Source organism: Aptenodytes patagonicus, chromosome 1 (assembly GCF_965638725.1).
Source record: "Aptenodytes patagonicus chromosome 1, bAptPat1.pri.cur, whole genome shotgun sequence".
In the NCBI taxonomy this organism is placed as follows: domain Eukaryota; kingdom Metazoa; phylum Chordata; class Aves; order Sphenisciformes; family Spheniscidae; genus Aptenodytes; species Aptenodytes patagonicus.
This window is the reverse complement of record NC_134949.1, coordinates 29997730-30141908: the sequence shown is the minus strand read 5'-3', so window position 1 is coordinate 30141908 and position 144179 is coordinate 29997730. Positions and strand designations below refer to the sequence as shown.

Here is a 144179-nt window from a genome sequence, read left to right as displayed (position 1 = left end):
CTCAGACTGGGACTTCGTATTGTCTTGTAAGGATTAAACTCACTTAGCGGACTTAGTAAGCTTCGGTTAAAAAGTCAGCCAGTTACAAGATATGAGTTAACTGGAGACCAGGCATGGTAGCGGGAGAACGTGGCAGGAATGGGACCTTGCTTCTTGGGGGCAGCAAGTTGTTAAGTCATTTGGAATATATTGTACAACTTCATGTTTAAGTGAGAAAATGCCACCTGAAAGGATTGTGTTAGACACTAGCTGGGAGTGTTTTAGAGGAGGTACTTGGAGTAGACAGATGCTTAAGTATAACGGCTGCACAGGAAAACAAGTAGAAGTAGTTTTCATTAGGGTAAAGCAAACAAGATTTTTAGAATCATAGAATCATAGAATAGTTTGGGTTGGAAGGGACCTCTAAAGGTCATCTAGTCCAACCCCCCTGCCATGAGCAGGGACATCTTCAACTAGATCAGGTTGCTCAGAGCCCCCTCCAACCTGACCTTGAATGTTTCCAGGGATGGGGCATCCACCACCTCTCTGGGCAACCTGTGCCAGTGTTTCACCACCCTCAGCGTAAAACATTTCTTCCTTATATCTAGTCTAAATCTACCCCCCTTTAGTTTAAAGCCATTCCCCCTTGTCCTGTCGCAACAGGCCCTACTAAAAAGTTTGCCGCCATCTTTCTTATAAGCCCCCTTTAAGTACTGATAGGCTGCAATAAGGTCTTCCTGAAGCCTTCTCTTCTCTAGGCTGAACAACCCCAACTCTCTCAGCCTTTCTTCATAGGAGAGGTGTTCCATCCCCCTGATCATCTTCGTGGCCCTCTTCTGGACCCACTCCAACAGGTCCGTGTCTTTCCTGTGCTGAGGGCTCCAGAGTTGGATGCAGTACTCCAGGTGGGGTCTCACCAGAGCAGAGTAGAGGGGCAGAATCACCTCCCTCAACCTGCTGGCCACGCTTCTTTTGATGCAGCCCAGGATACGATTGGCCTTCTGGGCTGCGAGCGCACATTGCTGGCTCATGTCCAGCTTTTCATCCACCAGTACCCCCAAGTCCTTCTCGGCAGGGCTGCTCTCAATCCCTTCATCCCCCAGCCTGTATTGATACTGGGGGTTGCCCCGACCCAGGTGCAAGACCCTGCACTTGGCCTTGTTGAACCTCATCAGGTTCACACAGGCCCACTTCTCGAGCTTGTCCAGGTCCCCCTGGATGGCATCCTGTCCCTCAGGTGTGTCAACCACACCACTCAGCTTGGTGTCATCTGCAAACTTGCTGAGGGTGCACTCGATCCCACTGTCTATGTCATTGATAAAGATATTAAACAGTACCGGTCCCAATATGGACCCCTGCGAGATGCCTCTCGTCACCAATCTCCATCTGGACATGGAGCTGTTGACCACTACCCTCTGAAGAGGACTTTCAGATACTATCAAGGAAACGTTGTTGTAAAAAATGCCAATATTGCATACTCATACTGTATGTATTAAATGCTCTGATTTCATTGTGAAAAACATCTAATCATAAGAAAAATATCCACAGTTTTATTTGTTGCTTTCGCTCACTTATTCTGCATTGGTAATAGAAAATTAGAAAGAAGCAGTAGGTGATGCTAATAAGGCTGTCCAGCTGGACCCTGCAAACCCTGTAAGTAATCATGGTATGAACTGTATGTTCTAACATGTAATTTCTATTAGCGCTTGAGTTTATTCATTTAGCTATTACTGATTTCCTAGAAATTATTAATCTAGTCTGCTGTATTTGTTACAGGAGAGCACTACTTTGACTAGCTTTTAAATAATGGCACTGTAATCAAAATAGGCCTACTTATATTCATGTAAAATATTTTATTATGTAAGATATTTTGAAGTGGGGAAAATGATATTTTGATAGAGAAATATTTGCAGATTTAAATTCTTATATCTCAAATTTTCCATGTAAATGGAAGACTTTTCCTCTTACATATATCAACATGGTTATGTAGTGTAGATCTGTCAAAGCCGCCTTCAAACTACTGAGCTTGGGTACTGGGAAAAAACATGGAAATCCAGGGTTTAACACAGGCTCAGAAGATTAGTATATTTTTGCATCACCAGCCTATACTGAGCTCTGAGTTGCAAGCTTAACTTCTTCCAGTACTGGAGGTACCTAGAGGGATATGTGTACAAAGTCATAAAAGAGTTTGTGGTGCAGATATACTTTGAGAGACACAGTCATGTAAGAAATAGGCTTACTGATGCGGATTTATAGTGGCTCAGTCACACAGCAAGCACAATAACTGCTTGAACAGTTACGGCAAGAAACACTAGGATTGCATAAAATGCAAAGCAACCAGAATTGGTCTGGGATATTACTATTTAAGTAAAAAAGGTGTAACAGATACTCCTCATGGTGTCAGAAATGTGACGCTATGCTTCTTGGTACACACTGGCCAGATGTATACTGTTTTTAACCAGAGCTGGCTCTGTTAACTCCTACTCATGCACTAAAAAGAACCTGCTAGATGGTGCTCTTTGAGGCTTCCATCTGCTTCAGAGGCATCTTTACAAGTTCAGTCTGCACACGAGAAAGGTGCTGCAAAATAATCCTTACCTTCAGGATGGAGCAAACTGAGCCTGCTGTTATGCTTTGTTTTACAGGATACATACCGTATCAGAGCTCTTGTGCGGAGTACTGTAAAGCACAAAAAGAGAGGTGTTGATTTAGGCTATAGCCTCAGGCTCAATGCTTCTCATGTCTGTGCTTTAATCATAAGGGAAGGCTATCATAAATATTCTTATGGCAAGAGGGAGCCCGCAGCCTTTAGAGAAAAATGAAGACCATGAAAAGGTATATAAATTTTAGTTTATTTTGCTTCTCATGCTGCATTTAAAAAAAGAAAACATGAGGCCAAATTAGGCTTTAGTTTAAGCACTTGCATATCTTTTCTAAGCCACTGTTTAAGCTGAAACTGAAATGGACCTCAAATGCTTTTGGTTCTTGAGTTTTGATTTGATCTAATCTTCTCAAATTGTGGAGTGTTTAAGTAAAAGCTTTGTTTCTGGATCACCTTTCAGTTACGATTCCACATCCTTCCTGCAGTAACTAGTAGTGCTTGGTTAAAAAAATCAAGCCTTACCAAAGCAGAATGCTCCTCAGGACCTAGAGTTCTCCCTAGGGAGAAGATGAGGGAACAAACAACGTGTGACAGATGCTAGTCACGTTGCTACATGTACTACTGGAAGGCATTCAGATACTACTGTGATAATAAATGTGGTATAAAAACACACATAGAACAAACCAACGATAGAAAGGCAATATATAGCAACTGATGAAAGGCTGTACTGAATTAACTGACTGTTGACCATCACTATCTGCTTTCTGAACTCCATTTTATTCACTGTAATCTGCCTGTTTAATAAATGTTTTCCAGTTACCACAGGCATTCTCTGAAAATAATTGTCCTTCAGAGAAGGGATACCAGTGGAGATTTTACATTGAATGTAGCCCTTTAGAGGGACCAAGGGAATGATTATTACAGTTTGAAATCAATGGGAAGCTTACGGTGATTTCCCAGGATGTACTGATGTGATGAGGCATTGACATTTGAGCTGATTAACCTCTGAAAAGTTGAGATAATATCAATGATGAAAGAATGCCAGCCCCAAAAGAACTGTCATTCTGATACTACCCTCCACTGTGGCACACAATATTTTCTAAAGGTGAAATTGTTTTAGAGCTGACTGAAAGAATACTTGCAAAAGTAGGATGGAAAGAAACTGAGACTGCCAAAGAATTGGGAGTGTCGTTTGTTTCTGGCAGCATGACTAAATACGGTATTTTGGTTTTAAGGAGAAAAAGGAATTATGGGTAGATGGAACATTATCATTAAGGTTAAAATTAACACTGTTAAGAAATATGAAGATTTATGGTTACTGAGCAGTGTGTGTGTGCACACAATAATACAGCATCAGTGGAACAGTTCTAGACAATGTTTCAGTTCACAGAGTAAAACGCTTGATCAGTAAAGTATCAAACCTGGGTTAGTTTCATCACCTCCTGACACATCTGAGGATCAGTAAACAAAGTACGTTTTGAAATAAATGAGGATCAATCTTTATTGCATTTTTCCCCCTTCTTTTTTGTTTTAAGAAGGACCCATAGGTCTTTTCAACTCGGTTTGTATTAGATGCAAATTACTCGGCATGGGACAATATTATAACATCATAGAGATTTTTGCAGGTGAGAAATTCAAGTTGCATCTATATGAAACACACTAAATGAAAATTTGGAAAGTCCCTCAGGAAAATGTCAAGCTAGTTTACTGAAGATTACACTTCTTTTACTGCATGAATAATTGATTTTTTGAATAGTTCTTACAAGCAGATCTTAGAAGACAGATCATGGCATTCCAAGAGCAAGATAAACCTTTTCCATCCAAATTTATTTCTATGAGATTGTTAATATCTACACTGGGCAGATAAAATGTCAGTTTCTATGTTATCAACATGGCCAATGATGACGAAGTATCTGAAATGTAATTAATCACTCTTTAAAGCTAAAGGAATGAAGTCACCTTGCTGGCTGGGAATTGAAGATATGATTTCAAAGAGTCTTGCCAAGCAAACTGGATGATTAGACTTAAAGCTGTGAAGGAGCAACACTGAAGAATATACTTAATTTTAAACAAAAAAATAATTTTATGTAATTCAGTGTGACTTAAAATTAATTATATACTCCCTGGAACCAATGCTTTAACTCTAATCTTCTGCAATTGGACTTCAACACATACATCTGGAGTGTTTCAAGTTCATTTGCTAGATAGCTTGCAATTTTCATGTGCTGGTGATTACAGCATAGGATTGTGTTGCAAGTACTCTGGTAATTAATGTGCAATTAGTAAATAGACACTTTACTTCTAATGCTCTATGAAAGCACAGAAAATTTGTAGAGAATCCTCCGTTATTTCACAGAACAGATGTAGCATAGTGAGCATGTATTCTGCCTTCCCAAAAATGCCTTTCCTATATGCTTTGTCCTTGGTCTGGAGGCAAAAGATGTGGAAATGTAAGGTCCACTTAGCACCCTTAGATAGTTATTTAGTGGGACTGCTGAGACTCAAAGTGCTGGTGCAGTAGAAGGACCCCTTGATTAAGGCTGTAAGATTCGCTCAGGCAACTAGCTAGTTTTCATAGGTTAAGTGATTCTTGATCACCACTGACATCATGTGTATTAAAATCGGCCAGGTGGACACCTATTTTTCGTTATTTAATCCCTCAAGGAATCGGGAGTGATAGTTTTCGGAATCTGGTATCTGTAGCTTCTCCAGATGCTCAAGCTTACTCAAGGAATCATCGCTATGTTATTATGCATTTAATTCCATACTGCTGATAATCTAGTTAAAATTTCAGTTCTTTTACCATTCCACAGACCTTTCAACTGTCCAAGAAAAGTCACCAGTTTTTTGATGTGGAGGATTTCTCTAGTCTTAAAATGGCATATTTCTATGATAAGTGAGAACTCATTTGATTGTATAGAGAAGTAAAGAGCTTATCTGAAATGACTGGTCAGAACAAGCTTTGATCTATTATGGTTTTGCTTTTTGGCAGTAAAAGCCCCTGGTTATTCCAGTTTTTTTCCCAGTGGCCATGGCATTGTCATAGTAGAATCACATACAGGACTTTTTGCCCCCAGGGTCTGTATGTAGAGAACTCTTTCACGTACAGAACTTGATAGCACCACTTTTCTCCAATGCAGATCCTGCAGTGGATAATCAAGGGCTAAGAGTATACCTGTGAGGAGACAGAGGTGTGACGTAGGTGCTACACACTGTTTTCAAATGTGTTTGAAGAAGATAACTCACCCTTTGCTTATACAGATCTTCCTTTATGATGGGAATTTCCCCTATAAAAAGTGCTAAGAGGCAGAATGAGGAAAAACGCTGGTGTTTTACTGGATGCAGGAGAAGGGATTGTGCTAACTGAGCAGACCTCTAACACACCCCAAAGAATATGCAGACTCATGTGCCATATTGCTTTTTTTGAGTAAACATTACCTCTCAGAAAAGAATGATCTGCATGCCAGCCCCCTTGTGATAGTGTCTTTTGAATTCGATGAGATGAATGAAATAATACAATTGCACTGATACAGCAATAATATTGGGCAAGTTGACACAGAGGAAGACTAACCTATTGAAATTTTAGCAAAACTGGTTATCTAAAATTTCTTCTGAGAGCAGGTAGATAGTAATGACGAAGCAGTGAATCCAAGGGGTAGAAACCTAGCTCTATATGACTGTCATCAACTCAAGTGGAAATGGACGTTCTATTAATTGCTGCTGAGCTGACATGTAGTAACTTCTCAAAATTTCTTCTCTCCCTGAAAAAGATTAATGTCACCTCTGAAATTAGTAGTATCCTTAACTAACTTTAGCTTTATGCCACTATATTTTTCCAAAGCTTTTTGAAAAGTACCAGTCCCAATCTGAGTTGAGTCCAAAGATGTGAAAATACATGCTATAATCAGGAACTAAATTTAAAAAAACCCTGTCTTTGATGTCATGATAAAAACTGTTGTTTTTAATTATAAAAGCTTTCATTTGAACTTACCACCTATGAGCTGATGTGATGAACTTTTCAAACATTAGTGTGGTTAGTTTGAGATGTGCATTGGCTTGATCTTTTAGTTTGCTTCTTAAGGAATTTGACCCATCACATACATGCATTGCGATTAGAAATGAACACAGAAAAGAAGGATGAGAAAAACTAAGTTGCTGGTCTGCTAATAGCCTGCTGCTTTTTCAATGTGGCTGCACTCTGCATTTCAGTAATTCCAGTTAGACCATTAGATAAACAAATGTAGTGAGTGGCGAAATAAGGCTGTGAGCATCTTCGGTTCTTGTAATAGGTCAGAACTGGTCTTTCAGTTTTTGAGATACTGAGTCCTGATGCAGAGAAGGGTTTTTGTATAGCTGGCTAAAATGCATTATTTCTTTGAGAACAGGCACACTCTTTGCCTAAAAGCTGCTTATTCGGTACCTTTAAATGAAAGTTCAGTAAGGGGATGATTGTTAATTCTCCTGTAACTTCTCTGTTGTGTTAAAAGCCCATAAACGAGGCTGCAAAATGGAACAATGAATAGTTCTGATCTCCCTTAGGAATAGTGTTATGAAAAAAAGCCAGGCCAGGCTGTTAACACTAGCAAGGGTTTAAGAATCAGTTCGTCTTTTGCTTGTGCCAGAGAGCGATAAAAAGTCAATTTATAAAGCTAGGTAAAAATACTGTCCTTTTGTGCCTTGAGAACAGTCTTGGAAGCTGTTCTGTTCAAGCTGACTGTTCTTTTCATGCTTCCCATGACTGAGGATTTCTGTTCAGAAAACTGAATATTTACAATAAAACTGCATCTACCACTATGCTGGCCTTAAATGTCATATCTCACTGAAAGTGAAATTGTAGCACTTGTTTATTAAGAACAGAATTAGGTAAACCCATTTTTGTTTTATTGTTTTTTTTAAATATATAGCCACACTGAGGTTGAATTAGTATGTCTTTATGTGTATTTGACAGTCCTTTTACATAAATAAAATTACTTTTTAGTAAAATGGTCACTTGGTGGAGACAGATGCTGTTTTGTCCTGAAGGGAAGCTCTGTACCTCAGCTGTTACCCTTTATTGTTCAGAGTTGTTCTCAGGTCTGAATTTTGATCGTCAGAGTAATATGTTGCAATAGTTCCTTATACATAAAACATAATCTGCTGAGGTAACATGTATGAATTTAGCTTCTCAATATGACAAATTTGACGCACAAATAGTGTTGTTTTCTCTTAGCTCTATCCTAAAATTTTTGTGTATGGTGGATGGATTTGATACTGATTTCTATCTGATACATGATATGTAGTTGCTATGGCTACCATTTTATCTAGAAACTATGGCAAGATTGTCAACAATTAAAATAAAGCTAAATTAGGAATGAGTATTCTGTGGTTTTAATGTTTATCTAAATAAGTACACTTGTTTCTCTCCCTATATTTGAGAAAAGGTTATAAATAAATCTCTTCTGAAAAAACAGCAACACAAGTATCACTTTTGGGGTAAATAAAACCATCATTACAATACAGTTCACACAGTATTTTGCAAAACATCTTATGGTAAATATCAAAACCTGAAATACTCCTCTTTTACAATTTAGCTATGCCAACATGTGAATCATCTCTATTACTTAGGTATTGATCTCATGGTTTACCATTGGATTCTTTCAATAGTTATGGCACAAATATGTTTTGTTCCATTAACAAAATGTATTCTGCAACTAGGAGATGAAAGGTCTAGACTACAGCTCATTATTCTTAGATGGTGTGGTCATTATGTCTTGGCATAGTGCTGTCCTCATTCTTGAATTTGAACTCGCAAGTAACACATCTTTACTTGGTGATGTCTCCAGTGAATGATGGGTGTTTTACACACTTACAGAAGAATCTCCTAATCCCTTTGAATTCAGGGCTTGGGGGCAGATTCAGATTGCCCAAATACCTTTTGTATCTTACTTGTATCTTACTGTTAGAAAGTCAAGTCTCAGACAGATTGATTGACTGTTCTCTGGCATTGCCTAGCTATGGAGGGGAATGAAATCAAGTATTTTAGTTCCTCTACCTTGGTTTACAAAGTTTCAGTGCCTTGGGATGGCTGCTAGAGTAAGCCTAGAGGCATTCTGATCTGGGAAGCAGTTACGTAGGTCCTCTGTAAGAGCTCTTGTGATTTAATAATGGGCAGCAAAGCAACTGAATTCCATCTAAGTGGCTAATTCAATATAAATCCACTAGTCAGCTCAGACCACTTCTTGCTTAGCGTGCATAGACATCAGTGCAAACCTCACCAGTCCCGATGTCTTTCAAAAGGAAACTTAATTCTGTGGCCTTGTAGTAAGGTTACTCATACTGAGAGGGAGTATCTCTAAGGTGTTTTCCCTGTGTTTTCTAAAGAGGACGCTCATGCACTTTTCCATTTAATAGCCGTGGGAATCAGGGACCCAACCCTGGGATTCTCACTTCTTTTTCAGCTATAACAAAAATTAATTTACTCATTGGCCTCAACTGCTTGATTTTTGCAAGTACTGGATTAAGATAGACGCCACAGGGGAAAATATGCAGTGCCACATTAAACAAATAGCACATCAAAGGCATTTTCATTAACATTCAACTTCAGGGCCAATGCACGTTGTCAGACAAGACGTATTCTTCATGATCTTCATGGCATCACTTTAGTGGTTATGTTGTAGCTACTTCAGATGCATTTTTAGTTGCAGCTGGAGAAATACACAGCAATAGGCCATTCAGAATTATTTAGTTATTGAATAAAGTGTGGAAACATATCTAGAGGGGCCTCGTCGTCTGTTTTCACACTTAATTTGAATCAGCTTATGATGTTCTATGTACCTTGAGGTTTTTGACAGACTGTAGGTTTTATATTGAAAATGACTAACGGTAGTAACGTCGTTATCAGCCATAGCTGAAGATTTGGCAAGTTAGCTAGGAACAGTTTTTGCCTCCTGGGTAGGTGGGAGTAAGAAACTGATTGTGCCACTAAACTTTGGCACTAATTAGATAGTTGCTAAAAGTTATCAGTAGTGAAACAGTTAAAAATATTGGTATTGAAATTATCATCTCTGGATGATAATGCTGTCATTTAAGGCATTTGAAAATTTACAGTGATACTATTGTGTGGAGCCACAGCGTGTTCATACATGGCTCATGAAAGCTAGAGGTATTCTTTTATTTCTAATGAAGGAAACATAGTCACGTGTCAACTCCATGGCAGATTGCATGCCCATGGAATAGGGCCCTCTCTGTGCAGCAAGCAGATTTCGTACAACTGAGATTATATACCTGATACTTCCAATTAGGAAGTACTCGCATGAAAGCCTAGCTTGGTGATAATTTCAGAGTTGGTATAGGAAAGACATGTTATGAAGTCAGCTACAAAAGCAGTGCTAACACATTTCTAATACCCCTCTCAGGCTGTAAAAGCATGGTGTCTTCCAATTTAGGTTTCTACAGTCATTATCTTCTTTATGAAAAAGTATTAAGCAAGATTGTGCTGTTGTAAAATTTGCTGTTCTGTTGCAGTATCTTTTCAATATAGAGCCCTTAAGGAAAGAATTCCTGATCCAAAATTTACAGTTACCGTAAAGAAACTAAAAGAAAAGGAGATAGGCAAGCAATGCCAGAAAGCAATGTAGAAATGCATGGGTTACTGCTATTTGTGCATGTCCATACTTTCAACTTGTTGGACGCCTAATTGGGACCTTAATTTTGAATTACCTGATTTTGTCTTTATTCATTTATTTAACCACCGGATTCCTATTTTGTGATCTTTATAGTACTGATTTGTCTGGTAATCTAGCTATAGGTTAATAATGTTTTAGATTTAGGAATTAGAATAATTAATGACATCTTCTGTTTACTCAGCCTTTGTATAAAAAAGCATATATAAACATTTTATTTCGGGGGATCCTGCAAGCAGAGAGATTAATTAAAGTGAATGTTCAAGACAAAGAATTATAACATTTGGCATAAAGAGATGGAATTCCTTGAAATACAGAGATGTCTATAGGTCCATGCTTTGTATCTTGATCTTGTTTTACATTGAATAAGCTAATTTATCAAGTAAGTTTTAGGCAAATACTGCTTTGTTTTAAAAGACTTGTGAACATCTGTAATGTGCAAGAACCGCTTCTAAAAAATTCACTAAAATATTGTAATGCTGACATACTTTGCAGCAGTACCTCAAAGATTGCCTACAGGAAAGTTAATCTGATATACAGTACATGCAAGTATATTTTAGAAACTTATATCATAGACCTATGGCTTATCAGGCAGAGAACACCTGAGAAAACATAAGTGTTTTATCCTAGTAACCTAATAAAGAAGGCGAGATAGGCAGAATACTGGCATCTTTTTTCAGTTGGTATGTATTAATATCTTTTTACAAGTAAGAAGGAAATGCAACGAGAACAAACTTATGCTCTCAAAGACTTATCCATGAATGAATATAAAATTAAAATATTTGTTAATACCAAATAAGATTAATTTTCATTTTCTTACAGCAACACTTTTTTGAAGAAGAAAGACTTAAATTCTTTTTAAAGAATGGATTGGGCTGTAGTAAAAAGAGTCATTCTGTTTAGGTAAACCTGTCTGAAGAATGGCAAGGAGCTGCATCCTCGTAATAACAAGAAATGTTTTCAATGGCTCTTCTTTTTCTCCGACACCTATGGTTGCTAAGTGTACCTCACACAATTACGGAAATCAGCTTCTTGGCTGGACACCCGACAGCTTGTTGGCTGGACAGTCATTTATTTCGCAGACATCATTCTTTTGTAAGAATTATAAAGTGTTTATTTTAGTGCACTATCTTCCGTATTTTACCTTTGTCTGCCTAGAATCAATGAATTGTTTAGAATACTATGAAACATTTTATATTTTTAGGCAACTCATGTCTACTAATTTCCTCACCCCAAAGTATTTTCAAAAATATTGAGTGCGGTTTCATTCCATGTTTACAGCAGTTTATAATCCTGGATTATAGGTTCCATTGACATTATAAAATGTATAGTGACAAAAAATAAAGAAAAAAAGAAGGTGGAAACATTTGTCTTGTGCCCTGCCTTCCCAAAATAAGTATCTAAGGGGTGTCCTGAAAATGGTGAAAATTTTTTGGTCCCTGAAAGTTCACCTGCATTCCAGTTCAGCCAGAATTTAGGTGATCTGAATATAGGTCTAAGTTAAAGTACCCCAAATTCATGTGTCTTAACACTGCTTAAGACAGATTATTCACTTGGTATTTAACAGATGCTTCAACCCCACAAGGAAACATTTATTTATTACTGCAAGCATTGCTTTTAGAAAATAAACCAATTTTGTTGAATTGGGTACTTGCTTGCATGATAATGTCCACTAAGAATGTGATTTTATTTTTAGCTAACGTAGTTGGTAAGTGGTACAAATTGTAGTGTGAATGTAGTTGTTACGAAGGTGTGTTACCAGTATGGTTTATTGCCATTCCTTCTGGAGGAAAAAGTCTATATCAACATTAGCATGTCATGTGAATTTTCTTTACTTATACTGTAGTGGGGATTTAGTAATTTAACAACTTAGTTATAATGATACTTTTTTGTTGTTGTTCAGATAAGACCTTCAACAGGAACTATATTTTTACCAGCAATGTTTCTTACAATATAGATCATAATTACTTATGGTCAATGGTGCCATAAAATTATTTTGTCCTACAAATACTGTGTCTTTAGGGAGAGCTGCAACTTCTTATCCCTATGAAAAACCTACCTTTCTATTGCCTTCATTGAAACTTAGGAATACTGAAGGATAGTAATTTCTAAAGCTCTACAACCTGCTCTGGGGAAACGTGATACATTTCTTGCACAGTCCTCAGCATGCTGTCTCTGCAAAACTCCTGTCCTCTGCTAGTCCAGACCACAGGGCTATGTCTGTATTACTAGATAAAATACACCTGAACTTGTTCTCTGACTCTTAAAGCAAATGTCACATTATGACTCACATTCATATGACCAACCTTTCTCTTCTTTCTGCATTAAACATTGTGGCCGTATCATACTGCCTATTGGGAGTAGGTGCCTGGCCCATGCTGTCCTAGCAATATGGCATAACTTGGGAGAGTGGTAGCTGACACAGCAAAGCCATAGTAAAGGAGCATGCTAAGAGTTAAATATGTTAAACAGTATAAAGAACTGCAAGACAGTGCTTGAGACTGTCCTGGCCTATATTCTCTAATATAGACTCAGCTTTTGAGACTTTCTGTTAGCCGGAGGATGCTGCCTGGGAATTAAGTTTATGCCCGCGCTCAGACTTCACCATAAGATACTGATTACGAATAACATAAATATGAACTTGATCAGACCCTTTTTTCCTAATTCATTCAATGTTGTTATTACTTAAAATAATGAAATGTTCCTCACTGATTAATAACTTCGACTTCAATAAGTCATTCAGTCATTTCCTTTTCTTCCATTGAGGCAGCAGAGCTAGTTCCTATGCTCCCTATCCGAGGCTTCAGGATGCATGGCTTACAAATAAAGATGCAGAAGTTGTCTAAATATTCCTTTCAGAAAACCAACCACAACTGATAGTCCTTTCCTGACCTGCCTGTTCCTTTTTGGGTCCTTTTTGTGTAGATAAACTTCAAGCCAAAGGCAAAAATTGATATGCGTGCCTTACAATTCTTAACACTGACAGTATAAAATTGAGAGGAGCAAGTTGGATTCATTTTGCAAAGCTCAGGTTTTTTGTTTGTTTGACCATGAAACAGAACCAGATATGATAAAAATATAAACTTAAGACTGGAAGGGGACGTCTTGGGTCATTGAATCAGGATCCTTGTATGTAACCTTGCATGTAATTGTCATGTAAAATTTTGGTTTGTCTTAAGATTTTTTGCAGGTCTCAAAATATAGTTTATTATTTTATTATTATTTTAAAGAAGAATAGCTTCCTTTCTTTGAAGGTAAAACTCCATTTTTTTCCCCAGAGAACGCCCCCTCACTATTTTAAATTCAGATATTTCTACTGTGTATAGCCAGACCTGTTTATTTCTATTGCAGCTAGGTTGTGCACTGTACTGGTAGACCCCTTATTGTGTAAGTTACCTTCCCTCTGTGATTGCAGAGGAGGCCATGCACAAAGAGCACTCTGCATACAGAACACATCCAAGTCAATGCAGAAATCAGTTTCTTATTGGCTAAAACACACAAAAGATCACTAGGATTAACAAGCTACCAGCTAAGCATTAGTATGCTCCCCACCCCAGTAAGACACCTGAAGAGTGTTTGCTGGCCAGACAGGTACCAGTCAAGCGGGGGAAGGTTGACTTCTGCTCCTCCTTGGAACAGATCCTTGATGGTGCTGAGTTGTCATCCTCTGATTCCCTGTTTTTTGCTGAAAGTTTTTATACCTTTATATGTTGGGGTTTTTTTTCTCTTTAAACTGCTGAGGATCTCTATCTCAGTAATTCTCTAGTTGCAATTTTACCTTTCTTATCTTGCCTGGCTTTGCTTTACAGAACCTCTCATTGCTCTTTCTCACCTTGCAATCTGCTTAGCGGTCAGAGCAGTCAGAGCTAAGGTTACACAACCTTATCAGACAAACCTGTATCAGAGCTGGGCCTTGGATCTTTGGTCACAGGCAGCTCTGGTGGTGTGGGCAGGCCTTCAGGAGTGGTTAGAGAGAGGTGGACTTACAACTATGCCTGTATAAAATACCATTGTATTTACAGTAATTAACATTTTCCATACATATCAGTGTGTTTATGTTCTCAACTCTATCGTTAAGGTTATTTACGTACAGGCTGTTGTTCTGAATGCATTAAAGATTTTATTACATACTTTTTCAAGAAACATGTTTCTGACCCATAAAACTTTCTTTACTAAAATACTGAAATTGTTTCATTTTTTGAGAAAGTCTGTTTTCTTTCAGTGCAGCATTAAGGGAAGAGCATGAAACTGAATCACTTCCACATTAAAAAGTGCAGCCTTTTAGGTGTGGTACTCCAACGGGATATCCAGACAACACTGCCTTTTTAAGGAGGATATCGGATGTGGAGACAATGAAGGAACTGGATGCAACATCAGAAGGTAATAATATATCCATTCTTATTGACTGAAAATCTATCCCAAAGGCCTATTTCTCTTCCTCTAGAATGTTCTGTTTTCTTATTTTTATTGAGAAGCATTTCTATGGAAATACAGAAGTACTTCGTGCTTTTATGGAACATGAAGCAGAGTTCCACTTAGTCCTTACCCAAAGTGTGGGCTGTTTTTTTTTTTGTTTTGTTTTAATTGACAATATGGAAAGAAAGGACAGGTAAGGAACAAAAGGCTTAGAGTGCTGCTTAAAGACAGGTAGGTAGATTACATCTGCTGATTAATCTGTAAAATATAATAAGTGCAAAACTTTGCAAATAAAATAACTGCAGAAAAATGACCAAGTTATGACTTTTTAAATCTAGGCATAGATTTTTATTTTCTTGCTAGAAACACCTAAATTAATGCTTTTCAGCTATACTTGCCAGCAATACTGGGTTGCTGATTAGAAGGGGTACAGGTTCTTCTTATTAAGCTGAACTGCTGAGAAAGATCCCCCCCCCCCCCCCAAATGTGTGAAATTTATTAAACTGAATAAAAACAGCTAAAGAATAGTAACACTTTAGCTAGAAGCACAAGGAAGAAGTATTATACCGGCAGGGAAGGTTCAAAACAAATTTTTAATTTTTTTAAATAAATACAGAGTATATTTGTATGCATGTCAAACAGTGAAACAGGACAGGGAAAAAGTTTAAAACTAATTGAAGTGCAAATGTAAACTCATTTCTGGTTGTTGTTTCTCTGTAATTTGTTTTGTTTTGTTTATCTAAGCACTAATGTGGAGGCAAGATGAGATTTTTGTTTTCATGAGGCTAAAATAGCCTCGTGAAAATTTGCTATTCCAAAGGAGCAAACAGCAGTGTTGGCATAAGCAGTTTTACATGATTCCTTTCCCAATGTTTCCTCCGTGTTTTACCATCATGAAATATGAAAGAAAGTGAAACTTTGGGCTGTTCTAATCCATGCCAATCTTTTCAGACCAAAAGACAGCTCTGTAGATATTAGGGATCATTGCTGGGAACCCAGACAAAATTCAAGATGGCCTCAACGTACCTGTGTTGGCATTGATTCTGTGCTGTCAGACCATACCTAGACTAGTGGTAAAGGCAAGTGACCTTCAGAGCTGTTGATGCAAACCTAGCATGCCCAGTCTCACTGTACTTAGAGCTCAACTAGACTAAGAGTGTAACACTAAATACAAATGAGATTTACTTCACACAAAAGTATGTTTTGGAAATCTAGAATGAGAAACATATCCCAATTTAGTGCAACACTGGAACAGATGGAATTATATGAAAAAAAGTACAACAGAAGCTCAAACCGAATTTCATTCCTAAACTGTTGTCCAGGTACAAATATGTTCAAACATAAAATTACTTGGCCATATTTTCTTCAAAAGGTGAGTTTTCGGTGAGGATTCTGTGAATCGCCAAGACTGCTTCGAAATGACCAGGAGAGAAGGAAGCCTTTAGCTCCATGAAGAAAAAAAACAAAGATGGTAATAGCAGTAGAAGTGTCATCACAGGGATAAAGTACCAGTTGTCCTGCATGGCAAACATTAGTTCCAGATCTGTGAAGTAAATGATGATTAGTTAAATTGTTGTGGTCAGTATACATACATGCACATACATACTCGTGCAGGGACAAAACTGTGTTGCTTCATCACTAGGGAAAAAGCCCCACCCCTGTAGAAGGAAGATTTTACAATTCACAAGCCAGACAAATAATGACAAAACATTGATCCTTGTGCCACAGTCAGCAGTGACAGATTTTGGTTGTCACCAACAACTGTGAGCTATGTACTTCTTAAAAATACTTTTGGCATCAGAAACCTGAAAGGGCTTCTTGGGTTTAAGCTTATTATTCGTCTTCCATGCCTCTTCCAGCCATGGTATACACTTGAAGGAAAGGAAACCAAACCAGGATGGTCCTGCAACTTTTTAACACTAGTGAAAAAGCTGGCAGGTAGAGTATCCTTTGTATGAAATACATCCTGTGAATCTTTACTATGTAGTGTATTCCAATTTATTATTTTTTGTATTTACAAAATAGCTAAAAGTAAAAACACATTCTCCCTTATGTCCTCAACCCATCTTTTTCGGCAGAGGTACTGCAGAGTTCAGAAGCTGCATTGGCAAATAGTGCCTGGTTGTTGTAGTCCCTAACTTTACCAGTTATTGTTAAGAGCACAGGTGCCTAACACGCAGCAGGGAAAACTAAACACCTTAGAAGTGACTTCAAAGAAGCTGCAAAGATGAGTCGAGAAAGGCAGAGGAGAGAAATGAGGTCTGAATTCCATTTCTCAAAGGTGCTTGCCTCTGGTTGCGATTCTTAGATCTCAGCTTTCTCCCTGCTGAAGTAGCTTCATTTTAGTGTAGCTGAAAAAACTGAAAGGTAGCTCTAAAGATGGCACTGATTTAATTACAATTTGCTGTGTAATGCAAACTGCAGTCCATTTTCTCTAGTTAAAAAAAAAAAAAAAAAAAAGACTTGTTATTTCTCCAGGGATAAGCATGTTTAAGACTACATGCTGATTTTCAGTTCTTCACATGGAATCATAGAAATATTGGTTGGAATGGATCTTTGTAAGTCATCTAGTCCAGCCTTCCACCTGTAGCAAGACTGTTGCAGAATCTAAGTCATATCAGCTGTGACTTTGTCTAGCTGAGTCTTTAAAATCTCCAGGGATGGAGTTTCCATGGCCTTTCTGGGTAACCTGTTCCAAGGTTCAGTATCTTCCTGGTGAATAAGTTTTTCCTAATGCCCAGTATGAACTTCAGCTTGAGGCCATTGTCTGAAAAGTTTGACACCATCATTTTTGTAACTCCCTTTCAGTTAGTTCTTGTAGGCTGCAGTTAGTTCCTCTCAGCCTTCATCTCCTCCTTGTCAAACTAAACATGTCTTTTTCCCTCAACCTCTCCTTGTAGGGCATGTGTCCTCTGCCTCAAGAGCCCTCTCATGTACTTTCTCCAGTTATCTTAATTTGCTGCTCAAACTAGGTGGCACAAAGCTAGATACACTTTTCCAAGTGTGCCTCGCCAATGCCAAGTAGAAAGAGATGTAGTCGCTTCCTGCAGTTTGCTGGCTGTAATCCTCCTAACACGTGTGGTGTTTGCTTTATATGAGGGCACTCTATTGGCTTACATGCAACTTGAGAGCCACCATGACGACCCCAGAAGCTTTTCAGCAGGGTTTCTCTTCAGCCAGTTGGTTCCCAGTCTGTTGCGATGCAGCAGAGTTTTCTGCCTCAGCTGCTGAACTTTGCACTTCTTGTGGAACTTCATGAAGTTTCTGATGGCTTGGTCCCCAATATCTCGCCGAATTGAAAGTGATGTTTTTCAGAATGGAGTTTTTCATTCATTGTCTGTAACACTGTAGAATTAATCTGGTGTGGTACCTGAAAAGTTTGAAGTACTTTTAGTGGCAAATAACTTTATAACAAGTGTTCCCAAACAAAATCTTTGGCCAGAATTTGCCACTTTGTTGTAATTATTTTATTGCCGTAGAAGTTCGGTTTCATTTGCAGAAATGGTGTAATGCAGGAATGAACAAGACTTATGCCTTAACTGTAATCTTATTTTCTCTAATCTTGTAGCCACTAGGTTTGAATTAGGCTGTGGTCTAATTTTATAGCAGATACAGTGGGTCCTAAAAGAAATTTTGAAGAGAGCTGAATTGATTCAAGGTGTCCCAGGGTGAGACCTAGAATTGTTAACAGTGACAGATGTTTGCAGATCTCTGAAGAGATTCTGTATAAATCAAGAACATCTACAAATTAAATCTCTGTTCATTTCATATGGGTTCAACTGCTTGAGGAGGAGGAGGGGAGAATAATATTAACCTTCTCCCTTTTTCAGAAATGTGCCAATGTTGATTGAATTATACCTTTATTGCTATCAAATGTTGTTTACCAGCTGATAGGATAGTACGCCTAAGACTTTGCCTGTTGCTCTTTCACAGCATGGTTACAACTTTATAATGAACTCACAGACTCATAGAGGAAAAAACACAGCTGTTTAAACCCATAAAATAAGTGGTTTACAAGAAAAAGCATAATCAGTAGTATCAAGTATTTTGTCAATTATATTAGCAACAGAAAAATAGAAAACGATGCCTATTTGACAAGAGACTGTTTCTGAAGATGTTATATTTGCATAATGCTTGTCTTTTCATACTATAGAAAGCAACAAGACATCACAAAAGAGATATATCCATTATTCATGACTTTAAAGAATCTGACTTGCATGTGGAAAATAAGATTGAAATAGATTTTGTATTGTTATAGTGTTTTTTAAAAAAACATTACAGGCAATTATTTGTTGGTTTTTAACTAATCCTGTTTCTTCAGAGGCTGATTCATTGTATGATCCTGCAGTTAGTAAATGAAATATTTTCTTATTAACTTCAGTATAATTGACACCTTACATGACTCAGACTGCTGAGAGTAAACAACTCAGGCAGAATTATCCTGTCACATCTGTGGGGCTGATTAGACACAAACATCAGTCATGACAATTTAGGTTTGCTGTAGTGCATGTGGCTTCTCCAGATGCCCCTGTACTATAAGTACGGATGTCGACTGAGACTGCTTACCAGATCTATGTTGGTTTCAAAAGACAGAAGTAATCTGGAAAAAGGGTAATGTTTTTCTATTGCTCCATCTTGATTTTTAGGCAAGAACTGTTTATCTCAGCACAGAATTAGTGATGAGGTATAATCATCAATGGAAGAGGCATAAAACAGACTAGTCCGTATCTGTTTACCCAAATAACATATGGAACAACCATACTACAAAAAATAATACCTGAAATTTGGTTAGCTCAAAATGCTTGGATCTCTGTGGTTTTTCAGCTCTCCTGAATATGTTTCAGGTACTCTTTCTGTGGGCTTTATACACTTTTCCTAAACATAAACTCCTCTCTCTTTCCAGTGAAGAATTGCAATGAAGCAACTCTGTTGTTCAGTGCAACAGCTCTGCAGCTGTGATGTGCAGCTCTGAAATGCAGATGAGATTCTGTTGCATCAGCTTTAAAGCTCCATCGTCTCCCTCCCACAGCCACCCCAGTGAGATGTTAGAATATCTCTCACTCTCTATATTCAGGCTTTTTCTTTCCAATTATTAAAGCACAGTCTAATTTGACCAAGCTCCCTTTGTATTTCTGACTCTACTATTTTATATTCTTTAAAGATAACAGTGTATTTTGTGGAGAGTGTGTTACCTAGTAATAGTGTTACTGTAGTTGTTGTAGCCTGAGGATGTAAGAAAACAAAGGTTTATAGGTATAAGTAACATCTTTTAATTATTTTATTAGTTGAAACATTCTATACAGCAATGAAGGCTTCTCTGACATTGATCTGAGGCAAAAAGAGGGATGCTGATACAAGACTTGATTAATATATAGTTAAAGGAGGAAAACATAATGATAATTAATATAACTTTATGGAAAAAAAGTCATTGTTAGTTGCAAAACAGATTCTTCCTCACCAATTTCATATTTTTGTATCATACCAAAGATATTCTTTAATCTTTACTTTCACTGTTGATTAACTTTCTCATTTTTCTTTGACCAAGCTCAATCTGAACTAGGAAAATGATGAGTTTCTATCCAGTGACATGATCAGGGATCTTTAGGACAACCTGGACAGGACAGAACCCTTCGGAGCTCACTTTGGCTTTGTGGCCTGATACAAATGGATTAAAGGTCAAGATTTTTATATTTCATACTGTTTAAATGTATATCTTACTGTGGTAGATACTATTATGAGACAACTAACTGATCTAATTACGCAGACTAGAGCCCATTCCATTGTGACTCAGACTGCTTCTGTAGATTCACTAACACAAGCGAAATTTTAGATTCGTTTTGCAAATCTCCAAACCTGAACAGCAGTTTTGTAGCTGCTGTCTGCTGATCTTGTAATCCATGCAGGAACTCACTTGAAAAAGAAAGAATAGCTATTTGCTTTACAGAAAGGATGATGATTCAAGTTGTGTTGTCAATATGGATTCCATGACCAAACCAGCTTCCCATTGTAATTCTGTGGAGCATTATATACTGCAAGAGGAACAGGACTGCTCCAACATGAGGCATAAGGGCATTCAGAATTCAGCTGAGGTTCCTCATGATTTCTGCAAGCCAAAGAGTATATGATGACAAGCATGTGGGGTACGTTAAACTGGAATGGGAAGCCTTGTAGATGATATTTATTAAAAATATATTATATATTATCTCTTGTATTTTTAAGAACAAGTGGGCAGAAGCATTCAATTTTCCTTCTTTGTATCATTGTTTCTTGTCCTTCTATAATGTTTTTACTCTTCTCTGAATTAAAGTATTGCAATCTTCTGATTGTCTTCTCATACAGATGCCTTTCCCAACTTTGTTTTCTAATCATTCTCCTGTCTTTGCAGATGTATGTTCTTTATGTGCTCTTTCACTTAGTGAGTCCAGAATAGTATCGTAGGACACCTCAGTGATTTATAAAAAATGTTGAAATACACTCTTTTTTTCCTCTCAGCATCTTTATTGTTTCTAACACTGTTCGCATTATTATCTGTCACAGCACATTGAACTGTGGTTTTAATCTCAAGACTTTTTTCTTTGGTGAGAGGTACAGTTAGCTTGGAACTCGACACATTGTTCCTTTCTGCATGCATTACCTTGCATTTGCCAACGCTTAATGTTGTCTGCTTGACATGCAGACTTACTCTCTCAGGTCCTTTGGACCTCATCCCATTGACCTTCTGCGCTAGCATGAGATTTCATTCTGCATTTCTCAGTTTAGATGAAATGAAGGCTGTGGCTCTTATTTTAAAGTAGCTTTGATGTTTCTGTAGGAAGCACGCTTATCCTTAATTTACTCAGTTTTGAAGAATTAGGTGATTTTTTTGAAGACAATATACGTTCTGAGCACTGATAAATGCTTGTAACCTTACATTTACTTAACACAGTATTTTTCCCTGAAAGTAAGAAATTGATACCTTTGGGAATACTCTTAGAAATGCTGTGGTAAGTAATCTTTCTTCTTGAAAATGTCCAATGTTTTATTTCATGGCTCAGGCCACTCACTTCGGATGTTGGAGAACTGTTTCAGTTCTTCCCTTTTCCTGAAGATGATTTGAACTCATAGGACTTAACTCCCGAAGCAGGCAATTTTAGCTCAGTGAAAGAGTGCTCTCAATCTCCACTTGAAATTTCTCCACGTTTAAATGGCATACTTAAATATTCTTTGGGCCAGAAAGAGAGAACGTGTGTTATAAGGTGACACTTTGGTTTTAATCCAAATCATTTGATTGTTTTGGTGTTTTCTATCAAGAACAACTGTGTGCATCTCCTCTACTGATGAAAATGTGAAGGTCTGTTGTTTTGACTGTCACTGCTGGATTTAAGTGCATGTGTTTGATTTAAATTCCACTTTGGGCATCTACATCCTTCTGTGAAACTGGAGTTAAATGCTTCCTGACTTAGGCAACAGCTGAACAAGCATTTTAGAATCTAAATTTTGGACTTTGGCACTGAAAACACGTAGTGGAGGTACCTAAATGCTGAGATGGTTTGTCTTGCACACGTGTGAACTTTTGGACTATTTATAAGCTTAAATTGTTTTTCCATTTAGCTCAAGTATGTGATTTGATTAATCAGCATTAGACATTTGATTCCTTTACCTAACTTCAAGTTTGAGAAAGCTACTGTGAACTCGCACCCTTTCAGCAATCAATAGCTGTAGGAATAGGAATGTTTGCATGGTTTTTTTGAATTACAAAAAATTTGTTTCTTTATTGTTGAAGCAGGAGTTTCTTGAACGCTTTTAAATTGATCATGTTTTCGTGGCTTTCCAAGCTATTTTTCAAAGTACTTGTTTAACAGTTAATAGACTTAAGTCTTAGGAAGTATCATCTTCTAACAGCAAATCTTTGTTATCTCATGGTAGAATATGCTTCCTGTGGCTCAGGGTTAGGTAATACTCCACGAATCTCATCAAGTCTACGTTTTCATTTAGATCCATTTGATTATATAGGCAAAGAGAATATGTTGACATATATGTGGTACAGTGCTAGCAGTCAGCTAAAGTAAGAACCATTTCCTGGATAATTGGCGTGGATTATCTGGTGAAGATTTTTTAATATTGTAGAGCTGTAGGATTATAAATGATTACACTTTACTGTTCAGTCTAGCCATTACTAGGAAAATAAAACAAGTTTCCTGCAGTAATATGTATCAGTTTTAGTTCTGGACTGAGATTATTTTATGCTTAGTCACATGTCAGTTTGAAATGCAGTTTAATGAGCCTAATTCCTTCAAAATTTGACTTTCAAAATTCCTTCAAACTTCTGACCCATTCAGACTTTTGCAAAAGTGGTCTGAATTTTGTGGCCTGTAGTTACAACTAGGACTGAAGTGATGTGGAGTATCAAAAGTTCCTCTGAAGTCTCTTGGTACCATGCAGAGTTGGATTTGCAAGCACGTGCCCCTGCATCGAGAGACCAGGCTTCCTGACTTAAGATACAGTCACTTATCAAATAATTGAAGAAGGTTGCTGTCCTTGGTGGAACCCTGTGTCTTGCTTTTGTTGTGTTTAGCAGAGGTCTGGCTGTCTGGTGTGGTGGTTTAGAACAACTTTGCATCCATGTAAAAGTTCAGACAGTCACACCTTCCCGAGTGGTCAGCAGCAGACTTGCAATAGAGAAGCAGCATTGCATATTGGAGATGGAAAGAGTCTAAGAAATGGCAGCATGTATCTTCAAGAAGTGTATTATATTTATGTCTCTGGTATTCATTCTGGTGGCATTTGCACAAGTTATCCTTGCTAAAGATTAACTTAAACTATGTCGCAGCTCTCGGTGTCAAGGCTTATCTAATCATCAGAGCGTCAGTACCAGTATTTATTCATTTTTGAGGAAGCCAAAACCACTTCAGTAAAAATTTATCATAGTAAGTTTCTCTAAATACAGTATTTTTTTTTCACTAGAGTATCAAAAAAAGATTGTGTTTGTCTCAAATCACTTTAAGATATTTAACAAGAGGCTGTGTGTAATGGATATTCAAAATAATGTTGTCCTATATTGCTTGCATACTTTTATCATAAATGTAGTAGAATGGAGGAATGCATAAAGGGTTTTTCGCATTATTTTTCTTTGTTTTACATTTAAGGCATTGATGCCTAAATTATATTTCTTCTTTGTGATCTAATACAATCTATATGATTAAGGAGTGTATTAAAATACTTCTGTTTTTAAAATACTATCTGATTCTGGGTTAACTACTTTTTTTTATTGTTATTCTTTGCATACAGTTTTTTTTACCAATGACATTCCCTGTGTTTATGCAGGAAACACTTTTGTTCAGGGAGTTGGAATCTGTTCTTCCCCTTGATTTTCATAGGACTGGAAATCTTGTATTACATTCTCCGTTATAAAAAGGGAAAGCCTAATAATTCCACTGGTGCTTCTTTTACTTTCTCTGTGGCAATGATGGTTCTGTAGACAACAGAGGCCACATCTAGCTGCTACTGAAGCCAGAAAAGTCTTTGTTTTAATTACAATGGAGAGTGAATCAGGTTTCATGAGAATGGATGATAGCTTTTAGATCAAAGGTACCAGTATGTTGCTGTGGGATGAAGATGTATCTCAGCACTCTGTTCTGTCCGTTCCTTGAATGGAGAGCACTGCTGTAATGTATTATAATCCAGTACTGCAGCCTCAGTCTGCAGAGCCAATACTACTACTGATGAAGCAGCCTAATCAAAACTGAGAATTTCTGAGAATGCTGAGATTTCAAGAAGTTTGTGTTCCCATTAAATATAAAACCTATATTTCTAGAGTTCTTTTCTATTTGAAATTTATTTTAAAATATCTTCCACTTAGAAAGTGAAACTGTCTTCTTTCATATTCCTGATTCCAAACTGAGCTGAATGCCCCAGCTTTCTGCAGCTCTTAGGTCTTGTTCCTGGAGTGGGAAGATCTCTGCTTCACCTGACTATTCACCGGCTGTGATTGAAGGCAGTGTGACTGTAACCTGTGTCAGGGCTTCAGCTGAGGGCTTCCTGTGTAGTATTTGCAAGATGCTTCACATCTTAACTCACGCCTGCATCAACATTTGCGCCCCTAAAATGAGACTACTAGCTGGGAGAAAAGACTATTTGGGGTGCTACAGAGCTGATAGCAGTCAGCATCCTCTGGGAGGTGCTAGTGCTGTTCGGTATTGCATTCCCAGCTTGTACATTGTGGGGCGTTTCTTCCGGAGGAGGCACTGGGTGCTGTTTATTCTTACTGAACTTGGGGAAGCTGAGGATGAACAGTCTTGAAAAACTGGTCTCTTAAAAGCATTATACTCATTATATTCAAAGCATTAAAACATTATATTTACTCATTTTAGATCAGTTCTCTGTGTGGCACTGTTAGAGTATTTAGAATTACTGCTAATTTAAAAAAAAAAATTATAGAATCTTTGCAAATTTCCCTTTCCAGTACAGAATGAAAAATTTTAACCAGAAAACAGGACATTATTTCTACGTTTAACAGTCCCTGTGACAGCACGTCCATCTACGATGATACTAAACAAGAAAACCATCTCAGTCACTTATTTTTATCCAAGCCTAGTTGCACATACCTTGTCTTAACTGGCATAATTATGACTATAATGCAGCAAAATATGGAGGTGATCCTGTTCCTTCAGAGGACAAATAGTGTAAAGAGAACAGATTTACCAAGGCCATATCAATAAAGTAAGTGTCTTCATATTTTTCTTCTCAGCCTTTCAGATACTTAGTGGTTATTTAAGCTTGCTAAAAAGAACCATTATTGTAGCACCATCGTATCTGATTTTAATTTTCTCAGGGTAGATAATTCAGATAACTACTGTGGCTACCTCGGTACCTGCTTTGTATCCCACAGGGACAGTTACTCTTTGCAGGTCTTGAGGACCGGTGACCTCTTCCTGTGCCCTCCCTGCTCTTGCTCTGGAGAGCTCTCTTAGCCTTTGCTCCAGGTGGAATAGCTTCTGCAGCTCTGCTTATGTGTCTCTCACCTCTGCATTAAAAAGCTCCTGCTGTCTTTTATGCACAGATTAGAAACCTGTTTTGTTTATGTGGCAACCCTATAGTAGAAAAAAAAGAAACAAAAGTTAAACTGAATTTTGGCATTGTTCTGTTTTTTGCACTTTTTTAATACTTAAAAAAATTAGCAGGCCTATTGTATCACCTCAATCCATTTCAAATACTTAGCTGTTTTTTTAAGCAGCACTAAAACTTTATGGTAAAAGGACTTTATTTTAGTATTATTTTTACGTTTCAGACTTTAATCCAACTTGTTGTAGCATCATAATATTTTATTTTAAAAACAATCTCAAAAGGCATTTTTAGTTTACATTGAAGTTCCTTTTATCTTTTAATGGTATGACTTACTAATGCCAAGGTTTGGGTTTTTTTTTTTTTTTTTTAAACTATGGTTATCTAAAGAAAAGCTACTGAATATATGACCTGATTCTTAACATTGCTTGATAGCTGCAGTGCCCAGAAAACCCAGGATTGCAGAGTTTGGTTCAGAGCCTAAATTTAATGGATCTATTGGCCTAGGAAGTCTCCAAAGCTCTCGAGGTGAAGCTAAGCTCATTTTTTATGAAAACAAAGCACACGCAACTCTTGGGCCAGCTAGTGTCTGCATGCCAGCTTCCAGTGTAGGAATATATAAATAGCAGTAGAAGTAGGAAGAAGCATTTGACCAGCTGCATAATTTTGTGCAACTGCGTAACACTACATTAATGAACCTTCTCAGCAAAGCAAATTGCTTCGGACAGAGGCATTGCACTAACTCTGCAGGTCTTGGTCCCCACGTCTGATTACGTGGCTTTGCACTGTGCCCCTTTGCTGGCAGCTTTACTGCCCTGGTTCACTGGATCACTAGCTTCTGGTACAGCTAATACGGCATTTTACCTGTTCAGGCCTGCCAAGCAGTCAGACATCTCTGAGTTTAGCTACATGTACGTCTTGTCAACTTCTAAAAACCTTTTAGCCATGTCCTCCAGCAGCATGCCCTGTTCAACCTGTAACAAAATCCCCTCTGATCTCCTGTTGATTTGCTCAGATTATGAGAATCATACACTAAGGATTTTCACTCTGCTCCCTCAATGTATAGAAAGCCCATTTGCACTGGGGTATTCCCAAAACCAACAGTAATACAGGAAGAGCTGGTCTTTACTCTTTGGGTCAGGTTTTTGTAACTCGCAGGCTACAGCCCTGGATTCTAAAAAGGATCATTTTCCCAAATGGTAAGACTGGGACAAGACAAAGTGTTACTCTGCCAGAATCAAATACATCTTGGTGTATGAAGTATGTTTCAGACAATATTAGTAAAACAATTGGGATCTGAATCCTCTAAAGAATATAAGGTAAAAATAAAGAGAATAAAGGTGATCCTGCAGCACTTGGGTTTAGGAGCTTTATAGCAGAATCCGCAATCTGAAACCCCAACTTGCCCTAGATCCGAGAAGGAATTTGTGTGCCAGCAACTTGGTTGAGCCTGAATTTTGCTGTCTTGTCCCCCAAAGTTTAATCCGGAACCTTGTAGCGACAAGGCTACTGTGGCTCCCCAGACAATGCACACATATGTTACCCAGACCTAGCCAGCAAAAACAGGGAGTTCTTGTGGTGCTGAAGGGTTGCTTCCATTCACTTCAGGGTCTCCCCACATTCACTCTGGACTTACAGAGTGTTTCCTCTCAAATAGTGAGGTACCTGGGAAATAGCTACACTGTGCAGTGGAGCTTGCTGCAGAAGTTCTTAAGTCTTTCGGGCAACGGAAATAAGAAAGATGAGCTTTACAGAGAGATTTCTAAGCAATTATACATAAGTCACAAAGGGCATCCAGAGCTATGCGAAATAGTAGAATTTACACAGCTAATTTCCTCTTGAGTGTTTCTGGGGGATTTGATCTAGACCTGGACTCTTTTGACAATCAAGATGGTTCTTCTGCCTGAGAAGGCATGTCCTTTAAACCTCTCATCTGAAGGTTTAAAACCCAACTCTGACACTTGTTTTCGCTCCCTCAACTCCTTAATTTTCTTTTATATCTCTGTGGACAACATAAGGAGAAGCAATTTCCCAACCTAACTCCCTGCACAACTTGTTCAGTTATTGATTGTCTCATGAGGAGAAGATCTGGTTTCCAATTGCCTGTCCTGCAGCATACCACTTCTGATTTAAAAAAAACCTCCAGAAAACAAAAAGGATAAACTCAGGATTGCATGCATAACAGAGAGTTCATAACATGCAGATTTCACAGCTTTTAACATGTGGAAACAGCATGTCTGAATTTTGCTGTAGATAAAACAACTCTATTCAATACTGGATGGATAAAAACCAAACCAGCAGACTAATTTTAATTTCAATCAGTAAAACAAAGTGGTAGGCGTGAAGTCTTTTTTTTTTTTCCTTTTTGTGCATCATAGCCTGATATGGTGACATCAGGAGGAGAAAGGCCTGACTCTTTCAGAGGTCTTGGGTATCACAGTGTGAAGTAAGTCTAGCTGCCTTTTTGCATGTCAGTTAACGCTTAAGCGTTCTACCAGGATACATCGCGCTGGTACACACGTACCTCCTACTGAGCTTCACCTGTTCCAGAGGGCATCTCAGAGATACAGCTGGGAAATTTTAAACTAAATCGCAGCAATTTTGGACAGAATCCTGAGTCAGCCCGTTTTCACAAAATGCAGACAGAGAAGGTGATCTTAAGACAGTAGGTCTGTGCTAGGCTTGTCTAGTATAAAAAGGTAAAATTTCATGGCTAATTTAAGTTAAACTGATGGTATTTGCATTCTTAAATTTAGTCACTAAAACATGCGGCCTAGTTTTCAGAGATTCTGCAGACCCAATTGTTTTTTTAATAAGCAAATACTGATTATATTTGTGATGTAGATGAGGCGTTTAAAGGAACACTGGTGTGTGTATTTCTTCCCTCTTCAATGCGAAATCCATGTTTCAATTTAAATGCTCTGTATAGCCATAACAGGAGACTTGCCTGCCTCTCATGTGTATACAACTGAGTCTTTCCTGTAAAGCTCTCTATTTAAAAGGTTGTGGGGGGATGTTACTGATAGAAAAAAGAAGGGGAAAAAAAAAAGTATAGACAGAAGAGGACAGCAAAATCGCATTTAGTCCAACACAGCAGGGAGAAATTGAGACCCCTTGTGACTAATGAGTTCAGGAGCAGCTTTGACTCAGTGCAATTACTAAAAACTCATTTTACGCCAAGGTATTGGAGACTTAATAGCAGTACAGTTTACCTTATCAGTTTTAACAGATAGTGGTGTATACTCCAGAAAAGTCCATGACTGTTATTTACTTCACTGTAGTGATTTGTTGTACCTTTAAACAAGAAGAAAATGCAGACTATGATGAGGTCAAGCAGAACCGCTCGCAATGCACCGTGCCAGCTTTACAGGACGACCTCCTTGAAATGCATGTATCCCTTTGGCCAGTATAATCCAGTTTTTCATTGTAACGCAGAGGAATTGTCAGGCTCCTGTTTTCTGCCCTGCTTCTTCCAATTTATTGCAGTCTCAGATGTGTGTGTCGCAGCAACTGAACCATTGCAGTTCATGCGTAATCTTTGTAAATCTTTGACATTTTAGCAGCTGTTGCATGAAGAGCAGAAGCGTACCTGAAGCAGGGGTAGGATTTTCCAAGAGGTTGAGGTCACCACAACAGGAGTTCCTAGGTAATCTGTGCGTTCATGAATTACAGCCTTCAGCTTCATCTGGGCATCATATTACAGTGCTGACTTTGCTGGAGTGAAGTTGATATGCCCTTCAAATGTAAATATTGGCTCTTTTGGAAGTCTAAATTACACACATGTACCCAAGATTACCTTGAAATTTGGCATGTCCTGCGTTGATGTGGAATAGCACTTGTGACTCAAATTCAGGCAGGAGTCTTGAAATTCATTTTCCATTTCATAAAACAGGGCTTTTTTTAGCGCTAGCAAGTGAAGGTCACATCTTTTGGGAAGATGTGACCTGCAAATCATTAATCTATTTATATCTCAAATGTTCTTAGTTAGTCAACACTTATCCTAGCCAGAGCAAAGCACCTTGTGCACCTCTGCAGGACCTGTATGGAGAGCTTAATTCTCTCTTTAGGGAGACTGGAGGTGGTCTCCTGGGCCAATAAAACGTGGCCTTGTGAAGTTGCCATTTAAGAATGACTTTAGTGGGAACATACTGCGGCCACTGAACCGCAACACCATCCAGTCTATGTAAAGTTCATGCTTCTCATTGACAGAAATCAGTGTTGAATTTAGAAATGACTGTTGGAGGAAACTGTGTTTCTGTTCTTTTTACTTAAAGGAAATGTCTTACGAAATTATGTGCTTTACATGGGTTACAATTCAGCTAGTTCAGAAAAGAAATGACGTGAATGATTGTCAGGGGCAGAGGCTACAGGATGAAAAGCTGGGGAGGAAAAAACTTGGGGTTGCAATAAAGAGAAAGGGAAATTATGGGAAAAGGTGAAGTGTTGGGGCAACTCTGGGGAGAATGGCTCGGGGGGGGTGAACCGGAGAAGTAGGAGGACCTGGGTTTATAGGGTTTAGAGGTCAGTTGCCTCTTACTGTGTACCAGGATCTTGGAGGAACTCATCTCTCGTGAGCCTGTGAACCTGGGGTCCTTCTGCAAGACCTGACATTAGGCCTCTTACCTTAGAGGCTAGGAGAGCCACTTACCCTGTAATCATCTCAGTCTTGTCCCAGACTCCATCTTGAGCAAGCTGAGGAGGGCATTAGACACCACAAAGCAACCTTCAACTTTTGCCAGCCACTTCTTGTTTTGTCGGTAAAGAATAAATGCTGGCAGGCTCCAGCTTCCTGCTTCCTTTGCAGGTGCTCGGCACAAAAGCAGACAGCCAGCTGGGGGGCAGAGGGCAGGGGTCTGCTGCTGAGTTATGGGGGCTGTTCTGGGCTCTCCTGAGCTTGGACTGTGATACCGCATTACTCACTCTTTGAAAATTCCCCACCTGAGGGTACGCGTTTTGTTTTGTCTGAGTCGTTTCACTGGATACCATTAACTGCCGCACAAATGTGTCTCGAAGATTACTTTACAAAACAGTTCAAGAAAGCGGTAAAGAGAAAGAATGCTTTAAACCAGCTATTTTCCTGTGACACTGCAGCAGTTTGGATGAGATGACAAGTCCAAAACTAAAGATGTGTCTTCACAGAGGTATTTATTTCACATTAAGCTTAGCTACTGCTCATGAAAGCAGCTGCAGCTAACAACTAACAATGCAAAATAATTACAGTGTACTGACAGCCAAGACAGTGCTTGTTCCTCAGTCTGTTTTGAAGGTGCTTTAAGTTCACTTCTTATTGATCTAGTACAGACAAAGCTATGCTTTTAATGTATGGCAGACCTTCCGTGTGTTTCACACCAGGACCAAGTAGTCCTTTTGCCTTCAGGCCTTATCCAGCTGTGGAGAAAATTGTGGGCATTTTTACCTGCACTTCCCTGGCATCATCATCAGCAGAATACGGCTGTGGTACTCCAGCGCTGTGTCAGCCAGCAAGGGGGCAGATCTCCGTGACTTTGGGGAGGAAGGAAAGGTTCAGTTGAGAATTATCCCCTGAAGGGGTACCTGAACCAGGAGGCATCTGGGCTAGCCTGTTTTATTAACACAGTGAGGTAAAAGCAAATTGTAGAAGACCCAAAGAACAAACAGCAGGTTTCATGGGTAGCAAAAAACAAAGGAAATGAGTTATGTGTGGATTTGAATCTCCTAGCTGGACTCTCTGGTGTGTAATGACACTAGCCATGATTTACATTACGGCAATAAGGACATTCATGATGTATTCACTCTTGTATGCGGTAACTAGCATCTGAAGTGAGTTCAGCCTTTCATTCAAGAGGAACGCTTACGGAAGAAGGTCCCTCTCCATCTCCTCTGCATACTTTCATGAAACTTGTAGGTACCTAACATCTTTAACATCTCGAAACTTGTAGGTACCTAACATCTTTAACATCTCTAGCCTGACATGAAACGAGATTTATATTGAGCACTACGTTCAAAAGTTACTGGGAACATACGCATGCACACACAGGGTTATTATGTGTCATCTCCATAGGAAACTGGGCAAAACCCAGACCTCCAGCAGTATTTTTATCATATTCATGTTCTGACAAGCTGGATGGCGTTTTGTCAGAGAGCAGCCCGCAGTGAGCCTCTCTTGGCTGCTGACAAAGCCAGGCCCTCCGAGGTAAGGACAGCTTCTGGTTCACAGGGCTGACAAGAGAGAGGTCCATGAGGATTCTGGCATCAGCAACCAATCTGTCTACCTTGGTGGTGTTTTTAGTGTGCCACATACTAGGTTTAGGGTAATAAAACTTTACAGCGAAATAAGTTTCTGGAGCAGTCTCGAAGCGAGGCATCATTTAAAGCATTTTGATTCAGTTTTGTCATTGGGTTGTTGAGATGACACTTATGACAGATGACTCATAGAATTATGTCATGGCGATAGAGCATTTAATTGCCTAACAAGGCAATTCTACAGGGAAATCCTATAGGGGTTATTAAAACCAGTGAATGAACTTTGTACCTATCTGCAGGATACACTGAAGGTACAGCTGTAACACTGCCAGGCAACACTCCCTTCTCATCTGCTCCGCTACGTCAAGCTACACCCTTACATGCCAGCAGCATTTTGTGAGGGAATCAATCTGCCTGTGTCTTGCTGAGTTTCCTTTTACCTTCTTAAACAAGTACATCTGTGCTTTTTAATACTAGATGCAGTCTGCCAGTGGAAACCACTATACAATTATTTGCTTACTTCCTGCAGGCATTCAAAGCATGACATTTCTTGCATGGCTTTCCCCAGTATTTCCCTGCCAATGTCCTCTGAAAACTCTTCTTCCCTTTCCCACTGCAGCGATGGGAACCGTTGCTGCTGACAGTCAGCTCTTCTTGATCGATGGTCTGTAGCAAAAAATCACCCACCTACCCCCCCACCGGCCACACATCACAGGAGCACAGAGGGAGGACTCTTGACCACATGGTGTTATACTTGAGGAAAACAAGGCGGGGGAAACAATTTTTTGTCTCCAGTCTAGGGAAGATGCAAACATCTCTAACTGAAGGGTGTGGGAGACTGCATCTTTTAAGTCATCCAAGTAAGAAGTTCATGTTAATCTACCTGCTTTCCACAGTAATGGAACGTGAACCATGGGTGCTGTCAAGCACAATTTCCTCCTTCCTTGCAAATCTGGACAAGAAGGAGAGAAAAATCAAAGGAGGAAGTGCTTGAAGAACATCTAGTAGTTTAAGAAGGCTAACAGCAAGTGTTTTCAGGACTGTCAGGATCTCTCAAGGTTGGAAAGAGAAAGATGAGGGGTTAGCCATGTTATAACTGAAGAAAATCTCACCATAAACAACAAGACTTGGGAAACAGGGATAAGTGAATATCACTCCTGCAGATAAGGAACAGGCAAATGGCTTCACTAGAAAGCAAACTGAAACAAGGCCTTTTTTTCCCTTCCCCGCCCCCCCAACCCCCCCATCACAGCTTATTTTCTGCGTAGGACATAGCATAGGGCGTTAAGAACTGAAGGTTTGGTTTGACAGTCGTACTGAAACAGGACATGCAGCTGAGGGCTCTCTCCCACACAAGATCCTGGTCCTCAAGATACCTGAAACAAAGTGGGCAGCTAATTGTAAAGTTGGAAACTTGTAGTCTCTTGAACTTTGACAAATTCACACAATAGTTTTTGTCAGCATCAAAATTTAGTGACTTAGTCTTTTTAAGTTTATGAGCTTTCCTCTTTGGTGTAATTTATTACAGCAAAATGAATTCTATTTATTTGTTTTGAAATGAAGAAGTATTTTACATCTATATAATTGAAAAAAGTTCTATAAAAGAGCGACTTTCAGCCAAAGAAGTTCTGCTCTCATATTCAGCAATTTTCATGAAATATCTAAAGTATTTTAAAAAGACTCCCTGATGTTTTCATGAAATATAGATGCCAGTGTATACAGAAAATAATTAAGATCTCAGTGAAGTATGTTGTAAGTTGGGCAGACTCCAAGACAACACATGCCCAGTTTTCATGAAATTCTATGTTGCATTTCATGAATTGTTCAGACCCCATATTTTACAATATTCATTAAGTTTCATAGCAATATTCATGACATTTAATAGCAATGTTCATACAATATTAAACAAAGCATAAAAAAACCATCACAGCCACAAACTTAATAAATCACAGGAGTATAAACTTCCTTCCAAGCTGTAAGAGAACAGTCATCTTGCTTCATTTTTCTTTTATTTCATTAAAGAAAGACAAGTAATGTTTCATGGTAGATTCACAAAATATGTCTTAAAATTCTCCCCAGCCATTCATAGGCTAGCCATTCAAAATTACACAAAGCATGAAGACAGCACAGCCACAGCTTCACTGGAATTTATTTTAAATTAATAATAATAAAAAATAGCCCCCTCCTGTCATAGCAGGAATGCTGCTCTGGCAGCCTTCAACAGAGGCTGCATAATGTTCTTCTGGAGAGAGCAGCTTTCTAGTTGCTCATAATTTCTACCTCTTTGTCTTGAAGTATATAATCTTAACACTAAAAGGCTGTTAAATGGAAGTCTCCAGCCTTGCAACTTGCCTTTCAGTTTTCCAAATTCATGCTTCGTCCTTAGCTTGCAGCTAATTAGACATGAGTTCACCAGCCATTCAGGAAAAGGCTTTGTTGATCAGGGAAGCGGAGGATAGGGTGGGTCTCCGGAGGGAAGACCATCAATTCTACCAGTTACAGTAGCTGTGGGAAGAAGCAGATGTTTTACAGGACGGTGCATTAATGCTGACAAACATATCACTCTGCTAAACCACACTTTGGAGTAAGGGACTCCACTAACAGACACATAATGTAACAGCAAGGAGGAGTAGATAAGGTTCTTTAATCCCTTCCACCCTGTTGAAAATATATCACGTCCTACCTGCGCCAGCTGTACTTTCTTTACATCAGCAGAGCACAATCCCGTCACCAGCCCCCAAGTAATGTGCTCAGGCCTAACTGACCGCTGATGAGCAGAGGCAGCAGGTTGCTGGGTGGTGCTGGCGACTGGTTTTTGCAGGAATTAGGAGTCTGGTATCGGTGTGCTGCTTCCCCAGCTTTGCCAGTCGTTTGTCGTATCTCTAGAGATGTGATCTGTCTCATGATGAGGTTCTTCAGTCAGGGCAGGTCACCCTACATCCGAGGAACTGATTTCTTCCTCGTTGAGCCTTGAAACCTTTTTACGCTGCATCAAGGGCATCGGGGAAAACTTGTTACTGGACATGGGTCCGTGGCTCCTTGTCGATCATCTGCTGGAGCTGTGGGCAAAGCTGCGGGCAAAGCTGCTTCTTGTTGACAAGCGGAGTGGAGGCTGTAAGGAGCAGGCTGTCAAGTGCATCTCTACAAGACTGTGTGTGTATGTTAGCAGGGCTGTGGAGTGGATCACTGTGTCTGACACGCGCACTGGTAATGACCTGGAGATGACTGGCTACATCAGGAGGAGAGAGGTAACGGAGATGTGATAGCAGCTTTTGAAAACCACAGCTCGGTGCTAACTAGACCTTCACGTAAGTAAGCTCTCGGGTAAGAAGGTAAGCATTCTCTTCTGGGTTGTTTCTCTTTTTTTATTTGGGTTTTTTCTTTAATGTTTTTCTATACTCAGCTATCAGTGCCTGTGGATGGCAATACAGTACAAAACGTATCAATTAATGTGTGTAACTACTCCTGAGTAACAAATACTCTACCTGTAATGTTAAAGCACTTGGGCAGTACGTTTTGCTACTGCAGGTATGTGTTGTGTGTGCTGGGCAATGGGGAGAGACACTGGGATTTCTTCTGGAGTTTATTCAGTTACTTCTTAGGGAAACCTTCCTCTAATGGGAGTTTGTAAGAAACTAGCTTATAGTTTGGCTCATGATGATTAAATTAATAGAGAGAAGGCAGTGCTTTGATCTAATTTTTTTGTTTCTCCTGAAAGGAACATGCTTATTTGTCAAGAGAGGCCTTAAAATGTTCTCATATCCTCAGCTCCCACTAGGCCAGTAAGTGAAACCTTCAGTTTTTCCACAGGCAAAGAGCATTTGGACTGAGCGAAGTCTTCAGGATAATTCATTGCACTTGAAGCAATTGAATCCCACGTTTTTCTCCTGTCTGTGTATGAATGAGAGGTCTACTGTTGACATCTGCAATGCAGACTCCAACACTGACCGCTTTCTCTATCAGCGACAGAACTGCTTCACTATATAAATATTTAATAATAATGTTTAATATTTCCAGACAGGACAGAGCTGACGTACAATATACTGAAGTGACCTGCTTTTTTAATGTGTGTGGTGGTTGAGAGAGGAAATTCTTGTGCTTACTACTTGGGGAAGGATAGAACAAACCGACAACCACATGGGGAAAATAAAGAGTCATCGTAAGGTACCGGTAATGCCTGGAAAGCACTGCTGACAGTAGGATGCTCCCATGAAGCCACTTGGTGCCAGCTCATTAGAGGGCTTTGGCAAGGATATTTGGCATAAAATAGGCTTTATTTAGAATTAGGGACTCTGCTGCCTTGCTCTTGGCATGGAATGAACTTGCAAATTAAGTTGTCTTGTAATATAATGACATTACCTTGTATTATGAATCATTTTAAAATTAGAAACATTGATCTGAATAAGAAATTAAGACTTAAGAAGTGGAGAAACATGTACAGTTGACATGGAGGGCCTGTACGCATGTGCATGTGAAGAATGGGTTGCACGCTGTCCCAGCGCTGCAGCAGTGCGCTGCTTCTAAGCCTGTGGTCAACACCTGGATCCTTGTTTGCTGAGGTTTTCAGTTACTCCAGTGGTTGCTTCAGTGGTTATCTTTTTCTCAGGTTCAGTTTCTTTAAAAACTTTTCTTCTTACTGGATGTCTCAGGTGGCTTAATATTAAAATTTTATACTTGCCAGGGGCTTACTTTTCAATTAGGACAGGCTTGAAAAGTCTAGGTTAGGTGGAAGAAAGTTTTAAATACAGGGAGATGGTGGCTGGGCATGTGATGCCTCTCTAAATGTTTGATGAAGCACAGGGCTCTGTCCTGCCTGCCCACACTCTGCATGGGGCAAAAAACCCACGGGGATGGTTGTGCATTTTTGGAGCAACTCACTAAGTATAAGTTTGGCCTGTTTCCTAAAGTGAATTCAATACTTAAAAAACAAAACAAAACAGTAAAAAAACCCTAAAACAGTCTTCAGGGTTGGTGTCCTCTTTATAAGAAATAGATACGTTCTTGGTATGATCAGCTCATTTCCCTCAACATGCCTCAAACTCACAAAATTACAAGTGGAGAGAGCTTCCTTGGTATTGCCTTGCAAAAATTTATCTCTCAGATCAAAGACACCATCCAGTCCTCTGAAGAAGGCTAAACTGTGGACCACTTCAGCTATTTTCCTCTAGCCCGAGCATACAGGAATGCAATATGCCTTTCTGCATGTGTTGTGCTTTAGCATTCATGAGTATCCTTATGAAGGCAAGCTTTGAGTCACATGCTGTGTCACACTACAGGGAAGAAGAATATCAATTATATAGCATGCTTAATGATGAGAGGAAATGCATTCGACTAACTGAATATGCAAATGCCAATTCAAAATAAAATTATGAGCTCTTCCTGATGTGCAAAATGCCACTGGTGAAAACATTTTAGCATATTAGTGCTTGACTTCAGGAGAGCGTGGTTTATGAAGGGAAGAAAGAAAAACTGTAAGTAATATAATTTCTTCTTGCGTTGTATTATTCTTGAAGCTGTTGATATTTTTCTAGCTTGGAAAAGCATACCTGACATGAAGCTTTTAAAGCATATTTTGACATTTAAAATGCAGCTTCCTGTGCTTGTGTTCATGCATGGTTTCCTGAGACAAAGGGTGGTAAGTAAATACTCACTGCTGGTTTTCCTGCGAACACCACGAGGCTGTACAGGATGGGATTTGTTGTACACAAGTACAAGCTGCTCCTGGAACCTAATAAATCAACAGCTGTTTGGCAAGGAGACAGGAATTTTCTTATTTACCCAAAACTTGGTATTTACAGCTATTCCCCCATGGCGTGGGTGGTCAGGGTTCACTTCCCGTGGCTGCTCAGTGAGAACAGCACCTCCCACCCGGTGTTACAGTAGTCTCTGGTGGAGCATCTTTTCCAGTCCTCATCACAGAAGTGTTTCACTTCACATGGTGTGGTGGGCTGGCTCAGAGAAAGGTGGTGTTGTACTCAAGAGTATCACACTCTCCTGAGTGGGGAAACCTAATCCGAAATATCTTTAAATACTGTTTAAAGTAGCTGGAGTGTTGGCAAGCGAGGCCAGTTTCCAATGTCCTCAGTGAGTACTGGAACCAATCATCTAGTTAAGTGGGAAAGTCTCTTTCCCCTCTTCCCAGCTCTTGTTTAGAGCACATGTTTGGAGGTCGTGTCTAATTGTACCCACAAGGTACAAGGAGATTGTGGTGGGTTGACCGTGGCTGGATGCCAGGTGCCCACCAAAGCCGCTCTATTGCTGCCCCTCCTCAGCTGGACAGGGGAGAGAAAATACAACAAAAGGCTCATGGGTCGAGATAAGGACAGGGAGAGATCACTCACCAATTACAGTCATGGGCAAAACAGACTCGACTTGGGGAAAAATGAATTTAATTTATTACCAGTCAAATCAGAACAGGGTAATGAGAAATAAAAAAAAATCTTAAAACACCTTCCCCCCACCCCTCCCTTCTTCTCAGGCTGAACTTCACTCCTGGTTTTCTCTATCTCCTCCTCCCCAGCTGCGCAGGAGGATGGGGAATGGGGGTTGTGGTTAGTTCATCACGTGTTGTCTCTGCTGCTCCTTTCTCCTCACACTGTCCCCCTGCTCCAGCGTGGGATCCCTCCCACAGGAGACAGTCCTCCATGAACTTCTCCAATGTGAGTCCTTCCCACGGGCTGCAGTTCTTCACAAACTGCTCCAGTGTGGGTCCTTTCCACGGGGTGCAGTCCTTCAGGAACAGACTGCTCCAGCGTGGGTCCCCCACGGGGTCACAAGTCCTGCCAACAAACCTGGTCCAGCATGGACTCCTCTCATTCCACAGGGCCACAGGTCCTGCCAGGAGCCTGCTCCAGCGTGGGCTTCCCACAGCGTCACAGCCTCCTTCAGGCAGATCCACCTGCTCCGGCGTGGGGTGCTCCACGGGCTGCAGGTGGATATCTGCTCCACCGTTAACCTCCATGGGCTGCAGGGGGACAGCCTGCCTCACCATGGTCTGCACCACGGGCTGCAGGGGAATCTCTGCTCCAGCACCTGGAGCTCCTCCTCCCCCTCCTTCTTCACTGACTGCAGGGTTGTTTCTCTCACATATTCTCACTCCTCTCTCCGCTGCTGTTGCACAGCAGTTTTTTCCCTTCTTAAATATGTTATCCCAGAGGTGCTACCACCGTCGCTGATGGGCTCGGCCTTGGCCAGCAGTGGGTCCATCTTGGAGCCGGCTGGCATTGGCTCTGTCGAACATGGGGGAAACTTCTAGCAGTTTCTCACAGAAGCCACCCCATTAGCCCCCCCTGCTACCAAAACCTTGCCATGCAAACCCAATACAGAGATGAACAGGGTAAAACTTTACGGACTTAGAGGTGCTCGTAACCCTGCGCTGGGTGGTTTGCTACACAGCCCCCTGCAGACTGTGGGCTTCCAGCTGGATGCAGAAGCAGAACTGAGGGGACACCGGCATTTCATTGACAAATGCAGGCACAGAGTTCAGACGGGGCTCTGGGTATAAGCACTGAAATCACCTCAGTGATCTGAACCTTGTGCACGTTCACTGCAAACTGCTCTGACTGTGACCTTCATGCCAACCAACAGCCTTACTGCCGGTAGTGCCAACTGGGCTTCTTGTCTTCTTCTACTTCTCTTTCCCTTGGTATGGTTTTAAAATACCATTTTAATGGTGAAACAAGACTCCAGATATTAACTTGAACGTTTAAGTCCAGAACGGACTTCACAGTTCCTGGTCCCGAGCTGCTTACCCATCTGCGGCTGGGCTTTCAGTGGATGTTATTGGCAGTTCATCAATCACGTCCTGCCCTGCTGGTGGCCTTGGAGGCCTGCTTGCATGCCTTGCGTCTCTATATGAAGGCTTGAAATCCTGGGTGTGGGGCAGCACCGCACCTTCACATCACGCACCGATAGTGGGTGGAGGCTCTGGGGCTGGCCCCCCCTTTCCCCCGGGGGGAGGGCAATGGCCAGCAGGGTTTCTCAGAAGGGCAGTTCTTTAGCGTTGTGCACACCCAAACACGCAGGCTTGCTGTGCAATGCATGTGAGGCTGCAAACGGTTCAGGTGAGGGAAGGAGCTGTTTCTATATGCTGAGGAAACCCTAACAGAGGGCTAAAAGCTGGGTTGGATTTGCTTAGGTGGCAGGATGACGTCTGGTGGAAAAGTGCTAGCGGGGTCCTGCTTTGTATCCCATAACATTGGGAGTTTTTGAAGTATGTTATGTCTCCCTTTGACTTTTCAGTAAATAAACCAGTGTTTATTAGGCTGTAGGATATAGGGACTGGCAGAAGCACCGACGTGGTCCAGAGCTGTGCAGATACAGGATGCTCCCACGTGAGTGCTGGGATGCTTTCACTCCGCTGCCTGCAAGCTCGGTGGTTATTCCCCAGCCCTCTGGTGGTACCATTCTCATCACGGCTTCATCTGAGTGGGGTTTGGGGTAAATCTGATGGCTTGAATAGGAGCTGTATCTGAGCTACAGCACTCAAACTGGGGATTCCTGCTGTGGGAAAGACAACCAAATACATGAATGAACAGTGAAAGATGGATGAGCTGGAATGAGCTGTGAACTGACAGCTTTGTGACCAGTTTGACTTATTTCCTTTTTGTGGTCTAAAACTGAGTGCTTCATAAATTCTGAAGACATCAAAACTGTAACTAACACAACTGAAACCATCCTAGGATCGCTGGAAATTTAAAGAGCAGTGACTGTAACTAGAAGACAAGAGACAGTGAAAAGGAAATGAGTTCTCTCCTCAAAATGATATTCTTGGGTATTTTCTTCAGTTTTGACATTACAGGTTGAATCAGCACACTGACACAATTGTGTACATTTGGGGTCACACAGTGACTGTCCTACAATCTAAAATGGACCTAAAAGTGAAAATAGTTTCACAGTTTATGGTTCTGGGGTATTTTACTGACTGATCTTAAAGATCCTAGGATCCTCAAATACCTACTAACCCTCTCACACTGTCAGCCATGAGGTAACACACAGTAGAGGCCATTCGGCACCAAGCAGCCTGCTGGTCTCAGGGGCCATTTCGCACTTTGCTCACTGGGTGGACAGGAGGGCTGCGGGCTTTTCAGGGGGTGGAGAATGTAAAATGAGAGCAGCCGCATCAGGTCTGGTCAGAGCCCCCATCCAGTCCAGTGCTGTGTTTCTGATAGTGGCCAAAAATGGGACGAGCCATAAGAATGGGTCAAGCAGTTTGTAGCTGAGAGGAGTCCCGACCTTGCATTACTAGCTTTGTGTCTCAGAGCTCACGGTGCAGCTGTCTCCATGAGTCTGTCCTAGATGTCTTTAATCCATATAAGCATCTGCAACACCCTCTGGCAGGACTCACGGCTTAACTCTCTATTAAGGTTATTTGGTGAAGAGCTGGGGAAAGAATTAAGACAATGAACTATGGTAATAGTGCTTTAGCTGCAACTCGATACCTAGCATCACGCAATGACCAACAAACCTTCTCTCCAGGGTACGCGCCAGCGAGAGCTGCTAACTTTCCAGTGGCAACAGTTCACTGTGCCACTGTGCGTAGCAATTGCCTGGCTGCCATCAATTCCTTTTGTTGTTTCTTCAGAAGAGCCACAGGGCAGCTGGCACCCAGCAATGAATTCCAGAAAAGTACTAGCTTTTCAGATGGTTGGGTTCTGGTGTTTTTTTTTTTTCCTTCACAGAAATTGTCTCTAAATAACACAGTTTTGTAATAGGCATTAGAAGCTTTGGAGTAGATTTCCAGGAGCCCCCCGCTCGCTAAGCTGAAGTCTGGCATCTACAGCAGGACAAATTGCTTGCCCAGAACTGGATATGCCTGAAGACTCTGTACCTCTATTACAAGTTTCCAACAGCTAATTCTGGCGTTGATGTATACGTTTTTGTGCATCGAGAGCAAGCTGGTCCAAAGGCTTACGTCCTCTTGTCTTTGGGTGGAACCAGGCTTGTTCAGACAGGGGCAATCTCCTGAGTGCTGGCCCGGTACGCACTTTCTGTATTTGTAGATTAGGTAGGCCGTCGGTCAGTCATCTGAATCCTTCCTGGTAGTTATCTTAGTTTTACTATTTTTATACACCTATGCCAAACAAGCAGGCATTACAAAATATTTGACTTCCTGCCCTAAATCAAGCAGTCTTGTGGCACGTCTGGGTGCAAGACATGCAGGATGTGGTTCCTTTATAGGGCTTCCTGCCCCCTTTCCAGCCCCGCTTTCCGTCCTTCTGTAGTTCACGTACCTTGTCCGTGTATGCCAGCACTGTATTCTGTCTGCATTCATCAAATCTCTTATCAGAAAATGATCAATCTTTAAACAATCTATTTCCCTGAGTAATTTTAGATATTAGAAACCTGCTTCAAATTCAGCAGGGAAGGTACCGCCTTTCCTCACCCAGGGAAGCATCTGGAGCCTCACTTGAGAGTAAAAATGAAACAGAGGCGGAGACCTGGCTTAAATGGTCTGAGCCATCTTCCTCACCAGCGATGGCAGAAGACAGGGAACCTTCTTCAGTGCCACAGCAGATGTTTCATGCACAAATACTGCTGTGGGAATGTGCCTGAGGGTATGTAGCATCCACTATTGCCTTCGTACTGTAAAACCCCTCACTACTCGGCCAGCTGTAGCTGTACAGCATTATCCGGTTTCAGGCACTGTATTAAAAATACAATAATTTTTTAGAAGCCATCTTTATAACGGTAAATTAAATGGTGCCAGGACACAAGCCCAGAATGGAAACTTGCCCATCTATCTTGTCAGCTTGTTACGATGGGCCACGGCATACTTCTGGCCGGGCTGACAGCTTTCCCTGGCAGGGCTTGGGAGCCGGCGTGGGATGTGTTCGGTAGGCAGTTTGGATGCCGCTGCCCTGGTTTGGAAGGTAAGACGGTCGGATAGTACACGCAGACCACTTCTGTAAGGAACAAAACTGATCAGTTCTGAAGCCTCACTCTAGTTCTAGGTCTGCAAAGCCCATTCTCCTGGCAACAGCGCTGAATCTGACCCATCTGACAGTATTACTTTTCCTCTTGGTTTCTTTTTTTTTCTTCCTTTTCTTCTGCCCTTTCCTTCTGGGAAAAGAAGTAACCTTTCTCTAAGGATAAAAATCTTTATACCTTTTGCAAGGCAGAAGAAATCTTTAGGGCTTTCAGCTATACAAACCTAATTTGTCAGGTTTTTTCCCCCCCTCCCATCTCTCTTAATGGATCTCTTATACATTTATAATGTACTCAGTACCGTGGTATCTAGGGACCTTATACACAATTTATAAAGCAAACATTTTTTTTCAAAAAAGTCTCTACTTCTCTTCTGGCTATTGCCAATCTCTGAATCAGGCTCTCTTCCTTTGCAAATCAAAGAGAACGAGTTGCCTGTCTTAGACTCCTGACACAAACTGTCTTACAGTATCCTGGCTTTGCATTTGTGGGACGGCAAAGTCAGGTTCACGTTGATTTATTTCAGCAGTTATTAACTATAGAACTGCCTGCAATCAACACAGCTGGCTGCATTTCTCCATCAGCTTCAACACTGGTATGAGTCAGAACTGGCAGTTCCCTAGCTCCGTGCAGAGCGGTATCCGAGGTAAGAGCCCAGAATGTTTCAATATACATTGAAGTGGCTATATAATTACTATATAGAGAAAATAATTCAGTGCTGATGAGGAACGAAGCTTTAAATTTCCGTGCCACTAGTTGTAAGCAGCTGGATGCTGCAGGCACCAGTTGGGAATAGCTTCCTACTCAGCATCCTGAAGAGTCCGACCGCTGCCTTGCAGGGTGACCAACCCTTCACAAATGCCTAAGGTGTGCATCTGGTTGTGCGAGGACGTTGTACTCATTCTGGGCCTGAACCTCTAAAGGTGAGCTCTGTAATACTGATAGCCTTTATTGGATCCAGCTTTCCGGTCTCCAGTATAATACAGCGGTAACAGCGTGTTTGTATTTTACTCCACAGTGGTAGTGGGCAATGTATTCACGAGCCGATGGAGACCGGCTGAGTGCAGTGCTGGCACAGGAGGCAACACTGATCAAAGCCTTCATGTACTCCTTGCTCCAGATCAATGTGCTTGATTTTTTCTGCTACACTTGTTTTCCAACATTAATATGTAACAGCACCTAAGAAGATTCATTATTTGAACATTCACATGTCCATTTACGCTGACTTTTATTTCCTAGGTCACCAAAAAAGGTGACCAAAAAACCCTCCAAAACGCCCAAACCTTGTTCCATGGATGCAGACATACATCGAAGAGACTTAGAATGGCTGCAGGGCAGCACTGAGGGTGAGCTGTGTTGCTCTCTAGGGTTACCTCTGGATTTGAGACCAAACAGAAAGGATCTACAGAAATTTAATAAAAAAGGAACACTGATTAATAAGTTGCAAAAGTAATGGATTCAATCATGAATTAGAAGGATAAGTCAAAACTAAATTCCTTCTGTTAAAAAAGAAGAAAGTGCCACTAAATCTTCATGGTACTCAGCTGGCCAACGTGTTAAAAGCGCTGCTAATGGTGCAGCGCCCTTCTCCGCAGCTCTGGACACTGGATTACCACCGACATGCCCGTCACCCCTCGTCACACTAGCAGCTCTGCTTCTCCTCCATTTCCCACCAAAGACTTCACTGAGAGGTGCACGGCTCGGCCCCGCCTTGTTAAGAGTAATGCTGGGACTGTTTCATGAGTAGGGAGTGCAGGAACCTCCCCGGCAGTTTCTGAGAGGAGCAGATGTGCAGATCTGACCTCCTCAGCATTCGGCAGTGTCAGTGTCCTTCTGCTTTGTCCTCCCCAGCTTGCTCTCTCTCAGACAGGAACCCTCCATCAACTTCAGAGTCAGACCGTACTGGAGATGACAAGTTAGACTAAATACAAATACTCATGTAAATGAAGTTTTGAATTAAGGCTCTATAAAATAATACCTCAAAGCATAAATAAGATTTTTACTAGCTTGTTGACTAAGTGATAAAAAAATGACAAGGTGAAAGGTGTTAGTAATTTAAGCTAATATTTCTAATTTCTATTAAATTGTTAAACTACAGATAATCCTGAGAGCATTTTCAGTAAACTCTGTTGCAACTTCTAGCTAAAAAAATACTCTGAAACCAGGGGTACAGAAAAACCCCATGTAATTCAAGAGGGAACACAGAAATTTTGGAAGAGATCAAGGCATAAACAAAAACATGAAATGGAAATGAGCATCCAAAACGGCAAAATATATTTAAGCAATATCACAAATACACAAAAAAAAAAATCTATTTACAGATCTAAAATTGGTACATCCAGTAAGAATCCTCCCACAAAAAAGTATTTATAAACAAGAAATTTGACCCAGTTACATTGTCTGCTGCTGGCAACAGAGGTGCTTTACAGCTAGCATAGCGTTAAATTATGCCTTTGCAAAAGAAAGGGAAAACTTAATAAAGGTGAAGAAATTATTTCTGGGAAAAACTTGAACTGAAGGCTGGACAACAACAATCACAAGGCATACAAAGCATAAGGAACTGCAAATACGTAACTCTGGTAGTACAAAAATGAAGAAGAATGGCTTTTTTCTCCAATACTTGTTCAGAGAAAAACACTACTGTGAATTTGCAATTTGAATTCCTTTTAAAGACTTAGGTTTGTAGGACTTCGTGCATGTGCATGTTTCAGCAAGGCTGATACTATACAGGAGGTAAATGAAACAAAGTCAACATAAAACTACTGTCATGATATAAATTTATAACAACCTTTATAACAAAATGCCTGAATATACAGTACAGAGACAAGCCTCTAAAAAAAAGTTAGATTTTCTCCATCCAGACAATTAATTCATAAGCATGTCACTGCTAAAGAAAAACAACTTGTATGTAACCGACAGCATACGTAACATTCTTTGGAATTAGATTTCAATTTCTCTTTCAGGTGTTGCCCGTGTATTTCATACGGGGAACAGCGGAGGGATAAATCCTCACTTCTCACTGGGATTAGGAGGAGCTCCTGGTGTGTTGTCCCTCAGGCGTGCGCACGGGGCTGGGCAGAGACCGCGGAGGTGCACGAGTGCCAGGAGCCGGAGAACTCCACCTCCACCTGGGAACGTGGGTTACGGTAGGACGCCTTGATATCAGTTGGTGTAGAAGCAGGGAATTAATACTGTTGAATTCCTGAGGCTCATCAACCCACACCCTGGGTTTTACTGTGTTTTGAAACACACAAGACAGTCTCTTTGTCCAAAAAGGCCTCACAGTTTTGAATGGCTGTAAACATCTCTTCTAGTTTAAATCAGCATTTTTACCATGCCTTTGCTATTTAAAAAAACAATAAAATCAAAAGTAGGAATACCTTAGCTGATGTTAAAACTATTTCAGATTCAGAAAACTAGAGTCCTTTAATTGAGAAAACTGAAGCAAATCTACAAACACGTCATCAGTTTTGCAAATAATCTTTTTGTTATATTTTTAGCTGACTCTATCTAACTTTCAGCAAACTGCTAAAGATCACCCAGTCTATCCTAGAGAAAATCTAACAGTTTGACAAGTAAGCTGGAAACAATTTAATAAACAGAGGCAAAAGATCAGCACCAACTGTTGCGTTTGTTCTGCCCAAAGCTAGGCCCATCACTGCGCTGCAGAAGGGACACTCCGTTTTAGTCTGCCCGCAGTCCCAGGACAGGTCAGGAGTCCCACGCTTTTCCTGTTGCCCTTGACGTACAAAAAGAAAGATACAGATGATGTTCACAAAAATGTAACAGTAGCAGGTATAGAGTAAGATTTACCCATTATAATTAGCGAGAAGTGTTATGGTTGATGTTCAAAGCTTTTCCAGCTTTTCCAGTGCTTTCCAGTCCAAAGAAAGGACTAACTTCTTGACTTTCAAATGTTCACAGGGTGACTATCAGGTATTACAGTGTTGCTTTAAGGGGACTTTGTTAAAAATTTCTAGTGCTCGAGTCGGAACAGTTTATGATGCAATCAGATGAACTTTTACTGAAATAGCAGTCAAAATAATGGTGATTTTACAAACCAAGTGATTGCCTTTATGCAATCTTTTTTCTCTATACTCAAGGGTTGTTGGCCAGAAATGGCTGAAAATTACTTCTGCAGAGGAGGCAGAGCTGCTTTTCCGCAACCTGACAGATGCTCGTTCAGCCTAACTTCAAGTATACAATTTATGTGCTTGAATGAGGAGCTTATGTACCCAGCTCAGGCTCCAGAGGATGACTTAGAACAGACATGCTCTAAGGTTATTAAACGACATAAGGGATTTGTCTGCTTGACCTTTGGCATATGAAAGCAAAACCAAAACAAATCTAATAGGCACAATCACAGGAAAATTCATCCTAAAATAGAGATCAAATGAGTCTTCCTCTAGAAATATTTATTTCTCTTTGTTAATGAGCAGTTCAGGTCACTAGCATGGATTCAGATGTCTGGCTTTCAGACATCTGAATTTAAACGAGATGACTCCTACCTCAGGCTCCCACGTTAGGAACTTAAGTTGGATACCTGAAGTTAGATGGTGAGATTACCCTCTGTCCTTACTAAGATCTGCCACCTCTCGAATCCGTGACAGAGCTGCAATAGCAGCATTTACTTAGAGAAGACCCAACGGAACCGAGTCTTGGCAGGACATCTCATCTCATCTCTCATTTCTTCACCCCCTTTTCACTTTATGGAAGGGGATGGAGAAAGGTGAAGTGGGGTGGGGGTGGTGTCTTGCTAAACAAAGTTGTGTAATACACGCTAATGAGGAAACAGTGGCTGTCACCTGTAAATCCTACAAAAATCACCATTTTGAAGTTGGTGGGTGCAAATTACTCTGGCTATTGCAGATCTCATAATTTAATCACACATTTTATTTTCAGGAGTTACTAACAGGTATCAGTGTTAGCAGATTCTCTAACTTAGCTGACTAAAAAGTTCAAATGGAATTAGAAAAACCCTTGATGACAAAGATTTAAAGAGCTTCTAAAGTATTCTCATGTATTTAAATAAAAAAAAAAATTAATAAGCTGTATTTTAGACAAATATCAGCTAGTGCCTAACATTTTTATTAAAATACTGATGGAAACAGAAAAAAAGTAAACTCTAGGTCTACTGGATTGCACACACGTATGCAAAAAACCCGCCACAAATTGTACTCTTAGCTGCTTAGTTGTTTCACTCCTTATTTTCTGCACTTGAGAAAATGAGATCAGAAAGCTATACAGCTTCTCTGACTGAAGAGGGAAGGCCGGGGCAGGATTTCTAGGGTCCCATCCAGCTCTGTAAGTGGAAGGATTAAGATTAGGACCTTGTGGCTGGGAGAACAGAGTTGAGGAATACTCAGGATTCACTCCTGTCCTAAGGGAATAATCGATTCTTTCTGACAAACTTTGCTTGTGGTTTTAATAGATAATGAACTCATCAGTCCAATCCTGTACTTAGCATTTTACAGAATCAAGGTCTTAGGCACAGCAAAGACTTCAGATGAACATGGAAGCAGGGCAACGCTTGTATTTCCATTTTTTATCTATGGATTATTTTCTTTGTTAAATTCCTTGGGGTTTGGTGTTTTTTTTTTTCTTCAGGGTAGCTTTTCAAAATACAAACTAGTAAGAGCCTGGAAAAGACAGAACCACCCTAACAGGTGAGGGAAAAACTCTCAGTGTGCTTTTTATTCCATATATGAATTAACTACTGGGAATATTTAAAAAAAAAAAAAAAAAGATCATCAGCAAGATATTGAATTTGGAAAGTAACACTTGAAGTTTTTAAAACTGCACTTCAAAAAACATTGTCTGAGCAGCATCATAACATTAGAGTGTTGCTGATTTCCTTGTTTTCTGTGGCAAGTTTCCACTGATGGCAGTAGAGAACTGAGGCAGGGGCTGAAGATGTAAAAGCAAATAAAACTAAAGATTCTTGGTAACTACTTACCTAAAATGGCTATTCATTCTTCTCTTTTATTTTTTTGGCTCAGTGCTGTTTTATAATACCCTTGACCCCACCATATAATTTCAAGGACATATAAATCGATTTGAGTATTAGCTTGGTTCCTTTCCTGTATTTGAACCTTATAGTGGAAATAAGCATGCTATAACATTCACAGGAGCTGTTGTCCATCAAACTGGTGACTGAACGAAAGCTGCTTTAAGTAACACATATGAACACGCGAACTGTCTCCAAAATGCATGGTCATATTAAATAAGTCTCTTACATATGTACATACAGACCAGTGACAAAACTCAAATATCATAGTCCTACCCTCTTCTGTTTAAGATTGCAGTTTCTATCTGTTGCATATACTGTAGCTGCTCAAAGAGCTGAATAAAGTGAGTGTAGCAGACTTTTTCAAAGAAAAATAGTCATATAAAAAGTTTTAAGTATGGTACAGTGAGAAAGTTCCCAGAGCTCCCACTTCATTTTCTCTTTGGTTGCTAATTAGGATTTGACGAGTTTGAAACCCTGCCCTGTGTCCAGGACTGTGGGAAGAAACCAACTCATTTTCAGTCTTTTCAAGCACCTAAAACACGCTTTACAGACCCAGAACAGATTGAGACCACAAAACCAGTTTGCCAAATGTACTAAAGGATAGGTGATACGTGGGAAGTATATCATCCAGTGCTTGGCAACATCGCTTCCCGTTGGCAAATGCAAAGTGTAGTCGCTCCAGTGTTTTGACACACCATACACAGCTTTCACTGTACGTCCCTTTTCAGACCAGCTGATGTTACTGTCGGGGTTACAGTTGTACTCAACCCATTGCCTGGTGAAGTCACCAAGCTGTGGAGGGTCTGCTTCCTCGATGTCTACAACTCTGGCCATTTCTGCTCCTTGCACGGCAACATACTGGTCATTTACTTTTCTTACTTCTTTAACCCAAGGCTGAGAGTTCTCACAGTCTAAAACGATGATGAGTCGAGAACAAAAAGTGCTGTTCTTTTCTCTCCACCAGTCCAACAGTGTGTCAAGTCGTAAAGCATCACCCCCTGCCACAAGTAAAAAAAGATTTAATATTAGGAAAAAAGAAACAGAAACCTCTGTAGAATTTTGACTGCAGGTTCCAGGAATCCCTTATTTTAACAATCTGGACAGATATAACAGAAGTTTTCAACTGATCCTCCCCATTTGTAGATGTTGCAGATCTCTGGAGAGGTATTAACTGATTCCACCTGACTTGCTGTGGCAGATGAGGCCATTAACTCACCCTTGATTTGGGGGGGGGAAGGAATTCCCTCACAGAGTGAAAGAAATTACAGCCTATTGAAGAAATCTGAAAATAGCTAAACAAGGAAAGAAAACCTGAAATAGAGTTTATTTTGTATTAAATGTTAATAATTTTAAGGAAAAAAAAAGGACTCTTTTTAGTATGTTTTTATTAACATTAAAAAGGACTCCAACCTTACCCTCGCCAACCATATCCTGGGCCAACTGTATCCTCAGCTGCATCAAAAGAAGCGTGACCAGCAGGTTGAGGGAAGTGATTCTCCCCCTCTACACTGCTCTCATGAGACCCCACCTGGAGTACTGCGTCCAGCCCTGGGGCCCCCAACATAAGAAGGACATGGACCTGTTGGAGCGAGTCCAGAGGAGGGCCACAAAGATGATCAGAGGGCTGGAGCACCTCTCCTACGAAGACAGGCTGAGAGAGTTGGGGTTGTTCAGCCTGGAGAAGAGAAGGCTTCGGGGAGACCTTATAGCAGCCTTCCAGTACCTGAAGGGGGCCTACAAGAAAGCTGGAGAGAGACTTTTTACAAGGGCATGTAGTGATAGGCCAAAGGGTAATGGCTTTAAACTGAGAAAGGGTTGATTTATATTAGATATAAGGAAGAAATTTTTTACGCTGAGGGTGGTGAAGCACTGGAACACGTTGCCCAGAGAGGTGGTGGATGCCCCATCCCTGGAAACATTCAAGGTCAGGTTGGACTGGGCTCTGAGCAACCTGATCTAGTGGAAGGTAACCCTGCCCATGGCAGGGGGGTTGGAACTAGATGATCTTTAAGGTCCCTTCCAACCCAAACCATTCTATTATTCTATTATTCTATGACTCCTCTTTCAAGGAAAAGAGAGGACTTCTGAACACAATCCGTGCTAACAGTGCACAACCTACAGGCACAACCATCGCTTTAGCTTGAAAAATTCATGTGACCAGAAATGGAGATATTCACTCTATAGACACAGTTGTCTTCAGAGTGTCAAGAAAATTAAAATTGGTATGGACTTACAACTCAATGAAACAAAAATCTCATAGAAATTTTTCCACAATATTTATTTCCTATCAGCTCAGAAAACACTTGCAACCAGAGTGTCCAACTTCTCATGTTCCATCTCAGCTCTTGCTCCAACAATGCTTTGAAAGAGCAGATTGTAATTAAACAGTTACCTATAGTGGGGAGTCCTTCTGCTTAAGTGTAATGGATACTGCAGGATCTATGTAGCTTTGAAAAGCAGACAACTTACTCAAGTGCCTAAGGAAAACATCTTGCAAACAAGTGAATAAATCTCCATTGGCTCCACAGTGACCATTAATGTGAAGGACTGATATGTCTAGGTGTTGGCGGGTTGGAGCTATGATACAGATTTATAATAAAAACACTCTAGTCTGAAAATGTCGACTTTTAAAAAAAGATGAAGACTTTTAGAAGAAAGGTAGAAAAATGTGATTTAAAATAACTGCATTTTAATTCCATAGTGATTTTCATTGTGGACTATAAGTACATTTAGCAGTGTTTAAAATCTTGTTAGTAGGAATTTAACTGCACAGATGAATCTCAAACAGAATAGCTGCATATTTCAGCACTTACATTTCTACCTGTAAGGGGTGACAAAAAAGTGCTTCAAATTAATAGCTCAGAGTTAATGCTTTTAGCATGCTATTGCAGTTAAAGTAAAAGCAAAATTACAGGGCTACAACTTTCTCCAAAAAAATGCAAACCTGGAATATTTAGTACCAAAGAAAATCTTAATATACTTACCCGCAGTAATGACTTGTCTTGGTACATGATCCCCAAATTGCTGTAGTTATTTACAGCAGAGACTTGTATAAAAGCAGTCTCCCTTTTCTAGGTAAGCCTTCTGTGTCAATTAGCGGTAAAAATTTCTTTATTTGTTCATGTTTTAAAGGCTAATAAATAAACTTTATTTTAGTGTAACTATGCAGGGGTGCAGGTGACTTCAAAACAGTACTGCATAGAACTGCCCAAAGAAAACCATCTCATCCTTCATACACATGCACAAACACATGCTCAGCTTCTAACCCTACTGACCTCAAACACATGGACTTATCAGCTAGCGCAAGATTTAGGCACCAAGCTGTGTAAGAAATCTATGCGTCTGGCCACATCTGGCTCTTTGGCAGGTTTCGCAGGCAGTTAAGCTGACAGTTTCAGCAACAGAGACAAAGCTTCATTAGCCCAGCTCTTGCCTTTGCCTTCACTCAGAGAACATGACCTCCCCGGTCATGAGCGTGAGCTCATTTGACTGCTCACACTTTATGCATGACTAGTTAACAGTTTCTTTTTTACTCCACTGTGTTACAACTCAGCTTCCAACAACAGAGGAACATCATTAGTGACCTAATAAATCCAGTAAGCCTCCTTTAAAAGATGTCATTATAAAGCAAAGACTACACTGCTACTGCTGTGCTGTATCATGGCATAAGCCAGCAGTAAGACACTACTATTTCTATTAGATCCAAATGTTGTATTTCATTGTTGCCATCTCTCTTCATCCTCTCCAGAGGTCAGAGGACGGTACACATTACAGGAGCTGATGACCAAATGCTCCATCTGTCAAAAACCGCCACTGTCCAATACATGCAGTACAATTACACAATCAAACAGCCTTCCTCTTTTCAGTTTATACTCCAAGTTACATTCAGGGGCAGCGCTATCTGGAAGGAGCATCAGGTTACACTCCATGATTTATTGAAAATTAATCACAAAAAAGGATGCAAGACGTGACAGCTGCCTGTTCCTCTCTTTATGTGACTATACATATCTCCAAGCAGAAGCTGAAGATGATCATGGATACAGAAGTGAAAAGCAACTTTGTGAAAAAGCTGAACACCACTGCATTTACACACTGTATCTTTTAGCACAGAAACTTTCTTTTTATTGTAACGGTTACCTTGGCCCTTATCCTAGAAGTGAAAACAGAGTTTAATTTAAGCCACAGCTACCTGAACAGGTATACAGAGACCTGAGCTCCCCTGTCACACTCCAGGCTGGCCAGATGTAAGCCAGGACTGGGCTGGAAGCTGTTCAATTTTTGCAGCAACATTTGGCTCTATATATGCTAAAAAGATAACCGTACCTATGCTGCTGGCTGGAGCATGGGTGGGAGGCAGAGTTTTGCAGCTAGCCTGCTCCCCACAATGTATAGACACACTCAGCAATTGCACAGGGCGGCAGCTGCTCTTATGGACAAGACCACCCTATTCTCGGAGAAGTCATTCAGCCACCTTGGCGTACACTGCGGTACGTCACTTGCGCTAAGCTCAGAGTACAAGCTGTGGCTTTTTTAAATCACTGATACAGATGAAGCCTTTGAGAAAAAATACGCGTTGCTCTTCAGCAGGTGTAAGAGTTCAGGCATGAGTTGCACCAAAACAGGTATACAGCCTCCAGATGAAGACTGACCTGCACCTGAACACCTCAGCAAGACCACATGCAAAGCTAACATCTGTCTACGCTGTTGAAGAGCACATGGCCCTGGACAGAGACTGCTGACAAACAGCCAGGAGCTCACAGGCAGAGCGCTATCCAAGAGAATTAATTCTGTCCCAGGAAGAAAAAAAGTTGCAAATTTTCAATGTATTTACTACAAGATTCACTTTTTGCACACAGCAACCTCAGAAGCCCAGTTCCATACAGCAGGAGGGCAAGGCTAAACCTACTGATGATTTGAAAACTTTCAGTAGGTTTACCAAAGAACACAGTTGAGATAGGACTGCCCATTATAGAGATCAAAAACAGGCCAAGAAAAGGGGAAATGGTGAAGTCTATGCCAAGCATATGACGAGGCATTAAACCAGCCCTTTATATAGCGGTTTGTAGTCTTGAGGCTATACTGTGCCCACAGTGACTCTCAAACTCTAGGTTGTCAGCACACCATAGCTGTTTTCACGATACAAGGTTTGCTATATGTTTGAAGACCTGCTTTTCTAGTGTGGATTGTGTACCTGCCTCCTACTTTTTTTACTGATTCTATCTTTTACAAAAAAAACAGAGCACATCTTAAGGAGATGTATGCAGTCCTTCATGACAGTCTAACTGACACAGTGACACAGAACGCTGTATAATTCACTCTGCCATGTCCAGGGAATGAGAAGAGATTATGCTTGTTCATTACAGTGAACAAATATTCCTCAAAATACAGAAGAAATCTATCTTTAGAGAAGGAGGGGGTCATGTTGACTTTACTTTTCTGGGGAAAAAAGTAATCTTTAAAGTTAACTTGTTGAATTGTAAGGGGAATATGAAATCATGTTTAAACTTGTAAGCATACATTTGGGGTCAACAATATTTAGACAATTTTGAGAACAAGTGTAAGATTAGTTAGCTGCAAAAGGATTTTTATCAAAGTGACTAAATACTAAAATGACATAGAAGTTCATAAAGCAACATACCTGACTGTCATACAGAGGAAGGTAAGGAAAGAGCTGCTTCTTTACATCAAGTTAACTGCATACAAAAGGGGCTTCTGCATTTCTCCATTCTCTCCACTAGCAGAGGTAGTTGGCCTGCAACCTTGCCTATTTTGATGATTCCTTGTAGCCCCTGAATCTCTTAACAGCCATGCTTTGTATATTACCCTTTCCTTTCTTCCTCCCCTGCCAGGAGCTTGTATGAACCTGTTCTCCAAAGACCGGTGGTTCTTTGCCATTCTGGACTATCAGATAATAAATGTGACCAAAACTTCAAAGCTTTGCAATACAGTATGATTTTTAAAAGAACGAATTAATTGATTTGGAAAGTTTATCAATACTAAAACTATTAATAAAAAAATCCCCAAACCAGTTACCTGCCAGTGCCCATTCGCCAGTGCCATGTGAGTGACCACTGTAATATAAAATGTAGGTATCATGTCTGGGTCCATCTGCTGTCCGAAGTTCAAGAAAAGACTTGATCTTGGAGTGAAGGGTATCAAAGGTCAGTCCGCTTGTAGAATAATCACAACCGTACGTCTCAATCATGTGATACGCAAAAAATCTTTGGATGGCATTGAGCATGCCAGTAGACCTCAGATTTAACTCTTGTACATGCTCAGGTGGAAGAAGAGTTGGCTGGCCATCAGGACTAAAGAGAAGAAAAACAGCTATGATTATGATTTATAATTATTTCATGCTTAGTGGACTTCTAGCAATTGATGATTTTTTTCCCTGTGCGTATTTTCTCTGCCGTGAAGAGCACCTAAATTCAAATTGACTTGAAATATACAGTTTATAAACAATTCAAAATATTGTATTTGAGTGAGGGACCACTATCTCCCCCTCCTTTTTGTCACACTTCTTCACTTCAAAGTGTAGTCCTTACACAACTCCATGCTATTCCTGCAGCTGAGAGACAGAAAGAGAGGGGAGCTGTGATGTGAACATGCTGGGCTTCAACTATTTCATTAAGTTCCACTGAAAGAGCACTGCCTTCAGACAGGCATTTGTTCACACAAAACTGGAAAAAAGCCCAGGGAGAATGAGTGTTAGTCTGCACAAAACATCATGCAAACTAGTTTCCAATAATAGACTAAAGAGAAATCCAAGTACACATTTTGCTCAGATATTTTGAATTAATTTCTCTCTGTTCCAAACTAGCCTTTATTCAATATGGTACCCACGCAAATACAGCAATTCTTACTTGTGTGTGCTGTTCAGATGCTGATCTTTCAGCCTAACAAATATGTTTCAGATGACGGTATTCACCGCTTAGAAATGAAAGTTCTAAGAAAATTACAAACTAGACCTGGAACAAACCACGTATATATAGATATGTGTGTGTGTGTATAGATATGAATATGCATATATAACAAAAGAGTCCCTGCATTCTCTGGGCAATGGACAGATTTTGTGGATGCAAATACAGAGATGGTCTTACTCTACTAATATAAAATATGACTTCTGGTTTTTTATATATATTTATGTATGTGTGTATGTATTCTTCATGTATTTTGTTTGCAAGTCAGTGTGTAAAGCTACCCGCTTTCTTTTTTGGTCTAGCTAATGAAATTTTGCACCTCCTCACCTGTCTAGTGCCTTCATGAAGGCTAACGTTCCACTACTATGATTATATTGAATACATCATCATTATTGTTTGTCTCAGCAAGTGAAGACTGGGCCCATTACTGAAACAGTCAAGCTTTGTTAATAAGGAAGTTTAGTTCTGTCAGGTCCTAAACAGTCGCTCAAGAGTATCTCATTCACTCAGAAATTAGAGGGAACTGCCAGAGCCAGAATAATATAATACAATGAAAGAATTAAATTATTGCCATGGAAACAAAAAGAATTTATTTCTATTGTAATGTAAATTTTGAATTTTTTTTTATCCCTAACAGTAATTGATTACATGGATTTTTTTAAAAGAATGCACAGCTGAAGACTGTAGATCAAAGCTCAGAAAATTTGTTTTTACAGCATTTTACACTATTTAAGATACAGTGATCTAAGATCAGCACGCTACCTTCTGTTTCTTTGCCCGTTAACTTTTTTTCCTATCCACTGAATCCATTACACATACTGCAAGCTGGGCAGTTTTCATAAATTGGGCAGTTCTATTTTTAAGCCTCTCATTTCAACTTAGCACTCTGTTTCTCTTGTAACTCAAATAGATAACTTACATAGCTCTGGTTTATCATTTACAAAAAAAATGTGTAAACACAATTTTAATTACACAGCTAAAGTAGCATTTGCAAGTTTAAAACTTCTAAGAAAAACACACGAATGGGCAAATAATAATAGTACAATCCCTCCACCCCCAAGCATTTCTCATACAGTAACATTTTTATTGGAACAAAAATCAGCCGTGGATTCACAATACCAATAACTGACACGTTGGCCACTCGTAAATCTAATTTCAATGTCCTTTAAATGTAGACACCATCTCATTTAACAAAATTCAACATTGTTTTAAACCAATCTGTTTGGTTTATTAAATCTCCTGTTATAAAATATCTGCACTCAGTCAAGTGCCCCAATCCTCCTCTGCATGAGATACGCACTGTGGAATCTGCCTATGCATTATTGGTGCGTAAAGCATTCATTAGCTTTCTAAAAGCAAATTAAATACATATAAAAAGGTGGAGTTGAAGTTACTCATTCTTTTTGGAAGGCAAGGAAAAGGAAAAATACAAAATCTGCCTATTATTTAAATTTGTATGTAACTATTGAAAAATACAAGCAACAGCACTGCATTGCCTCTACGAGCTAACAGTACACTTAACACTACCGTGAAGTGGAAATACATGGTAACTATACCTGCAAAAGTTGGTGGGAATCACAACTGCATACCCAACGCAGGTTCCTCCCAAGCAGTTTCCCAGTTCATGGAAAAGCCCATGAGCCATGGACTCCAGAGGTAACACGATGAGAAACGCACTCATGAAGATCCCATTGGTTGGCTAAAAAGAAAACAGAGATATTTAGGTATTGCATGAAAAATCCTTCCTATCTGTTGGTTACGGTTTTATGAGTAATTCCCTGCGTTTGATCAAACATAATTGGGTCCTCCAACATACAAGTTATTATACACAACGTATACTTATTTTTCCACATACTGCACAGTGAAATACTCTAAAGACAAATGAAAGGCCAGTTTGGGGGTTTGGGGAGAAGGCGGCTGGTAAGCAGGGACCACTCTTCTGAAAGGAATGCATTTGAAAACACTAACAGCACAGGACTTAGGTGTAAAAGCCCTGATCATAGCTTAGCTTTACCCATTTAAGCAGGAAAATCAAATGCCACAAAATTACTTATGTGCATAAAATAAGTATATCTGTAAATATCTGCAGGATCAGGCCTTAATCAGTGAAGTACAACACAGAATATTATGTACCTAGCATCAGATGATAGCATACTATATTGCATCATTAAAAATATAGATTTAACTATATTTGCTTTTTAACACCAAGAGTTTTTAAAATATTCTTTGTGGAATACTACGTATCACACAAAAGATGACTTGTAAGAACATTTATGAACATCATTGCAATTAAAAAGACAATTCTTTACCAGCTACCTAAATATCAGATAAGAAGGGACATCCGCTACAGGACTTTGTAGCATTCACACAGCTAATACCCTACATTGAGCCTTCCTGTTTTGTAGGTAAAAAGCAGTTTTGGAAAAGATTACACTCACTGATATATAGATGATTTCTGTAAAAAAAAAGGAGCTTCAAAAGTAAAGTCTCAACCACTAGTACTAGTAAAATAAAAATGGACTTCTGAAATGCCAGCTGTTAGTGAAAGACAGAACAGATACAGATTCATTTTAATTATTTTAATATGATGTGAATGGGTTTAATGAGGCATTAAATGCTTTAGAAAAGGTATAAACGGTATTATAATATATAATTAACCAACTGCACATCCATGGTGCAGTTATTAAATATTAATGTTTGTTACGTAGCAAAGGAAATAAATTCATAGCTATGCATTTCTGTCTTGAGAAGAGTCGCGTGGCCTCTGACAACATCTATGTTTTATTTGCCCTCTTTGCATAAATCTACAATCGTAATGTTTTTCAAAAATCCGGATATTGCCTTATTGTTTAACACTCAGTGATTTGATGTGGACTGGTAGTTCAGCTTAACACATAGACAAAGCTATTAATAATTTGGAAAGTAAATTACACTGAAAAAAATTACACCTAAACAAACTCAGTTCTTTTTGGCCCATGGCACTAACTCAACTATATTCAGTTTTTAAACACACAAATATTATATGACTTGGTCTGAAAGAACAGCTTTACCCACCTACTGTGCTTCGTGCCCTAAGGAAGAATACTGTTTGCTACCTGTCCTGGTTTTAAAAAGTGTCCCATTATACTTCTGATGGAAGTATACTACTCTCAAATAGTTGGTAGCATTTTTCTCAAATTCCAACATCTGAAAAGACTATAAAACTATATCCAGCTCCTACTGTGCTTTATATAATTCATGACAAATGAAAAATTTATTTATTTAGCTTCTAGCTGTCAAAGTCACGAGGACATGACACTGAGCAGACAGCAAATCATGTTACAGAACAACCACGGAGAGCTTCCCTTTACCCACAGCCCTGCACACATTATCACAAAAGTGCAATTAATATGCTTACTGACTTGCTAACGTTCGAGCTACAAAACTGGTTCGGATATATCAAGTCCATCAACAGGTGATAATGCCAGTGCCAATACTGCAATCCGATTTCATGTGGTATAATGTAATTTGATCTTTTGGTGCTAATAATTTGAATCTACAAGGACCAATGCGTGCCTATGAAGCGCACTTACATTATAGGAGAGTCACAATCACTTTCATGTACATCATTTTCTTAGCCATCTCAGGAGGTACTTTGCATCATTCCAGATATATTCCTTTCCCCATCCCAGTCTTGCCTAAACTCAGAGGGTCAGGATCAGTGAGTAAGCAGATGCAATGTATTTAGGACAAGTGCAGAGAAGCATTCACATAGTGATTCTCGAGTTTTGTGTCAGAGGATAAGGATTTTCAAAATAATTTCCCCCAAATCCATACAATTACCTGAAATCACCAGAAGACAGGAAAGCTTAAAACACTGTAACAACTATGGTGCAACCTCAACTTGTTTTGTTGTCAATAAGGAGAAAAAAATCCTGTAACTAAGACAATATAATTTTTGTTTCAAATGTATCAGCAGAAAGTGTTCATTTTTGTTGCTCAGTTTTCCAAATACACTCAGAAAATGAAAAGGACTCAGCAGCAGCAATAAAAACTTACAAAGATTTGGTTAGTTTTCATTCTATAGAAACCTTGTAAAATATAAGAGTGATGAAATAGTAGAGCTCTCTAGCTAAATTAGTTTCAAGATTTGGAAACTTACTTTTGCAATTGTAGATAAAAGAAGGATAATTTGCTTTAAGTTAAAAAAAAAAAAAAGGAAGACTTGCATCCTGCAGAAATTGAAGGGCTCGTCTGGAAAAGCTGCCTATTCACGATCGGTTAGTTAGAGGATTTTCTAAGCCTTGGAAAGACTGAACGCATGGACTGGGAAGTATTATAACGCATTTTTATAACAAATTCAGCTTTTTCCATCATATATAAATATGACATATATAAATATGACTTTTCTTGGATCATGTTAGAGTAAACTGCTCTTGCATTAGTGTTTTGATCACAGCAAACATATTACAAAATAAAAAACACATTTGCCCATAAAAACTACAGCAATCATAATATCCCAAAGAATACTATTATATTGTTACTTTATATGAATTTTATTGCAGAAGTTTTCTTACAACATGCCATGTTGTTCTAAACACTCCCTGCATTTCCCCAATCCCCTAAACACATGCAAGTTATTAAGCCCACAGTGTTCTGCAATAACACAACTTGAGATCATCACAAAGATTAATAGTTTTCACCAAACTTCTGATTGAGTCTGACTTCTAAAAATATATTTACACTTAATTGTTGAAAGTACTCCTACTAATATGAAGACACCGGCGAGAAAATTCACAAGTACTTGTGAGATAAGGATCCCACATAGAAACTGTAAGGATCATCTCAGTGATCCATCTTGCTCTGTATCCTGCTTTGAGTTTGTACCAAATACTAAAGAGGAGTAGGAACTATGCTCTATAGTGTTATGAATCAACTCAGCTCCATCTGAAGTTTCAACTTCGTCTTCATTTAGTGGCCATCTTACGCTATGGAGTAGGAAAGTATTGTGAGTATGGATATTTTACATTTATAGACATCTATCTAATGTAAAGATGCTGGCACTTGCTGTCAGCACTTTCTCAACAGTTTTGATTTAGAAGAAATATATCACTAAAAACTATAAAAATGATTAATGATGTTTAGAGCAGCTCTACAGTAAGATAGTATTTTCATTCAGTGCTGCAAAAAATGACTGGTGGCATTTTAGAATACCTAAACTATAAGAACTTGAAATAGCAAAAAATAACATCTAATTAAGTTAGTAATTACTGTAAATCTGAAGATAGGTTCCTCTTTTAAGCTAACAGCTAAGATGCCAGGTGGAGACTGTCAGTGCTTTACTAAAACCAAAAGATTTGATGACTGGTCCTTAATGGAGCAGATGGCCATGGATGCATAGGCAGAGCCAGAAAGGGATTTTGTTCTCTCATCTGTTCAACTCATTTTCATTCTGTTTTCGACTGCACTGGCAATCTCAGCCTGCCATACATCCCAGCACTCCAAGTGCCCATTGATTCCAGACAGACTGCTCAAAAAGCAGACAGAAGACAGGGACCATCTCAGCAATCCCACTGAAAACATGAGAAGCCATTTTATCTCTTAGTCTTGGGGTTTTTTGCCTTTGTCTGTCTTCTTCTAAATGAATATTTAGGAAATACACAGTATGTTCTCATTTCAAATAATGTAGAAAAGGTAAAAAAAAAATACACTTCTTGCCTCTGATGACTGAAATGACAGACAATAAAAGATCGGTGAGATTCACTAGTAGGTGGGTGTCGGTCTCTTCTCCCAAGTAACAAGCGATAGGACGAGAGGAAATGGCCTCAAGTTGCGGCAGGGGAGGTTTAGATTGGACGTGAGGAAAAATTTCTTTCCTGAAAGAGTGGTTAAACATTGGAACAGGCTGCCCAGGGAAGTGGTTGAGTCCCCATCCCTGGAGGTATTTAAAAGACGAGTAGATGAGGCACTTAGGGACATGGCTTAGTGGGCATGGTGGTGTTGGGTCGACGGTTGGACTCGATGATCTTAGAGGTCTTTTCCAACCTTAACGATTCTATGATTCTATTATCTTTCCACTTCCTTTAGCTTTTCAAGCAACGCTTATTGTTAAGTGTAACTGTTAAAACATCAGAAGAATTTAGAGGTATTTTACAGGCAAGATATATAATTTTATATTCATAGACAGGACAACTCCAGTCCTGCGGAGTAAACTACTGTTCAAAGTGGAAAAATTCTGGAACTGTATTTAACAATGGAGCATTACTGACATGTGACTGACGAAAATAACGAGGAGAAAAAAAAAAAAAGAAATGTTAGTTTAAATTGGAAGCCAGTTACAAAGACCTATAGAAGAGCCCTTCTGATTAAAATAAAAATAAATTACTAAACAGGTCAGCTAAGATGATCACAGAATCACCAAATGGTTGAGGTTGGAAGGGGCCTCTGGAAATCGTCTGGTCCAACCTGCTGCTCAAGCAGGGCCACCTACAGCAGGCTGCCCAGGATTATATGTAACAGACCAAGAACTGAGGAGGCTTACAAAGATGTCTTTGTGTATTTCCAAGCAAAAATTCTGTCCAAGCTGAATAATATTTACCTATTTTTATATATCCATATATACACACATGCGTAAGTAAATATAAAATAAACAGTTCTGCTTAGCTCCTCTGCAGCAATTCTGCAAAAACAAAGAAGTATATGCTCCATGACAGAGAAGGCTCAGGAGAGAAAGGATAATGTGATAACTAATCTACAAATATTTGATAGATAGCTTATTCCAAATGAAGACAAGATATGTATATTACAGGTAAAAAGAAGCACAAAGACAAAATTTGTAAAGTTACAATGTAGATCAACTACCAGAGGAAACTGCCTTATAACAAATCATTGAATGAAAGAATAGTGTCTAGAGAACAATAAATAATCCATTACTTCTGACTATTAAAACAGCCCTGGGAAAATCCAGAAAACAGTTTGCAGAAAATAGCCATCATGTTCACTGGCAGACGGATTTAATGTGCTATGTTTCCCATCCCTGACTCCTGTTCTAACCACGGGAAAGCCTGTGTTTTAGTGTACATGCATTTGTCCCAGCAAAACCAGAAGTGGTTGCCAATTTAAAAGCACTCTAAATGGATTTCTGATTTCTTTTTAATATAAAAATTTGAATTCTGGAATTAATGAGACTTTGACAGCAAAGCTTAACACATAAATCAGATTCTTTAGACTAACACTGAATAATTCCTGTCTCTTGTCACCAGAGATCCTCTTCATGACCTAGGGCTTCTGGAAGTGGTGGTGACAGCAGCAAGGTGTGCTGCCACTGTGGATGTGAGCAGGCAACCTGACGTAGCCCTCAGGACAGGGCTGGAAAGGTAGAGAGCCAAGGAGGGCTGAGCACCTACCGCAGAGAGGAAGATGGGCAGCAAAAATAAACAAGATAGTGAGTTTGAGAAGAAATGATGAGCAGTGAGCAAGGGGGATTTAAGATCCAGCTTAAGAGATGATGAAACAGTTGGGAAAGAGGGAATAATGTTATTGCAAAAGAAACTGAACAGATGAGTCTATAAAGAAATAGCAAGGCACAGATATGCAAGTGAAATAGGCATGGAGGGGAAAAACTGACTGAGGAAAAGAAAGGAGGAACTAAAGATGACCGGACAGACAGAGGGGCTGGGGGGGGGGGGAGGGAAGCAGGAGTGGAATGACTATTTGAGACAATATGGAGAGAGACCAGAGGGTACAGCAGAGCCTCCGAGGGGCCAAAAAAACAATATTTAACTGGACAAGCAAAGGCTGAGGAGGACTGGATTAAAAATACAAGTCAGGAAGAAAAGCAGGGGAAAATGAAGGATAAAGACTGGATATGATTTGCATTCAAAACAGTTATTTAATCTGCAATGTTAACAAAAGTATGTGCAGGTAAATATAGACGTTACTTAGAGAACTTCTTACTAGTCAGAAAATAATCTTGTTTTTAGAGAAGTTAAAAAAAGTCACCATCTTCCACTTTATTAAGGCATTGTAAACTGAGCTTTCAAGAAACACCAGCCAATCACACCACAATAAAGACTACAAAATCACTAACTCTCCCCAAAACAAGAAAATACTCATACATAAACTAACTTTTCTTCCATGAATAATTTGAGTTCAATAGTACTGTCCATCTAAGTACAAGCACTCATGCATATCATGAAGATTATTATTTTACTAACCCATAAAATTAACTAAAAACAAGAATAAGGTACTGAAAGTACTTCATTCCATTACTTTACCTGTCTCTGACATAGTTCATTTTTCTCTTGGTAATATTAAATACAGGTCTTCCAGGGATAATAATTCTGTTTGACCAGTAATTCAGGAAAAACTGTACTGTTACCTTGGCATAGAGCACTTAACAAAATCTGATTTTAAATTTCTGAGAAAAAGATTCCTCCAAACCTTTCCAAGATCTTTGCTTGCAAATTTGAAGACCTCCATCTGCAATTTTTTCATAATTTTATTGGCTTCTGAGAAAAGTAATGCCCGAGTCATTTGCATGACTTCTGCTGGATCTTGTCCCATCCAAGGGCCTAATTATGGACAGGCACGTGAGTAATTGCTGAAATGAGTAAGCTGAAGAGTCTATTGAACTGACTGAAATTACTCACACAAACGTAAAGGCAGGTGCAGAGCACTTCCTGCAGATTTTGCAAGGAAAATGTGAATGTGTTTCTACCGACAAGGCAAGGTGTCTTGCCTCTCCAGCTAAAGCAGGGATTATTCTCAGAAGCAGACCATGTCCCAACTGAAACATGCCCCACTGAAAAGCTGTTACTCCATTTTTGAATGCAACCAGCTTTAACAAATTACTTTTCCACTTCTTGTGCTTCCTGAGCTCACCCTCCAGCTTCAGACAGACCTGACAATTCTGCTCTTCACATTTAAAGCTTGGTATGTCGGAGAGAAATTCTGCTTTCAGGAGTCACAGTTCTTCCCAAGCACATACCAAACCATCAGGAACAGAGACTTTCAACCCTTGGCTTATTACAAGGGTTAAGCTCCCCTTAAAGAAAGGTCCTCGGCTAACAGGACTTCCAGCCTCAACAGTTCTGCATGCGTCAGAAAACCACTGTGTGTGCAACAGCGAGGTAACTGACGTCACTTTAAAAGCCTTTCCACAAAAGGAGATTTGATATTTTTCTGGCAATTTTAATCAAATAGGATACTTCTAGCCACCAATTAACAGACAACTGTCTCTTTAGGTCTTGACCTTTCATACACTTGAGATTTATATGATGAACAGATATTACAGTTATTAAAAGGGCATATATAATGTGCCTGTAACAAAGTTTTCCATGAAACAGAACCCCTCCCCTCCACTACCTCATTTCTGGCTATAACCTAACACACACAGCTGAGCTAGACCTTTTATATGCTAGGGCTAATTATTTATAGTTGACTGTTAGGAAGTACCTTTCCAAGGCTTAGATTTTTAGCCAATTCTATTCATTATATAGGAGGTCAAATGGCAGACCATGAAGCGATTTCAAGGTACCTCTCTTAACAAATGCAGTATCATTAAGCAAGCTTTCAGTACCTCTTCAGGGTGAGGAAAGGTATAAATAAAAAATGCTTCACCTTCTAGGTGACACTTAACAGATTTCAGATATAATTAGCACTTACTAAAATGACAACATAAATCCCAAACTGCAAGTTGCGAAGACTGAAAACTGTTAATCTTACGTATGTGAAAAATGTTTTAAACAATTTTAAAAAGCTCAAACACATTTTCAGGAACTGGTGACTGAGGAATACGTGGCTTTCCTAAGGATAAAAGGAAAAATTACGTTGAACATGTTAACTAAAAAAAAAATTCCATATTGTAAGAATGTAAGAGTGGCTGCATTAGGCTACACCAAAAGTCCATCTAGAAGAATGTCTTGTCTCCAAAGAAGCCAAATGGATGCATAGGAAAGACTGTAAGGACAGACCAAGCACATATGTTTCCTGAGTACTCCAACCACTGGTGGCTCAAGGACTTCCTGAGCCAGACATGGTTTCCATGTAGTACATAAACCTCAGTGAATTTGTTTCCATGAACTTGTCTAGCTTCCTCCTGAGCCTCTGCAACTGCTCGGCACATACAGCATGCCACGATACCCAGCCCCAGAGCTAACTCAGCGCTGTATGCGGAACTACTCCCATCTATCTGGCTCCAACCTGCTTTTTGCAGCTTGATTCCCCCTCAACTTTTGCACTGGAACTGATCGTTTATTGTTTCTTACTGTTTTCCTTCTCCCACATCACACATAATATTTTAGATGGTTCATCATATTCTCACTTAGTTTTCTCTTTTCCTGACTGAAGCATCCTTGTTTATTCATTCCCTCCATGTAAACTGTTTCATGTCTATAACGAATTTTGTTGCCCTTCTCTGAACCTTTGCTTGTTTTCTTACCTATAGGATGGCAAGCAAGAATTGCACTGTTATTCAAAATATAGAAGCTACGGATTTATACAGTGGCATAATGATACCTCCAGTCCTTTCCTAATAATTCCCAATGTTTCATTTGGTTTTTTGACCACTAATAAACAATAAGCTGATGTTTTCATGGAAAGGCATCTAACACAGCCCTAAGATCTCTTTCTACCACATACTTATGTCACTAGCTTTTTTCTGCAGCAAAGTTTTCTTAAAAAACAAACAAAACCAAGCAAAACCCTGAAATCCCAACCCACTAAGTATTTAGCAATAACTACTACTTTTTAAAGAGGAAAGGCAAAGAGTGTTCTTTAACAGTCTGAGTTGTCTCTTTAACTGTTACAATACATATAAATCACCATAAGGAAAGTACATATTCACTGGAGAAGCTTGCTTTCTGCATTACTGTTGAGCTTGTCAGACCTCCTGAAAGAGCAGACTCAAAAATCCAGCAAAGGATTCTAAAGTAGAGTCTTGAGGCCTTGAATTCCCCATAGTTCATGGATACAAAGAAGAAACAATACTAGTTTCCTTAAGCCTCTAGAAAAAACCAAGTGCCCTGCAAGAAGGTAAATTGTATGCTTATGCATCATTGGTTTCTTACTTCTAATTATTTTGAAACCTGACACTACCCAGAAAAATACAGAAAAGGCCACAGTTTCCTGCAATCACTATAATAAATGATACATCCATTTATTAAATTATGTTCTGGCCAGGTCTGATAAAGTATTTCATTTTCCAACAACAGATGGAATAGGCACAGCGATCTGCAAGACAAACATCGCAACATCTTCTGAAGTAGAAATTATTTTAGTTGGAGACAACTGCATTCATAATCTTAAGTTAATTCATTACTATAAATACATGATGAAAGAAATATAAATATAATAAAAGAAATGTAAATGTAATTATCTACTAAAAATAAACTATTATAAGAAAAAACTGGATTTCCTGACAAGCAGAAGTATTTGGTCTGATGCCTTTCACTTTTGCCACTACAATTACTTCTTTTCCCACTGAATAGGCAAATACACAACCTATCAGACAGAGGTGACGAGCAACAGCTTATCTTATGTAGCGTACACATAGGATGCTACAAACTGAAATTAGCCAATAACAAGTATTAAGATTTTAGACACATTGCCAGTTTGCTTCTTGTGAACGGTCCTGCACAAGTCATTCCACAGTACAACTGCACTTTTTCAGAATTAGAGAGGCCTGAAAATTATCAGACATGTAACAGTTGCAGTTATTTTGGGGCAGAGGACAGAGACAGAAAAAAATTACAATGAATTATCAATGTAAAGAGAAAAAAGTAACAAGATGAGTATGGACCCAATCCTCCTTGCTTACGCGGACAGCTTGCAATAATGAAGCAGTTCTAAAGGAAGCGCCTATGTGCTTTGAACAGATGACATGGGGAGAGGGAGCCCTTCGCCTGAAGGGCTACAGCGGGAGATCCTGTCCAAGTCTGGTGGTTAACTCCCTGCAGACAGGCTCTGGGCGCCATCAAAAGAAACTGCCTCTCTCCAGTGACTATCTGGACAACTTACGCACTTGATGTGTTCTGACTGCTTTGTTAGGTGTAACTAGGTGGAGTGACTCCATCCAAGTAATTTTAAAACTATGTAATTATTAACTAATGTGTCTCAGCATGTTAAAGGAGGAGGGCAAGGATAGAGAAATTTGTAAGACTATCTGATAGAGACGGTAAAAAATTGCTTTCACTGAAAAACAGTCATCTAGCATATAAAAATTTAAGACCTGCATTTTAATAAAATCACACAAGTCTCAGAAGAAAAAGTATGGAAGTTAGAAATACTAGCATGCTGATATTCCATCTTTATTGTTTCTGTGTCCCAAACCACTTTCCCATTTCTTTCAGTGCATTAGCACCTTCACTTTCTGTAAATACATTTTGGGGATTTTTCTTCTCTACCTCTCTTTGTTTCTATTTCTTCCTTTTGTCCTTTCTGCAAGCCCACACACTATAGCTATGCATGCTGATACTTTTCCAAAGAAAGAGCAAAACTACCCACGCTTGTGTGTTAACCTCTAATGCTCTTCATGCAAAAAAAAAAACCAACCACACACCAAAAAAACCCCCCACCAAACCAAAAAAATACAAAACCAAAACCAAGTCAAACAAAAAAAAACCCCACAAAACCTTACAAAATAACTGTCAGTTTCCTTTTCCACCAAGTTCTTTAACACCTTTCATCCACAAGGTTATTTAATCTAAGAAAATCTGCAGGAATGGGCAGCAAATTGTTTTGGAAACACTAGAGACATTTCTGTAAACTGGATCTCCCATAAATAATATATAATTTTTAGATACGTATTGTATATATAATATATGTAATTCATTTAAGAGATGCACGGGTACCAAAATGATTGATGTCTTTTTTTAGATCAACTTAAAAAAGAAAATAGACACCAAACTCTCTTTCCACCCTGCTGCAACTGTGACAACACACAATGTACTTTAACTTGGGCACTGAACAAACATTTTGAGAGAAATGTATGCTTTCTGCTAAAGAAAAGACAACGTCCTTAATTCAGAAATGGAAAGAAAAGTCAGAGAACGCTGTGTGATTTTAAGAACTGGTCTTTCAGAGGATGTGTCCTGTGGTGCATAACCAGATTTGAAAATAAGACACTTAAAGCACATGCTATAACAACAAATTACCAGTTTATCAGCTGATCTCTAACTCCACATTAATGGTTAAATGCAAAGCAAAATTATTGAAAAATACATTCTTAAAACAGGAATTTGCCTTGATTCAATTAAAACAGTCCATAAGAAAAGCCCTCCATATAGTGTGTATTACTAGGGTTCAACACTATGATTTACTTTGAAAACAAATTTTATGGCACAATGAATTCAAAAGCAAAATAATTTCACAAGTAGGTAAACTTAAAATACTTTGCACACTTTTGCCCTGGAAGCACTAACTCTTCCCATTCTGCCCACCTAAGGAAGCTGGTGAGTTCCAGCTGCCTTAAAGCAGCACAAAGTGTTAAATTTGAAGAGCATGTTGGTGAAACCAAGTGTTCCAACATTGAATTGCTGAGCCACAGCACACCATCAAATGTCACAGAAATTTTAAGGAGTCAACAATTCTCAGGAGCATTCTCAGGAGGGAGATCAAGATACAGAGATTATTATTTACCTGCCAAGAAACGGCTCCCAAAACAGCAGTTGCGACGAGACTGAAAAATACTAGCTGTTCCGAAATTAAACAGAAGTGACGCATTCCTTTAGATGCCATAACTCTGTCAAGGCTGTTGTTTTCTGCACGGTGGGTATAGTACACCTTGTGACAGTCATTTAGTTTTGTGTGAAATCCCCAAAGAGTTATAAAAAAAATCACATGACAAATCATCCAGAAAATTCCAAAAATAGAAAAACCAGGTATCACAAAATACCAGAGATCCAAATCACGTAGTTTAAAGGCTGCAAGAATGAAAAAGATTAGTTCAATGACTCCAACTGAGATGACAGAAAGCCTTCTGCAAATTTTACCACGGTACAAGTAGGGCTTCCATCGTTCAGTAACTGAAAGTCCACTGAAGTAAACGTCGAGAAGGGGATCTGAAATCAGGCAGCTGAAGAAACATGCCAAGGCAAATGGGTTTGTGGGGATTTGCAGTGATGGAAAAAAGAGTAAGGATGCAATGGCTCCAAAAATTGCCAAATTTGGAATTGCCAAAAAAGACTTCATACGTAAGTCAATAATCAACATAGCCAAAGCCATGACCAACAGAATAATACTCATAGATTTTTCTACCAGCATAGTTGTGCTGGCAATTGCAAATCCGACTAGCTCCAAAAATTCAACTGTTGTCAGCAGAGTCGGTCGATGATGAATACAACCACAAATCCTCTCAACCAAAGCACATAGTATCCTTAAAACAATGGCAGAAAGGAGCAAATATTTAGTAGCTTCTTCTTTCACATCCGTTTTGAAGGCAGAATTATTAAGAAAACAGAGAAGGCCAAGCAAAAAACCAAACCAAAGATTGGAGAGACTCAAACTTGCTGTTTCCATTGAAAAATAGTAGTACAGTATGCTGGCAATTCCAAGAACAAAGAGCCCCAGAATAAATATTACCAAAATCAGTGCATCTGCCGTTTTTTCCCATCTGACGTAAAGGCCCATGCAAATGGCAACCAGTAAGTTGATTCTGGCAAGATAGCCAAGGTATCTGACTGATGAGTGCATGTTCACTTCTCTGTTTGCTTCTTCTAGCCTTGTCATTGCTGCATAGAGACAATGACTAACACAGTAACGCAGTGACCTACACATGTAAACCACAGTTAGGGGATTTTACCCACTTGACTGAAAGTAAATATTTGGGTTTCATCCAACAAACGCAATGCAAACGCCACCTTCTGTAATTTCATTTCAGTAACAGCAGTCCAGAATCACTGAAGTCCTGGAAGAAGAATTAAAAGATGTGTTAGAGGCAAATAATTCCTTTTAATCATACACAGCATAAACGTGACACATCCTTTCTCACCAAGGAGTTTAACATCTAAATTAAAAAACACATAATAAAGATCAAGTAAGTTAAAGGTTATTCAAATTGGGGTCATTATTAAAACCAATATAAAATGGGTTTTGCATAAATTTTATTTCACAATTTGAATGAGAGGAAAAGGTGAACCAAACCTGGCCTGTGCAGTTTTTCCACAAAAACCACCCATTAGGTATCTATACTGGTTATCTATGGATATTCAAAATATTCCTATGATACCCATTACCTTCTAAAATATTTTAAGATTGTTTTAAAACATTGTTTTACTTCACTGTTACATTTGTAAGTTCTCACTTTATACTAAACCTTTTCAGTATGCTTTGCAAGACTTCTTTTTAGTAGTCAAATAGCTACAGGACTTACAAAAAGAACTCCACAATCAGTTAACGAGCTTAACCCACAGCAGATCATGAAAATGGGTATTAACATTATCTCCGTTTCACAGAAGAGGAGTGGACACATGGATGTATCAACTGATCTGGTAACATTTTCAGAGACTTTTCTTAATGCACAATCAAAGCCTTAATTTTCACCCCTCCAAGCCACTTTTTTCCCTACAAAAAAAAATGATCAGGATAAATATTATATTTAGAACATAAGCTCCCCCTACTCAGATCCATTTAACTGCCATGCTTTTCTTTTTAATATAGTATAGGAACAGATAGCAATATTTTTAGGGGGAATTTTGTAAGAAAACGTGGCTAGGCAGATCTCACTGGACATCATTACTATTTTACGGGACAAGCTTCTTCCTGGTCTGAACTCAGTCTTGAAACACGAGGATCACTGTAATCCTATTGGTGTTTCATCTTACTGCGTTTACACATAAACAATACTATTAATTCCTATAATTAAAAACAAAAAAGTTATCGAGGAAATGTTATTTCCTTGAAAATCTCTATTTCACTGTATTTATATACTTTCTACTTATCCCAGAGTTGTCAGAGGCGTAGTCCAAAGCTCTCTAGTTAAAGGCAAAAACAGTTTGCACTTTGAAGTCACAACCCTGTTCTGTACACAAAATGTGTTGTAAGTGACAAATTGATAAGAATTACTCAGAGAACAAGCTTTCTGTGAAACTACATGTAAAGAGAACCACACGTACTTCTGATTTTTGATCCTTTTGTGCCTAGAAATTCTAAACCAGGAGTCACTAATTGAATAAAACAGAGCCTATACCTCCAGAGAGAATAAGGCAGAAAACAACAGGTGGATCACAAGGAAATACAGAAACAAGAAAATCAGCATCAATATTTTTTCATCTCTAATTTTCTTAAGAAGTATTACAAATTACAAAGAGCCCCAGAACAACCAGTCATCCAAATTCCCTTAGTTAAAACTTACTGAAATCCTATGTACTATTTATATTTATGTATAACTTTTGTTTTTAAAGTTATCAATGGAAGTTTATCTAAGCGTATGATTATACAGGTTATGGGCAGAATCCCCAAGAAATAAGACGACTCATATGTAGCATCTATCATTTTGGAAGTAATTACCTAATCGCCCATCTTGTAGAGACTTCTGAAGAGTTAATCGTATGAGAGAGCAGCCAATGTGTCAAGAACACTCAGAGCTAGGTTATCGCTTATTGCTTTAATTTATAATGCTGGGGGAAGTATGAAAGGGCACCTTGACTGAAACTCAAAACTTAGACTTTATTCTCTCTTGATTTTTAAATTCTCATTTTATAAATCAGTGAACAACAAAAGAAAAAGTGAATTGACTGATTTGCCCATAAGCTTTGGCTAATTTGAAGACTGACACCCAGTGTAAAACCAGCTTAAGGAATTGGTGTAAAGACAAACTAGGCCTAAGAAATCCTATTGTTTAAATTACTTAAGTTTGATAACATATATTTTCAAATTATGTTAAATACCTAACAACATTGCAGATACTACTTTGGAAAGAACTGTGCATGAAAAATCTGTTAAATTGAAACAGAATACATACCATATACTTAAAGCAAATGGTTATTACACGATGCCGTTGCAAGTTAAAGTTCTTTGGATTTTAACTGTGCATTTTCATAGTACTCATTATTATTAGTTTTATACATATAAACTTCATTTTGAGTTGCCTGGATGCTTAAGATTGCATAATATTTCTCCCCTCACTTGGCAATATACTTACTGTTGCCCTCAACCTTTCATTTGTTTTCTACTTCATATAGATAACAGAGCCCAAAGTTAGTTATCGTATTCCAGGTTACAATATACCAGGTATCATAGCACTGTCCGCAGTCTCACTGTTTCTTGTACTACAATCAACATTTGCTTTATAGACAGCTTGAGCCATTTATTTCAACTCCTACGCATGCCCTCCCCTCCACAGTTATCTCTCGTTCAAACCATGAATAGAATCATAGAATCATTTAGGTTGGAAAAGACCTTTAAGATCTTCGAGTATAGAGGAACGATTTCACATCTCCTTCCAACCCACAGCACTGACGCGTGACTACTGCTATGCTGAAGCACATCTGCCGCCCCGTCCCGTTATCTTGATTCCTGAGCTTTTCTGGAACCCCTCCAAGTCAAGGGGCTAACACTGTACGTATTCACTTGGACACCAGCCTCACGGAAGTCAGCAGGCTGGCTCATACGCGCCCGCCTAACGCCTGGCTTAAAATTTTGCTCCTGTCGCAAAATTATTTTCTGGTGGGATCATTTCACTAGCAAACTCCCTTGCAGGCAAGCAGCCACTCTGACGAAAACTACTCTGACTGGTTCAGCTCGTGCCAAGTGGAGTTTTGCTGCCATCACATCGTCAGAAACACGAAAGAGAATCTCCTCTGCTGCCACCCCACATGCCGCACCAAGTGCCGGGGCAGGGGAACATGCCTGTTCCTAGCGGAAAGACACAAAGTCTCCTTGAGCACGAAGTATTTGCAAAAGGACAGCTCAGACCGTGAATGCAACCTCCTCTTCCTGATCGTCTAGCCAATTAGCAAAAACGTGTACTACTAAACCACGCTATTAATCATTAGTCTTTTTCTAATCAAAACACATGGTCAGCTTTTTGCGGAAAAGAAGACAAGGCAGCATTTTCATGATTAATGTATCCCATCACACAGATACTGCTAAATAAATGTAACACAGCAATTTAGACAATTTTAATGAGAAATTTCAGTATCTGATTTATTCTTTAAAACATAGCTATTTGTTACTCGTTTCTATTAAGACTTTGACTGTTTAGACAAAGACTGTTCAGAGTCGGGGGAGGTGGGGTGGTGTTTGTTTTTAAACTAATGACCTTAAAGCTTCAGATTGCAATATCTGAGTTACATACCTGAGCAAATAGCATTTCGATTCAAAACAAACAGAATATGTACACCCATAAATATTCATCAACTTTTGCAAACACAATTTTAAGCAAAACCTAGAGTCCAACTATAGATTTGGACACTAAACTATCCAAAAGCTTTCCTATATGTAAGGGAACAGCATTCCCAAAGTAGTTTTTACCATAATTTGTCTAGGAAAGTAGAAAAAAGAACCAAAACCCGAAGATGGTGCAGTAGTTTAACTGCAGTTGACTTAAAGTCCAGGTGAGACCTATCTAAAATACTGGACCCGCTTTCCTTCAGCTTTATTCTTCCAGTTTAGTGCATATTTTTTTTAAAGAGCAACTCTGTGAGACTTTTTTTAAACAAAAAGTCGTATTTAGCTAACGCATTAATACAGTAGGCTTAAACCTCAAATGAACGACTGTGTTGGGTTTCAGATGTTAATACCGGGCCCATACTACGGATTACTGGTGTCAGAAACGGGAGAGCACCCGGCCGAAGCACCAGCTGCTGGGCTGGCCCGGCCAGTGAAGTTTAACGACGGCATTTGGCTCCCGCTGCCAGCCGCCGGTCTGCCGGGGCAACGCCGCTTAACACAAGCTGCCGCTCCGGGAAGCTGCTCCGTGCAGACGGCCCCCGCCCCGCCAGGGCACGGGCCTGCCCGGGGAGGCCGCGTCCCCCCCGGGGCCGTCCGCCAGGCCGCCCAGGTCCCCTCGCCCCCGCCCCGCCGCGGTGACTGGGCCCTGCTCCACACACACGGCGCCGGGGGGCAGCCGGCCTCCGCCGTGTCCCCTGCCCGCGGGCGGCGGCCCGGCCCCGGCCCCGGCCGGCACTCACCTCAACAGGCGTCCCGGAAACTTCCCACCCCCCCGCGCAGCGCCGCCGCCATGTTGAGGCTGAGTGAGGCGTCCCGGCTACGGGCCGCGCCAAGGCTCAAACATCGCCGCGGCCGCCCGGGCGGCGAAGCCGGGGGAGCTGCCGGAGTCCAGCTGGCCGCGGCGGCCAGGCCGGGCCCGCGCCTGCCCCGGACGACAAGGCGCTCGGTGGGACGGTGCCTGCGCTCAGGCGGCGCCAGCCAGGCCGGGGGCAGCTGCCGGCGGCGGGGAGAAGGCGGGCCGCCCCCCTCTTTCTCCCCCCCCCCCGCCCAGGCCTAGGGTAACCTCTGCTGAAAGGAAACAAAAATCCTCGCCTTCTGCGGGAATAAGAGTTTTCTTAACAAACACTTAGTGCTGTATTACACACTATCACTTCTGAGGGAAGCTCTGCTCTTACTTAGGTTGGTGACCGCTGTGCCTGCACAAGGTACGAAGGTGGCGTTATGAGGGGTTGTGGGGGCTGCACTGAGGGACAAGGGGGGCATGCCTGGCTGGAGAGGAAATACCCCAAAATACCCAGAGCAACTGAGGAGGGGCTGCACCGAGGAGTCCGGTCCACAGTGTGTAAGAAGGGGAGAGAAGAGAGGAGAGCGGTGCTGGTGTTGCGCCCTGCCAGGGCCAGGCCTGGGCTGTGTTGCATTGTTCCAGCTGCCTGGAGTCCAGAGCAGCATTTTGTAAGAAGACTCACCTACATCCCACCTGGTGTTGATGGGCCAGAGTGGGGTTGTAACAGTGTTCCCATTGGCACCCTCCAGCCCCACAGCTGTCTGGGAATTCAGTAGCATCTAGATGATAGGCAAGAGTGAAAGCGCATTCTGCCCTCCACAGACAAAAAAATGCAAGGTTAATAGGCTGGGAGAATGAAAATAAAAAACCAAACCTCTAAACACTGTCAGCTGGTGCTTAGGACACAGAAGAGGGAAAGCTGTGTTTGAATCAGGGCTGCAACACAAACTGAACCCTCTTTAGCCTTTCCCATCATTTGCTAGCAGGAGCCTTCTGGGGGCGAGGACTCTGGTCCTGGGCTGACCCATGCTTCCTAAACAAGAGCTTTCACCACCCTTGCATTATACAGAAGGCACACTTCCTTGACCATCAGTGTTTCACAACGCTGTGTTGGAAACGCATGTTTTGAATTGGCCCTCACAGGCAGGTAGGCAAGAGCAGGAAGTTTCTGGATCTTAATAACTCCATTGCTTAGACAGGCAAAACAAAGGTAGTTCGACTTTGAATGAGTTTAGACAGCTGCTGCACAAGGGCTTTTTGAGCTGCAACAGGGCTGGCCTGCTGCAGATTTATGTCCTTTGTTCCTGTAATCCGTTCATCACAACCAGCCCCTTCATCCCCTTAGTCAAGAAGCACTGGTGCTGACGGGCAGCAGCTGGATACTCAAACATCTAAACTTCGACAGTCTGTCTTTCCTGCCTCAATTATTCAGACAACTGATTCACAAGAACCTCAGTCATCTCCAAAATCCTTTCCCCTCTTCAAATTTTAAATAAAACTGGCCAACAAGCCTAAAAGTTACATGGGTTAAAAAAAAAAAAGCTAAGAGGTTTTCCTTTAACAAGCAGAACAGTAGAAATCTAACTTGGTCAGTATGTGTCACCTGCTTCAGATGCTTTACCAGCATCATGGACAACACTTAGCTGGTACCGTATCTGTCCAACCGTGATTTAGGAATACTCTTCAAGCAACTATTTGTTGAACTTCTCAGAGAATATTTTACTTAAAAAGTAAAAACACAACTAAGTTTCTGTGCAAGTTTGTGAAATGCAATCCTTCTAAAAAAAAAAAATCTGCTATTCTACAGGTACACAACAATGAATTGAGGAAAATTAAGGAAATGAGGAAAAAGGAGTCAAAAATCTGAATACATACATATCCCAACTGCATGGAATCAAAGATACACTGCTGATTCATGGAGATACAATTAAAAAGACTTAGAATGATCACATTTTTAAGGACAAGTCAGCAAGTCTCCCTGAAGAAGAAAAGGGCAGAAAGATTCTGCAGGAAGCAATACTGAGGACAGCTGTGAAATCACATTTTCTGATCTTCACTGTCAAGTAAGAGACCAGAATATACCAGCTAGGCTCTGCAGTGCTAGGGACACACTTCAGTTCTGCTGAAATCTAATTTTCTTAGAATCTGGATCTGAGTAGGAGCCTTGCATTTCAGTTCTTTGGGTTTCTTTTCCCACTGCCATCCTTTCCCAACACCTCCAGTACTCAAAATCACTACGTAGAAAAATACAGCAATGACCTCAAAGGGCCAACGTACAACAGGGGCTGCAAAGATATTTCAGGGAGATAGAGGAGAAACTAAGAACATCTAGAGAGAGAGAAGAGAGGAACTGCATTAGAAAGTGGTCGCATCCTAAGCAGGCAGGCAAAGAAACATGATACAGGATCAACTGGAGGAACTCCAAAAACCCTTCTGTAAAGCAAAGACAACAACTGAGATGTAGAAGCTGAAACTGAACTACCAAATTTAACATCTTTACTATAATTCAGTTGTTTACAAAATAAACCCAACAGAACTATTTTCTTGACAATAAGGAAAATAACTATGCATTGGTTTCACTGGATTTCAGCATAAACCGATTGCACAGGAAGAAAAAAGGACGGCATCTCCACCCCAAAGAAACAATTTTTAAGAAGGTTTTCAGTTTGTTTTTTTTTTTTTAATAAATGTGCTTTGTTCACAAAAAGTAGTGACATAAAGACAACAGAAATGCAAATACACATTTTTCTCCTTTTCTTCTCCAGCACCTTAAGAACGAGAGATCTCTTGCAGTCATAATTTTCAAATATTTCATATCTGAGAAACATTCTTCTTGCACCAAAGCCAAATATCCAACTCCTGATATCACTTTATTGTTCAGAGAGGTATAAGTATTTATGTAAATCCCACTTTCCACCTCCACCACAATCTACTGTCCCTTGTAAAAAAAAAAAAAAAAAAAAAAAGAACACTTCAGGTATTTAGAATGAGCAGCAAGAAAACCAAGCTGTTGCGAATCTCAGGTCCCTAAACCACAAATACAATGGTGTCACCAACCAGCCAAAAAGGCTTAGATTTTAAATGTTAATATTTTAAACTATTTTGGGGGGATAAATCTTAGTCTGAATTGCTTTTTTGTATGAATCGCAAACCATTTTACATTAACCAATGCCAACATATATGTTAGCTGGTATATAACTTCTTTTAAAAAGAGTATCAGTTAAAATGTTAGGTACACTTTGAAGTATGCACAGATTAAGTTTCCATAAACAGTTGAATTTATAGCACCAATATTTTAGCTTTAACATGAACACTGCTGGAGTCAGTGGTTAACTGGGAAGAAGAAAGGCTTTGAATGACAAACATTTTAGTGAAAGTGAAGTGGTAAATCATTAGATGCAAATACTGACTTACAGCCAATTTTTAAGCCATTGTGTATTTCGTTAGAGAAGTAGTCTCTGTAAAAAAAATTTAAAAGTCAACCATGATACTTGTATGTCTAAACTTATTTTTTTTTTAACACATCAGAATATAGTTGCTTGGTTTGTATATAACTATCATTCAGATTAAATAACAAATTTGAATCAGGTATTAGGGGATGCTTTAAATTTAAGAATTGAGACACAAAAAGCTTACGTTAAAGAATGAAGCATTGCAGTCCAGTTCATGTTTGAGTGTAAGCAGGACCAATGCAGGAGGACTCTTTGTAGGAAATGGTATAAACGAAAAACAGGTAGGTCAAACTGTGACACTTGCAGTGCAAAACTTCAGTGGAAGGGTAAGTTTCATTTTTGTAGCAACCACTGTAAAATCCACACTACAACTTCAGTTTATCTGGTAACTTCTGTATTATAAATACAACATCGTAGGTTAATATGGTGTAAGGTATATTTCATCACAACCACCTGTAAAACTATAGATTAGTATTTTCTACCATGTTGCTGAAGTCAGTCTTAAAACCATGATGTGGCACCTAGTTCAAATCATTTATTATTAGGCACTTACATATAGATTTAACAGCCTAACATTCAAATCTGAAAATTCCGGCCATTATTTTTAAATGGAGGGAAATCTAAGCAAAACTAATACTGAATCCTCTGTTTTTACCACTGAACAGAATTGTTTTTTCCTGCAAAAACTCACGAATTTATTACACAAGTTAAAAAACTTAATAGATGTAAAACACTTCTGTTCCATCTCCTTACAGTGCAGACCAGTTTTCAGACAACTGGAGTTTTTATTTAACTAAACAAAAGATTTTTGGGTCCAAATAAGCAAACAAATAGTGTATATTAACTTCACTCGTGTGGTCTGAATACAGGTTTTTGTGCAAGTATGTGTATCCTTGAAAAACTTGTATAATGTTCCTTTTTACAAAATCGGTCTGTAGTTACTGTATAACTTGGGAGGTCTACAAGTAAGGACAACTAAAGAAAAAGTTGTTTGTTTTTAAAATGCATAAATAATTTACTTTAAAACATGACAAAACCCACCCTGTCCCCCAAAAAACACAGTTTGAAGAGAATACAGAACACCATCATTGGGGGAATACTGATATATGTTAGTGCTTGCACACTCATAAAACTGCAAAACCACGTTCCAGCTTTGAAGCGAAACATAATTGTCTAGACGTACCATACTCCTCTGGGGGGGATAACCTTCAGAAATCTCATGTCTAACTACTATTTATGCAATGAAATTTCACAGTATGTATAACTATGGATGAATATATTCCAGTGTTTCGGCGTTATCTCAATTTGGTGTTATCTCAAGAGGGCTGCAATAAACATAATATCAAATGTGCAAGCATTATATTTTCTCCAGCCCAGGCTTAACCAGAGTGAAACAAGTTTTGGAAAAAAGTTTTGTTCCATAATTAAGGGACATGTGTAACCAAGTGTCTTAACCTATCTGCACATTTAATTAAAGTGCAAATTATTTCTTCCTACATATACTTCTCAGAAGCCCACCAACTCCAGTGCCTTAAGCTCAACCACATTGAGTTAAAATATAGAAACAACATTTAGCAAATTAAATAGAATTCACACTTCACAGCACTAAAGAAAAGAATGGTACCTTTCTGGAAAAAAATTAGTGATACAAATCTAAAGAAAGTAACAGCAATTTATGCTATGACTGAGTCATTTGCATAAAACTTGTATTTTTTCCACTTTCATACAAGAATAAATTTTAAAATTCAAAAGTAGAAAAAAATAGCAAACTCTGTAAACCTTTGCATTTTCTTTATGCAAACCGTTTTTGTGTGTTGAGCCCATGTTAGTATAGCAAAATTAGTTAAGCAAGAGGTTGGACTGAAAGGGCGTTTCAACGACTACATTAACTTAGAAGCAATATAGGATCTTCTAGCTCATAGAAAGGAATTGAACTAGACTGGCTTTCTCCAGAGTCTGAGTCATAAGGAGCATCGGGTAGCTCCATAAAACCGTAAGCTAGCTGTTCATCTTCTGTATCTGATCGAACATAGCAGGAGGTGTTGGAATACTCCTCATCCTCTATACTGTTGAAATCCTGTGGGATATATAACATGCCTGGGTAGTTCCTGCTAACTAAGTCACTTGTTGTTTGCAGGGAAGTTTTCCTAAATGCCATCAGGTGCATGTGGGAAAACTTGGAATACTTGAAGCGTTTAAAACCCAGGGACTCTATGGCAATCTTCCAGCTTTTCATCATCATAGCCCGGCGATTCTGATGAGATGAATCAGGAGTTATTACAAGCAATAAGCCATTTAATACGAGAAGTTCATGTGCCTTCTTGCAGCATATCCATCGTTGATAGGGTGATGGAAAGTAAGAAAGGAGGAGTGAGAAAACGACGACATGGAACAGTTCTCCAGGTAGAGAATCGATGGGATTTTTCAGTTGCTTGAGAAAGGCATCTATAGCATCTTGTGCCAGTTGGAGAGGTTGCTGAATTTGAAGATTTAAGAAGTCACATTTGTATACACTCTGGTGGAATAAGAACAACAGAAAAAGCCAAAACAAACATCAAGGTTAGTTTAAAGAGCAAATACAATTCAAACCTACAGAATGATCAGTGATAACCTCTTCATTCTCTTGAGGAAAATTCAAGCCTGCTGAACATCCACCCTAGTTATTAAATCAAACAAGCTAACCAAAATTTAAAAATAATGCATATTTCCAGCTTTCACATTTGCAAAGAAAAATTTTAGATGTGCAGTAATTTACTGGAGATTTGATAGCTGAGAACTGTTCATTTAAAAAAAAAAATTAGCCCGAACAGTTGATTTGACACTTTGTTCTATCTCACAAATGATTTTAAAAGAACTCAGATAAGCCTACATTGCTTTTGTTTCTCCAGATGCTGGAAGCACAAAGTATCCCCTATTGACTGCCAAAACTCCATGTTTTCCTAGTATACCATACATTGTCAAGATAGTTGCATATTAAAATGTGGCAATAGCATGAAACAATGGAATTCTTAAAATTTACATCTAAATTATGTGGTGGTTTGTTTTTTGCTTTTGGTTTGTTTTGTTGGTTTTTTTTTTTTTAATAAACCTGAAATCAGTAATTAGAAAATTTGATACCTCAGTATTTCCAGCAGTTCTTTAAAGAATCCAGGAAACTTAGTAGTTTGGTCACTTGGAAAAAAGTGACATTCCTTACTGGCACAGAAACATAAAGAAGTTACAGCAAGGCAAGATATGTTAGGAAGTTACAGCACGCTGCCTGCTTTGCAGCAGTGATGCAGGTCCATATTTTAACCTTGCTGTAAATACAAAGTATAGCGGTACACATTTGGGCAGTTACGAAAGTAAGGTAAGGGCTTTAAATTCATCTGTCGATCATTTGTGTGCTCAAGCTGCTGAAGACTGGAAATGACACCACAATACAACGTACAGAAGAATAAGTTCTTAACATCCTTAATCACACAGCACTCAAAAAATAAGAGTTACAGTATGATATTCATGTTTAAGCTTTGACACTTTATATTAATCGAAATCTGGGCTGACTTCTCTAATAAAAAAGGTATTAAGCTACAAGGCTTCAACATAATAGCAACAAAAATTGTTATTAATGTCTAGAGAATGTGCAGTGAACGACAGATTTCTAAACAGGTAAGTGAACATGAAAGCAGAGACATAACATTCTGCGGAGCACATCTGAAAGGTGGAGTTAGATCTGTTGCATTTTCATACTGAAAAAATATTTATAGTGTGTTTTATGAAACTATATTCAAAAGAGATCACTAGAACACTACTGTAGAGGTATTCATAAAGCACCTGATATGCAAATTTGTTTCCAAGTAGAAGAGAATGTTATTTCTGTTTATATAAAAATCACATTCTCTTCTGAGAATATGCAGTAAATTAGAAAAAGTAATCAATGTTAAAAAAAAAACCCAAAACCAAACTGTGATTCATTTTTCAGTAGCTTTAATCTTGGCCTCCAATTTGCAAAAATCAAGAAATAGACTTGCATTATGTGGCTATAATCAAGAAATTTTAATTGCAACCATTATACCTGCAGGGCTATATTCTGCTTCCTTGTAATATTTAGAGCAGGAAATTAACAGCAGTAATTTCATTATATCCTCTAATAAGTTTTAAAAGAAAGAAGTGCTTTGAAGAGTAATTGTTCAGAGTAACATGCTAACTATACTTAGAAGCAAGACTTAAAACGTTAGAGGTTATACATACACAGTTCAAAAAACAATTTAGACTGCAAGTATTTCTCAGTAGTGGAAAAATATTCATAAAACATTATGCAGAAATAATGTTAAAGAATTTCAGGACTAAAGTATGTTTCAAGTGGAATTTGAACTCCGCAGGCAGTTTTAGGACAAAAACGCTGCTAAACTAGAGATTGCTACTGAACTCTAGATATACAAGTCTTGAACTGATGTTGAAGTCAGTTAGACTGAAGAGTCAGTTAGACACTGAAACAGCAGTCATATTTCAGTGCATCCACTGACATTTAAGAACACAATCCTACTTGTACTTTCAGATTTTTAATTCCAGTACTCTTCCAGCCTCTTTTTTGTCTCAGACAATATTTATTCCAATATAGCATGTTTCCCAGCAGTATGAAATTCTATTTGGATTTTCCCAAAGTGGAGATTCTCTCTTCATTCCAATTTTGCCTTTTTTTTTTTTTTTTTAAGTGTAGACAAATTAAACTCCTTCAAGAAAATAACCACTGCTAATTATACTCCAGAATATCTGTGTTACAAGCAGAATGTTTGAAGGAATGTCCAACAAAAACACCAAGTCAAGAAGAAACCTGCTCCGCTTACCCCTGTTTCAGTTCCCTCTTCCTAGTTTATAATACTGCATGTTTCCCTTACACCAAGTGTACCTTACACCAAGACACTGAAAGTGATGAGTGAACAATGCCTAACTAAAGAGAATACCAAACTTTTCTTGGTGCAGACCCACCCCAATCAAAACACAAACCCAGATTACCATATTCCCATATTCATAGCTCTACAGTTCACATTTTCACTCTGAAACATACAGATTCCAAACAGTTTGAAGACATTCATTCTTTCATTATATAACTAACATTTCAGTTCCTCTCCTACTTTTTCCACAATTACATCCTTCTTATTCCTCAAGTTAGCGGAAGTATTTTTATTTTACTCAACTACTTGGTCTATAGCCAAAGCATTTCTATATGCAGAAAGTGGATTAACCTATTTTTATTAATAAAGAAGGAATTATTTAACCCTCTATTCAATATTATTCAAGAAACTGGATTTCCTAAGAAGCCTCTATGCTTCAATGTGTTTCAAAAAGTATTTTGGTATCTTATCTAAAAGATCTGCTAAATCAGAAGATTTTACCAGTTCCTCTATTTTCAGCTTCTACCACTAAGTTATCAGATCCATTTTTCAGGTCAGACAACGACATTAACTACCATAAGAACCCTCTGGCTGTTACACTGAAGTTTCAAATCAGTGCAGGCAACTGCTGGCCTAAAGATAAATTTATTCAGGAGGTTATGGTGCTGATGCAGCTCAAAGTACAGTCATCTTGAATACATCAGGTCTTATTAATTCTGTTTTGGAGGTGGGCCTAAGCTTTTTCCAGCAGATGAGTTTCAGTGTACAAATTGTACTCCACATCACCCCAAGGACACTTGCTAGCTAGGCTGCAAGGTGCCCTGAACACACCAAAGTATCCAAGAGGATGGAAGTAAGAGAAGCTGGTGAGCCCGAGACAGGCCTCAAAATAACTACATTGATCTGTACAGTAGCACTCCGTGGAGTTCCTATCATCCAGCTATGCTACTGTGTCAGATGACAAGAAATCAATTAGCTTATCGTTCCCTTGTACTGGGAGAGAGCCTGAAGAACTGGTTAGTACGTAGAAAGTGCAGCTACCTGACTACTCCCTCTCCTGTTGTCTGGCCTGGATTACTCGCGTTTCTCCATTACATCCACAGAAGTAACCTTTCTGGGTCTCTTCCAATAATGGTTTTGGTCGCTGTACATTTAAATTGTTTTTCATGAGAACAAAAGTAATTTTCATATGAAAACAGCATGATAGATCAGATAGCAAAATATTAACTATCCGTACCCCAACATTAATGGTTAGATTCAGCTCATGTAACTTCAGGTGCCTAGGCTCCCATTATAGTCACTGGAGAGCTAGTCAATACAGCCCACGAGGTCAGAACACAATTCACCAGGAAACAGCAGACGTTTAGGTTTCACTGACTATTTTTAATAGATCACCCCTGACTGCAGTTGGAACATAGACCCTCAGATGTAGACACCCATGCTCTATGTACCTTAGCTGGAAATTTACTTCCATGTATTACCATTTTAGATGCCACAGGCTGCCACTTCAGTGGCATGTGTCTCCTTGCAGCCCTATGCAGATGTCCTACAGCCTCTTAAGTGGTGGAAGGCAATCATGTTTGGGCAACTGATATCTATTCTTCAAATTAGGCAACATGGAGTTCACTCAAAGTTTCTTTGTGTTTTAGATGAAACTCACACTGAATTGCTTTAAAAAGCAATTTATCAGACTCAGGTTTTTTTTTTTCAAGAATATCTTTCATTATCTCTAAGCATATATGCAAAAATGTAAATTAGGTGTTAGTGGACTAAACCTGGTGACCACAACAAAATACCATGTATTTAGCATGTAAACCACACTGCAGCAAATAAGAGAACATTACTTTTAAGTTAACTATATTGTACTCGTACATTTCTTCTCACCTCTCCACTTCTAGAGAGGTTTACCTTAGGCAACTGATTTTAACAGAGCCTGATTTTAAACTGGAAGTGGTCAAGATGTGTATGGTCAAAGGGTTTTCTGTTTTCTGTCAGAAATGCATTCCATTCTGTATCTTTTCATTTTCATTCCGCTTTGTCATTTGGCTTGGTTGATAAATGCTATTAGGACTGACAAAAGTTGGGTGAAGAGCAAAAGACAGAAAGAACATATGATTACAGCAGAATTAATGCATTTGAGGACCTTATTACCTAGAGAAAATGAAGCAATTTACCCCAAAAATGCTGATAAATTTGTCCTCAGGATTGCGGAAGTTCAATAATACGTTCAATAATACTCACCAAGTGCAGTCACTGATCATTTCTTTCTGTCAGCAAATGCAACTTCTGAGAGGTTCATGCCTAAGCATAAGCCTACTCAATTTTTATTTATGCCTTTTAAGATGCAAGGACTCATCTGAAAAGCCATTAAAAGATGGCTACTAAAATTTTCCAATTTTAAGATTCACAACTGCATTACAAAGGCATAACTCTTGAAAAAAAAATCAGATTTTTAAAACAAAACACAACTACAGTTGTGTTCATGAACAGGCTGTTCATGGGAAAAGGTAGTAGGAGGGCCACAGTTCCTTTTAAAGCACAGATATTTAAGATACATACTTTTTTACAGTCATTTTGAAGCATTCTAAAATACCTGAGAATCAAATTTATATTAAATTCAGCAAACATTACATACCTCAACAGCTGGAACAATATCTATGCCAACTGTCAGAAATTCTTCAAACTTCAGAAACGGATTAAAGCAGCTACCAACATCAAGTAATCTGATCTTCCCCAAGGAGTGGAGCAATCTAAGAAGCAGCAAGAATTCAGTTTTATCAAAGGTTGTTTTTGAAGCTATATTCTGAATTAAAATTTCAGATAACTAATGCAAAAAAATTCTCATAGAACATCACAGTAGTGACTAATAGAAGTGAATGCCATACTTGAATTGCTGAGATACCTAAAGAACCAAGCTCCATCAGTAAAGCAGATGGTCCTCAAGTGGAAGAGTTGAGCAGTTACAGCTGCTCTGAACATACTATTAACTGGTGTAGTAGTTACTTTCTTACAGTTAGAAAGTAGTTTCTAACTAACTTGTAGTAAGAAACTAAAATAGCAACTTATGTGTCCACTAGACAGGCTTTCTCTATTGCCTTGTGTTTCCCACTTAACTTTTTGTAGCTTTTATTGGTGTTGAAGTCACACAAGTCAGAGTTAAAATTTCAGAAGTTTAAAAGAGAAACTGACAAAACTTCATGACCTGTCTACTTGTCAGTCCCATTTTAAAGATCATCTGAAGTCAAGTGCCATAATTGGTTTAGTAAAGACAAGAGAACACATAATGGTCTTCCAAGGTAAACAAACAAACAATCTAAAAAATGAAAGCATTTAGTTATTGCCTGCAGAAATTTTAAAATATTTTATTTGCTTTATGTTAGCTAATATTTTTTAAAATGCTGGAGGTTCACTCCAATTCTATTTTCAGTGGATGCTGTGAAAGAGTTAGATCAGCCCATGCAGAGCCACAAACTTAAAAACTGGCTGCTCAAGTTGTAGGGGAGTTATTCTGAACATCTAAATGAACCGAAGTATTCCCTCAAAACTACTTGGAAAAAAAAAAGTCTATTCCATGCCATACAATCAGTTTTCTTTTGGAGTATCCAAAAGCTTTTTGGTGAGAAATAGTCAAAAATAGCCATCTGGTTTAGGAAAGAGTCCTAATCAGAGTACTTCTGAAGTACTCAAAAATGAAAATTTATCCCATAAGAATTCTGGAGAACATTTTAGTAAGCCAAAAATGTATCTCCTTATCTGCCACTGTGTGATGACCCTACTATTCAAGGTGAAATTATAGATAAGAAGGCCAATGGCTGTAATACTAAACTATGCTACCAAACAATAAAAGGTGAATGATTAAAAAAAAAAAGGGAGGGGTAGATTAACTTGAGAAATCATGACTACTGCTTGGACTGATAGAAAGCAGTTGACAGACTGCTGCGGACACTTTAATACTTTAGTTCCAGAATGCTGCAGAAATTGCACATATTCCCTTCCAAAACATCATGGGGAAAAAACCCAACAAACCAACCAAAACAAAACAAAACCCACACTGAATAACTGCCCGTTATCTTCTCAACCAGATCCCAAAATTTCCTGGGGTAAAAAAAAACTGGAGGAGTGGGAGATCAGAAAGAAAATAGCAGACTGAAGAAACGAAGAGAGGACATTCTTGTACTGTCTGGTGGAAACTCCCATTATAGCACAGCAGAAGATATGCTAGATGATGGCAGATGAGATTCGCCTTTTCTTTGGAAGCTCTGACATCATCTGTGACCAACTGCAAAACCAATCTGAAATGCCTTTATGAAGATTAAGACATCATTGCTCTTTTCTTTAAGTTAAATATATAGTTTAAAAAAGAAAAAAAGGACGCCTGGCAACTTTTGAGGACAGTGACTGCTGCCTTGCCTCTGAGAGCATTCTTATCTTCCAAAGGATAGTCTCCTTGACCGATGCCTAGAGGAACATTTGTGGTCTTCAAGTTTGCAACCACAGGCATTTTCTTCATGACTAACGCAGTTACCAGTATATATAATCTAGCATCAGATAAGATTAATGCACCTGTACAGAAGTACTGGCAGTCAGCTATCTCGTCGTCATTTAAAGGTTTTGCCTCGTCCTGGCACTTAGTTTGTCTAGCCTGATAAGCCGTCCCTCTTAAAAGACTTAGAATTTGAATGTTGCACTCAGTTATCACTAATATCAAGGACTCAGCTGTTGAATACATCCTATAATCAAAGACATTCTTTAGTTTTTTTATTTTCCTTGCATTCTGAATTTGGAGGCCCCTACTGTTTATTCTTTCTTTGCAATTGCAACGAACCAGTAAATGCTGGAGTTGAACAATTCTGTTCAAGTCCACTAGTACAGACTTTACATCTGCCTGTTCTGTAAAAAACACAACTTGATGAGTGCATCCACGTATCAAAAAAAAAAAAGAAAACATACAGCACCTAGCACCCAACAGTTTGAGCTGTTTCTATTGGATCATTTACAGCGCTGCATCTAAAAACTTCCATCATTATTTGTAAGACCTTAGAATACCCAAAATCCATTAATAGAGGCAAACAAACGCAAACTCACAGCTTTTATATGGAATTCACAGGGAGGACAATGATAACTTTCCAGCAAGCAAATGTTGCTTTTTGCTTCAAGTTTCTGTAGCCAATATCAATTGGCATCTCCAAAATATCATTTGTGATCTTTCTGGGAAACATTCAGCCCTAGAGAGACAGAAAACTGCAGAAACTTTCAGAAACAGATCTGCAAGGCCAATGGAGTCCCAACAAAGCCATGGCTGTACTCACAGCAACAACAAAGCAGTAAGGAATACTGCAGAAAAAAAAATCTTTAAGCAGCAATAAAGAGATCTGGGCTCTCTGTGCTCCTCCTAAACTCCCCACGATCCACCACAGAGAAGATGTTGGAGAAGCAGGAGAAGATTTCTCGTTGCATTCAGCAGAACAATAATGCCAAATTTAAGGATTTTGCTTCTACATAGAACAGAAGATATCCAGGTGATACGTCTGTCAAAATACCAGCATCACCAAGGCAAATAGTGCAACAATTACTTTTAAGTTAAAAATCACACACATTACTGGGCTACCCTGTAAGTCAGTCAGTACTGAGATTTCAGAATGAAGATGATAGCAACAATTTTTTCTCAGCTTGGATGCCAATCACAATGTAATCTGTACAACAGGAATTTGAACACTGCAGAGGGACCATTCAGATCCTAGTGGCCATAAATCACAAACACGGGCTGAAGTCAAGTGATGTCTTTTTTCACGTTAAGACTAGTACGACATTTCTCAGACCAGCACATCTCCTTGTCTAGCAAATGGAGACACTAATGGCAGATTCTTTTTCAAACACATAAACATATGTCTGTATGTACGCTTGCATTCTACGTAAGAGTCCAATGGTAACAGCAAAAGAATAGAAGACACGTGGGACCACAGGAAACACAACGTGACTCTATAGTGCAGAGAAAACTTCCCATAAAGAAGAGTGACAGCCTCTAGAGATCTTAACATTTTCCATTTAAAGTGTTTGATGAAATACTTGTACAGATTAAAATTAAGCAGCACAACCCAGAACCCTCTAATCTCCAGGAGAGCCCACTTTACCTACAGTAGAGTGAAAAATCACTGTGTTGTATTCTGTCTTCCTTTCTTACAAAACCTGCATTCTTGGCTGCAGCGTTACTTTTGACTGGGTGAAGGGGGACAGAACTTCAGAGTACTACAGCATTGGGGCACACTTCTGGAAAGCTACAACTCTGGATTCCAAGCTGAGCAGAAGCCAGAAACTCTCTTCTACACTAACAGACAACAGATCTAAGGCATTTGATACAGGGCAAATTCACAGATAGGTGTGTCACATCCAAGGAGCCTTGTAGTCTAAGTTCAATGCAAATGTACTTTGAAGCCTTAAAAGTAGCAGAGATGCCGATGCTCGCTTATGTCTTGACTTCCCGTTGCCTGTCAGGTTTTGCTGCCTCTCAGAACACAGGTGCAATGAATCGCTTAGTAGCAATTCTCAGGCTGCCAGTCATCAGTAGGAACAGGATCCTAGTTAGGTGCTTGAAATAATTTTGAACCTCTTCAGAAGCACTTAGATTCGGTCACTGAACATATACAGAGAGCACAGACCACCAATTCAGATGGTCTGAAAGACCACTGGTTCAAATACCCACTTTTTCAGCACTGTAACTCTTAAGTCTCTCCTCAGTGAGACTCTCTTATTCTCTCCTCAGTGAGAATATAACTGTAATTGAGGTGACAATCACTGATCCAGTGAGCCAATGACTTTGTTAGAAATGTAGTCTTGCTGAATTCATTGATAATCACCCTTGAACCCCCTGTTTCCTAATGATTTTCAGTCAAGGCAACATTAAAGGCAAGGGAAGTACTTTGCCACTGTAGGTAATCTCCAAGCACATTCTGAATCCACAGGATTCTCCAATGCATTAGTGTACAGATAGAAAAACAAAATGTGAAGAGTTAAAGATCAGAAACTGGTAAAGAAATGTACATAACCTGGGAAATTAGTGCACTTTAAATATATCCCACACTTGTTTATTTCAAGAACTTTATTAAATGGACTGTAGCTCCTGATTATTAGCCCTTTTAAAAATGCCCCTATTATTCAACTAGGTGCTGTACAGGTAAGTGACATTTTCTCTTGGAAGTAGATAGAAATAGAGCAGTTATATGACCATAAGGAAAGTCACGTTATCTCTGAGATTAATCACTTCAAGTGCTGATCTCCTAGTTTACAGTTTTCAATTACTCTATTATTTATCAAGGATGGGAGGGGGAAAAAAATTCAGAAGCCTTATGCTGCTGTCAGAAGAGCAGAACAAAGCTATACATCTGGTTCTGAGTGGCAACACTGGTATGCCTCAAGTCTCCTGTAACATCCACGCATAAAGATATCCAACGGGAAGGTCTAGCTTGCTGAGATACATATGAAAGAAGGAATGTACCTTAAGAGACAGTCAAACCAGCACCTGAGAAGAATCCATACCAAAAAGGTTGTGATTTTTACCATTAAGGATAAAAAGCAAGACTGCTTAATTTGATGGAAAAAGAAGAGAAACAATACTCAAAAAGAGAACAAAGAGGGGACTGATTTATTGAAACAGCAGATAACAGCCATTTTTATCTTGCAAGACTGAGCCATTTTGATGTCCAGCATCACATCAGGTGTAGTTGTAATGTTAGAAACGTAAGAACTCATTCTGGGATGGAAGGAAGTACTGTGGACAATACTTTAACTTGTCATATAGATTAAAGTAAAAAGGGACTGTTCACATTAGTTATTTCTGTGAGACTCACCAGTTTTAATCTGGCAAAGAGGTGAGCAACATGAGCAACTGGAAATGGGTTCAAAGCAGCTGAGTGACTTTGAGTTGCAGTAAGCTTTGCACTTCTGGTTCCTATGACGTTTCCTACCATCACCTTTAAGAGCTGGCTGAATGCTTCCTACTTCTGTCCACATCTCCCAGCGTCTTTTTCACTGCCTGTGGAACCTTTTAATTCCTGAGCTAGCTTTGCTCCTTATCAAGCAAAGTACAGTGGCTTGCCAGTAAAGGTAAGCTCAGAAAGAGCTCCTACATAAGCAACCTGTTTTTAATTCTACTTGAAAGAGAGTTATATATGGGAAGATCAAAGTTATTGTCTTTACACTTAGAGTAAAACAAAAAATCACATGCTTAGCCATACCTATAGACAACTCCACAACTCTTATCTGTAGCGTTACATTACCAGAATGGAGTGACAGTATTTGAACAAGCATGTGTGTGTGTAGGTTCCCCCATACCCCTTGTACCAAGACCTCACCACGATTCAAAGACTTCACTAATTGATCAGTGTAGACATGGTAGAAAAGCATTTCAGGAGAAAAGTATGCTTTGTGTAAGACACAATCCATTTTCATTCTGGTAAACTTTGTGATTTCTTCTATAAGGCATAGAGGAAGAAATTGAATTTTGATTTCTCTGGGCAGCAACTTTGAACAGCTATGCCTTGTTGCTTTAAGGTCTGTACAGCTACTAAAAATCTTACTACCATTTGTTGCTTACTCAGGTAAATATTATTAATCTTGCCTTTGCCAGGTATGTCTTTATGTATGTATGTATCTTTGTATGTATCTTTAAAGTTTTGAGAATGACGATAAAAATCATCATCACCCACTATATTAATACTTTTACAGTTATTAAAAACTTCTCTATTAACTACTTTTTATATGCACTAGTCAGACCAAAAGGTAAGGCTACCGACTACTGGTAGCAAGAAGAAACTCATGTGAAGTTAGCTCCGCAACGGCCATTACAAACTCTGTACAAAGTATGAAGATAGAGCACACGCAAAGAGAGAGCTAATGCTTTGTCATGACAAGGCCTCCCACTGGAAGACAAATCAACTTTAAGTAGTGTATGATCATCAAACCTATTGATTTAAACAAACAAGTACCAACAAATTGCTATTTATAGTAATGCTAAAATTATCTGTTAACAAATGCCAGCATTATTGAGATGTTATAAGGTATTAGTATCTCATCAGCCCTTTGTGCAGAAGTGCCTGGCAGTTCTCATTAAAAACAGGTATTCATTTTGAGGCTGACTTAGCAAAATGAGCACTAAAAAGAGGAGTTGGTGGGGGAAGTCTGCTTATGAGAAGCCACTACCTTCACTTTGGAAGCATCTGTTTTGTCTTGTCATAAGAGGACAACAACAGGGAAAATGTTTTCATTTTGCCTGTAACTATTCAACTACATACACATTTGGGATCTTTATGCCTTTTGCAAGTTACTTCACAAACATGAGAAACCACAAAAGATGCCAGCTCATAGGGACAGACACATCTGCTAATAACATCAGTAACATTCTAATTCCTTTCCTAACTAATACTCTATCTAACTTAAAGTGCTGATCACAGAAGACGTGCTACAATAATGAGAAAAATCTCTTCACAGAACAGAAAAACCACTGTTGCAGACAATTGTAGGAACTGGTCTATAATGAATAGGAAGCAAGTCATAAGTGTAACATTTAGTGATAATATGCTTATACATTCATTATTCCATTATACTTGCAAAATATTAAGTTATTTCCATCACACGTGGAATAGCCACAAACATGACCCATGTTATTTAGGAAAAAAAGGAGCATGGGACTGTAACTGAGATAAAGCTACTCCTGAATGCAATAACTAAAATTCTTACTTGAGTGAAGGTCAAAAACAAAATTAAAACTGTTGTTAGGAAAATACCTCAAGGATACTACAACTTCTGCAGAGCCAGTCATCAGAAAGCTAGCACATTTAAAATTAAGGGTTATAATTCAAAATTGCTTTTGAAGTGTATAATTGGAATCAAGAGTTTCTCTGCAATTATTTATTAAGAGAAAGTTTTAAGTACTCCGATATTTACATTTGGCACTTAGTACTTACATAAGCAATTGACTTTCCAACAATGCTGAACAGCCATTACATTCTAACCTAACTACTGTCTTCCTTATTTCACCTCAAGGTTTAATATAAGTTGCATTACACACCAATGACATACAAAAGTGAAATTGCTCTAACACTTAAATGAAGATGACTACGTTGTCATTCTCAAGCAATTTTTTTATGGCATCCACCAAAATATACTACAACATAAGTATTTCTTGAAACATGTAGATATGTTCACATGAAAATGCCCTTTCTTAACTATTAAAAATACATCAGACTGATCTAGTATGTTATGGGGAAAAAACGTCCAGGTAAGTCTTATCACACACAGAAGCGGAAAAAAAAAAGTCTGGAAAACAAGTAAAACTTACTCTTCTGTTATAGCTTCATGATTTGTCAAGCCAAAGTTTGGCAAGGGATCAATCTTGGGAGCCTGGGTAACATTTAAAGCTGGAGTGGTCTTGGAAGTAAGAAGTGCTCTTTTTTCATCTTTCTCAAGTGCTTTTCTTTTCCCACCGTTCTGAAAATATTCTCGGCATACACTGAAAAAACAAAAAGAAAAAATCCCCAGAAAAACAGAATGCTATTTTTGGTCATTACTATAGATAAGACACAAGACAGAGGTTTAAAAGATAAGTGCTGTCAGCTTTTAAACAAATCTGGGTTTTACTGCAGCTTTGGTAAATCAGCTTTAGGAAAGATGCAATACACCCAAAGACACACTTGAAGTCGATCGGTGTTTTATTTCCAGAAATTAGGCCGTAAGTCGCAGTCGAGTAAACAGATTCAAAATAGTTTTATCTGGATAGACTTTTAGAGCAAGACAGAAGAAGTCTTGTCAGAACATCACCAGAGGGTAAACTTCAGCTGTCACCTGAGCACCACAGTTCTCCACTAAGGTGCAAACAGTTATTAACTAGTTCCCCATAAATGCAGGGGCTTTTGTGCATAATGTGGGGGAAAAGAAACATAATCCAGGCTTGTGCGCTAACTTACATACACCAGTTTTTAATTTTAATTGAGTTTGCCTGGGGTATTTTTTGTTTTTAAGTAACAGGTATCTGCAGTAGCTATATTATTGTGGAAGACTAACTTCCAATTTTTTCCCATACTTAATTATTTTGCTAATAGGAATGAGAACAAAATAATCTGGTCATACCTGAACAGAAATTTTAACCAGTTTAAAGGAATGAATGTTATCAGAAAAGTTAAATTGCACCTGCATACTTCAACCAGTAGTCAGCATCAGCGTATAAGCAGCAAGCATTATGTTCGAGAATAACTGAATTTTGTCCACAAAATAGAACTAGAATTCAAAACAATTTGTTGCTGTGAAATTAAAAAGCCTGACTCACCCGGCACAAAGCAGTATTTTTAATTAGATGTGCCAGCCAAGTATTTGCACGGAAAGTTTAACAGAAATAGTACTTGAGTGATGTTTTCATAACACGACATTTTTACGATGCTTTCTTGAAACTCACTCAATTTTCCTCTAAAAAAGCTGCAGAGGTTTGAAGGAAACATTCCATAAAACATAAATTCAAGTTTAATAACACCTTATACAAAGCAGGATCAAGATACCATAGTATTTCACATCACAGATTCAGGAAAGGACATGTTGGTATAATGCTGCATTTAAATCACAAATAGAGACAAGGATTTGGAATACACAGGCCTTATTTAAGGGTGGGTGATACTATAGGCACCAAATATATCCAGCCTCTCCACCCTATAAGATGTGAAGGAAAAAAAAGTAATTGGAGTTGAGTTTCTTAAAGGGAAACATACACAATCAAACATGTACAGATAAAAGTCGCTTTACTCCCAGCTGGTAGGAAATGAACACCTTGAATCAGTAAATGTATAGTTACAGTAGCGCATTATGTCCAGGTTACTAATTCTTGCTGGGGGGGGGGGGGGGGGGGGGGGGGGAGTTATCCTGGACACATTTCTGTGCTGACATGCTTATAGGACCTCAAGATCAAAACTGACCTGCATCTAACAAACTCAAAGTACAAGCAAGTTCTACTTGCTCAAGCAGGCGTTCTTGCACTAAATATAAAAAGTCTAAAATGCAGACAGTAATCTTAAAGCAGAAAACACAGCTACATGAGAAATAAACTCAGTAAACATTATATTTATAATCAACAAGTTTATAGTTACAATTCCTCAGTAACCAAAGCTATTTTCAGATCAAAGAGAAGCTAGGTGGAATAAAGAAATAAAATCCACACCTTAACAGTATGGAGCAAGATCACATGCAGAAGCATGAATAGCAGTAGAGGCTGCAATACTCCCAGATATATAGACTGTGAAACCATACCAACTCCATTCATTAGAGATTGCACATATGGAAAGACAACAATTCTAAAATTAACAAAGTTAAAGTAGAGGAATCAGTCATTTAACTTAGCAGGAAAGAGATTAAAAACATCAGTAAACAAGAGAACCCTAGACAAACACTTGAATTATTGCTGGTGTGCTAGTAAAAGTTTTATTTTATACTATATTGTATTATTTGTTTATAAGCACATGATCAATTTAGGGATTATGTCTTTCCTAGCTATTTAGTTCTGTGTGTCATTTAGTCAAAGAAATGAAACTCAGAAAAAAATATCTTTTTCCTCACCATTTATCACCTACCTTACTACTTTGTTAGCATCTTGCAGTCTCTTTATTTTTATTCTTTTTTCTCATTATACCTCTTAAAACATCCAGCATCAATGGCAGTTTAAATAATGCTGCACTGCCATTGATGCTGACATCTAAGTCAGAACACATCAAAAAGTTCCCAACCTTGGGGGAACGTATTGTTTTTTCTTCTCAACTACTGATGTTATCAATTTCTAAATTCACTAGAAGCTGGTATGTTGCCCAGCTTAACACTTAAAGAGTTGTTACACAGGAGAACCACCTATTTGTAAAGTGTACTATAAGCTCCTCTTATCACCCAGAAGCCATTTCTTCCCCATTCTTGGTACTGGCGCAAATCAGTATTTTTTCCATCCCTCTACTCCAGTCTATCCTGTCAACTGAGTTCTCATAATTCTATATTCTTCTTAACTGACCTTCCTTGTCTGCACATAAGACACTATCAAAGTCAACCACGAGGAGAAGCATCTTCTACTCCTGGGTTTTTGCTGATGGATGGAGGGGACAGAGCTGCAAGAAGGCCCAAGGCTGGGTAAAATTCTTCACAATCAGATCCCAGTCTGCATACCTGTGCAGTACCGCAAGGAAGAAAAAAACCAAACAAATCTACCCATCCAAAAAAAAAAAACCCAGGCAACACTGCACTTCATAACCGCTAAGGGTTATCTCCATTTTACACCTTTCTGAAGTTACAATAATTCTGGCAGGATTACTACATGTTGCCCTTTTGGCTCCCGTGGCTTCAGAGGAGCTGTCTTTGTACTCCCCTCATGGAAGTGGACCTCACACCTACCATGGGGTAACAGTGAGCACGTGGGCAGTCACTGCACAGTAGCTAATCAGAGGTAACGCACTCAGTAGTTTACCCCATGGTAACTTGTTGATGTAGCCACATGTTTAACTTCATGGCCATTAAAAGCCATCATTGATCACACTGTGGTTGAGTATGCAGCTATAGAAGACTCTACTTCTAACAACTGTCTCAAGTAATGAACAGAACATCCCTTAATTATCTACAAAGAGAAATAAAATTAAGGATCTATTTTATAATTCTGAGAACTGACATGGCTCCATTTTTAACTGACATTTAAGCTTTCAGTCTTTGATGATACAATAACAGCTCTACAATTAACATACTTTTTTGTGAAGTGTGCAATGTAAATGCTACCCGAGCTAACACTTGCTACAGTTTACACAAACTGCAAAATAAACGTTTCAGGTCTAAACTGTTTAAGTTTGCTGGCAGAGAGACAGGTGAAGTGTCCAGTTCATGTCTTTGCTTTAAAAAAAAAAAAAAAAAAACACCAAAAAAAGATTTCCTCAGTGAAACTTGTTTTCCGTACTTCAAATCTCAAATGGTAAACAACCTGTTCAAGTTGATCCCCCTGTTCCGCCATTTGGGCTGGACATGTATAGGAAGTTTTAGTAAAAGCCAATATGAATACGTATTCTTTTGTTAATATTCTCCAACAATGAAAGAGAAGCTTCTTTTTTGAATACAGTGACCAAAACCAAGGGTTTCAATAGAATATATAATTAAAAAAAAAGGAGGGGGGAATTGCCAAAGAAACACCATATGAAATTTAAAAGCCATGAAAGAATCACGAGGTCATTCTTCTCATCAAGTAATAATGAACAACTAAATTAAAGCAGGTGTGTTCAGCTTTTATCATGGCAAAAAGCAGTTTCTGATAGCTGTTATCAATGCTCAAGGGTTTCAAGCAGCCAGTTTTACAGGCTAAGAACTGACACAGTCCACCTCTTTCCTTCTGCTTTACAATGAGGAAAAGGTGAGCTTGACTTATGTTCCTTACAATATTTACTAACCAAAACCTAATACTGCAAATGAAGTTCAGTGAGGGTGCAGAGAAATAACATACTTCCCTTCAGGAAAGTCTGGACTTCTCATCATGGTTTCTGTCGGCAAAACATTTCTCCCCTCCTCCTACACATTGAAGAATAAGTTTATTAATGTCAACTGACAGAGCTGCCGGCCTGAAAAAATAGTGTAAACTCTTCTACAGGTTTAACCCACCCACCCCACAACCTCCAAAGAAAATCAAGGATGGGAGAATTCTCAATTTCCCTTGTACACATTAATCATACCTAGAAGAGCATAAAAGTTTCCTCTAGACTGGAAAATATTTTGCTATTGTCATGCGCACCCAGCTTTAGGTTAAGAAAAATCCTGTATTCAGCACAGGTGAGAGCACTAGGTTTCTCGATGTAAAGTATTACAGTTTTTTATCATCATAATCATATTTTGTTAAGCTTCAAGTTGAGAAACTCATATACAATACAGTTTTCCATTTTATTTTTCATACTTGGTCTCAGTTTCAGGGTTTTGAGACATTTTCCTTTTGAGAAACACAATTAGGTCTGTAATCAGATGTTTCTGCCGTGTTGTGTCCACCCCTCCACCCCAAGTCAGCTTCTGGAGGCAATATCCTTAATTACTGGAAGATTCCAAGAACTTGAAAATAGGTGGCAGTTATCATATGATCACTGCTCTAATTAGCTCTAGTGTTCAAACAAACAGATAGGGTTTTGTCAGAACAAAGAATTATTTAAGAGCAAAAGTTAAGACTGTCATACAAACATGAACAATGACCATTAAGTATTTTTTCTATTTTAAATGGCTTCCCTCCTCCTGTTTATACCACCTCCCTCTTAATTCCATTCTCCTGAAAGTGAATTGCTCAACTAACTGCATTCATCAAAAAAGGTGCAAAACAGTGTTGAAGGGACTTCAAACATTCATTCATTCATTCAATCTTCCAGGCCCAAACAGAATCAGCTTTACAGTTCTAGAAGAGACCTGTTATTCTCACAGATCTTGTAAGAGATCACTTAGCCTTCTCTTCTTTTGACTACACAGCTCCAGCTTCTAGAAAAAAACCCCAAGGTTTTTATGGAAAAAATTAGAATGTTTTTGATCATTTCTTTATCTTTCTTGGAGTTGAGCTCTTTGTTATTTTTTAAATGCAGCAGCCAAGGTAATATTTTGGCTAAGAGTGATGCTAAATAAAGTCAGAGGAGTACTTTACGTATCTTGTGGACAATCTCATTAACACACTCCACTATGTTATTTGCCTTTATTGCAAAAGCATCCCATTGACTGTTTCATATTCAGCTTGTGGCCTGCTACAGAATCCAAATGCTTTTCTAAAAGACTGACACAACCAATTACTCCCTGGCCTGTATTTGTATAGTTGATAATATTTGGTATAGTTAACACCACTGTTAATTTTAATCCTGCTCTCAGAGTGACAATTCTTTTCTGTTTGGTCTCATTTGCAAATTTAATAAACAGACTTTATTCTAGCAGACTGCTAATGAAAATATTGATTAGTAATGGATGCAGAGTCCTTCTCACTAAATCACATTTTTAAGACAAGCTTCTAACATCTATTCTCTGCAAGTTTTTCCAAACAGTTCTGCACTCACCTGACATTAACTTCATCAAGACCATATTTCTTCAGTTTGCTCATGAAACAGTCAAAAGACTTTTTAAAAAAATGCAGGTCCAGATAGTGCTTTGTCATGACAGTTGGAAGTGCAGATTTTGTTTTTTGTTGTTTAAAAAAAATAGCCAAGTCAACACAAGTCTTAACACTGATGCAAAAGCAACAGAAAGAAGCAAACCTGCTGGTCTAGCTTATTTTGTTCTAACTAGAACCAGAACAGGCTGGCATTCATTGTCCATACAAAGGCTCACCAGCCTACCTATGCCAGCAAAAATTAAGAGTTAGGACAATTATTCAGGGTAAACATCATCTTACCCTATTTTGGTTTAAGGTTTGTGTTGTAATACAAATTAAAGAGAGACAGAAGTGTTAATTTCCAAATACCATTTGCTAGTCTGTATTCAGTTTTCTAAAGATATAAAAAGAAAGCAAGGGAAGGACAGTTGAGTGTTGCCCAGGCTTTTTACAACACTACTTAGGGGATCATTAACCTGCATCTGGAAGGGGACAAAGTTTTAATCTCTCTTCTCCCCACCCCTCTCCCCAACTAACAGTTGTATAATGTTGCCCTGAAACAATAAATAAAACTGGCCCTATACAATGCAGCATATGGTCATTGGCACAGTCTATCATGTACTGCTTTTCATCTTTTATGGTTTTTAAAGTCTGGATACGTGCTTGTTTAAATCAACAACTAATGAAGAAGTAAAATAATAAGTTTCATGTCATCTGGTTTAAAAAAATCAATGTCAGAACAAGCATTTTTCCAGTGTCTTCAACTAAATAGCTAGAAAAACTTTTGAAAGGAGAACCTTGCAAGAAAGTTGTTATTCTTGATCCTGAGAAGTACACATGACTTCTCTAGTGGTTATTCTGCATTCTCTGATTTACTTTATCCGGCGCTTGTTTACGAGAGAATACAAGGAAAATGAAGGAAAGAAAAAAAAAGTTGGTTTGTTTTTTTTTTTTAAACTAGTGGAAAAAACACTTCTCAGTTTCAGATCTCTGAAAAGATCTTCCTTCAAAGAGAAACAAAAAAGCTCAGACTACCCTTTCTTCAGCAGGGATACACCAGTGGTTCCCAAGTATTTTCAGCATTCCACTCCCAAATTGAACTTCATCTAATACATCAGCTACCTTCCTGCTGTCATGGTGACACAGTTAAAGCATTCAGCAAAAGCTTTCAGCGAAGTCTCATGCAAGTCAAGTTCTCTTGCATGCAATTATGCAACCAGACACAAGGAGGAGCAACAACAATGGGACCTGCCATCTGTCTGGCACACCTCTTGGCCCTTTGAGAAGGAACAAAAAATTGCAGAACGCAAAGTCAGTCTGATATGTTCTGGTATCCAGCCATCCAGGCCTCGGTTTAATCTGAGGCACACAAAAGTGAAAAGTACCCCTCTTTTTCTACTGATGTTAAACTCCTGGCCCCTTGACTTTGCAAACTGAAGAGGTACATGCTTTAATTGAAGCTTTAAACTGAGGCAGAGCTTTTTAGTGTCTCTTACCAGGTAGATTCTGTTTTCAATATGAGTTCATGCTGCAAGGCCCGAACTGGACACTTTTTTTAAATGCTTACTTTGTAAATCTTGTAGGAACTACAAACAGAAAACAAGTGAGACACAGAGCCAAAAAACTTCAATACACAGGCCATCAACTGTTCCGCCCCTGTCCACAAGGAACATTGTCCCATCCTACAGGGTAACAGACAAGTTTGCCACAAGCTAAGGGAATACTGTTTACCTGAAATTACTTTAAAGTGAGTGCACACAGCTCTATTGAAAAAATTTTCACATATTAGTTAACAATCAAATTGTAAGAAAATATCAAGCAATGTTCCACAGGAATCTGTCCTGGGTCAAGTACAATTAGTATTTTCACAGATAACCTGAACATTGGAACAGTCAGTACTCCTCTTAACTGATCTGTGAATGATGCCAAGCGGGGGGCAGGAGGTAGATGCTGCAAGAAATCACAGTATTAGGATTCAATATGATTCAAGAGAGTGTAATTTAGTAAAGAGAAATACAAATATCAGCATTTCCACAGAAGTAATGAATAGCATAAATACAAGAAAACAACTAGCAACTGAGGAAGCCTGTAAAAAAGAAATGGGCAGTTGGGGATCACAAGTGAGCATAAATCAATGCCACACCAACACAAAAAAAAACCCCCACCCACAGAAAACCCACCAAACAAGGCCAGCAGCATAAACAAGAGTTTACTACAACCTCAGTAATATTTCTTCATTTTATTTATCTCCGACAAGGCCAGGGAAGTGCTGTGTCCATTTTTGGGTATAGTTCTTTCCAACTGATTCTCTTGTAACTGGGATAAGGGTACACAAAACATGTCCGGAAAAGGGTCTATAGAGAAACAGTTAACTATTTTGGTTTTTTTTTTTTTTTAAGCTAAAGGATAAAAGATTAATACGTAAAGGAATGGTTTTCAAATATTTAAGAGCCTGTTGTAGGGAAAAAGGAAACCAGCTTGTTATTACTTGCTCCATTTCCAGAAGCCACAGAACAGCTCAAGTTGCCACCAAGATGTACCCTAGATCAACTGTTTCACAGTTGTTCTCCCCTCTTTTTTTTTTGTTTTATGGGCTCAAAGGACCCATGTAATGAATTTAAATTTAGCAATACCATGCCTGCTTTTCCTTGCTGCCTTTTGCTCATCACACTGCAACACTCACCTGCAGGACTGACAGACTGGCACACAACATTACTTTTTGCCTGTCTAAAGTCATTCCCAAAGGCAGGACCCATTGATAAATTCTCTTCCCAGTTAGACTTCAACAAAATTTTGTTTTTTTCTGCTGTACAGATTCCATGGTATGCTTTGGATGCCAACTGTATGCAGGAATCCTGAGTGACCAACATTTCTCTTTTAGGAGTTTATATTCTTCAAGGATTGAAATAGTTTAGCTGAACTCACTTCATGACTACGACTTGAAAATTATGCAGCAGAGATTTGCATTTAGAAATCAAACACTATTATATGCACAAATCAAACCAAAGCCCTGAAAATTAAACTTGAGCTACACTCACTGCATTTGCACAGTTTAGGTTCAAATGTATAGAAAATTACTTCATAGGTTTACTTGCAAACAGGTTCAGTATCTGAGAAAAAAAACTCAACCTTGTTTGTTGAAGATACTTTAAAAAAGGGTCACCTTATAACAAAACACTTCATAAGCTATATTTCCTTAGTAAGTTAGAACAGTAAGAAGGTATTTGTTTTAGGAAGCAATAAATCATTAACATGTTATAGAACAAATCTTTGAAATTGGCAAAAAAGCAAAAAACGCTTAAGCCTTGTTTTATAAATAATTGCAAGTAGAAGTGTGCAATTGCGTCTTTCAAATACATTAAGATTTACCTGCAACACCATTCAATTCGGCCTTCCCCTTCACAAGTTTTTGCCCAGTGATTATCCGCAAGGTTTTTCATTGCCACAGCATATTCACAGAGAGTTTCCTCATCCTCACAGTGCTCACGCCAGATCTTATCAAAGTCTCCCACTAAACAAAACAACAGAAGAAACTGTGCATTAGGTACAAAGTGTCTCATTATCTCCATGGCAAAATCCCCATCTTCCAATTAAAAGAAGTTACATAATGCACCAAGAGATTACTTTACCTGCATGTAACAAACACAAGGTCCCCTTTCTCTAGTCAAACACAAAATTCCAGGTTTTGGAAAAGGAAGTGGCTACTGGGTACTTGAGAAACTAGCAATATCCTCAGTATACTGATTTTGTTCAGTTTGTTCTGTGAAATTCAAGTCCCTGGGAAGTTTTGCTTTCAGGTTTCTGTACATGAGCATTAACATGACAAACGTTTTAGAAATGAAAGACTGAAAAGTTTCCTAGTAGCATTCATGTTCGTGACAAAAGCTGTGGATATTACATGCAAAAATGCTGAAATGGAAGTTTAACCCAGACTACAGATTTCTTTGGATACATTGGAAAAGGAATTCAAGCCTTCATTGATGTCTGTCTAATCTAGCCAGTCCCAATGAATTAGCTTCTAGGGGACAGTACTGAAGAATCAAACTCACTATGGTCAGGAAATCACAGATAAACTTGTCTGCTGATCTCTAGGGACAGATTTATTTCCATTCTCCTCACCTTGCTGAAAAGAAGTCTTGCAGGTTAAGTTCTGGCACTTCCAAGTAATTAAACATGATGATTTTCCCTCTTTTACTGCTAAATATCCACTTCTAGCTTGCTTTACATAATGTACTGCTAAACAAAAACAACATAAATGCTAGTCTTGGCTAGCCACAATTCCTGTTGTGGTTTCTACAGCACGCAAACCCTTGGTATACCTTACTAAAAGGACATTTCTGACCTAAGAAAGAAAAACACATGCTCGCTGGTACGATCTTCACTAATTCCTTTTGTGTTTCTTAATCACAAATGTGTGCACACATCTAGTATAAATATATATAAATCTGTAGAATAAAAATTATCTACTGATTTTGCACCTACAAGCCAATACAGCTAACAAGTTTTCAAGACCAGAGCTATACTTCAAGCTTGGCTCAGACAACCAACAGTTTTCACAACGTGGTTCCAGAACCAGTTTTTGTAGCAACTTCATGTTACAAAGAAATATTTAAAAGGTGTATCAAGCATAAGCTAACTATTAACAGCTCCTAAAGCCTGAAAGTAGCTTACAGTATGACCTGTCCTTCTCATATCAGTAAGAGATTTCTGCTTCTAACCCACTTACGGCCATTTCTTTGATGTCCTTTGTTTTAATTAGCAGTAAATAACTAACAGATTTCTTCCAGTGGCAACTTTTTTTTTTGCCCTCGTGTGCAAAGCTGTAACAATCCCTCACTTCACCTGTCCTCCAATTACAGCAAGCCTGGGTATGATGGACAAGTATTGATAGTTGCATAGTTAGAAGATTTAAACCAACCATCCAGGTTACTCCCTATTTAAGTTTGGTTTAGGGATGTCACAGCAATTTTCTCTTCAAAAATAACCATCTAGCACACTTGTACAATCATAAAAATGAGTCATGTTTAAAATTAAGTGTTTATACTCCCTTGTGTGAGATGGCAGTTGAGATGGAAGGGAGTGGACATGATTTAGTTTTAATAAAATAGGGAAGCTATGCAAGAAATCACGTATTCTGCTTGTTTTTCAACAAGCATATATGAGAAAGTTATTAGACTGGACAAAAAAAATATAGTATTTGAGTAGTATCCTTGATTATTTCCCAAATGATTCAGGTTCAGAGAGATACGCTATATAAGAAAAGGCGCTAGCGTGGTTGCCAGCTGACCACTAAAGCAGAGAGACACCCAAGTCACAGGCAGGCCCCCGCAGGGGTTTCTGCTAAAACCTGTGGGTCACTTTTGCAGAGCTTTCAGGAGAGCCCTGTGTAGAAACAATCATGCAGGACAGAACATAGTCTACTGACGAAAGAGAGCAAGAAATGGTACAGACAGTGAAGGGGGCAAAACAAGCACAACTCTTACAAATCTTTATTTCTCATGTCAAAGTGCAGAACCTATACAGCACCAAGCCAGAAAGCACTAGCCAAGTTCGAAGTGTATTCTCAATAGCCAATTAATTCTGGTGTAATCTAGATACAGTTTTGTAGTTTCTCTGCCACAGGACTCTGAATCTTACATGCTCCAGACAACTGTGAAACACTCAAATGACATACAGTTGCTAAAATTTTAGTTGAAGAATACATGAATAATTAGAAAGGAAAAAGCAACAAGTGAACACTTACTGAGGGAAAACATCACAAATACAAAATCCCAAGTTTAATACTGTTATTCTTTTAGTCCATTACTTAATTTGGTCTATTCTTAAGCAATTATTCTATTTCCAAATACCACTTTTTCTTCAAACTTAAGAAATACAACAGATGGGAAGAAGAAATATGCAAAGACCAGATGTTCTTAACTAGCCAGTCCTTTCTTACAGCGAAGTAGCAATGCCTCCTAACACTGAATCCTGCTCTCATAGCAACTCTTATCTCCTTCTGAACAAGACAGGGGTTTGCACCTCTCTCTGAAAGTCAGATTAGGGGCAAAAGAGTCCACTGATAAAGGATCTTAAATTTAGATATATAGCAACAGACCCCAAGCTGACTACCAGCACTCTGGGACATGAACTTTGGGTTACAACAGAGCTGCCTATGACAGTAACAGCTTCTTGGCACTGAGCTGACAGGAAAAATATAACTGAATGATACAGACTATTAGAAGAGACATGCAGAACAAAAGTGAAAAATTCATCACAAAGTAATTCCATCATGCATCCTGTATCAACTCAATTCTGTGTGCACTTCTGGTTTGTTTTCATTTACCGATACAACAGGTCTAGAGAGATACAGAAAATGGCAACATGGGACAAATACAGCACAGCTTTGTATGATGAACACCTAAATAGGGGCAAGAAAGAGACAGATGAAAGCAGGAGAGGACAGACCTCCGCAAGATCACAAATGACACAGGGAAGGTAAATATAGAACAACTTCTGGTTGTTCTAAGAGTAGGAGATGTTCAGGAAAAGCATAAAAGGGCAGATTCAAAGCAAAAAAAAAGTTATTTCTTCACAAAATGTATAATTAAGCTTAAAGTTCATGTAGCTGGGCAAACTAAGGGAAGAAAAATCCATGACAAACTCCATATCTGAAGATGCGATTTCTAACTCAGGAGCTCCTAGACCATGAAATCACTGAAAGACAGAATGGTAAGGAAGCATACGGTGATACCCCTGCAGCACTCCTCACATATTCTTGTCTAAGCATCTGCTGTTGATCCACTGTCAGTACTGCGTTTGATATGATGCCCAATTGTCTACCCTTTCATTAATGTAAGCTCCAAAACAACTGCAGATAAAGGGTTTTCTTAAGACACTGGTACCATTGTGCAGGGACTTTCAAAGAAGTGTTTGAGGTCCAGGTTTCCTTGAGCAAGTACCATGGTAGTGAGTTGTTCTTGTGTTTTCCTTCCATTCTTCTCCAGGGTAAGCTTTGAGAAGGCATAGACAGGCTCATTAGACAGATTTACAGGAACTTTAGTTCCAGAATCGTGCTCCGATACTGAATTGAAAATGCAGCTCTCCTATCTCTTGAGATTTTGAGGTAGTGACTACAACAGGTCTTGCGCATCCAATTTCAAAATGATACTCAGAACACAGTAGAGCTATGTACTAAATTTTTCAAACAATACATTATAATCCACTGTGTATTAATTTTTCAAACAATGCATTATAATCCATGTGCAAACACCGCATTAACTCCAGTGGACTTAAACATTTTTTTATGAATCATTGCTTGTGTAACCAAAAAGGCAGTAAAATATGCAGGAGGGTTTCACCGCAAAACTAATGGTTACTAAAGAAATAAGATAAATAAAATAAATAAAATCTTCTGTTAAGCAATCAATAATGCTGGAAATTAAATAGAAGTTTGCGGTAGGCTAATCTAAAGGAATAAAAAAAATTGTCTCGCATCTTCAATCACATCTTAAAATTAATATTTGATTTTGTGCATTAAACTTCTTATCTCACGTACTCATGACCATACCATAATATAAAGTTTAAGGGTACTTGATACTCTTACTATGCACTTGGACATCATCTTTTACATGCTTTAAAACCTATTTTGAGCACTGGCTCTTCAGACACCTCAGATCTCCATCAAGGAACCAGTTATGCCAACGTCCAGCTGAAAAATGTGATTGGCAAGACTGGCTCGTAACAGGAGTTTCACACACCTCTCAAATCACTACAGTGACATTATTTAAAAATTACTTAATGTTTGCTCTCCTCTCTATCCAGAATTGCCCAGAAAATAAATACATTATCTACTCTTCACCTTGAAGATTAACTATTCCTTTAAAAACAAAAAGCCCAAAGCCTACCTCTTTCTAGCAATTCTGTCAGTAAACAAGTGACTGACCAACTTATAGGTTCTTCATAACACAGCCTTTTCTAATGAAATAACAAAAATCCAATACTATTTACCTAGAATGGATGAATCCCTCTAAATAATTTCCACCCACATTAATATTGCCTGCAGAATAGCCAAATCACACCCCCAAACTCAACCACAGAGTAATCAGCAGTTACCGAATCCTGTCACAGAAAGAACAGGTCAGGCACGTAGAAGTTATTTTTAAGTGATCCTAATTACAACATAGTTTTAATTGTGGGTAACAGCAATAGAGACCTAACGTTAGCTGTAAGTTTCAACAACTGAAAGCATTTTTAATAAAGAAGAAAGAATCACCCAAGCTCAATAAGAACTCCCCTCATTCCACATCTATTTACAAGATCTCATCAAGGGTCCCCAGCACAGTGTGAAAAGACCGGGTTTGCCATTCTTGGTGGGACAATCCCACACCATAACTCCTCTCTCCAGGCAGTCTATTTTTAAGCTTTCTTCCATCCTATTTTTTGTCTTTTTTATTTTTAAAAGACATTTATTTACAGAGTGTTAAATGGAACTGCCATTTAAGGTATGTTTATGAAATAAATAGAAAAATTAGTTAGTCAATTATTCTTCAACTTCTGAGACTTCTGATGGAACAAATCATATCAATAGGTATTTTAAACAAAACACAACCCTCTGTATATAAAAGAAACAGAGGTCAGTTTTGCTAAAGGCAGTATTTTTCTTTCTGAAATGGGATAAACCCCCAAATAACTGTTTTGAATCATTCTGTCTTATCAAGCATAAATTAGTTAAGTCATGTAGAGTTGAAAGTAGTATCTGCACTCACGAGACAAGTTTTGTAATTACTATTTTCTTTAATTCCATCGGTGCTCTTCAGAAAAACAGAGCAGTCACCGCTGACAATCTCAGAAACAAGTACAAAATACTTCATCTGTCACCAAACAAGATCTTGCATCCCAAAACTTATCCGACACCGTGCACTTAAGCTTCAGGTAGATGCAATGTGGGTTTCGATCTTAATCAACAACTGCCCCCAAAAGAAACAGTTTTTTAACGCTTGAGGAAAACTGCAATTAGAACAGCCGTTATTTCCTTTTAGAAAACTACAATTTTCTGAATTCAAAGTAGCTGTAATTGGGAAAGGAAAAAAAAAAAAGAAAACAAGGGTTTAAAGGTTTGAAGTCTTGGCTACCTACATGCTAATATAAATTGGTAATGTAAAAAAACATTCCATCTACGCCCTTTTCAATACTTCTATTTAATAGCACATTCCCTTCCTATGTACACCTTTGATGGCTCTGGTAGAGGAGAAAATAAGCTCAATACATCAACTAACAATGAAAGACAGAAGCAAAAGTGACATGTTCGTATTTGTACAATAGTTATTAATAACGCTCTTTGAATTGCTCATTGTAAAAAGCAAACCTATCCCCACAATTAATAAGTGTCCATGACAATGCTGGATCACTTCAGATGACAGGCTGCTGGCCATAGCAACGCCTAGAAAGGTCTTTGAGCTTTCTTTTTTGTTGTTGATGGCAATGCACTGCAGAACAAAAAAATCCATCTCATTTTTAGCCTCTTAAAACCGCCTCTCACTTACTTGCTGGAAACAGTAAACTAGCTTCTACAACGTGCTAAACAGTAAATGGGAAAAGCAACCCTACATTGTCCACTAGGCTAAAGCTGAAATCAAATTTGTATGAATATCCGACAAAATTTCCTCATTAACATTGACTTGTCAGTTGAAATTTAGCTGTACTACTAAATGTCTGGATGCTGTGGCAATGATTAGTAAAATTAATTACATGAGGAATATCAGCTAATATTATGCTATTCACAATTTTCAGTGTTTACAAGATAAACTAGAAACTTACTGAACATCTGCCTTACTAAAACAGCATAGCCAGTATTTCTTGTGAAAGACATTAGGTATTTTTGGCTTCACTGTTTTCCAATTTTACATATCTAAATACAGAACGTGAACTTCAACTCGGACAAAGTTCAAGCAATCAGAGCTACTATTTTCCTTCTCTTGTCTGACTAGCGTTTGCTTTACATTTCTTAGGATTTACCTGAAATATTTCACAATAAAATCTTTAAAAAAAAAAAAAGTGCAAGAATTTTCCCTATCTATCTATCCCAATATCAATGTTCCTCCCTTCCACTCACATAGAAAGGATCCATTTGATCAAATGCAGATTTCTATATCTACCCTGTCGGGTAAACTTCCTATCTATTTGTTTTCACTAAACAGACTCCCAGGGTACAATTCAACTGCTATTTAAAGCATCTACTGGGGGTCAACTTATATATCACCCTGAAGAATGATCTATGTCTCTGATCTGCTATAAATCTCTGATGGCTGTCACAGAAACAGTGGGGAGCCTATTTGTGATAGTTTAAGCAATTACTGCCCCCAGGTGTTGCATCTACTCTATTGGAAACTATCACCCCTCTCTCCTCTTCCCCAAACCTGACTTTGTGGGATGGACTATGTGCTGCACCTTAACGACACCAGCGCAGATATGAACACGTTAACAGAAACTACTGATTCTGGTAGATTTGTGCAAATGCAGGACCAAAAATCAGAAGCATCTGAGGCACAGGTATAGATTTCATTATGCTGACCCTGCAATAGGAACAAGATCTTTCCCACCAAGGCAATAAAGAAGCAGGGAAGGAGGTTACATGTAGCTGTTTGTTCGGTGGATGCAAGCCTGTGCCATAGCCAGTGGGTTTTCAAAATCTGTGGGCTAACTAAATGATACCAATGATTAAATCCCCAAACTGTAAAATATTATGGGATTTCTAATGAAAGTTTCACTGCAAAACTGTGGTGTGCAAACAGTAAGGGCAATCATACCTTAATACCCATGTCATAAAATAGCATCAATTTTAATGAAATGGCATTTAGTTTCTTTTGCTTGAAAATGTAACAGTTAGTATTACAAAACGTCTCCCTCTTCCAAGAAATCAATGCAAGTGGGGAAAGACAAATGGAGATCTTGAAAACTTAGGTTTATTTCTACAGTAAACCAGTTATATTTAACAAAAAGGAGTAACAACTGTTAACTTATCGTGTAGAGTTCAGTGACAAAGTTTTCCTGTCCTGTGAAAAATGCCACTATTTCAAAATGTTTCCTGTTTCACATCAGGAAGAACTTAAGCTCTCTCAAGGTTTTTCACGAAAAACATGAGAGAGGAAGAGACCATAATGCAACTGACTTCAGAACGACACTTCTCACATGAATGTCTAAACCACTTACCTACTCAGGCTACTTATTGTCATCATCCTGTAAATTCCTCCTAATTTTCTGGATTTGAAAGACCTTTTAACGAAGTTGTTATCCATTTCTTTGAAGTTTCAACAAATCTTTCTTTTAAGGAATCAAACTACCATGTAGAAATGTTTCTGTCAGTTTTTGTGATACAGTAACTAGCATCAGGACAAATACCAGTTCTGTGTGATTCTAAGCCTGAACAGCCTTAACAGGTGCATGGAAGGAGAAGTAAAACGTTTTAGTGAAAACACAGCAAAATATTTCATAAAATACCTTTACAGATACCTCAGCAAATTTTTTCCACTTGTGCTCAGTATGGGATTTCCGGGGAGAAGTAGAGGGTCCTGTAAATCATCTTTCCAGACTACATACAATACCAACAGGGTCATGCTGCACAGAAAATGTTTACTTGATAAATACAGCATTGCATGACTGCAAAGGTAATAAACAACTCAGAGGAAAAAAAGGCTGCCTCTGTATCAGGGGAAGGGATTTTTATCACAGTAAAAATTAAACCTACTTGGCTGCTACAAACAACTGGAAACAAAGAAACTAATATCACATAGCAGATGTTCAACAGATCATGTTTAGTTCTGTACAAACCATTAAATCTGCTTTTACAAGCCTGTCTGTCAGGCTTGACAGACATCAGCATCCATGCAATATATGCAACATACAAGCATATATGCAACCGATACAACATGCTCCAGCCCATGGTTGTACGTGCCTAAAAGATGCATGGAGGAAATCCTGTAAAATTTGGGGTCACCTATGGTACCAGGCAACAGAACCAAGAGCAAGAGACTAAACCAAACATTGTTGTTTCCCCATGTTGTAACAAGCTAGTAGGAGAAATTCAAGTCTCATGAAAAACCCTAATTTCTGTACTTTCTAAGTGCTCGCGTCAAGCATGCGGAACCCTGAAGTTTCTCATAAGTGAATAACTGAGCACTTGAGAGTTGTTCGAGCTTTTGGATTTACCCTGGTGTGTAAGGTAATTAAGATTAAACTAATCCATTTGGACAGGAAACAGAAGTAAAACTTCAGAAAAACATGAGTCTCATGCTAATGAGATACACTCTTAAGTGAACGTTACACCTCAGTATGTTTTGTTCCCACTTAAGAAAGTTTTCTTCATGAAGACAAAGTTTATAGGCTAACCTGAGGAATGATGTGTATTTTTAGGAACCACTAGACAGGTTTTGTCTGTCTCTATCACTGCTTTAAAGTAGTCTGAAACAACTTATTAATGATTAGCTAATTTAGTTGACACATTCACTCAGTCTGGACAAGGACCAATCACCTTAATTAAAAAGCCACACTTTTTTTTCACACTAAAAAACCCACAGTCATTTGTTAAACTTCATTAAACCATTTTAAAATATACGACATATAATACCATCGTAGGATCCACAGTGGAAGAATGAGTATCCTACAATCGCAAAATACCAAGTCTGCCATGGCACTTATGGTTACATGCTTCCCTTCTTTATTTACTTTAAAGTACTTTATTTACTTTACTTTATTTACTAATTAACAACAGGGTGTAAGGGGAAAGGAAGGAAATCAAAACAGATGAAAAGGAGATGAAAAAGGAGAAAAAATATAAATATTCCCACTAGAAGTCATACTAGATATAGTATCCTGAAAATAGGAAAAGGTAAGTGCTAGTCACACAGTAAAAAAGTTAAAATTGTTGAAAAAAAAAAATGCATTTCAATGAAGACTTAAAAGAATTTAAGCTGAACCATTTTGAACATGGCAAATGCTTGTCATAAATACACTGGCATGCTCTGGGACTATGATATAACATGAGTCACAGTACAGAAGTACATACAAAACCCATCCACCATACTTATAAGTAAACATGGTTCAACAAATGCAGAAATTAAAAAGAAGCCAAGATGCAGCTTTGATGAATCTCAAGAGTTACAGTTTTTCACCAAGGGGGGGGGGGGGGGGGGGGAAATCAAACCTTTAGATGACATGATGCTGACTAAACTTTACTCTAGTAATTCCTTAGTAACTGCAAAAAATTTGTTGTGATGCATCCCTAGTTAAGAAATATTGCTTTTGCACTTTGACAAGTATGCAACTCCTTCAGAAACATGTTAGCTTGCAGTTTTGAAGCATATTGTCACTTTCCCACTGGCTCATCTTCAAAACAGAGGGGAACCATTGTGGGAAATGAAACAAAGTGATAACAATGGTGCCAGTCATAAGCAAGTCAGATAATACACTGGCTTGCTTTTTACAATTGCTCATTGAAACTCCAGGTTTGCTAACATCAGCAAGGGAAATGAATTCTCAAAGAAATCAGCTTACTAAAAATCAAGCCTGTATAACTTCTATCAACAAACATGTCAGTGTCCCAAGGAAACATCTATTTCCCTTCAACACTTCTAACAGAAGACAGTAACTTAAGATCATATGACAATACCAAGGGCTTTCTTAGACTTATCCACCCTGTGCAACTTAATCATATAGCTTTCAAAAAACATGCTTCTTCCTCTCCCAACAAAATTAATACGCAATTCTACTTTAGTATCTACAGACAAAGCACCGAAGTTCACGTAACAGCAATTCTAGTACTGTTTGCTTATTTACACAAAATGGAAACTAGCTTCATAGAACTCTACTGAGTGTGAGAAGAGGCAGAGTAAAAAAAAAAAAACAAACCCAAAAAAAGGACAATACAAGATTCTGGAATAATACAGATAGCTCTGTTTCTGCTTCATATGGAGGTGGGTGCACTGCACTGTGGAGACAAGAGGCTTTCCCTGCGTAATAAGCTGTAAGTATATAACCAAGGATGCATTTTTTACCTCTGCTTTTTCATAACCAAGTTACAATTCAATTCATACCGAGAAGTTACAGATGATTTGTTGCTTTTTTTACTTCTCTTCAGCAAACTGTCAACTTTGATTTTGTCAGGGTAACATACTTGCCAGTCAGTGTCTCTGAGTATTAGAAAACAAAACAAACAAAAAACCCAAGAAAAGATCCTTCAGAGATCAAGCACGTACTAGTATTACAATTTCAGAATGACATTAAAGGCATTTAGGAAGGAGATTCTCAAGTCTGCTTTCAGAAGCATAGAGAAATGTAGGGAGAAGAGACTCCAAAAAGAAAATTCTTAAGTTAAAACAACCTAGCATATAAAGTACTAAAACTACTAATCGCTAGTAACTTGTAAAGACCACCTACTATTGGATGAGTAGATAATGGGTGGAGCTCTCCTTGTTGCATAGACGTGATGTGATGAACTGTTTGGGTTTTAACTCTCCACGAAAATGCACACAATGTTGCCAATTTAGAGTGACTAGAAAAGTCACTGTAAAGTTTTCACTAACACATGATTTACAGGACATACAAAGTAAGCTCAGAGTACTATTTGCACTTTCGTTTAACCAATATACACTGAACTAAAGGTAAAACACAACTTACCCTCGCATACTAGCTTGCTCTTTGCTGAGAAGTAGGCTTACATAGACTTGCATGTAATTTAGGTTCTCATCTAAAAAAAAAATCAGTTGTTCCAGAGATTGCTCACAATTTTTTTTTTTAAAGTTAACAGTGCCAATGTTTGTCTGTCTTAATCTGCAGGCACTCTGAAATAACAGAGAAATATGAACTGCTCAAAGCTGGGCTCTTTTGCCAGGATTTGACTGTTAAAACGTACCATGTTCCTTCCCCTACATGTCAGGAGAACAAGGGAGATCCTCCCTTCAGTTTTGGCTCACCAAGGCCAAAATAAACAGTGACTCTTGATCCGTGTCTACATAGGTAGATATTTGTGCCCAAATCCCATGGACAGGCTCCCGCGGAGACTTCTGAAGTCCAGAAAGCAGAATGACCTTGTTACTTTAAAAGTGCCATATGCAGACATAGAGCAGAGGCAAGAACTAGTGCCTACAACAGGAAGAGTTCCCATTTCATTAAGTGTCGTTCTTGAGGTATGCACCAGGTCAGCAAAGAGCTGTGGACTCACTGAAAGAATAAATGGATGATTTTTTTTGTAACCTGCCTTATAAAGATTAGACAGATCATTATAATCAACCTGAGGAGACTACAAATTTCAGCAAACAAATCTCAACTCTGACGCTCATCTGAAAACATTTCTGGGAGGTTTTAAGCATTCCAATACCACCCATAAGAACCTTGCATAAGGACATTAACACTGATGACAAAGTAGTTTTTTCAAGGACTCAAGAGTAATTTATTTTATAACAGCTTTTCCTCAACTGTTTTGCTTAGTGCTCCAGCCTGAACTATTCCTCCACGGCTGAAAGACAGGAGGCACAAACAGTTCACAAAGACCTGTGCCTCTCCAGATCACCATTCCATCTCTCCTGGCATTCATGACCTACTGTCCTCCCCGCTCCTGCGGATCCTCAGTTTGGAAAACATTGCCGTACGACTTGGAAGCTGCCTGTGTGTGGTGAAAGGCCTCGCTGTAGCTATCACCTATTAAATGCCACACAGAGCGGTAACGTAGGGCCACACGGACCCACGTCCTTACAGAGGTGTAGCACACCTTTACCCAAGCAGCATTACCCGTGCACACCAATCCTCTTCTCCTACATCCCACGGGAAAAGCTCCTAGAGATGTGCCGTGAGCCCTCCCGAGCCACGAAGGGGTCTCCGCTGCCAAGAGCCCACGGAAAGCGGCAAAACCTCGGCAGACCCGACCGAGGCTCCTCGGCGGGGCTGGGGGCAGCCGATGGCAGCGGCGCCCCCGGTCGCCCGGGGAAGAGCAGGAAGCGAGCCCGGAGCTGCTCCCAGCCGCTGCTCCCAGCCACCCCCCCCCGACACACCCCCTTCGGCAGCGGTCCGTGGCCCAGCCGGCCCGCGCCGCTCCGGCAGCGGCTGGGGGGGACCGGGCCGCCCCGCCGCGCCCCGCCCGCGGGGGGACACCCCGATCCGCGCGGAGCCCCCCGCGGGGGCGGCTCCCCCCCTCCCGCCGCGGCACGGCGGCTCCCCGCCGGCCCGCCCCCCCGCTCCCCGGCCCGGCCCGGCTCCCTCGGTGAGGGGAGCGGGGCGGCCCGGCCTGGGCGGCGCGGAGGGGGCGGCCCCCTCCCCCGCGGTTACCTTCCCGGTACTTCTTGCGCAGCCGCCGGTGGACGCTCTTCACCACCCCCGACAGCTTCTCCTGCTCCAGCTTCCGCTCCTGCTCCGGAGGCGGCGGCAGGGCAGCGGCGGCGGCGGCGGCCCCGCCGGGCCGGGGCCGTGGATGGGGAACGGCCTCCATGGTGTTACCGCTGCTCCGCCGCGCGCAGCCCGGCTGAGGGGGAGGCGTGAGCGCCGGGCGCTATGGCAGGGCGGGCATGCGCGCCACCGGCCCCGCCCCGCCCCGCTCGGCATGCCGGGAGATGGAGTCCTCAGCGGGCCCCGCCGCCTCAGGGCCGCGCCTCCGTCGGGCGGCAGCGGACCTCGCCGGCGGGGCCATTCGGGGTTCCCGGCGCCCCGTGGCCTCTCTCGGCCTTGAGGGCACGGCGTTGGCCGCACCCCGGAGGTGCGGGCTTGGTTATTTCCAGCAAAACTTTCCGCAGCCCGCATCTGGAGCAGGTCACCCTGCGGTGCTTAATAAACCAGCGGGAGAAATTAGGTGAAAAACGCGTTAAGGGTACAGGGGCAGCGCGTCTTCCAGGGCACCGCTGCAGCGGGGGCTCCTCTCTCCTCCCGGCGTTTCCCCAGTTCACATGCCAGCCCAGAGACCCCTGTAAAAGATCTGGGTGTGAATCCCTCTGAAGTAGGGCGGTAAAACCCATCCCCCACCTACAAAAGACCTCGTGGAAACAAACTGAATTAAAAATAAGGTAAAGTAAACCTTGGTAGGTTGGCGTCCGTGGTGTGGACGCGGGCATTTGAAGAGCACAGTTTTGTACAGGCTTTTTGCTGTCTTCCTGGAGCTGCTGGGCCCGTTTCTCAACAGAATACGGTTTCTGACGTTATTTGGGTAGAAATACACCTCCGGAGCAGGAACACCACCTGCAGCCCGCAAAACTGCCCCTTACAGGGGAAGACCTTCGCCTGCAGCTCTCTCTGCCCGCCTCCAACCAAATCCAAAGTACTTCAATTTCTCTCTTTCAGTCATCGTCGGAAATAGGATAGACAAAACCACTCCTCACGAGATCACAGCGGGGAAATCTGCCATGAAGTTGCTTGCTTGTTTGACTTGGCCAGAAGCAGCTAATTGTCTTCTCTGAAGATGTTCAAAAACATTAAGGAGGTAGTTGCAGCTACAATTAAATCAGTGACAAATCTGGCTTGGGTAGGGTCAAGATTTCATCCTAATGAGAAGTCAGTGACACATGCAACTTTATGCAGTGCGGTGCATAACAGGTCCTTATCAGCACTGTGTCAGTCCTGCCAAAAAGATTTTAGAGCTAATCACAGAGCACAGTGTTGTTCTGCTTTTCTGATAAACTTCTTTTTGAAGGTGCAATTATCAAGACAAAACAGCAATGTCCAAACAAAAGCTTTTCATCGTTATTGACTGCAAAGACATCCCTTTTTCACTTCACTCTGAGCTGTGCAGGCAAATACTGCATTGCACCCATTGCTCTGAAAGTGGGTTGCACATTATGACTAAAGGTCCAGCTTTTTCAGTACTGTTATTTTTCAGTAAGTGCTTAAAAAACTTCAGTGTAGCTTAGCTTGGGTCTTCCATCACTATATTTATACGCCATTATGTATTTTATTGTCAGAATATTTCAGTTTGTTTTTTTTCTCAAAGTACAGGATGGAAGGATAATTTAAATTTTTGCTACTGACATCAGCACTAAGAAAGGAAAGAGAAGTGTGGTGATTTAGTTATTCTTTTAGTTACATTTTTCTTTTAATTTTGAAACTGAAAAAAAATGAGCATGTGTTAAAAAAATTATATATTAATATATATTATAGTATATATTAATTTTACTTTGACTTGGAAAACATCCAAAAATCAGCTTCTCATATGGATTATTGTATTTCATATTCACCGAACTGATCCAGGAAGTTAAATCTGAATTAGAAAGAAGACTTGGTGCTGGGGTTAATGATAGCTTTCTGAACTATTTCTATTTCTAGTTTTATATGCAAGTCCACATAAGAAGAATTAAGATGGTGTAAAAAGAGATTACATCGATAACTACTAGGAACCTTTTGGTTAAGGGGCAGCCTACACGGTGGTTAATGTTCCTTCCACTTTTAGGATTATAGAAACTTATAGAAACTGTAGGATTTGGGGAAGCATGGAATGAAGAGGAAAAGCATGAGCCAGTCTTCTGTGTGCGGCATGATACTAAGAGCGCGCTGAGGGAGCCTTCTCAGAAGAGTAGGAGTACCAGAGTGACAGAAAAGAGATGGAGGCGTTTGGAGGATGCCTAACATACTGCTGTGGCATCAACCCCCCCAAGTTGTGAGCCTCCAGACTTGGAAGTGTAGGATACACAGTCAAAATATGAGTGTATCTGTGGTTTGGAAAACTGGAAATCTAATTGTAGAATTGGAAAATCAGGGGGAAAATTGCACTTAGGGGAAATATACTCTCTCAGAATAATAATAAAAAGTCATCATTGTTTGAATTATGTTATCACTCTTGTTTTTCAGTTCTCAGGAATTCTTTCTAAAACTAACAAAGTGGTTTTAAATACAAAGTGGTTTTAATTTATCACAATTCTTTCAAAACTTACAGTGTTAATATGAGGCATACTTTATTACTATGTACAGTTTTTACATGACTCTCCTTTTTTAATAAAAGTTAATGATGTTGTTGCTTTATATTTTCAATATTTTGGTTATTTTCTGATATTTTAGAAATATGTCAACAAGGGAAAAAATCCAACTCAGTACTTTAATGCACAGACTACTTTCATATCTAGGTGTACAAACTATTATTAAAAAGTAGGAGATAGAGAAGTATCGAATTTTTAACATAAGTGGTTCTATATGAAAATAGACCCAAGATACAAAATACATTCTTCCTTCTTAAAGAACTAACTTAGAAGTTTAGTTTCAATAAGCAAGTAAACAGCATTTACCAGATGTCAAGTTTTTCCAGAAACAAAAATGAAAGAATACTCGAGGAAGAGGCTTTATGCTTTCAGGACACACAGGTACTTACCTCAGAATATGTGGTGAGAGTTGGCTCCCATTGACGGACTCCGAATGCAAAGCGATCGAAGGAGGCGCTTCCCCAGAGGCATCACCCCAGGGGGTGTTGGAGCGGGTGATTAAAGCAGGACGGGTTCTGGCAGGCCTGGAACTGATGACCCAGTGCTCTGTCAAGGTGGAGAAAAAACATCTGTGCTCAACACATTTCTTGAACACAGTACATGAAGAGTCAAGGAACAAATGAAGATGAATATAAATCTTGTGATTGTCCCCGAGGCATGAGAGCAGAACAAGCGATAAGGATGCGTGCACTTACTCCAAGGGGATAAGACAATAAGCTACCTGTGTCCTGATGGGGACAATGGAGTTTGACCATCTGGGAAAGAATCGTTTTGAACAGCTGGACTTACTATCTTGAATGTAGAAAATGGCCAAACGATCCTCTGTGTGTTAGTTACTTTCTAAAAAAGCCGATTTAGGGCAGACTAGAACAGTTTCTTTTGACATTTCTGCAATATTTCAGTGCCCATCACTTTTCATTAATAGCTTTAGAAACAAAAGTCTCGATTCACAGGCTGGGAGGAGAAATAACCCCAGCCCTTTCCAGTACTCGGGTGGCTGGAACATTCACTGAGGATGTGGGCAAACCAGTTCACATCCCTGCTCTGCCCGAGGGGATCTGAACCCACATCTTCACTACAAGATTATACAAAGTGGAAGTGCTCTTCCTTCCTGAGGGAAGGGTGACAGCAGCCTCTATTTTCAGTCTTTCTCCCCAGGGAAACTGTGGAAGAAAAGTAACATAAAAACTTTCTGAGCTGCGCAAATCAGCGGTGCTCTGCTTCCATCTCTGTTTCAGCGGTACTTTTGACAATCAAGTCTTCTAACCCTCTTCATCCCTTCTATCTTATAGATGCTGGTTCTTTGAAAAGGAACCAAAAAAATGACACAGCATCAAAGAGAAGAAACCTTTCTAGGCAACACTCTCTCCAGTGTGATGACATCATCATAAGAGTCTCTAATGCAGTGTAATCTGCAAAAATATTACCAAAAGCATGTAATGATTTTAATGGATACTGGAACACTGTGGTAGTTTAAAAGGAATAAAAGGTTCTTTGTTAGATGCGGAATTGTTTTTGCTACGTGTATCCAAAGGGAAGACAAACAGGCAGCAATAGCATATTTGGTTTGAATTTAAGATTTTTCTTCTTCATTAATTGTGGAGTCCTGTAAGCCACGAAAATAAGATAATTTGATTTAAAAAGTGGGAGTCACATCCCTGAATTTGCACTGACGCAATTATTAAGAGCTGGTCCATTATTACATTTCTCCAGACTACACACTTTAGTAAATTAGTAATTAAAATTACATAGTAATTAAAACTGCTACCCCATAACAATAATTTTGTAACTACAGATCCTGGATTCCATTCCTGGAGGTTGACACCTCTAAAAGTAACTTTACATCACCAGTGCCTTTACTTAGTCCCCTGTGTACTTTAGTGGAAAAAATAGGCTTGATACTGACTTTGGTTTGCATCTGAAGCCCCAATATTTACAGAAATAAACATTTTGCTTCTGGAAAACAGAGGATTCTTCTACTGAAGGACCAATTAAAGTTGCTCCTCGAGTAGGCAGAGACACCCAACTTGGGGAAGGCGGCTGAAAAATCCTTCACGCGTGGGGGCTCATTGTGGAGTCTAATTATGTATCCTCAAGACCACGAGAATTAGATACTGATAGGAGATTCTATTTCTTGAAATTGTGTCTTTTGCTTGTTAGCTTGTGTTGCAATAAGGCAGGAATAATTTTAACAGTAGCCAGCATTTCTGATAGACAATACATTCACTGCCTCCATTGTGGCCAGCAGATACCACCTGTGTCTGTCCGTGGAAAGGAGCTGTTTCTTGTGACACAGGAGGGAAAAGTTAAGAATTTGTTAATCCCTTCAGTCTGTCACTTGTGTAATAGTAAAGTGGGAATTAAATTCCGTGGAAGTACTGAAATGCTTACTGAAAACCAGAAAAGTACTGTATACCTGAGTTATTCTGAACGTTATGTGCATGTGTAGAAAGTAAAATGATCCTGTAATGCTGAGAACAGATAATGCATTTTTCAAATAAATGCTGTACTTCATTGTACAGCTTCTTTGCAACACTAGCGTTGCAAACATACTTAATACTCTATTAAAAAAGGTCATTAAATATAAAAGTAACTTATTGAAAAGTAATCCCAAATTCCCTTAAAAATCTGTTTTTTCATTGATTTTAGTCTGAGTGCATTCCCCTGTTATTTGGAATGTATGAATTATTAAGTGAAGAGAGTCAATATAATGATTGCTTTAACAAAGACTACTAGCTACTCTTTCTAGATTATCTTCTTAGCTGATTTCTTGCTGCCATGAAAGATTAACTCATAAAATCACTTTGATTTAGCAAGAGATGTCAAAACATCCAGCAGGTCTAACTGGTTTTCTTCCAGTGTCAGTCAAAATAGTATGTGGTTTTAGCACTGATTCATGTTTCTGTCAGCTACTATGCGTAAACTTGCTGAGTAATCAATTCAGACACAGTAACTTTAAGAAAATTCGGTGCTAGTAGGAAAGCTTTTACATTTGATTATTTGTGCATCTATGGAACCTGATAGCCTTAAAGATGTTCTCAATGCTTGGGATTCAAATTCCAGTCTTCCGGTATGGGTCAGGTATATATAATTCCAGTTCAGCTCAATAGCAATGTAGCTGTACATTAGGTCATTTTCAACTTGGGAAATACTGCAGTATCCCTGTAATCTTGTGTTGCAGGTATGATAGCGTGGCTCATAAACTAAGATGACCTCACAGTCTGATTGGAGTGCTAAAAAGCACCCAGAGAAAGACTAAGCTGCATGTGAAATTTTGAGACAGAAAAAAAAAAAATCTATGGAGAATAATCTGTTTCTGTGATGCCGTGGATAGATCAGAGTATGCTGCGTCATTTCACTTTTCTCTTTCTTTCTCCTCCTAAGTCCTGAGAGGGTGTGGGAGAAGGTATTTTGGGTATCATCAGATATGACCTATAAAGGAATACATCTCTAGTATGCATAAACTATTCTTGTCTTTTCCAAAGATTACCCAACTCCTTTTAATCTCTCCTGCCTCTTGAATACTGTCGTGTGGTTTATTTGGGACTCTACTGAAGTTCAAGTCAAGTTTTCATTTAAGAAGATGAGAGAACAACAACAAAGTCTGTTCATACAACATCAAACAGAACTCTATCTTCAGGACAACATATTGCAGGCAGTATAATATACTTTAGGAAGAGCAAGGAATGCCAAAGCTCTTACTTAACTTTGCACACACAGTATTCGGCTTGTGTACAGTTCATGTTTTAGGTTTGAGTAAATCTGACCTCAGTGACACTAATGTCTAAGATATTACCAATAAAATTAAAAGGGTTAGTACTGTCTTCATCGGTTTGAAGGATCAGGACTTAGGAGCCTAAAGAATGGTGGTAGGACAAATGAAGCCACCAATATTAATGCTGTTTCAGAATTTTTGACAGTAAGTACACAAAGGCTCGCAATAGTTTTCCCATGTGAGCACCACAGATAAAGATTATCTACTGTTAGAAAAATGGTTTCTCTTTTCTTCTCCAGAACATCTAATAAAACAACTGTGAAACAAATACCATGAAGTGAGCATTCTCCACGCTAGATTTTTTAAAAATTTTATCTCCTGTTACTATGGATTAAGAATGATCTGATAGCAGCTGCCCTGAGGTATGAGTGGGACTACAGTCTGCAGAAGAAAAGAGCAGTTCTGAAATACTCATTTAAAGATAGGTAGAGTTGTGATAAAATTAAACAACCATTTCAATTTGTTGAGGATACACTGATAAACTGTTATGTTCAAAAACTAGGAAATAGAACAGAAAAGTACTGTAGAAGTTAATGGAGACATACATTTCATACTGATGTTAAGATTTTATTTAAGACTTGAAGTCTTTCAGATTTTTTGCTAATAAAAATGTTTATAACCTCTCTCTACGTGTAAGAGTATTCTTGGACATTAACCATCTTGTTAACTCCTAGAAAAACTTTAGACTAATAAGCTTCCGTTATTGAGTGCTATAATTATGGTTGGAATATTAGTTCTTGTTAAAATAATGAATTCTCACATGCTGAAAACATTTCAATAATAATTTAAAATATGTGTGTTTGAGCTACATATAAATCATTACATTAAATGCAGGTTAAAAAAATAAAATTGTCAAACAACAAGGAAGGAAATATCTATCTTCAAACACCCTTCCTTCAGTTCCCGTTGGACGTTTCATGTGCGGGGGGCTGCACAAGCACCTCTGCCCCAGTCCCACGCGAGACCAGGGGCTGTCGTGCAGTTTTTTGCTGTTCTGCCGTGCTTTCCCTCCCCCAGCAGGTCCTGCGTGGCTCCCACCATCTTCTCCACCTGAACCCCTGCGACGGCAACGCTGCGCCAGGCCGCCATCCTCCCCGTGCCTCAGCCCCCTTAGATCCCTCCAAGCCCCCGGTCCGACTTCTGGCAGCCACTCCTGTCTCGTTTTCCTGCTTTCCTGTAGGATTTCCGTGACTCCCATCACTTTGTCACTGGGCACAACTTCAGTCTCACTAAAAGCAGCGGAGGGAAGCCCAGCCTTGCAGTCACGCAGGCAAACACGGAGGTCAAACAGCTGCTGTAAACCCATTTGTCCAAAATGGAAAGTGGCAGCCATGTTGAGGAAGGAGGAAACGTGAGGAAAAGCTGCCATCTGCCTCACGGCAAGGTTCAAACTGCTGCCGTCAGGAGAGTTGGCAGCGCTGAAAACAAGAACGGCTCATTTATCCGGGGAGGATGGGGTGATGTGGAAATGCAGGCTGCGAGACATATCCAGCAAACCATGGAGGAGACACGCGTGCAGACACACACAAAGTTAGGGTAGCCACCACAAAGCATGAACCTTTGCAGTCTGAGACCTACAGCACTTCTGTGCTTTCTCCCTGGGCAGCTTCAAAATGTTTCAGAGCATGACCATAATCTCACTGGCATCCTAACAGGAGGGGGAAGAAACACCTCCAAGCCACACAGCAGCCTGCGCCTTCATCTGGCCTTGGCAGAATCCCAGCTGTATGATCTGAACGGCTCCGTAATTACAACCACAACATATTTTTCAGCCCCTGCAGGTGCTGTGTCTTTTTCATTAATTAAAAAAAAGGGGAGGGGAAGAGCTGACTGCAAATATTTAATTTCTTCAGAGTTGTGGTTGTCAAGTGGAACTTACATCTTTACAGAAAATGTAGTTCTGCTTTTCAAAAGCAGCTAAATTTTTCTGGGGATCCAGTATTGAAGTGCTCACATTTGCCATTTCGACTTGTTCCTTGAAACACTTCGCATGTAGATACTCTTTGTCAGAAAAGTTTTCAAACCGGTGCAAACACTCCTTATAAATGGTGATGACTTCATTACAAAGAAATGACATGAAGAATGCTTTTATAATAAAAATGTCTATTTAGGCTACTGGCTTTTCTGCACTGGTCACCAAGGAAAAAACATAATTTTGGAAGCTATAATGACAACATACTGCAAAATGGGGAAAATTATAACAGGAGGTAATGTAAGAAGGTTGTAAGAACCAGAGGCAGAGCTCCTGCTTGCTGGGAAGTGAAAGGTGGATTTTTGCTCAATGACTCCTTTAAATCCAGGTGAAATGGCTGTCAGCTCCCAGGTCATATGCTCGGCAGGAACATAATTTCATATTATAAAGTTACAATATTTGCCTCTTTTGGAGCCTGACATGATCAGCAAAATGCAGCATGAGGCTTATCAAACAGCCTAACAGGTACTTGAAGCATTGCTGTCCTTGCCTTTTCAGAAGCTAGAATGGTCTCCTGGAGGCTTTTCTACATAAATAGAAACTACATAGATAGAAACAGCCTTTTCTTAGAAGACATAGAAATAATTCTGAAGCACCAAAAAAAGTAATTGTGGCCAATTTTCTTACATAACTCGTGACCTTTCAAGCTCTATTTTTACTCATAAAGGTGAATTTTATCCATCGTTACTTAAAGGTCTCTGAACTGGAACTAAAAGAATGACCAAAAATGTATTTTAAAAATAATTTTGAAGCCTGCCTTTTCATTAACTTTTTTTTTTTTTTTTTGTTCTGAACAATACTAAAAGCTGTGTGAAAAGGTGAGAAGAAATTTTTGGTTTAAAAGTATTTCAGGTTGTACTTCCCTTTGGTAAAAGGCTACCTCCATTTCTTTTACCATTCAGGCTGAAGTCTAAAGACCCATAGATATATAGAAAGATCTAACTGGCCTTACAGTTGTTGGAGGGTTGTCCATGTGTGCAGTTATTTTTACACAATTCGCTATTTCAAAAGAAGTTGTCTGTAAACCCAATTGGGTGGGACAAACAGAATTCTGTTGGTCTGTGAAGGCTCGTTTATGAGAGAAGCAGCTCAAATTAGGTGGTGTGAAAGACATTGTTTTTAGTATGGACACCAGTAATATTTAAACCATGTTTGGCGAGGACTCCTGGGGGCACTCGGAATTTCACCCTTTTCCCAGATCCAGCACGAGGCATCCTACGAATCCTTGTTGACAGATTTTTTTCAGGCTACCTACAAATCTCATTTATTCTATGGCCTTGACGTTGCTTAGGATGCCTAGGATTACCTAGGACAAGGATGCATTCTTGGTCATGTTTTATGCCTGATGGTTTTCCTCCTTAATTTTAGTCTGTAATTTGTGGCAGCCCAGCAGCTGCTTCATGAACTAGCCTTATAATGGAGGCAGAAACCTCTGAGCAAGGGGCACACGTCCAGCTGCGAACAGCAGCTTCTGTAGCTACCCCAGTGTAACCTGCTGGAGCCAAAGCGCTGAGAAACAAGACAAATGGCTATTGTACTTTAAATTCACACCTGGCTTGTTCATTTTGCAATAGCTTCTTCATGCAGATGAACACGAATGGGACCCTGGCCAATTTTCTTTTGCTGGAGGAACCTTTTGCTCCTGGGGATTGAATGGGTCTGCCTACATTAGCGGTTAAGAGCACTACATAAATATTTCTATGATGTGAATCGCCCTTGCCTATGAATCTCCTACGCTTGATGTTCTTTAAGTTACATCATTTAAGGCCTTTGGAGGGCAGGAACTAGATTTCTTCCTGAAGAAGCTTAGCTGGAAATTGCACACTAGGGATTTTTCTAACACATCCCAAAGGTAATGGGAACATGTAATCTTTGGACTGTTGAGAAAGAATCAGAGGTTGATCCTGTTATTATTTTGAATTGTACTCCAGCATCATTTCCTCTTTTATCCTGAATAAGAGAAATACCAACACAAAGGTGAGCTTTTAAAGCTCTCCGTTGCTGAGACTTCTATAGAAGTGCTAGGGTTTCCTTTCTGCAATCTGAGCAACTTGATGAGATTTTTGAAACTGTAAAGCGAGGGGCTTACCAAAATGACTGTGTTATTGGTATGGTGTAAGAGACTGCCAAAAGAGTTACCTAATCCTCAGCGAGTCACATTTTTAATGGAATTTTATTTTAAATTAATTATCTTCTACATTCTCTCCACTCTGGGGTATATACTCAGTGACTATAATACTTGCTGTTCTGTTATTTCAAGTTACCAGGTCGTCTGTGAATGTTTCTGAGACTCCTCTTCCTATAGAACCTGGCACCTAAATGAAGGTGACAAGCAAATGGCTATAGTCTGAAGTCTTCTTTTGCTGCTGGGGATTGCTGAATTCACATGTCCTTGCTGGGTCTCAGAGGTGACTGACTTAAACAGTTACCACTTCTGACAGCAGTTGCTTATCAGGTTTAAATTTGAATCTCTCAAACTTAGCGGCAAGGCTTGGGTCAATATGCTTAGTAAGTGATTTGTGATCACTATTACTCTGCATATACTCTTTTTACAATAGTTTTACAAACAGTTGGCTCCAGACTAATGTAACCTGTCTTTCCTCTAACACAAAAACGGTAGTGGCCATTGGATCGCATGTCGGCTTCTGGTGTGTAAACATGCAAATCTTGATTGATAAATGGGCAAAACAGCTGCATAATTTTGGAACAGGCTGTAATTCTGACTGCAGGAATAATAGTCAGTGTGCTCAGAGGAAGTATTTTCTCACTTCAGTCCTTCACTGTTTCTTGTGTGATTTTGTAATTTCACATGAGTAGAAGTCTGATGTAAATTTCTTTCTAAACATACTTGTAGAGTTGAGTCTTTAAATAAGAAGACCAGAAGAGATTGCAACCAGAAGAGATTTGTAAACTGAATAAAGCCAAAAATAAAGAACCGATTTTTTGATCTTATATATAAATTAATTGGCACAGTACACTATTTTTTACCATTCATGTAATTGTGTTGAATGTGGTCACGAGTGCCATAGGAGCAACTCGCAAGCCTCAAAATGGGCATGTCAGCCAATGTGCAAGACCCCATATTCAGGTTCATATGGTGGGGAGAATTCCTGATGTGTAGGAAGTATTCTCTGGTTTTGGCCTCACTGAAGGATGACCCCCTGCCATCCTACTGTGGCCCCTCCCTGGCTCCACCAACTCTTATGCTGGCACAGCAAACACAGCTTGCCCAGCTCTATATAGCATGGAGGTTACCAGCATGGAAAGGAAGCATTGTGCCGTAAATTAATGAAATTTGGTCACCAATGCAAGGAAGCATGAGGCAAAGACCTGTTAAGTGAAGGTCACACGCAACCTAGAAAATCTGACAGGTCCGTGAATAAATTGAGGTTTACAGCTGGAGCGGGATTAGGGCAAACTGGGCTTTAGGTACACTACAGCCCTAGATCAAGTGCAGTTCCCCTCTTCAGTACTGTCCTTTGAGATTATTTCCAGGCAAAAAATCAGGTCATTAATTGTATCTGGTTCAGACTTTGAAGAATTTCTTAACAAAGAGCAAGACTATATTTTAAATTATATATTCTCAAAGAAAATAAAATGTTGATGCAAATGCATCATCTCACAAGCCATAGGTAAATTGGCCTGTAGCATCTATGCCTCAAGCTAGTGCTGATCAGAATATCACTTTTAAGAAAGGAGATTTCTTTAAGAGCAACCAGGGGGGAATTGGGTCCAGTTCCATCACCTTTTATAACTCAAGAGAATTGAGTCATGTGTTTCTTGTCAAGTCACACACTTTGTGTAGTCATTTGTGCACAGTTTATGTGCTAAGAAAATAAATGACCCTTTGCATTATGTAGGGTGTTAGACCTGCTATCTCAGAGGACTGTTTGTTTAAGTCCTCAAGTTCCTCTTGCCACCTGGTTTCAATGTGGAGATGAAGCAAAGACTCTTGTCTTTCAGCCATTTTGGCACAGGGTAGCCTCTGCTAGAGTGCCACAGAGACCCTGTAATTCCCAGGACACCCTCCAAAATTAACCAAGGGGCCTAACCTGCACTGCAAGTTTTGAGCCATCCATCTTTGAATAGTTGAGAAAGAAGTTGCTGCTTGCCAATAGACCCTTAAGGCAGAGCAAGGTAATGAAGTCAGGTTTTTGGTCTCGATACTGTGTGGTTCCTGGCTCCCAATTCGATATTTTAATTGCACAATAATACTTCATAATTGAAGAGTGCATACTTTGAAATGGTAACTTTAGCCAAGTATTGATTATTTTTTAAAAATTTACGAGAGTCATTGTACATGATGGGAGGTGACCTAATGAATCACAGAAGAAAAGCAAAAATTAAAACTTATACTAAATACCTGTCTTTCTAGATTTCACTAGACTGATTTTAAGCCTATAGGCTAAGTGAAGATAATATCTATGAGATTGTGGTTTCACAAAGATTGTCTGATTTATACTAGTGAAGCTGAATTGTAGTACTTGCAGATTTCCTGTAAGTAAAAAGCATAGATTTCTTACAGGAACCAATTACCAGTAAATGGGAAGTGACCAAGTAAATACAGCACTTAGAAAACATAACAGAGGAATATAACATTTTTCTAAAGCTCACAATGTGTTTAAAATAACGAGATACTATAAGGGTGGTCTGCAATCAGAAAAAGAATTGTAAACTGATTTTTAATATGCTCTAAAAATTTAAGAAATAGAAACTAAGAGGAGGAAAGGGCACATACCAGGAACACGTTTTAATCCAATCAGCCAGTTAGGTGATCAATTAGATAACATAGCAAGGGCAAACAGATCGATGGTTCTATCTTCAAATGAAAACAAATGTGTTTACTTACCAATATTTGCACCTTTAAGATAAGCATAACCTCCTTTCATGTCAGTTAAAATTCCAAGTCTTGTTGATGTTGCCTCTTTTTTCCCTAAATAATTACTTTTGCATTCACTTGTTTTGCCCTTACCTGACCTTGAGCAGAGACTGGCTGTCAGAAAGGAGTCAACTGTTGACATCATGCAGCTTTCCTCAGAACATCCTACAGTAGGAGATTCGTTCACGGAACTCATTCTCCTTCACCCTGAAGTCACAGATTCAGATCTATCCTAATTGGAATTAAATATAATTAATTTCTTATGACTGCTTTTCAGTAGCTTCTTACCTGTCAGGGACAGTTCCTAATGGACAAGTGCCCATGTGGCAGCTAGATCACTAACGGCCTCTGTGTGTTGTTTTAGGAGTGGTGGAAGGAGCCACCATGTTCACTAGGACTAATCCACTACAGTCACAGGAGATTCTGTGATATGTGTGTACTTCACAAGCATCCACAAATCATCCTACTTCACGTGCAACTGTGAGTTTGCTGCACTTAAAACTGCACTGAACTAGACTTGAAGTAGAAGGTCAGAAAGCATAAGGGAGGAAGAGACTTCTTAGGAAGGACTGTTTCAGCATGGAATAAAAGTACCTCTTGCAGTATCAAAGGACTTTATTCTCTAAAATAAAGGTGGAAGACCTCAGGAAAGAGGGAAGTGCACTGCCACTTCCTGAGCCATTTCCAGAACGTGGCCAAGAAGGATCCGTTCCCAGGGTATGAACGTGAAAGCTTCCACCAACCCTACATATAATAGTAAGTCACTTTGGTCCTTGTGCTGGTGAATTCAACAGGAAAAACTTCCACTCATAAAGCCTGTGCAATGTGGAGATGGTTCTTTTTAGCCTTGAGCTGTGCAAAGCAGCATAAGATGCTCTTGTTCTGCCTGGTGTACAAGCAAGCAGTAACACATTGAAGTAACACAGTAAAGACAAGAAAAACCAGGTTTGTCATCCTCAAGCCTGAGAAATCTTGGGAATGCTTCTTAAATCATACTTCTTGTGAAACAACTTGTTTCAAAAACAATAACTGATATGATTGGTGATTATGGTGATATTGTCTACAATAAATTAACCCCTCCTCAGAATCTAAGTATTGTGCTGCTGTTTACCCCAGGGAAGAAAACCAGCTGGAGCCACAGCTGCACTGGCAGCAGATGTCACAGCCATAAAGCTCATTGCCTTTAGGTGTAAGGTATATGAAAAAAACTATTTACATGGAGAAGCAAGACACTAGTTTAGTGCTGTCTGAGCTATAGAGGCTAAAAGCTGGTATCCATAGCTGAAGGTCAAATGAAATACAATTCAACTTTCTGGGTCTAATAAATGTAATAGTAAGTTTAGCTGATACACAAATCCATCAGTTCTGCAAAACACAAGTGAAAGATTAAAAACAAATCTTTACTGCAAGACTTTGTCTTCCTGTTACTCTGGAAGAGCATGAACAGCCTTCTCTGGGTACAGAAGCCCTGTGAAAATGCATGGCACTGAAATATGCCATCAGTGCCCCAGTGTTTGCATGCAATTACAATATATAGTAACGGGACAAAAATAAGTTAATTGCAAAATCATCCTCAAATTCTGTTTCCTTCTCCCCACATGAAAAAGCTGCCTTTGTTTAATTTTTTGGTTTGGTTCGCAAGTCAGAAGTCATAAGGAAGACTACATTTTTTGATGGGGAGCTTAGCTGACAGAGAAGTACAAGAACATGCATCATAATTTTTCTGGCTGGCAGTAGGTAGGTGTAAAGGTTAATGGGATCCAAAGGCACTCTGAGTTCTGGGAAGAAAAGTCTGGGGAGAGACTCAGCTTACTGCAATTCAGAGCAGCTGTGGGATGTGAGAGTGCTGGGATTTTGTCAACCTGCTTTCCTGTCACTTGGTTTTTAGCTGCTTTGCGAAGTCTAAGTTTCAGTGGTTGCTGTCCTCAGCTGTGCTTGGCATTATGTCTTATTGACAAAACTGCTAGGAAGAAGCCAAGCTCCCTCTCTCTGTCTGCAGTCATATGGCCCAGGTCAGGGCTCAGAAGGCGAATTCACTCGGCACTGACAGGAGCAGTATGCAGAGAGTTCATTACTTGCTGTGAGTCACCCACCCAAGCTGCCAGAGAGAAAAAGATCTTTTGTATTTTCTGCCTGCTCCTGGCTCTTGTTGCTGTTGTGAGACAGGAAAAACAAGGCATCCTTTGACTCTGTTTTTATTTTTAGATGCATTTTCTCCTCTTCCCTTATTCAGTATTTGACATCTAAAAAGCACTGAGACACAACTGACTTTCCTGCTGCTTTCATAGACCAGATTCCCAGAAGTGTTTTGAAGGAACCTGTGGACGTCATCTACCCCATCTCCTGCTTGAAGCAGAACTCGTCCTGAAACTAAATCAGATCAGCCATGGCTTTGTCTAGCCGAGTCTGGAAAACTTCCAGGGATGAAGGTCCCTTAGCCTCTCTCAGTATGTGCAGTGTAACATGAATAGAAACAGAAGCTGACCACAGGCTTTCCTTTTTCACAAGTTTGCTGCTTGGTAGGAACGCAGTCAGCAGAGGAGAGACTGAGTAACCTGTCTTTCAAATCAGGAAGCTAATTTTACAGCAGTTAACCTTGTTGATACAAAGTAAATCGTGCTGTAATGTGGTGCATGGATTTTGTTTTATTTTGGTGATTTTCATGAAGCATCAACTTTTAGAATCATATCAACTAAGAATGTCATCTTACTCTGCTTTATGTGGAAGTTTCTAGCGGTATTGATGGCAGAAATATAATGTAAAATGTAACTTCAGCATAATCCCATATTAAATAGATTAGAGCCCCTTCGCCATGCAGAAGAAAATGCCCACTTGCTACCAAGCAGGAGTTTTCCAACTGTGTGGAGCTTTGAGGGAAACCAGAGATGGCAGAGAAATGCTTTGGAGAGGTGTTGCTAATGAAAAGATGCTACAGCAAAGGTGATTATAACAAAGCAGCAATTCTTGTTTCCACCCTCAGGTATAAAGAGTGATAGGCTCACACCAGGTGCTGGAAGGAACACTTACCTTTCCCTGATAGGACTGGAGCCTCTGGCACATTTTCTTCTCCATTTTCTCTCAACCCACAGCAAAGGTTTTCTGAGAGCTAATTATAATAGGATTAGTGTGTGGTGGGAGTAAATGTGCTTATTTGCAGTGTGACTAGGGAAGATGCAGTTAGGAGAGTAGAGGAATATTCTGTTGGATTGTCTGAATTCTCAAAATTCTGGGTAAGGGTTGATTGAGTTGGTTATTTTTACTTAAGGCCAGTTCCCTAATCATAAGTTTTAAAATGCAGTAATGCAGAGGAAGACCTGAGGGTGATGGAGAGCAAATGAGACAGGAGTTTACAATGTGATGAAGTTGCAAAAAAAGAGTACTGTACCAGATATATAAATAGGGTATGACTTTTAAGGACAGGAAAATAATTCTGCTTCATGCAGCTTTGCTTACACTTGGGAATAGCATCCAGGTTTGAAAAGATTTTGAAAATTTGATGGAATCCTAGACAGCTGGCAGTAATCCTAAGGTTTTGGGGAATCATTCCTATGGAAATAACAAAGGAATTTAAGTCTAGAAAGAAAAAGTTGAGGCTACAATCTGTTCCTCAGCCTGGAATAACCTATGATATTTCAGTCGTGAGAAAATTGCTGATATAAAACAAAGGGAATGTCCTGCAATCAAAATAACTGTCCTGCTATTTAATTCTAAATGAGCTTTTGGTGATTTGCCCTGTTCAAGAGTGGCCTTATGTACCAGTATAGGCCAGTGAGATATTTCCTGCATCACAGAAAATTGTCAGATGCATCAAAACCAGGATAGTGGTAGGCACTAGATTCCCCCCATCAGCTTGTCTGCCAGCGTGTCTTAAAATTCTGGAAAATAACTTGTATTTTTACAGCATGTGAGTTACTACTTCAGAGCAAACATAAATGAAGAATATGTATTTCTTTCCATGTATAGCCATGCACAGAGATATCAGTACATCAATCATGAAATGTACTTTATCTAAAAACATGGGCCTAGGAATAAGTATTAGTAGACGGGTAGGTTACTACAGACCAATATGTTTGCTAGCTCAAGGTATCTGGCCATTTGCTTAGTCTAGTAAGATGTGAACATACTGGATTAAAAACAGGCAAACAGCTGATGATGTAATTAGGAGTTGCCAGAGTGGATGCATCTACTAACTCCAAACAGCTTCGAAGTTTTCACAGGCTGCTTGTTTACAGTGTTTTTAGTACGTACTGCATAAAAATGCTGGATTTGTCTATAACACATGAGCCAAAAAAAAAAAAAGCAGCATAATTATTTTATGTAAGTGTGTGTATGAATTATCTAATCTCTATACTTGTCCAACTGCTTTACAAATAGTTTGGGAAAAGCAGACCCTTACTTAGTCTGATCTCTGCCCTTGGATGTGACATCTCTAACTTATCTTCTGTAGATAGAAACATCGTGGATGTCAAATACCAACAGGATGTCAGGTACATTTTAATGCTGCTTTAATGTACGAGTAGAGGCTGTGTGGCTAATGCCAAGAAAAATACAGAGTCTTTAAATTGCATGATATCATAACCCAGTTTTGCTCCAAACCAGGAGGAGACTAAGTAGCTGAAAGAGTTGATAACTGGAAATAAAACTTTTTGGTTCTAGGCGTAAGTAGTTAGTAAATGTTATCTCTTATTAAATATCCAATGAGAGAATTAAAAGACACTATTTTTCTGGGTGTCTACATGAGGAAAGCAGCAACTTTGTTGAAACAAAGTTGAAAAGCTGAACAAAGTTTCAATTATTGACTGCTCCTTTTGGGGAGGATTTTTTTTCCTAGGAAGCAAATATTTATGAACATAATCAATTGTAAGCTTTCTTCTATGTTACTTGTAAAGAGAAGCAACGTTGTTAGGTCAGATGCATTCAAGCTCTACTGCCATCCTTTTCCTAACGTTTCATCTATTACACACAAGCTACAAGAAAGCCAGGGATAATGACGTGAAAGATCTGTTTCGCGTGATGCAAGTGGGAGCTTGCAAAAGTAAAAAGTGTTGCTGCTCTTCAGTGTTTTGTGCCCTTGAAGTGCCTTTCCAGCCCTGCTGATGGCTGAGTCCCAGACAGGGGGTCCTTTTATAATGCAAGTTGGGTTGTTCTCCTGACTTCTTCAGTGCTGTCACAAATATATCTCATCAAGTACAGAAATTTCCATGAAATTTCCACGTGACCTGTCCTACCTTCACAGTCCAACTTCTCTCCACAAAATAAATATAATATTGTGTTCAAGATTACTTTCCTCTTCTGTAAGGCCCTTAAAGACATTTTATGGTATGCGTCTGGGTTAAGACAGCAGCTGTCGGCTCAGGTACAATGAATCTGACTATCACAACAGAAAAGTCAGGGGATGAGACAGCGCTTTACTGGAGACTGATTCAGGATCACTTCTGATCTCATTACTCTCTGTGCCAGGTAGAAGAGGAACTCCAGGCCTGCCTTTGTGTATAAAAGCTCACAGACTTGATGATGAATGAACACATAAGCAACTTTTATCAGGAGAAGTAGCATGGGCTCTGTACATGACAGATGCTGTGGTGGTTTTTTTTTTCTTTTCTTGCTCTGTTATGATTTGAAAGCGTGGCATGAAAAATGGCATAGAAACCTGAATGGTGCTGCATAGCCAGGGATACTGTTAGTGCAAATTGTCTTTTTCCAAAGGCCTGGTCCAAGACAGAAGTAAGGGTTTTATACATACGTATATATGTATAAATATCTTCTATGTGTGTAGATGTATCTTTCCCCACTTCAGTGTTCATTTTCATGAGGGCCTTGTGCCCTGGGAGGCCAGTTCAGATGAGTACTGCAAGGTTCTGTTTCTTTGGTTTTGTGCCTTTTCATATGGATTTCTTTATGAACATTGGCCTCATAGTAATTTCTTGTCCTTTGGCACAAATGGTTTGCCAATATTTGGAGGCTCTTCTGGCTTCTCTCTATCAATATCAGAATTTGGTCTTCCTTGGTATTTATTTGTTGCAATTTTGTTTGCTTAATTGCCCAAACACAGTATACAAAAAGACTGCCACGAGCAACTTTTTAGCTTATAGTAGCCAAGTCTGACTTTCCAACTGGTCCTGCACAACACTAAGCCCTGCATTTTCACCTGATGAATACAGTTTGTGCTGTCTGCTGGGTTGCTTTTAGCCCTTTGGTTTCCCTCAGCCTCTAATAATGCAGAGCTAAAAAACATCTATGCCTCAACCCATTGCTTTGCAATCAAATGAGAAATCAGAGAAGCCTATTGACCAAACTGGCTTAACTGCTTACCATACTGGCTTTAACCTTGGGCAGGAGTTTCTGTTTCAGGTGTCATCACACATGGGAATATTTAATTACTCCTTCCTTTAGTCTGAATGAAAGGTACTTACCAGACCTGTATGAGTAATGGATTTTGTTGTGGGGCAAGCATAAAAATCAGATGTAAGATTGTTTGGATTTACTCCGTGTTAAATGTATCATTCTGACTGGAAATGAAAATGTAATTTTGGAATGAAACTTGTTTTAATTAAAAAAGCATTAAAATTATTCACTTAATTCAACCCAGTTGTAATTCTTTCCAGATTTGCTTTTCCTCAGTATAATTTCTGATCTCTGAAAATGTCTTCTACCGCTGGTGTTGTGTTCAGTATATCCATTTACTTTAACTGTGCTGGTAAATTAGTGGCAGCATTTTTTATGAATACTAAAAATATGGGGGATCATAGCTTGAAAGCGTCTTTTTCCATCTGACATTAATTTTCAAAACCGTTTTTATATTTTGGGTTTATTTTCTGGTTCCTCCTTTCACTGATTGCTCTCCCCAAATACTGAGCAGTGCAGAAAGCTGTCTAATGCTCTTTTCCCAGCACTTCCTCCAAATGTGAAGGTCCTCATGTTTTCCTTTACTTGCATTTATCTACCTCCATTAATGGCTCATCTTCTCTTACCACATGCTTAGACTTCCAGACTGTGTTCAATAACGTAGTCATTTTTAAATCATTGTTAATTTCTGCCCCAATCCTAGACCTACTTTTCACATATGTACTTGGTAAAGCTCTTCGTAATCCTCTTACCCATTTGCCCAGGATTACTAACATGGCTTCCTTTTTTTTGATGTTCTTTCTGAAGTCCTTGAAATTTTTTTCGTGGAACATAGCCGTTTACATTCTGAAAAAGTTTTCATGTTATGCCAAGAAATCTGTGATCTTTGAGATTAGTTCTTCAGAAAGGTGGATTCTCCCATGCTTGAAATCTTTGATTTCAGGATCATAAAATTGAGGCCTTTGTAATTTAGTCTTCTCAAAGCTTTACACTAGCTTTGACTCATGACCAGAAAAAACATGCAGTTGGAGAACCCATGTCTAATGCCAACTTTCACAAATTTCCAGGGAAAGATGTGATTTTTAGATATTTTAATAGACTAGACTAGACAGTGCTGACTCACGTGCTTAAGGCCTATGATGATACGGTTATGTTTACTGGTTTCTGTTGATGGTCTGTCGGTGGAGCCGTGGAGCCTTTCTGATATGCAGGTGAACTCCTTGTATTTTGCTTTTGAAAGCTTTACATTGTTTCTCTTTTTGTAAATGGTATTGTTATATTCTCTGATGATGCGATCCGGTACCTTTATTATGCACTCAACAAGACAGGCTTTGGGTCATTTTGCATGTTAAATTCTGTATAATCTAAATGTACTCTATAAACAACTCATAATCTAAAAAGAATTGAGACATATAACGTTGATGTATAATTCATGCATTCATTTATAGAGGGTACAATATGCACATGCTAGCAGTTTCCTCCGGGGCCTGCAAACTGAACTGAAAATTGTTTTGACTTATGTTCAGTGTAGTGTATAGAATAGTAATTTTCCAAGATGTATCTTAATTGTCAGAGGAAGAAGTGAATTACTATCCAACGTAGAAAGTAGGACAAGAAAATCTATGTCATGTCACACTCATTAGTCCAATCAGAATATGAACAAAGAGGAGGGACCATGGAAGTGCTAACCTTGTCAATCATAAAGGAGAACATCCTCAAAATTGAGATTAATCTCATAGTGATTATTTAAATGTTATTAATATCTTCTTTTATCAACTGTTGTCAACTCTTAAGAGTGGTGTCTTACAAAATATATTAGGGTTTCTAATGGATGATCAGTTGGGAATAAGAAGGAATAAAATAATTATGTATTGAAATCATTAATTTAGTCTTCAAATCCATGGGGCTAATGGGAAAAGCAAATAACAGTCCTATCCTAGACCTTATATGGTATTTTTCCTGGGCTTTTTAACAAGAAGGATATCCATATTATATCCATATTTGATTAATCAGGTCTTGTGATTTTAAAAGTGCATTAGGAATGCTCATGAAGTGTTAACAGGAAGAATCAAGAGTAGTGTTGTGGGAAAGACCTCTTGTAAATGTTTGGGGAGTTTTTTATTTCTGTTTTTTTCCTTTGAGGTTTTTTTTTTAAATTTATTTGAGTGTGTTGATTTTCCTCAATGTGTTTGTTTGGGGTTTTTTAATTTGTTATTTACCTTCTGGAAAGGCTTTCCTTTTCTTGGCTTTTTTTCCTTTCTTAGTTAATTTTTTGTACTTTTTTTTCTTGTCCCCTTCCTGGTTTTGTCTTTCCTTTCCACTGTAGCTATGTTACCTTGAAAGGCCCTTGTCTCTGTAGCATCGCCTCTTTGAGGTCAGGCATGCCCTTTCTTTCCACTGCTCAGTATTTGTAACAATTTAGAAATACTTAACTAATTTCCACTATGATTCACACCTTATCCGTCAATGCTAAAGTCAGTGGAATTGTTTAGGGTATGAGAGGAGTTACGCTCTTTACGCTCTGCTGTAAGTATCACATCAGCCCAATGTGAGCAGATACCTGTTTTGTAGCTGAGGACTTTGGGACAGGAATTTCATTACTTCAGTCAGAGGCAGGGTCCAGTTGGAGCTGGGCTTGGCATGTAGCTCTCCCTCACTGAAGTATTAGTCTTTATTCCTCTAGACCGAGCCGTGTCTTACACTCTCCTGGTCACAACAGAGGTCATGTACAATCAATCACAAGCGGCTCCTGGCGGCTTTAGCAGGGAGCACGTGGTGGCACTAACAGCCCTGGAAATTTCAGAATTGGTTTCAAGCTGCCTCCAAGAAGCAGAGAAGTGGTAACCATAAACTGCCCTTCCAGCCCTGCCTGGCTACATGGAAGAAAACTAAAAGGAATTTTCCGGAGATCTCTTTGTCTATTAAGTACAGAACATTATGAGAAGACCTGTGAACACGCTCAGAGTGAATTTCAACATTTCTAGCAACTCAAAGCAGGAGAGCAACTGCATCCCAAAGGTCGGCTCTGAAACAAGCAGCCTGGCTTGGGGAGGCTTTGGGACACCAACCTCCTCTTGTGTGTGCTTGGGTGAACCGGCACTAACACCACGGGCATCAGCCAGGTTTTTTCCTACGCTGCAATGGAGTGCAAAAGAATATATCTCAGTGCTTTGGAGACATATCTCTGGGGAAGTTTTGTCCCAGTTTTGCTTCTCTTGTCATTATGGGTCATGTGAGTGCAACCACTACAATGAGCAAGGCAATGACGTTTAAGAAATAAGATCCCCTTTGTACACTTTTCTAAAGGGTTTCTTTTGACCACAGGCTTTCTTTCTCCTGCTCATGACAGCACTGGCAGCATGAGACAACCGGTATTAGATAAATATGTTAGTATGGTGCATTAATTTTAATGAGATGGTGAATTTAGGGCAGCATATGACTACCGTAATTTGGATGAATTCGGAGATCTGTACCTCTTTGCTGGAGCCCTGCCTGAGGCTGTCGCTGTGCCCATGTTAGTCGAGTGCATCTAGACTAAAGCCAGAGCTGTGCTGGCTCAAGTCCAGCTATGTTGGCACTTCCAGCGCTGTATCCTATGCGCTTCTGCCACTGGGGTAAGCATGAGGGGAGTGAACGCAGATCTCCCTGTACCTCTCAAAGCAGGCACAGTCTAAGCGAGCCTTCAGTTGGACTAAGTGTCCTTTCAAACATGCCTTGAGACTGGTCCACAAAGCCTGTTCTCCTTCAAAGGGAAGTAGCTGAGTACACTCCCTTTTGCGTAAGGAAATGGTGGATGGTAAAAACCAAATATTTCATAGCTGTAGATCCCTTTAATCTGTATGATTCAAACAACATAAATTCAGCCCCTGTCCCATGAAGTAAACAGTTTCTGTGTAAGATGAGGCACGGCACAGCACAGAAATAAAATTAAAAAGAGCAAGGAGCACAAGCTGGCAACAAGAAAATACTAGTTAGCATGATGGACAACAATACAACTGTCAGTCAAACCAGCTGCCTGTCTGAGTTCTACGGGCATCACTGCAGAAGAGAAGTTTTAGGAGGTTTTAGAAGACTTTGCAGACTTTCATACTGACATGCACTTCACTGAGGAAGAGAATTTTCAGAGGATTTTTGAAGACTTGACAGACTTTTATACGGAAATCCACTTGTGCATGAGGGAAGCAGGAAAAAAAAAAAGCTACGTGAACCTGAGACAGAGCTGCACAAAAACTGCTTACAAAGTTAAGAAAGGGGGGGAAATAAACCCCAGGCGCAGTGGTAGAGCAGAGGGGTTCAAGAATTTAGCATAAGAAGAATGTTAAACAGCAGAAGAGCTGGTATTAAATCATCACTTGTCATCTGCCTCTGTCATAAGGAGGGCAGCAGGATGCCCACCCTGCCAGAGCTGTCCTGCAGGTATGCTGGGGACTGTTTTGTGCATCTGTCACGATGGCAGAGGAGTGGGCAGGTGGCAGAGCATTCCTTCCCTCTCCTCCTCTGTGCTCTCCACAGCAAGGGCTCAACCACCTCTAGACTCTGCTCCCACCTTGACTTTGATTTTTTCACCCTACAAAGCCAGTATGACAGCCCCACCACCTGGGAAGGCTTTGGCAAGGTATTTTTCCACTGTTTGCAGCTCTACCTCCAACAGCAGTTGTCAGACGCTCTCTTGCCCCTTTCGTGACATCCCTGCAGAGTGGTGTGAAATACTGTCAAGCAGAATAGCACTTTATACCCACTTACCCAGATGTAGTGGCTGTGCAGAAGTCACTAAAGTCCACAGAAGCAGAGAACAATTACACAGTGTTCTGAAAAGTAATTAGTCACTGTATGCGAAATACCAGTGAAGCCTTTGAGGGAGAAATTGCTAAATGAATCAGTCTTGAAAAAGTACACCCATTTAATCAAGTGGATTTAAAAATCAATCTGGTTCATCTGGTGCAAATCTCTAATGTAGATTTCCGTTAATCCTTTTAACCCTTGTGTATATCAATTTTGCTTGTGTCAGTAAGTTACTGATAGAGAGCAGATATAATAAAAGGCTTAGTACCCATGAATTAAGTGCTTCAGTGCCTGAATTCTAAGTGCTTGGAGTAAAGTGCAATCATACAGTAAAACATACAGGCTCCCTGTACATAGAACGGGAATAATTAAGTGCCGGAGAAGGGGTTTGGACCAGCCCTTGTGCGACAGGAATCTCCTCTGAGTTAGTGATGGGGGGTGTTGAGCACAGGGGTATATCTGAACATTTGCCCCCCTCTGGAGTTTTAATGCCTAGCCTGAAAAAAGGGGTTGTGAACCTGTCAAGAGCTCCAACCCATTTTTGGATGTCTGCAAACACACATAATTTTAGAAGCTTTGCCTTCTGTCTGGTTGCGCTTCCCACCTTCTGTGTAACAGCCGAGCAGATGAAGCAGGTGCCCAGGGCAGGGGAGCAATCCCCGGCCATCAGCTTTCCTCAGCCTGGGAAACTGCCACTGGTAACTGCCTGTTTCACCAGGGGAGGCACTTCCCGCCCCTTCTGCAGATGTAGGGTACCAGGGAGCAAGGAGCACAGTCATCGCATGTCTATAGAGCAGATAGGTGAGAGTCTAGGGTGGTAGCTTAGGGGTGGGGTGCTTCCCTGGAGCAAGGAAATTCTTGTTCCATAGCAAAGTCACAGGGTTTTAGCCAGTGAATGTAAAACAACGTGCAACACATCAAGTTTTCAGGGAACAGGATGGCTGCGTGGTGCTTTGGAGACACCTGCCTCTCCCCATGTACTGCACTGATGCCTCTGTGCCTTATCCTTAGCTCCTTTTAGAGGCAAGAGGCTAAGGATTTGTTTTAACATGGCCCCAAGTTTATTTGGACTGAGGTCCGAGGCCTTGTCAATGCAGAGTTTTGGAGCTGCCCTTTCTTACACCTCCTCCGTGTTCATGTTGTGTTTTTAAGTGTGAAGTAAAGCCCTGCTTCTGCTTCCAAGCAGCAAAGAGGGAGTATGCAGAAGAGGAAACACAGGGCAGGTTGCTGAAACACAGTTCAAGATTGCTGCTACCTGATCTCGTGCTTCACGTATGTGTCTGAAGCACAGTGTCTGGGAAAAAAGCAGGACTAAAGGGAAACAAGACAAGAACAAGGTCAACCTCATAGTACACTGAGCAGGTCAGCAGAATTTCTGGGTCAGAATGGATGAGGCATCCAAGTGCCGAGCGGAGAGGTTTATAGGATAAACTACGAGACAGCGTTTGGCCTTCAAGGATACAGTTTAACTCTTGATTATTGTAGGCATACACTATCTGACCTCAACAAAGCAATCCTAATGTTGTTTTCATCAAGCTCATGGAGAGTTTTGCTTAGAGACCTGCTTGGAGAGCGCTGGGTTAGGCTGATGTCTAATTGAGTTACCTGAGTCTAATTCTGTTGTTGTAATTGCCTGGGGGAAGCAGAAAGGGCTGGTTACCAATTAAGATTGTAATGTTATTAATTTAAAAGAGTTTGAAGGGTATATGTAGTCTAAGGAATCTATCTAATTGATAGGAAAACAAGTTAAATATCCTCCTGCTTCAAATTCTATCTGTGTTCTCTGTCCAGGGAATTCAGTTTTCTATTTTTACATTTGAAAGGTCAGGTCTTTGCAGCCTGCGGGAGGGCTGGCATAGCCATGTCACGAGAAGCTGAAATCCAAGCTGCAGCTCTGTCTCCCCATAATGAGGGTCCGAGTGATGAATGGGGAGACACCCTCTTCTGCAGCAGAACAGCTGTAACTCATGTTTCAGCCTGGTGTGACATCAGTATTTAGGTCTTCCAAAATCCAGCTGCTATCTTCTAGCACAAAAGGTAACAGAAGAAGAAAACAACCTACCAGAAAGGAACAGTAAGGACTGAAAGATTGCTTTTTGCTTCATAGCTCTTTACTGATCAGAGATTGCTCTTCTAGCAATCACATGAAAAATGTTATACAAAATGCTTGCTACAAGCCCCCATCCAGTTCATCTTTGTGAACTTCAGCTCACAACTGACCTGAAGTATAGAGTACTACATAGTTACAAGGAGTACTACTAAAATCTGGCAACCCTCCTTTGACAGATGAAGATTTTTAAGTCTTTAGGACTGAATAGTTGCTCTAGATGTTTGTGATAATGCAAGAAAGTGATTAAATATTAAGCAAGATCCTATTACTACTACTTTGTTTTTCTCCCAAACTTTTTAAATAAGAGGGAGGAAACGTGTTTTGAATGACTGCTAGAGCATGTAAACTGTTATCTCTTAAGTTATGTAAAGTGCAGCCAAAAATTAATCCTGCAGTATGTTTTGGGTTTGTTTCTGCCAGCCCTGTAAACAGCTGGTCAGTGCATTCACTTAGCCTAGTAAGTCTTCTGCTATCTGAAGTGGCTTTTCGGATGCTGAGGCTTGTTCCAGTAAGGTAGCAGTGACTTTCTAAGGAGCAAAATGACAATTTATAATAGAAGCTGCAGAGTTCAATTTCCCAGAGTTTGACATAGGGCAGATCTGTCTCTGGGATCCAGGGGGACTCTGCTTGTATGACCTGGAGGGCAGACCATCATCTACCCATCTTCAAGAAGGAGGCAGTGGTATCAAAGCAGAGCTCTGTGTCCTTAATGGGCTCTTTGAAGCCGCAGTAGCGGAGAAGGTGAAGTACTGCAGCTCCCTCCCTCTTTCTGAAGAAAAGCCAGCACAGCATGGCTCTCTAGAAGTTACCTGTATAAAGGTAGAGAAACTAAATATGATTTTATGGAATATGCTGCTCTTGGGGAGTTCCTTTTTCTGTTGAGTTACCTTATTTGTCACTGAAGCTTTAATTGTAAAGCTGCACTCTGCTTTTGATAACGCTTCCCTGGTCTGCAAGTGGAGAAACCTTGTGCCGTCTTCTCTACCACTGCAGTCCCCATGTAGTAACTTGTACAAACAGAAAGTGATACCTCCATTGGTACCTCCATGACGTTCATGTAAATGAATATGCAATGTGAGGGAGAAAAAAAAAAAAGATGAATTTGACTCTACAGTGAATAAAGATTGGGTGAGGCGTTAGCTACCCTGTTTGTTAAGAAGCTCATTTAGCCTATTTTCATACTGTTTTGGTGGTCACGTTCTGCAACGATAGCAAGTAAGATAGCTAGTAGGAGTGAATGCCAAAATGGAGATTAACTGAATATTGCAAAATATTGGTGAAACATAGTCCTGAATTCTTGTCTTCCTATGGGCAAATTTACTGCCTGATTTACATCAGTGCAATCAAGTTTAAAAAAAAAAAAAAAAAGCCCAACAAAGCAACATGACTAATCTATTGAAACAGTTAAATTTTAATACTGACTACTGGCAGCAAACTACTTACTAATTAGGTTCAGGATATGAATTATTGTTGAAATGAATCCTTGAATAGTTTTTTCTAATGTGTTGAAGAAAATCACAATCTGTTTGCAACATATTTCAAAGCAGAAAGAGATTAAATTAATTTCACATGTTATATTCCTTATGAAAAAGCCCCTGGCCCTAACAAGCATTTCCTACTGGCCTTTTTTTCTTTTTCCTGATAAGGGAAGACCTACCTAAAATAGAAATAGAATAAGAAACTGCAGTGAATATTCTACTAAGTATTGCAATCATGATATGGCTTCTTTCCCTTGAGAAATAGGTACTAAAACATTAACATTAAGGACTTCTATTCTTTGGTGTAGGTCTGCTCTAATGTATAGTCAAAGATAAATCAGCCACTGATAGTCCTGTCACCACATCACCATTTTTTGTGTTTTTTCACTATCACCTTTACTCATTTATAGTAATTTATTACCTAGCAGTTAAATTATTAGAACTTATTTTCAGAACTGTGAAGGAAAAAAAGACTATTCAGTTTTCTCTCTGGTCATGTTTCAGCCTGGTACAACTTGCTGATTTAATATAAAAATACCTTGCAAGTTCAAAAGAACCCTTCGA

At 39.4% G+C, this 144179-nt stretch overlaps 2 protein-coding genes across 3 annotated transcripts; both read right to left on the bottom strand.

Moving 5' to 3' along the window:
• Window positions 1-45091: 45091 nt before the first annotated feature.
• TMEM168 (transmembrane protein 168) lies at window positions 45092-74938 on the bottom strand. 2 transcript variants are annotated; one of them, XR_012994688.1, is made up of 6 exons: window positions 74886-74938; window positions 69394-70660; window positions 57333-57475; window positions 54890-55164; window positions 48803-49854; window positions 45092-46585 (listed from the first exon to the last, which is right to left on the bottom strand). XR_012994688.1 is itself a non-coding variant. In XM_076330690.1 (5 exons), the coding sequence occupies exons 2-5, from the start codon at window positions 70528-70530 to the stop codon at window positions 49307-49309; spliced, it is 2103 nt and encodes a 700-aa protein (XP_076186805.1). In that variant the 5' UTR covers window positions 70531-70660; window positions 74886-74938; the 3' UTR covers window positions 45092-49306. The 2 variants fall into 2 exon arrangements, 1 of the variants encoding a protein (XP_076186805.1); XM_076330690.1 differs by having other exon boundaries at window positions 45092-49854.
• A 2486-nt stretch (window positions 74939-77424) lies between these two features.
• On the bottom strand, window positions 77425-115885 carry SAMTOR (S-adenosylmethionine sensor upstream of mTORC1). Its single transcript, XM_076330677.1, is given in 5 exon segments — window positions 77425-80896; window positions 85891-86005; window positions 93589-93759; window positions 102721-102862; window positions 115648-115885. Coding segments are annotated over 5 exon segments (1296 nt in total). The 3' UTR covers window positions 77425-80266.
• Between the last annotated feature and the right edge of the window lie 28294 nt (window positions 115886-144179).

What these genes read in the sequence shown, in the direction of transcription:
- TMEM168 (XM_076330690.1), bottom strand. Translation starts at nt 70,530, where the DNA reads ATGTGTAGGTCACTGCGTTACTGTGTTAGTCATTGTCTCTATGCAGCA. An exon ending in ATTCCCACCAACTTTTGCAG is followed by an intron (nt 55,165 to 57,332) that starts GTATAGTTACCA and finishes TCTTCTCTTTAG; the next exon opens with TCCTGATGGCCAGCCAACTC. An exon ending in TGGCGAATGGGCACTGGCAG is followed by an intron (nt 49,855 to 54,889) that starts GTAACTGGTTTG and finishes TACTTGTGGCAG; the next exon opens with GGGGTGATGCTTTACGACTT.